The sequence below is a fragment of the Carcharhinus amblyrhynchos genome, chromosome 1, assembly GCF_965287045.1.
Source record: "Carcharhinus amblyrhynchos chromosome 1, sCarAmb.v2.hapA, whole genome shotgun sequence".
Lineage (NCBI taxonomy): Eukaryota > Metazoa > Chordata > Chondrichthyes > Carcharhiniformes > Carcharhinidae > Carcharhinus > Carcharhinus amblyrhynchos.
In genome coordinates, this window is record NC_137324.1 from 160335094 (window position 1) to 160479272 (window position 144179).

General features: G+C 43.0%; 1 long non-coding RNA gene across 1 annotated transcript; it reads right to left on the reverse strand.

Moving 5' to 3' along the window:
* Positions 1–15665: 15665 nt before the first annotated feature.
* LOC145350635 (uncharacterized) lies at positions 15666–81664 on the reverse strand. Its single transcript, XR_013888238.1, has 3 exons — positions 81578–81664; positions 16681–16801; positions 15666–15749 (listed from the first exon to the last, which is right to left on the reverse strand). It is a non-coding gene; the product is annotated as an uncharacterized LOC145350635 (long non-coding RNA).
* Between the last annotated feature and the right edge of the window lie 62515 nt (positions 81665–144179).

Consider the following 144179-nt stretch of genomic DNA (forward strand, 5'->3'; position numbering starts at 1 on the left):
TCATTAACAACATATTCTGGTCCCTCCATGCCAACACAGTGGTTAAGAAAGCCCACCAAGCCCTCTACTTTCTCAGAAGATTAAGGAAATTTGGCATGTCTGCTACGACTTTCACCAATCTTTACAGATGCATCATAGAAAGCATTCTTTCTAGTTGTATCACAGCTTGCGATGGCTCCTACTCTGTCCAAGACTGCAAAAAACTACAAAGGGTTGTGAATGAAGCCCAGTCCAACACTCAAACTAGCCTCTTGCCCGTTGACACTATCTACACTTCCTGCTGCCTCAGAAAAACAGCCTGCATAATCAAGGACCTCATGCACCCCAGACATTCTCTCTTCCGCTTTCTTCCATCAGGAAAAGATACAAAAATCTGAGGACATGTACCAACTGACTCAAGAACAACTTCCCTGTTGCCATTAGACTTTTGAATGGATCTACCTTGCATCAGGTATTTCTTTCTCTACACCCTAACTATGACAGTAACACGCCATTCTGCATTCTCTCCTTCTCTATGTATGGTATGCTTTGTCTGTATAGTGTGCAAGAATCAATACTTTTCACCACATGTTAATACGTGTGACAATAATAAATCAAATCAAAGATAATTTCAGATGTATTGGTAACTGTTTGATGATTATCCAAGAAATAGTTGGAATGAATTGAAAACACCATTGCCACCACCAATTTTTTGGCCTATTGCTATTAAGCAGGATAAATGGGACAGTGGCAGGATGTGTTTGACAGTAAATGAAATGCCTGCTAGCCTTAAAAGGAAATCGGTAACACCTCTGTTACTTCATGATTAGGCTGTGTGTTTGTGGGTATTTCTGGATAGGAACTGGGCCCTTAGGCTCTATGATGGGTCCGTTCTTTGTGTTCTTGGACAGAATTTTCCGATCTTGTTCACCCCCTCCCCACCACCCCACCCCCCCACCCCCCCACCCACCCGCCCCAAGCCAATCCCTCCCCATGTTACCAGCGAGCATGGGGAATTTGGAACGCAGCCAAAACTCCATTCGCTGCAGCAGCATCAGATGAGGTTAAAGGTTTCTGGCGCTTATCTATTTCTTCATATTCTCTTTACCTTCACTTAAATGCCATTGCTTATTTTTGCACCATGCAGAAACTGTGGCATCTATGCATGAGTACTATCATTTACTGTATGATGACTGCTATATCAGTGTCAAGTTTGAGAGAAAACTGATGGCAGCAGGGAAGAAGTTGCTTTTGTGTCAGTTGGTACGTGTCCTCAGACTTCTGTATCTTTTCCTGATGGAAGAAGGTGGAAGAAAATATGTCTGGGGTGCATGGGGTCCTTGATTACGCAGGCTGCTTTTTCCGAGGCTGTAGGAAGTGTAGATAGTGTCAATGGGTGAGAGGCTGGTTTGTGTGATGGACTGGGCTTCGTCCACAACCCTTTGTAGTTTTTTGCGGCCAAATCATTTTATTCAGTTTTGGTTCACATAATGCCATATTGAAATAAGTATTAATAATACAAGCATTCATTATACAGTGAAATGCCAAAAGAATGAGGAAGGCGATGGCCTAATGGTATTCTTGCTAGACCATTAATCCAGAAACTTCAACTAATGTTCTGGGTTCGAATCCCACCATGACAGCTGGTGGAATTTGAATTCAATAAATAAAAATCTAGAATTAAGAATCTACTGATGACCACAAAGCCATTGTTGATTGTTGGAAAAACCCATTTGGTTCACTTGTCCTTTAGGGAAGGAAATTTGCCATTGTTACCTAATGTGGCCTACATATGACTCCAGAGCCAAAGTAACTGCCCTAGGGCAACTAGGGGTGGGCAATAAATGCTGGCCAGCTAGTGATGTCCATGTCCCATGAATGAATAAAAAAAAAATCTGTTTTGGCTATTTTATGTTCTTATATTCATCCTTTTTTCTTTATTGTACACTCTCTATTTAATTGTATTTTTACTATTTGGTATCTCTTTCAATCTTTTACTATGTATTCTTCTTAATTTTAAGTAATTTAGTTTCACTCCTCCCCCTATCTCTCCTCTCACGCAATTCCTTTTCAGGGTGGGAGCAATTGTCTCTAAGATATGTTTTTCTTTTGTCTAAAAGTCAACATGAGAAGAATTTACCAACCAATGAATTCTTGGTTTGTAAAATCGGCTGACTTTCCATCACAGATGCAATTAAGCCAGTCAACACAAAAAGGGCAAAAATGAGGTCAAAAGCACTGATTGCTTGCTTGTGATGAGGATGCTTGTCCTCAATCTCTGATGGTTTACAAGTTTACATTTTTACTTTGTAAGCTACAGTCATAGTTTGATGGTTTGTTCATTCAAGTTTAACAAGACCAATGATTTGCAAATGTCTTGGCAATGGGTGCCAACAAAAGTTAATTTTTGAAAACAAAATATCAAAAATGATTGCTACATTCATTTTACTCGGATAACATCAGGCATCTGATACACCAGAATGTTGCAAAACGGAAAATGGCTTGGGAGGTTATCAGTTGAATTTGACATATCCTTTGTGTGCAAGTTAAATGAGCAAATCTTATAACAGGCAAAGGTTTGGAAATACATTTTGGGTGGGATTTTCTGGCCATGATCACCCCAAGACAGGAAAATCCCACCTGAGGTCCATGGGCCTTTGTTTGGCCCGTGCCCTGTTTGCTACAATTCCCATGGCAGGCGGGATGGGAAAATTTGGATGTTAGAAATGGACAGATTTTAACTTCCACTATTTTGTGGAAACCTGCGCAGTTAAAGTGACAGCTGGTTAGATCCCCCAGCAACCCTGCTTCCATCTCAGTGAGTCCCCGCATTAATGTACTCTTTTGAAAGATATATTTTAGCCTTTTCTTATTATGGACGATCATTGCCTGCCATTTTCAGTCCAAACCCTGGTCTTGTCTGGGTGTAGTTTGTGTGGGCTGTTTCATTATTAAACAATTGTAAATGGATCTAAACATACTGTGGCACAGTGGTTAGCACCGCTGCCTCACAGTGCCAGGGCCTCGGATCACGGTCTGTGTAAAGTTTGCATGTTCTCCCTGTGTTTGCATGGGTTTCCTCCAGGTGCTCCGGTTTCCTTCCACAGTCCAAGATGTGCGTGTTAGATTGATTGGCCATGGTAAATTGCCTTTTGTTGTCAGGGGGACTAGCTACGGTAATGCATGGGGTTATGGGGATAGGGCCTGGGTGCAACTATGGTCAGCACAGACTCGATGGGCCAAATTGCCTCCTTCTGCACTGGAGGGAGTCTATGTATGTCAGAAGAGAAGTAGGCCATTCAACCCATCGAGCCTGATTCGCCATCCATACAGATCATAGCCAATCATCTATCTCAGTGCCGTTTTTACCTACTATTCCACTATCTTTTACTGTTACCAGTATCCAGAAATCTATTGACTTCTGTCTTGAACATTGTCAGTGATTTAACTTCCACAGGTTTTTGGGGTAGAGAATTTCAAAGATTCACCACACTCTGGGTAAAAAGGTTTCTCCCCATCTCTGTCTTAAATGCCCGTTATTCTGTGTTCCATCGTTCTAGACTCATCACCCTGGGGAAACATCCTATCTACACCTGCCGTGTCACACCCTGTAAGAATTTTGCAATGATCAACTTTCATTCTTAAAAACTCTGGACCCTGTTTCCTCAATTTCTCCTGAGAAGATGATCTTGCCATCCCAGGGATTAGTCTGGTGAATCTCCATTACTCTATGGTTTTAACCATCCTGAGAATGACCTGTTTATTCCTACTCTTGATTCTCTGTCTGTTAACCAATTCCCAATGCAAACTAGTATATTACTCTGAATCCATGTGCTTTGTTTATTAACATCCCATATGGGACCTTACAAAAAACCTGAAAATCCAAATACAGCACAGCGACTGGTTTTCCATTATCTATGCCATAGGTAACATCCTGAAAAAAGAAACTCCAACAGGTTTGTTCAACATGATTTACCTTTCACAGATCCATATCATATATTTTTCTGTGTGTCCAGTTATCACATCCTTCATAGTCTAACATTTTCTCTCCTACTGATGTCAAACTAACAGTTCATAGTTCTCTGTTTTCTCCTTCCCTCTCTTCTTCAATAGGAGGATCTCATTTGTTACTTTCCTATCGGCAGGGATCTTTCTAGAATCTACATCACTTTGAAAGATCACCACCAATGGATTCACCATCTCTATCACCAGCTTTTTCCAATTCTGGGATGTAGCTCATTTGGTCCAGGCTATTTATTAACCTTCCACCCAATTTACTCTTCAAACACTAGAATCATAGAGTCATAGAGGTTTACAGCATAGAAACAGGCTCTTCAGCCCAACTTGTCCATGCCACCCCTTTTTTAACCCCTTTATTAATATGAATTTCTTTCAGTTCCTCATTTTTCCAAATCCCTTTGGCTCCCGAGTATTTTGGGAGATTGTCTGCACCATCCTTTGTGAAGACATGCATAATAATTTTCCTTTTCCTGTTAGAAATTATCCTGTCTCCCTTATAATGATTCCACTTTCTGTCCTTGTTAATCTTTTCCTTTACACATACCTGTAGAAGCCTTTATATCTCTCAATAGCTTCTATCCATGTTCTCTTTTCCCTTTATTTATTAGTTTCTGTCCTCCTTTGTTGGATTCAGAATTGCTTTCAATCTTTGGGCTCACTATTTTTTCCTGGCATCCTTATAAACCAGTCTTTCAACCTAAAACAATATTTGACTTATTAGCCACAGTTGAGTTACTTCCTCTGTTGGCTTTCTGTGTCTTAGAGGAAGGCACATTTGTTACAGACCAGGCTTGTCCCATGGGCTAGATGTGACCCACCAAGCCCTCTATGCATCCCCTGGGCCAGTTTTCAAAATTCTAGTCAAATAGGTGTGCTTGAATGAAAGATTCTGCATGAAGTTCCTCCTCCGATCAAAGAGAACATTTCTCTCTCATGTGTGCTGCTGATAGGCAGAAAGTGTTGGAGGGAAATGTGATTGGAGGAGCAGTGAACACCAGCAGGAGTGAGATTGGGGCATGGGAAAATAAGGACCAAGGTCTTGGGAGATAAGGGCTGGGGAGCAGGATCTGTGGAGTTAAGGGCTGGTGATTGAGGAACTGTCAAATGGAAGTCCGGGAAGCCAAAGGCCCAGACATTCGGGGTGGGGCTCATAACCATCTCAGAGACACCAAATTTGGGTTTTGCCAGGGTCATCAACTCCTGACCTCACTAAAGCCTTGTTTCAAACATGGACAAAAGAGCTGAATTCCGGAGTTGAGGTGAGAGTGAAAACTCATTCCATTGAGTGTGGTATCAGGGAGCTCTAAAAACTGGAATCAATGGGTATCAGGGGGGCAAACTCTCCGCTGGTTGGAGTCATTCCTTGTACACAGGAAGATGGTTGTTGTTGAGGAGGGTCAGTCATCTCAGCTCCAGGACATCTCTGCAGGAGTCCCTCCGGATAGTGTCCTAGGCCCAACAATCTTCAGCTGCTTCATCAATGACTCTCCCTCCATCATAACATCAGAAATGAGGATGTTGGTCGTTGATTGTTCAGCCCCACTCGCGACTCCTCAGACACTGAAGCAGTACATGGTCAAATGCAACAAGACCCAGACCATATCCAGTCTTGGGCTGACAAGTGACAAGTAACATTTTCGCCACTCAAATGCCAGGTAATGACCATCACCAATAAGAGTCACTCTAACCACCATCCCTTGACATTCAGTTCTGTTGCCATCGCTGAATTCCCCACTGTCAACATCCTTGAGGTTACCATTGACCAGAAACTCAACTGGACTCACCACATAAACACAGTGGCTACAAGAGCAGGTCAGAGGCTAGGAATACTGCAGCAAGAACTCACCTCCTGACTCCCCAAAGCCTATCCAGCAACTACAAGGCACAAGTGTGGAGTGTGATGGAACACTCCCCACTTGCCTGAATGGGTGCAGCTCCAATAACACTCAAGAAGCTTGACACGATCCAGGACAAGATAGCCTGCTTGCTTGGCACCACATCCGCAAACATTCACTCCCTCTACTACTGATGCTCACTAGCAGCAATGTGTACTGTCTACAAGATGCACTGCAGCAATTCACCAAAGATCCTTAGACAGCACATTCCAAACCCATGACCACTTCCATCTAGAAGGGCAAGGGCAGCAAATACATGGGATCTGGCCACCAAAAATAACAACATGTTAATTCCTCTATCTGGACTATAACAGGAAGTCTTTCATGTAGTTGTTCAAGAACTCTTCCATGCAGAGTAGGAGGAACGATCATTCGGATTCCCCACAATAGAATGCAACTTGGATGGTCATCTCAAGCTTTCTTGACACAAATGGTTTCAAACCAGGATATGGGTGATACATTCCAGCTATCGTTCCTTTCAATACCATATCCTTCCACCTTCCTCATCATGGGATCATTTCTGGTATGTCTCATGACATATAACTTGAGAAGCTGTCACTGGCAAATGGTCTACTGGTGAAAAATAAAGAAATGGGAAATTGATAGTATTTGCTCAATAGGTACAGATAAATGTCATAATGCGTCAGCATTAGCATGGCACTCTGATTGACAATACTTTTATATATATATATGAGTATGCAGATAAGATCAGTGACTGCCTTTGCCACAACTATCAGCTAATAAAGGTACACCTTTATACAGCCCAAAAATAGTAAAACATTGATGATCAGTCAGTAATGTGAAATGATGACCCGATAAGTAATGATGAAACGTTCGTATGCAGAAAAGTGTACTCAGTGTGTCTTTTTCTAGCTGAGCATAATTAGGTTCAGCACTAGTCAAAAACTAATGGTCATTCTTCTTGCGAAGGCATACTATGTAAAATTAATGTTCTTACTCCATGAGGCGAAGCGTCACAAGCAAGCAGTAATGGTGCCTTTGATTAAAATAAACTAATACTTCAGACTTCTGCAAAGCATCTTTGACATCCTTGTACATTTTCTCACATTCTGTTATCCAGTCTCATGACTGTTTTACATACATAATAAATTATGCAATGGCTTCAACAATGTAGCCAAGTTAGGAGCAAAATTGCCATAATAATTTACCAGTCTTAGAGAAGATCTCAATTGCATCAAATTCATTGGACATGGTACTTCAGAAAAAGCATCCACTTTTTAGGTTATTTATGTGGGCCTTTACTATCAATAATTTGACCCAAATACTGGACTGATATCTGGAAAAAGTCGCACTTCCAATTTTGCTTCTAAATTATTCAAGTTTACTTGTTCACTGGCTTCTTTAATTAGAATATTATCCAGGTAACATTGTACACCAGAGAGTCCACTTAAAATCTGATCCTTCACTCTTTGGAACTGGGCTGGTATAGATGTTATTCCAAAAGCTAATCTTTTATGACGAAAAAAGACCTTTATGAGTAATGATGGTAAGCAATGTTTGTGAGTCAACAGCTGCATTCACCTCAATTTTTTTAATGTAATATTCTTAAAAACACATCAGCTGGTTTTAAAGGAAGACATTTCAGATTTTATTGATATATAATCTCAGGAATCAAAGATACAGCAGCACCAGAATCAATTTTCATCCTAACATATTGCCACTTAATTTTGGAATCACTTAGAATCTTTGTGATTTACCCTGTATGGATAAGATATTCAATCAGAGGTCTTCCTTACATTTTTGTAAAGTTTATTTATTAGTCACAAGTTGGCTTACATTAATAATGTAATGAAGTTACTGTGAAAATCCCCTTGTCACACTCTGGCGCCTGTTCAGTACACTGAGGGACAATTTAACATGGCTAATCCACCTAACCTGCACATTTTTGAACTGTGGGAGGAAACCAGAGCACCCAGAGGAAATCCACACGGACACAGGAGTATATGCAAACTCCACAGACACAATGACCCAAGCCAAGAATCAAACCTGGGTCCCTGGTGCTGTGAGGCAGAAGTGCTAACCATTGTGCCACCATGCATTTCTGCATGGTTCATAGTTATAATTAATAGTCATGGTTCATTTGTTCATAGTCATAATTGTTTCCTTTCATGTTGTAAATTCTTTTTGTAAAATGCAACTTGTTCTTCTTCTTTAAGATATCCAGATTCTTCATTTGAATATTCTTCTCAGGGTAAACTGGTTTAGAATAATAAGCTTTTGCAATGTGATCCATTTTGCCACACTTTGAGCATTGACTATTCTTGCTCCATCATTCACTCACCGAATGGCCCATTTTGACACATCTGTGACATGTTTGTTGCTTTTTGACTTCTTATAGGTGATTCCAAACTTGTGCATCTTAATTCCTGCACCAAATTGTGAAGCTTCTTTCGTAGCCAGTTCCTTCGACACTGTGATTTCTATTTCTGGCTTTCAAGTCAACTCATATTTAATAAGCAATCATCTTCATATGGCCTAATTTTGGAGACCACAATCTAACTAACCCTGAGGAGAATCTTCTAAGTGCTTGTCAAAACTTACAATGTTGTGCCAGCCTTTTTAAGGTTGCCACAAACTGAGCAATGCTTTCACCTTCCACTTGATTCCTTCAGTGGAGCTTAAACTGTTCCATGATAATCAGTGGCTTTGGAGAGTAATGATCTTCAATGACCTTTGTCAAGTCATTGTAAGTTTTGGTTCCTGGCTTTGTTGGCTGAACCAAGTTCTGGAGCAAATGAAATGTTTTATATCCAATAGTACTGAGAAAAACTAACATGAGTAGCTCATTTGCAATTTTATTCACTTGTACAAAGTACTAAAAACAGTCTACAAAGGAACTCCAAGATTTATTTTCTCCATTGAAAGCACTCAAGGATTTTAATTGACTCGCCATTCCTCTTGCAGGCACTAGCGACTCGAGACTCTCAATAATTTTCTTCCAATACTCCCTTCTTTTTAATCTGGAGACTATTGGCTCGATGGATTTTTTTTCAAATGGCCCCAGCTCTACAGCAAAATATACACTCATTTCAAGTATGCCAGATACAGCCTTGAATCTCATCCTTTTTGATTTGAAACCATCCCCTTTCCCCACCACGCACACTTTTAAAAGCACACAGTGAGCTTGTTCTTATTTGAGTCTTCATGATACTGGCACATTAACCCTGTTGTTGCTTTTTTCTAGGCCTCGAATTGAAGTGTGGGGGCTCACAATGATATTTTCCTACCTTAGGATCTTTTGTCAATGTTCTCGATGAAACAAAGTCCCATTCACTGCCAATTGATTCTCTCTAATGCCTTAACGTTGTAAGGGATTGTCAGTTTTACACAGAAAGAAAAGCTATGGTGTGCATGCCTTGATTCAAACTAAAAGGCAACAAACACATTTTATTGAAGAGCTGCTGTCCGCACTGCATCAAGTACAAAACCCAAAATAAAACTGAAGCCTAAGCATGCACCCTAATGACATCGCCATCAAAGCATGTGATCAGCTCTTAAAGTGGTGCAGCAATCCTTTGAAATAGATAACAGTTCTCATTAGAACAGAAGGTTAAGGGGAGACTTAATGGAGGTTTTCCGAGTAAAGTGGGGTGTTGTACAGCAATAGGGTTGAACTGTTTCCATTGTACTCCATTGCCGCTCACTTCTCTATTAAATTATTAATTCATGAGTGCCTGCTATTCCATTACATGATTGGCTCATTGTTGTGTTTTTTTTTGTACTCCAGCTGATCATTAATTCATTAATTCATTGGTATCCATTGCTGTATCATTTTACTGACTGATTGATGTGCCTGCTGTTTTATTACTTCACTGATGTTCTACTTTCTGAATTAATGTATTAATTAGTTGGTGCCTGCTATCCTTTGCATTTATTGATTCAGTAGTGACAGTTCTCTATTAATTCATTTAACCTCTGAATGGCCTGCAGAGTTCTCTGTAATGTTCCTTTGTAATCCCCCATTAGGAGTGGGTCCGCTTGCCGTTTTTGCTACTGGTGAATCCTCGATTAATTCATCTCTCCACTCAACGTGCCTCATGGAATCTCTAATATGTTTGATGTGTTGTCAGTGGCTGCTGTTGGAGTTGTCTGTGGTAGCATTTAGCATCAACTTTATTCAAAACGTAATAAAGAATTCCTTGATGAGCCACAGGAGTCGGGGGTTATCGGCGGGTAGGGCGAAATGTGGAGTTGGCGCCATGAATCGATCCATCATAATCTCATTAAATGGTACAGCAGACTTGAGGGGCTGAATGGCCTCCTCCTGCTCCTGCCTTGGATGTTCCAATAACTACATCTAGATTTAGATTTCATCCTTATCATGAGGCTGCAAGGGAGGACCAGATCACAATAATCGTGTGATCTCTCATCACTTCCCCGAGGTGATGAGAACAGTCTGATTTACATACTAACATTGACATTTTACACTACAAAATCCTTCTCTTATATTCTATAAATGTTCACTTAAATCAGAGCAGGACTTAAGGTTTATATGTCATTTCCTATTCTAGTCCAATGGAAAACCTAGGAGGCAACTGAACTTTATCAAGCAGGAACTTCCGGCATTTTTTCTTTTAAACAAATTACCCTTCACGTGGGATTGTTTATTGGTACGATTTGATGTATTGTCACGTGTACTGGGATACAGTGAAAGATATTGTTTCTTATATGCTATTCAGGCAAAACATACTGAAGTACTTCAGGGAAAAGGGGAATGATCGGGTGCAGAATATAATGTTGCAGCTACAAATAGGGTGAAGAGAAAGATCAGCTTAATGTATGATAGGATCATTCAAAATTCTGATGATAGCAGGGAAGAAGCTGTTCTTGAGTCCGTTGGTACGTGTTTTCAGACTTTTGTATCTTTTCCCAATGGAAGAAGGTGTGTGGGGTCCATTCATTCCTTTGAATAGATGGAGACAGCACTGGCAGGATGAATTTCTTTTATTGAACAGAACTTCAAATTAAATCATTACAAAAGTGAACAGAAAGTGGCAAGAAATTAGAGAGAGAGAGAGAGAGAGAGAGAAACTGGCTTCTTCTGCAGTCCTGTCCTGATTGAAACAGAACTCCAAAACAGACTGAATGAAGTTGAAAACATAGAACTGTGACCACAATATATGTGATTTGTTATCTTGTTATCAGAATCATTTGGCACATGTTGTCTCCAACTTGGAGAAACTGGCCTCGCAGATGTTGTTGATAGAAAACTTTATTAGGCTTATAAAAGCCTGTTTTGTTGGCATTGTACTTTTCAAAAATGCAGTCAATTTCTAATTACCCCAGCATGACTCCTGAGTTTTAAAATGTCGTCAAGTTAAAGCTGAGTGAGTTAATTTTTAAGTTTAGCATTTAAATGTAATTGCATCGGCAGCAATGTATTAACATGAAGTCTTTGCATAATTGAAGCAAATCTACACAGGCTCAGAAAGGTGGAAGAGAGAATATCTGGGATGTGTGGGGTCCTTGATGATGCTGTAAGTAGTCTCACAACACCAAGTTAATGTCCAACAGGTTTATTTGGTAGCACGAGCTTTTGGAGCACTGCTCTTTCATCAGGTGAGTGTGTGTTGATGCTGACTGCTTTCCCGAGGCAGTGGGAAGTGTAGACGGAGTGGATTTGGAAAGTGCTGCCTGAGGATCTTTGGTGAATTGCTGCAATGCATCTTGTAGATAGTACACTCTGTTGCTAATGTGCGTTGGTGGTGGAGGGAGTGGATGTTTGTGGATGCTTTTTCCTGGTTGGCATCAAGCTTCTTGAGTGCTGTTGGAGCTGCATCTATCCAGGCAAGTGGGCCCTCTACCAAAATACTCCTGACTTGTGCCTTGTAGATAGTGGACAGGTTTATGGGGAGTCAGGAGGTGAGTTACTCACCACAGTATTCCTAGATTCTAAGCTGCTCTTGGAGACACTGTGTTTATTTGGCAAGTCCAGTTGTGTTTCTAGTCAATGGTAACCCTAAGGATGTTGACAATGGGCAGTTTATTGATGGTAACACCTTTGAACGTTGGGGGGTGCGGTGGGTTGGGGGGGGGGGGAGATGCTGGTAGGTGGTAGTGTTTGGTCGGGGCAGGGTGGCGGTTAGATTGTCTCTTATCAGTAGTGGTCATTGCCCGGCATTTGTGGGGCACAAATGTTACTTGCCACTTGTTAGCCCAAACTGGATATTGTCAAGATCTCATTGCATTTAAACATGGATTGCTTCAGTACCTGAGGAGTCGCAAACAGTGCTGAACATTGTGTAATCATCGGCAACATCTCCACTTCTGACCTTATGATGGAGGGAAGGTCATTAATGAAGCAGCTGAAGGTTGTTGGGCCTGGGACATTATCCCGAGGGACACCTGCAGAGATGTCCTGAAGTTGAGATGACTGACCCTCCACAACCACAACCATCTTCCTATGTGTCAGGTATGACTCAGAGTGGAGAGAACCTGATATCCATTGATTCCAGTTTTGCTAGGGCCCCTTGATGCCACACCCAGTCGAATGCAGCCTTGATGTCAAGGGCTGTCACTCCCACCTCACCTCTAGAATTCTTTTGTCTTGTTTGAACCAAGGCTGAGATGAGGTCTGGAGCTGAGTGAACCTGGCGAAACCCAAACTGGGCGTCACTGAGCAGGTTATTGCTGAGCAGGTGCTGCTTGATAGCACTGTTGATGACCCCTTCCAACATTTTAATAATGATCGAGAGTAGAATGATGGGGCAGTAAATGGCTGGGTTGGATTTGTCCTGTTTTTCATGTATAAGACATTCCTGGGCAATTTTCCACATTGTTGGGTAGATGCCAATATTGTAACTATACTGGAAGAGCTTGGCTAGGGGAACGGGAAGTTTTGAAGCACAAGCCTTCAATTGCAGAAATATTATCAGGGCTCATTGCAGTATCCAGTGCCTCCAACCATTTCTTGATGGCTGCAGACGGGCATCTGAGATGTTGGGGACCATTGGAAGAGGCTGAGATGAATAATCCACTTGGCACTTCTGGCTGAAGATTGCTGCGGATGCTTCAATCTTACCTTCAGCACTTCTTTCCTTCAGTGGCAAAGTTGTTGCCTGGATGTTTTTCTGGAACCTAAATGAAAGAAGATCTCTCACATAGCTGTTCACAGGGCAGCACCATAGACTGTTAGTACAGTGCTTCTCCAGAGTTCTGCCTGTCCATCCGCATTGTTTTCCTTTCTGCAATCAACGGATGGATTTTAGGAAAGTCAGCCAGAAGCTGGCCTCGCAGCCATTAGATGTTGTAGATGAGATTAATTGTTTCATAGTTGGTCTTCCTCATACCTGGTGTAATAAAAGCCTGTGAGGGCGTGTAAAATCCAGCCCCAAAGTGCACCTCTCTGATAAGAGGTGCTGGTTGCCTTCAATCTGACCCCAAGCAAACGATCATGCTGTGAATGAACAGCATAGATAGCAATAATCGCATGCCTGTCACACAATGTTGAGGTGCTGATTGCAAGTGATTCCTGGAATCAAACAGACAAACCACTCCTCCCTGACTAGTCATGTTCAGGGGCAATCTCGTCTCTAAAGCCACAGAATTGAGTTTTCCAAGTCAGGATTTCAGCTTTAAAAGGGTCTAGATGGGAAGACAAACATCCTTTGACAAAATAAACAAGATCTCAGTCAAAGCTTTCTAATGATAGTCAAGGTACTTGGCTGCTTATGGTTAGGAAGATTGTGCTCGGAGGCACCACCCTTGGAGCTGTGACATTGATGAAAGAACTAGCTGTGAGTGGACATGCTGGATGCTGCTCGTATTCAGACCTGGGAAGATCAATTTTCATGGAATATATACAGTGCAGAAGGAAGTCTTTCGGCCCATCGAGGCCTCAGTGACAACAATCCCATCCAGGCCCTATCTCCATAACCTCGCATATTTACCCTGCTAGTGCCCCTGACACTAAGGGTCAATTTAGCATGGCCAATCAACAAAACCCGCACATCTTTGGACTGTGGGAGGAAGCCAGAGCACCCAAAGGAAACCTATGTCAACACGGGGAAGATAGGCAAACTCCACACAGACAGTAAATTAATAGATTTTTCAATAAATACTGAGTTGCAGTTGCTAATGTCTTGTAATGTGGCTATCCTATAGGATAGTCCTTAGACCCAATCGAGTTCCTCCAATGCAATTGGTCATATATCTTCTTTAAACTGAGCAGTTTATTTATTGTCAGATGTTCACCATCTATATTGTTACCATGGGAAAAAAGTGATTGATTAATCATCATTTAGAAAGTATTTTATCAAAGAGTATGAATTTTACATCTGTTGTGAAAAGTTCAATACATCACAGGAAATTGTTTTACTTGAAAAGTGGGAAGCCTCGTATTCAGGCCTTTTAACATTATTTTGGGATTGGAAGTTCATTATATTGCATTCCACAGTTAACTGCAAATTACTACAAAATTATATTGGATTATAAATGTAGGATATCAGGCAGTAATGTTGAGGCAACATAATTGCCTTAAAGAGTCACTAAACTTTACTGGATTAAAACGTTTAACAAGCTCTGAAATTCCTGATGGTGTCTTGCAAACCGTGGTGATTTGAAATCATTCAGGAGGTAGGTCTTTTTTTCTCTTGTTCTTGCTTTGAATATCTTGGAAACCTGGGTAGCCTTTCATTCTAAAAGCAAAAAAGGAATGGTAAAAGTCAACTTATTGCACTTGACAAATCCCCGGCTGGAATGGGTGTAAACAAAGAAAGCTGTTTGGGATTGAAATGCAATCGTGTACAAAAGGTCCTACCTGGCATAGTGATGAGAACTCTGCCATGATGCACATGCTGTGGGTCTGCTGCAATGTTCCAGTGAAGCTCAACGCAAACTAAAGGAACAGCATCTCAACTTCTGGCTCCGGCCTCAACATCAAATTCAACGACTTCAGATAATTAGCTTTCCCCCACCTCAACCCTTTTGTTTTCATTTTATTTATTTTTTAACTGTTCTCTACCTTTTATTTCTTTACTGTATTTCTTTATTTATCTTCCCTCCCCACACTTGCACCCTATTTTTTTTACCTCCTTTCCTTACTATTTCTCCCCCTTTGCTTCGCCTTTCTCCCTTTTTCTCTATTTTACCTCTCTTCTACCCATCTCTCCCCTCCTCCCACATCTTCATCTGTTATCGCTGACTCTCTGATTTCAGCTTCTCTGCCGTTTGGCCTTGCATACCTTTGGACTGCCATTAGCAGCCTTTCCCCTTCTTTTTGTGGCTTTGACTCATCTTTCATTCCCTGACCCTGCAGTATAAAAATCTCCAGCTTTCTATGCCTTTTAGCTTCGACAAAGGGTCATCTGGACTCAAAACGTCAGCTCTTTTCTCTTCTTACAGATGCTCTCAGAACTGCTGAGATTTTCCAGAATTTTCTCTTATGGTCTGTGGAAAGACATGTCCCTTCAGTTCGAATAAATCGATTGTGCTACAGGTAAGGTATTCTTTGAGCTTGTAACAAAAACCATTGTTAATATGCTAATTTGAATGAGAGCATCTTGTTATTCTTCCAATTAGTGGTGGCATGGTCAATCTGATGTCAGCATTAGAGACTGATGAATAACATACTTTATTCAATGGTATCAAAATCATCGGTGCACATATTGGTTCATAGAAGCTGAAAAGTTTGGGTGAATGAATAGATACCTTAAAATTCCTCAAGTTCATGTAACCAAATGCAAAATACACTTCGATTATTATTTTATTTCATGCGAAGACTAGGATTTATGGAACATAATTCTGATTAAGCGGATGAAAAGATATGACAAAACTAACTTAGTAACGCTGCAAAAATATCCGACAGAATTCTGTTCCTCGTTACAAAGAAATGTTCTTTCCATAAAAATGAGACAAAATGATAGAAAAAATGTATTTATTAATGTTTTATAGGAGAATTTCATGGTAACTTCATTTCAGTGTTAATGCAAGTCTTACTTGTGACTAATAAACAAAAATAAATAATAAAATAAAATAAATGTACTTCAGGATTAATGTATACTTTGCTCAGTATTGATTTCAACCTGATTTAATTTATTATTGCCACATGTACTAACATACAGTGAAAAGTAGCATTTCATGTGCACTATATAGACAAAACATACCATTCATAGAGAAGGAAACAAAACAGTGCACTGTTACAGTCATAGCTATGGTGTAGAGAAAGATCAACTTAATACAAGGTAAGTCCATTCAAAAGACAGCCCCAGGGAAGAAGCTGTTCTTGAGTTGGTTGGTACGTGACCTCAGACTTTTGTATCTTTTTCCCGAAGGAAGGAGGAGGCAGAGAGAATGTTCAGGGTGCATGGGGTACTTAATTATGCTGGCTGCTTTGCCGAAGCAGTGGGAAGTGTAGACAGAGTCAATGGATGGGAGGCTGGTTTACGTGATGAATTGGGCTACATTCATGACCTTTTGTAGTTCCTTGCAATCTTGGGCAAAGCAGAAGCCATACCAAGCTGTGATACAACCAGAAAGAACACTTTCTATGGCGCATCTGTAAAATTTGGTGAGAATCATAGCTGACATGCCAAATTTCCTTAGTCTTCTGAGAAAGTAGAGGCGAAGGTGGGCTTTCTTAACTGTAGTGTCAGCATGGGGGAACTGGGACAGGTTGTTGTTGATCTGGACACCTTAAAACTTGAAGTTCCCGATTCTTTCTACTTTGTCCCCGTTGTTATAAAAAGGGGCATGTTCTACTTTATGCTTCCTGAAGTCGATGATATTTGTATTGTTGACATTGAGGGAGAGATTATTGTTGTCCTACCTGTTCACCAGATTCTCTCTCATTCCTGTACTCTATTTCATCATTGATGGAGATCCAACCCACCCATTACGGTGGTGTCATCAGCAAATTTGAAAATCGAATCGGAGGGGATATGAAGCAACTGGTGATTAAGATACAACATTATTAATGTAAATAATTTCAAAGTTTACAATAATGCAATACATTCACTAAAGTCTAATTATGACAAATAAATAAAAATTCCTTTCACGATTGCCAGGCATCTAAGCATTTTACAGCTAATTCAGTATGTTTGAAATGTAGGTATTGCTGTAATGTAGGCAATACAGCAACTAATTTGCACAAAACAAACTCTCACAAATGGCAATGTGGTAATGCCCAGTTAATTTGTTTTTGTGCTGTTGCGTGAGGGAGAAATATTGGCCAGGACACTGGGGATAACTCCCTGTTCTTCTTCAAAATGGTGCCATGGGATCTTTCACATCCGCCTCAACAAGCAGCTGGGGCCTCAGTAGAAATGTTACATTCAAAAGATGGCACCTCTGACTCTACAGTACTCCATCAGTACTGCTTCTGAGTGTCAGCCTTGATTTTTGTGCGGGAATCCTGGAGTACAACTGGAACCACATCCTTATGGGAGTGCTATTAACTGAGCCATGCCGGTTAAAATGATTTGTTTTGTTTGGCTTTACAGGTTTCACTTGGAATTTGATGATATAAGCTCAAGCGTTTCATTGTGAATGGTGACACAAAACTGTACCCCTTCCAAATCAGCTTCATGTGAAGCAGGATATATCTGCTTCAATTTCCAGTTCAGAACCTGAATCATTCCATCCATAGACTTGCTAATGGACCCAATCCTCTTTTGTTGTTACCAATCTGAATCTTACACAAATTTCACTTCCAAAAATTACCTGGAAGGAAAAATGGCCCAAGTGGATTTAATGTGAATAAAGATGAAAATAATTAAAGAAATTAAAATATAATTAGTGCAAATTCACCTGTCCAATCAGTCTTTTGATTTTGAACCTGAGGGAAAATGCTACAGACTATCTTTGATCATTGAGCAGTGATAGATGCAATTCTATTCCTCAGATCTATCAATCAATTGGTCAGTGCACAAATGATTGGTATTAAGCTACACATTAGAAAGCATTTACAGGGTTTGATTCCATGCCTGGACTCATTTATCTGGTCACAGCCAGGAGTACTTATATGCAGGTAGAGAAGGTGGTTAAGAAGGCTTATGAGATACTTACCATTATTAGTTGAGGCATAGACTATAAGAACGGGGAAGTTATGATGGAGCTATATAAAATGCTTGTTAGGCCACAGCTGGAGTATTGTGTGCAGTTCTAATCACCACACAAAATGAAGAAGGTGATTGCATTAGAAAGGGTGCAGAGTAAATTCACCAGGATATATTCTGGGCTCGAATATTTCAACTATGAAGAGAAGCTGGTTAGGCTGGAGTTGTTTTCCTTGGAGCAGAGAAAGCTGAGGGGGTCCTCATCGAGGTGTATCAAATTATGAGGGTCATAGATAGAAAGGAACTTTTCTCCTTATTAGAGTGTTCAATAATCAGGGGGCTTAGATTTAAGGTAAGGTGCAGGAGGTTGAGAGGGAACCTGAGGAAATGTTTTTTTTCACTCAGAGACTGGAATCCACTGTCTGAGAGGGTGGTAGAGGTGGGAAGCCTCAAAATATTCAAGAAGCATTTGGATAAACATTTGTTTTTTTCACTCAGAGGATGGTGAATGCGTGGAATTCACTCCCACCAAATGTAGTTGAGGCTAAAACATTGTGTGATTTCAAGAAAAAATTAAATATAGCTCTTGGGGCGAAGGGGTTCAGGGGATATGAGTGGAAGGGCGGGGTTTAGGATATTGAATTCAATGATCAGCCATGATCAAGATGAATGGCGGAGCAGGCTCGAAGGACCGATAGGCATACTCCTGCTTCTGGTTTCTATGTTTCCATGTAACATCATAGCATACAAGGCTATGGACCATGTACTAGAAAATGGGATTAGAAAAGGTGTCTGATGTCCAGTACAGACACAATTTGCCAAAGGGCCTCTTTTTGTGCTGTTAAACTCTAAAACTGTATGACCTCTATAATGGGTCTCAATATTTTGGGACAAGAAGAGACAAATCAACAGAGGGTCTCAATTCTGATCGCTATCCCTGTGATCCTGTGATGGGAGAGTTGACAGTCACTATTGTCAGCTGTATTGGTTCACATGTGAAGAGTGGTTACTTGGACAGTAGATGAAAACTGATATCCATCAAAACTTGTGCAATTATACCCCAGCACAAAATAAGTGAAGACAGGAGGGGGAAGGTTAAGAATATATCTTGCTGTTTCTATTAGCAATGTCATCAATGCTGCTAATAGTGATTTTGTGCTGTATGTAGTAATAATCTGGTTCTGCAAAACAATCTGTTGTTTCTTGCTGGATGATGGAAAGTCTACTTTTTACATATAAATTCCTCTCTATAGCAGAAGAAGTGGTGGCGTAGTGGTATTATCAGTGGGCTAGTAATCCAGAAACCCAGGGTAATGCTTTGGGGAGCTGGGTTCGAATCCCATACAAGGCAGATAGTGAAATTTGAATCTAATAAAGGAAAATTGGGAAACAAAAGTCTAATGTTGACTGTGAAACAATTGTCATTAAATCAAGTTTTGTTCACTGATGCCCATTAGGGAAGGAAATCTGCTGTTCTTACTTGACCTGACTTATATGTGACTTCCAGATCCACGCCAATGTGGGTGACTCTCAAATATGACTATTGGATAATCAGTGATGCTGACATCCGATGAACAAAATACTCAATATTCCCTCCAATTGATTTAGATTTTTGATCCTGGTCTTTTACGTGTACGCACTTCGCCCCCTACCACCATTACATCACTGTTTTGACCAAGTCTAAGGATGGAATAATCACAAAAATCCAACACCAGGTCAATTGGCAAACAATTGAAAGTTACAATGACATGTTTTCAGAGTTAATGTATAGTCAAAAAGGAAACAATCAATGTTCAGGAAAAGAATCTCCTTTACGTTTGTGGAATTATTGATTTTGTTTTAAGACAGTACAGTTGATGTTAGAAATTAATGGTTGATTTAGACCGCATTTCACTTAGTTATCAGGGAAGAAACATAGAATCATAGAATCATACAGTGCAGAAGAGGCCCTTTGGCCCATCGGGTCTGTACCAACACGCGAGAAATGCCTGAAATCCCATCTGCCAGCACTTGGCGCATAGCCTTGAATGTTATGATGTGCCAAGTGTTCATTGAGGTACTTTTTAATGGTTATGAGACAACCTGCCTCAACCACCCTCCGAGGCAGTGCATTCCAGGCTGTCACCACCCCCGGGTGAAAAAACGTTTCCTCACATCCCCCTTAAACTTCCTGCCCTTCTCCTATGTCCCCTCTAGACTGACATGGTCAAAAAGTACTGGTCTTAGGGTGCAACACCCTGCCCCAGATGTACATGTGTCAATATTATGGATGCCACAATAATTGGTAAAGACAGCTTTGCAGGCATCCTGGGTGGTCACCGAAAAGATGCATTAGGACTCAAATTTATGTATTGAAGATGATATTAGACCCTTTGCAGAGTTTGGTGAACTGAGCAGGCACCAGTCTTGTTCTACTCAGGGATTTCAATGACCACTGCACCATTAGAGACAGTTGCGAACAGAAGGTACATTGTTTTTAATCACAGTCTGTGTTCAGTGAAGGCAGGTGGAGTTTTCACAGCCAGTGTGCCTGCTGTAAACCTCCAGGGGTTTATCTTCAGGCTGCTCCCAGTAGGCAAGAGACTGAATGATCTTCAGGGTAAAGTGTGAAAGCTGATGATGAAGGTGCAAAAGGTGCCTTTGCAAAAGTTTTGAACAAGGCTTGAGGACTAAACTTGACCCAACCTCAGGCCTGCCAATTTAGGCCCTTGAAGTTGGTTGGAAAATATCATATCTAGTTGCCACCCCTCTAGTTCTTGCTCTCTGCAAACTGCAATCCTCGTCAAAGATGTCAGCCTCAAAACAGAATGATTTTGGGAGCAATTAGTGCTTCTCATATATTTATATTTGTCTGGCCCACAATCCTCCCTGTGGACTAGTGCTACTTTTTGTGCCGGCATTTATAAAAGTAAGTGACTGGATTCTTAGCATTCAATCATTTTATAAATAACAGAACTCCTCGCAAAGACTAAGGGCAAATGAAGGAGAATGGGAGCTGCTGAATATGGAGAAGAACATCAGAACGAGTGGAATAGTTTCTGATACAGGAATATGACTGTTTATTTATTGATTATTTACAAACTGCAAGCGTTAAATTGCAGATAAGCCCAAAATCGGAAACAGGCATCTGAGTGATCCCACCTGGATCATTCAGGTGGGATCATCCAGCAGGGATGGGGAATGAATCCCATTGTAGAGGACGATGGGGACTCGTACTATACCTGGTGGCCCCACGTTATTAGTTGCGCATCCAGGGATTTTGTGCCATCTTCTGTGCTGGAGCGGGCTCAATCACGCTTCATCTCCTGTCATATCCGGACGTCATATTTTGCATACTTTCACCGTCACTTCACAAACTGAGAGGTGTGGAAAGGGTTCTCCAGGTTTAGCTCTGAAGTTCAGTGATACCTTCTTGCGTGTCCTCCTGGGCCATGTAGAGGTGCAAAAGCAGACACTGTATCCATCTGATAGGAGAGAACACAAAGCTGCATGGGCTCAGGTAGCCCATGCCGATGTGCTCAGAGAATGCACAAGACCTCAGCCACACGTGTCATAGAAAGATGAACAAGCTTATTCGTTCCGCCAGGGTAAATTTTATCAGGTGGTTGCATAAACTGCAAAGACTTTGGCATGTCAGTGTGCAAGAGCCAATGGCCAATGCTATGTACTGCCTCACAGCCCCACTGCAGTGCTATGAGGAGAGGCTGAATAAACTAGGCTTGTACTCATTAGAGTTTAGAAGAATGAGGGGAGATCTCATTGAGACATATAAGATGATGAATGGGATGGATAGGATAGAGGTGGAGAGACTCTTCCCACTCAGAAAGGACAGTAGGACTAGGGGGCACAGCCTCAAGATAAAGGGGGGGCGGTTTAGAACGGAGTTGAGGAGGAACTTCTTCACTCAAAGAGTGGTGAATCTCTGGAATTCTCTGCCCGTTGAGGTGGTGGAGGCTGCCTTGCTAAATATTTTTAAGACACAGGTTGATGGTAAGGTTTTTGATAAGCGAGGGGATTAAGGGTTATGGGGAGAGGGCGGGAATGTGGAACTGAGCCACGACAGATCAGCCATGATCTTATTGAATGGCGGGGCAGGCTCGAAGGGCTAGATGGCCTACTCCTGCTCCTATTTCTTATGTTCTTATGTTCTTATGTTCTGTGCCTCCTCCATCCTTCAACAGATATGAAACACTGCATCAAGGGTGGCTGGGGAGAGGAAGGGGTTTGGATGCAGAGAGAATTAGCAGCCTCTGTAAATTATATGCCTGCCTGAGCCTTCCTCTTGCACGTCGATCAGCTCAGCACTCTGGAGGGAGCTGGTTCACAGTTCTACTGCACAATTCACACTAGTGATGAAGCCACAGAAGTGGGCTATCTAATGAGGGGCCATGATTCCAATGCTCGATTGCATTTCAACTTGCAAACCCATTTCAAGCAAGTTCTCGTCTTGGCACAAGAAGCCCCACTGTTTGTGGCTGTTGAGGATGACTGCGGTTCTGAGCTTCGCTCCTTCCAAGGCTGCTGATGCTCGAGATGAAAGCTGGATTATTGCTTTTATCCCCACTACTTCACCAAGTACCCTTGATGCTATCCGTCACCATTGCTGGGTTGGTGGAGTCTGCAGCTAGGACCAGGCTGATGGAGTTCATTCTCCAAGAGATCCACAGACTTCTCAACTGAAACTTCCACCACCATGTTGTAGCCACTGGGGAAATCCGAGGACAGACAAAGATACATAGAAGAGCCACTCAAAGAATATGCAGGGGTGATTAATTTAATTGTGAATGTGTTATGGCACAGTTTGATTTAATAAAGTAGACAAGAACGTCTGCTTTAAGTTGGCTTTAAATTCGCAGAATGGCCAGGAGGGCAATGTGTTTGTCAGCAGCAGAGGGAATGTAAGGAATGTGAGACTATTGGAAAAGGGTGAATTGAGGTTGAGGTCACTGGAATCATTCATATAAATTCATGTGAAGCCCTGGCAGAAATGGACAGCCTAATCTTTTTATTCATTTGTGGGACATAGGCAATGCTGGCTGACCAGCATTTATTGCCCATCTCTAGTTGCCCTTGAAACTGAGTGGCTTACTCAGACATACCAGGTTTTAGTCCAACCTATTTATTTGATAATATACTCACAAGCTTTCGAGGGGACTGCCTCTTCGTCAGGTGAATGGAGAGTTCTGGCCTCAGACAGAGCATATAAAGCACAGACAGTTTAGAGATTACTGATGCTCTGTCTGAGGCCAGAACTCTCCATTCACCTGACGAAGAGGCAGTCCCCTCGAAAGCTTGTGAGTATATTATCAAACAAATAGGTTGGACTAAAACCTGGTGTTGTCAGACTTTTTACTGTGTTTACGCCAGTCCAACGCCGGCATACCCACATCATTACTCAGACATGTCAGAGGGCAATTGAGAGTCAACCACATTGTTGTGGCTCTGAAGTCACACACAGCCCAGACCCAGGTAAGGCCGACAGATTTCCTTCCCTAAAGGACATTGATGAATCAGATAAGTTTTTCTGAAAATCGACAATGGTTTAATGGTCATCGGTAGATTCTTAATTCCAGATATCTTTTATTGAGTTCAAATTCCACCATCTGCCATGGTGGGCTTTGAACTCAGGTCCCCAGAACATTAATTGTGTTTCTGGATTAATAGCCGAGCTAATACCATCGCCTTCCTATCTGTCCTCTCTCTTTCTCCTCTGATGTCTCCACTATAACCTTCTCCATCTCCTCTTCATGAATTCCTGCACCTTTCTTGCCTCACAGTCAGTGGCAGACTGATCCCTCAGGATGGCAATATTGTGCAGTATGGAACATACCATGATTGAGCTTGAGGCCCAGACTGCCTGGTGTGATGCATAGAATCCAAGAATCATAAAATCGCTACAGTGCAGGAGGAGGCCATTCGGCCCATCAAGTCTGCACCGACCACAATCCCACCCAGGCCCTTTTCCTGAAAACCCACATATTTACGGTGCTAATCTCCTCACACTAGGGTCAATTTACCATGGCCAATCGACCTAACATCTTTGGACTGCGGGAGGAAGCTGAAGCATCCAGAGGAAACCCATACAGACATGGGGAGAACGTGCAAACTCCACACAGACAGTGACCCAAGGCCAGAATTGAACCCAGGTCCTTGATGCTGTGAGACAGCAGTGCTAACCACTGTTCCACCGTATCGCCCCATTGCAGGCAGTTACGTGTTACTTGAGGATTAGTGCAAATGGCCGGCTCTATCCTTGTGTCTGCATGACTTCCATTGAGCCTCTGCACTGCAAATGAGCAGGCTGGGAGTCATGAGTTACATTCTGATAGATAGCCTTTGTCGTCTAGTCACTACTCATCGATTTGCTGCGACGGTTGAAGTACAAATGTCACAGTGAACTGCAACTGACTAAAGGGCATATTGACTCTGCCAGGGTACTAGACGTTGACTTGCATGATGTGTTGAATGTGGTTATACCCCAGCAGCATGTTGTGGAAATGAAATGCCTTTTGGTTCACGTAAATGGTGGCACTTGCATGAAGCATATGCAAATCAATTACACCCTGCCCCACAAGGACACCTGAAATCATTGGAGGTCCAAGCTTTGTCTGCTTGTCTCTGACATGAGGTACTAAAATAAAACTGTTTATCTGTGGATGGAGAACGTCAGTGATCCATCTTGTTTAGCAGTGCAATTTAACCTGCAACATTGCACTTTCATCTTTCATCTGCAGCAGCAGTTGGGAAGGAACCAGATGCAAAGGAGTCCAGAGCCATCATTATCTTGATAACCACAGGCAATGTTATCTTTGCCTACACTGAGGTTGGAGTTATGGTCCCAGAAGTTGGCCAATTTCAGTGAGAACCTTCTCAGTGAATCACAGATATCTCAAAAACTGATTGTTTCTAAGGCTCAGATAAGAGAATTAATCCATGATCATGCCTGCTGAACATCACTTCCTACTAAGAGTCCTTCTGCCCTTCTTCCTTTCTCTTCTGGCAATTAGTCCTGCTCTGCGAGACCATTGCTCATTCTTCCAGGCTTGTTCAAAGTCCGATTAGGCTGTATGTGTGGCTCAGTGGCACAATGATTAGCACTGCTGCCTCACAGCGCCAGGGACCTGGGTTCAACTCCAGCCATGGATTCCATATGGAGTTTGCATGTTCTTCCCGTGTCTGCATGGGTTCCCTCCAGGTGCTCCAGTTTCCTCCCACAGTCCAGAGATGTGCAGGTTAGGTGGATAGGCCATGCTAAATTTCCCCATAGTGCCTCAAGATGTATAAGTTAAGTGGATTAAGGTGGTAAATGTGTGGGGTTACGGGGAGAATGAGGAGGGAGAAGGAGCCTGTGTAAAATACTGGCCTCCTTCTGCTCTGCAGGTATTCTATGCGTGGAAGCAACTGATTCGTGCACAAGCCTTTAAATTACCAAAAAAAAAGTACTTCAGCCCTAGCCAGTCCATACCCCATAGACTATTGAAAATTTAAACACATACAGAAAATCACCCAAATCATGCAGAATTGTAATGACAGTCAGAAGAAATAATTCACCAACTAATCCTCAAAAGAATGGGTGCTACAGAGTCCAATTTCACTCCCTGGGTATTATAGCAAACTGTTATTTAAATAATAAACGTACTTGCTGATTAATGCTTCAATGCTACATGCATGATAGTTTCTATCTCATATTTCCAAGAAAGGAACATGTGGGATTTCTGCCTGTAGAGATTGCTAGATTTACCAATCTATTTATTTTTCGATGTTGAAAGATGAAACAGATTCTGGTCTTATAGCTGATCTTGATCTTCATTCCTGTTCAAACTCTGAGATCCATTTTATTCTGACATTAGCCCAATTCACATATCATGTTAAGGACACCTAAATAAGTTAATGAATAGGTAACAATGAAGTCCTAATGATTCACCCTGACATTGCAGAATTCACAATGATATATTCTGATGACAGGCAAATTGATGAATGTTCATTAATGTAGTAAGGTACAAAAATATAATCTGGACTGATTTTACATCTGTTTCCCATTGGAAATAAATGTTTCATTAACCTCTAATTGAGGTAGCACCTATGAAGAGTTCTCAATTGTATTCATGAGTTAATGCCATGACAGATGTTAAGATCAGGTGAGAAGGGGTGAGCAGGATCCCTCAGTTCAATGTCCTCAGTTGGTCACAACAAGTTTTACGTTTGATTTTCATGAGGCTATGCCCTTTTCCAAATCAGAATGCATATTTACCTACTTAAGTTGTGAATAATAAGGAGCCAATCAAACAAGGTTTTCTTGAGACACAGGAAAAGCAAATTTATTAACCATTAAACCCGAGTAAAGTATAAAAAATGTAATATCAAAAAAAAGGCCTCATACCGAGAGTAGGACGCGCACATGTGTGCGCGCGCACGCACACACACACACACACACACACACACACACACACACACACACACACACACACACACACACACACACACACACACACACACACACCAGAATGAAAGAGGGTTAGCGTTCAATAAAAAAAGGAAAATGCCACTACAGATCCTTAGATTACCCTTGAGACATAGATTTTTTTTTAATGTTGTAACATCATGGGTGTTCAAGAAGGCAGCTCACCATCACCTTCTCAAGGGCAACTAGGGATGGGCAATAAATGCTGGCCAGTGACAGTTGTAACCCACAAATGAATTTTACAAAGTTAAGTTTGCTTGTTTCTTGGATGTTGTCAGATGTTGAAGATATTGCAATGATTATGAGACAGGCTGTGTCACTTGCAATTTCCCTTTTTGGCTGGCTGTTGTGCCTTAAAATACTTCACCCATTGTGTATTTTGAAGAAGTTTTGTGTGGGTCTGTCTGTGGCAGCCATTGTTTCAATATCCAACACTTTGCAGTTTTAATGTCTCTTCCTCAGTTACAATTTTCAGTGGATATTTGGGTTACAGGCAACATCTCCCTCTTCACACCCATGTGAGTGATTCATTGATCTCCCTCCTCCATCTTGGAATGTGGCTATGCATTCTGTAATCATTTTGTTCTGTCTCAGTTCAGACTGCAAAATTTCCAGTCAGTTGAAAGTTGATTGTTCATGATTTCAAAAGGAAAGGGGCATAGCCTTATAAGATGGATCATCCTAGAAATTTGCATGCACCCATATTTAGATTGAGAACATGGGTGATTAGATCATAACAGGGATAAGTGATTTTTATTGGAATGGATGAGGAATGGTACATGTGGGAAAGGTGGCAATGGGTTGGGTGCAAGATAAAGGTAATGGTACATGGCAGGATGGGTGGGACAGTGGGGGATGTGATAGCATTAGCCAAAGTCAGTGGGCTTAGAATGAAGTGGCATCTCGGGGTTGGGTGAAGGATGGAGGAGCCAAGGTGGGTGTACTATACAGTGACAATACCATGGTGCCACTGCCTCTCACAAAATAGCTCTGCAATAATAGAGATAATAATCCATGTCTTCCAAAATGATTTACTGTTTTTTACTATTTCTGTAATACATGGGAAATATAACCCCACTAATAATGTGGATTTGGAGCAAATGTATGAAAGAAATGCAATCTCCCTATCTCTGGTCTTGTTCCTTTACCAATTATTTTAAAATTTGTGTCTTCTGATTATTGACTATCCTGCCAGTGGAAACAGTGGGCAGGATTCTCCCCAAAAATTCTAAGTGCTGAATTCATGTAAGAACTCGAGTAACTCCAACCTGTATATATAGCGAGTATTGAATGAATCTCTGACACTCTGTGCACTGCAGAGAGCCCTGACGAGATTCACACTGAAAATAAGGAAGCGGGGCCTATTCCCACTGGAGAGGCTGGCTGTATTGCTCTGAGTGAACCACTATGCATGAGCCAATCTGTCGTAACGGAGATCTGCGCATGTACAATAACCTGCATTGCCGGTCTCACAATCGCTGGCCTCGTCAATTGCTGGCCAGCCCTTCACCTCCCACCCCAAGCCCTGATCTCCCCTCCCCTCTCCACCCTCTCACCACAATCCCAATCTCCCCTCCGCCTCAGTACACCGCACCCCCACCCCACCACCCCCCCCCCCCCGCCAGTAGTAATCCCAACCACCCCACCCCAATGGCCAGTCCCTGATCAGCCCATTCCCTCCCTCTGATACTGGTTGCAGTTGCAGAGAAGCAGCAGGATCCCCCACCCTCGCCAATCTGCCCCCATTGAATTCAAATTCTACTGTCCGCAATGGTGGGATTCGAACTTGGGTCCCCAGAACATTAACTGAGTTTCTCGATTAGTAGACCAGTAATAATAACACTTGGCCATCGCCTGCCCATGTAACAGTTAAATTATTTCACAAATGTGAAAATCATATTTGGAACTTCATAACATCTGAATATTTGACCATGAAAATGTAAAATAAATTTGTTGCAAGATTCTGACTAACCTTGTACAACTTGCTGGTGAGATTTCATTTAGAATGTTAGGATAGTTTTCACCTTAGTCTTCAACAGAAAATTGGCAGTTGTAAATTGGCCACATGTTATGTATCCTGCCTCACTATAATGGAAAAGGATATTGGGTGGGATGTATAATGAGTCGCCAAAATGTCGTAGTTCTATACTTAAAATTACTGCCATTGTATGTAATCTCGGCAACCTCCTGCAAAATAAATTGATTGTAATGTGTAGATGTCAGACTGGAGCAATAAGGATGATTCTGCTCTCAAGTTTTGAAGAAGAGATAAAGGCTTTGAAAGGATCATAGCGCGATCTTTAAAATGGCTTGGATGATGCACACATTAACAGGTCATTCAAGGTAAACCACAAATTCAGAACAGGGAAATGAGTGTGATGTTAACAAGGTTGCAGAGGTTTCGAAGGAAAGGTTTTTGTTTTCTTCCCAGATTAATGAATGTAAGAGACCCTTCAGCTATTTTGCCAAGCAGGCACACTTAATTGGAGTGCAGATTGGAGAATCATCAATGTTCCTCATATAGAAGAGTTTTCACAAAAAAAAAGAAGCCGGGTCAGTATTTCACTGAGAACAGGTTTGGAAATCATATACATGGATTGTGCAACAGGTACAAACTGTTACTGACTATTACTTCTGGGTCAGAGTTCCCATGAAAGCAACTGAGCATAAAATAAAAAGTGGACTCCCTATTGAATTATTGAGGGAGTGTTGCATGTTTCCTTCAGATGAGGTATTAAACCAAGACCCCTTCTGTTCTTTCAGCTTGTTGTAAAAGATCTCATGGCACTCATTTGAAGAGAAGCAGGGGATTTATGCTCGATGTCCTAGACAATGTTGATCCTCCAATCAACATCGCAAAAACACATTATTAACTCATTCTCATTTTATCATCAAAATTTTTTAAGGGGAGGCAATGGCCTATTGGTATTATTGCTATAATCCAGAAACTCAGCTAATGTTCTGGGCACCCAGATTCAAATCCTGCCATGGCAGCTGGTGGAATTTGAATTCAATACAAAATATCTGGAATTAATAATCTACTTACGACCATGAAACCATTGTTGATTGTTGGAAAAATCCCATCCGGTTCACTAATGTCCTTTAGGGAAGAAATCTGCCGTCCTTGCGCAGACTGGCCTACATGTGACTCCAAGGCCATAGTAATGTGGTGACTCTCAACTGCACTTGGGCAACTAGGGATGGGCAATAAATGTTGGCCCAGCCAACAACACCCAAGTCCCACGAATGAATTTAAAAAAATCACATTGCTATTTGTGGGAGTTTGTTCTGTGTAAATTGATTGTAGCATTTCCTAGGTTACAACAGTGACTATACTTCACAAGTACATCTTCAGGTGTAAAGCACATTGGGATGTCCTCTGGTCATGAAAGGCGTTATATAAATGCAAATTTTTTTTTCCTTTTGGGCAGTGTACAATTTCCTTTCTGCTGCTGACTGTAATCAGCAACATGTATTTGGCTAAAATTGAATAATTCAATAGTAAGATTTCAGAATATAGGCATAAGAGTTAGAACATCAGTTCTACAAACTATTCCACCAGTCAATTAGACCTTGTCTGATGTGCATCTTAACCCCATCGACCTACTTTGGTACTTCAACTCTTAATCTCCTTGCCGAATAGAAATCTATCTATCTGAGTTTTGAAACTTTAAATTGGCAATAGTGATCTACAACTTTTCAGAGAATGGAGTTCAAGATTTTCCCAAAAGAAGTGTTTCCTGACATATCCCTGAATGACCTTATTCTAATTTTAAGGTTATGCCCATTTGTTCTGGATTCCCCAACAGAGGAAATAGTTTTTCTTGATCTACCCTATCTTTTCCTTTTGGTACCAGAAACATCAGCTACATCACCCCTTAATCTCCTAATTCGAGGAAACGTAAGCTTTGTTTTTGACATGTATGTTCATAAGGTAACCCTTTGCACCCTTTTTTAATCATCTGGAATTTTTCTGGTTTAATTTTATGAAGGAATTTGACAGAACACCATCTTCCTAGAGTTCTTATGTATGATTAATCGCTCCCTAAGAAACATGAGTATGTCAGGTAGATTCCATAGTAAGACATGGGGATAAATTTACAAGTTTTGCCTGCTGCAGGAATTGTCGTAGGTGGAATAGACAATTTGATAGACTATTTGAAGATTTGTAAGCCTTGGGGGGAGTTTCTGGTTTGCGGGAGGTCATGACTGTAAAATCCCATCCACGATCTTTGAAGGAATTAAGTTAATGCATCATAGAATCATTACTGTGCAGAAGGAGGCCATTTGGCCCATCAAGTCTGCACCAACCACAATCCCACCCAGGCTCGATTCCTGTAGCCCCACATATTCACTCTGCTAATCCCCCTAACACTAGGTTCAATTTGGCACAGCCAATCAACCTAACCCACACATCTTTGGACAGTAGGAGGAAACCAGAACACCCCGAGGAAACCCTAGAGGGGAAGTGCAAATTCCATGCAGATAGTAGCCCGAGGCTGGAATTGAACCTGGGTCCCTGGCATTATGAGGCAGCAGTGCTCACCACTGTGCCACTGCACCATTTTGCTCCAAGTCTCCTGGTCTTATGATAGTGGTTTGTTTGCTAATTTGTTTGAGTATGGTTGTCAAGTATAAAGAAAGTCAGGAATTAGAATCATTCATTGGTTACTAATCCAACTTTTATTGAATCTCGACAATTGATGACTAAGAACTAATAAATACAGGATTCATAAGTGGTTATTTAGAATTGTTTCCGATCAGCCAAGTCTTATTTGAGAGCCTGATCTAAGATGTCTGCTTTTCTTTTCATTGAATGACAAATTGATGCAATTACCTATGAATCAGTTCTTCTTGCATGAGGTGGCGAACCTGCAGTGACTCTATTGTGAAGAGATTGATTAAGTTACATTCATTTTAGCTCATAATCATATATTATCTAGCCCCAGAAGCAACTAATATCTGGTACTTGCATGAAGCCAGAGAATCAAATGAGTGTCACTTGTCCCAAACAAACCTGGGAACTGCTTACAATGATTTGTCAACGTTAAATTGTCATATGTCAAGAAATTCAAATAACTAATTTTCAGAAGTAGTCAACTGGGGTCTCGGCCTTGCAAAGAAAAAATCAGCTCTGAAGTTGCATCCATTATGAAGTAACTGTCAAGCTGGGAAAACTAGTTGACAGCAAAATTGCTTTTAAAATCTAATGACAATAACATCAACAATATCAATTTGCCCAGCGCTGTAGGAAGGGGAACTCATTTTAACCTGGATGGTATTAAAAGAAGCTGCCATTGGATTCAGTAAAATATGGCCTTGAACAGTCAGAAGCTTTGATTTCAATAGTTGCCAATGTTAGTCTATTAGAATCATTGTAGAATGCAATAGGCCATTCGGCCCATCAAGTCTGCATCAACTCAGCATCTCACCCAGGCTCACCCCCACCCTATCCCTGTAACCCCAACATTCATCACGCTAATCTCCCTGACCTACACATCTTGGGGCACTTTAGGGCAACTTACCATAGCCAGTCCACCTAACCTGCATATCTTTGTACTACAGAGAGCAAACCGGAGCACCCGGGAGAAACACATGTGCAGACTCCACACAGACAATTACCCAAGGCTGAAATCAAGCCCATGTCCTTGGTGCTGTGAGGCAGCAGAGCTACCATGCTACCCTAAATGGAAGGCTGGTTTAACTCAGCTGGATGAGCAGCTGATATATGATGCAGAATGATACCAACAGGGCAGGTTCAATTCTTGTCCCAGCTGAGGTTATTCATAAAGGTCCTGCCTTCTGAGTGTTGACCCTCATCGAAAGTGTGGTGATCTTCAGGTTAAATGATCACCAGTCAGCTCTCCCCTTTGAGCCTACAGTCATCTGAGACGATGGTGATTTTATCTTCAGTGGAAGGGCAGGGGAATAATATCAGTGAAAAGCTATTTTTGTTGTCTCAAACATCCTTCCATTGTGAAAATGATGCATGTAATATTGCTACAAAGGGATAGCCTGTTAATGAGATATGCTAATTATATTGTAATTTGAAATATACAAATTGTTAATTAAAAAATAACAGACTCCCTACCTCTCAGAAACTGTAAATTCTACCTTAATGAAATGTAGACAGTGCAATTATTATGCAATTAGTGAGAACATATTAATGGATGATCTACTACATCTGATTTACATATGAAAATTAGATCAATTGGAAAATTTACGTTCCCTTGAACCAAAAAAATGTCAATCCTACTTAAGCTACAATGAGAGAGTGTAGATAAGCCAACAACAAAACCAATTTGGAGCGCAGGATACTGTACTATATTACTGGAAAGTAATACTGCCAGTTGGACTCACGCCATATGGTCAACATTGATTGTTCTTTGTAGCCCTTTGCCAGTAAATTTGGATGCCATGCAGGGTACTACCATATTAGAGACCAAAGAATTGTATTAATTGCAATTAAATGGCATTTTATACTGAAAAAGACTAATATTAACTGCATGAACAATTTACTTGATGGTTTGTTCCATGCCTGTTTCTATATGTGGTTCATTGCAATAGTCAAAATCACATAATCACAACTATGGCAAGGTCTGCAAGACATAACAGACACCAAGATGAAGGCATGCAAAATTGCCAGCTCCAACACACCCCTCCCTGATGAGCTCAATGCATTCTATGCCCGTTTTGAGCAAGAGGTCAGCGAGAGCATACCCTCCACCCTGGAAGCCCTGGATGAACCTGTATCTGGGGTCGCCATCGCAGATGTTAGAGCAGCTTTCTCGAAGGTCAACCCACGGAAAGCGGCTGGTCCAGATGGGGACGTGCACTCAGATCCTGCACAGATCAGCTGGCGGGCGTATTCACAGACATCTTCAATCCCTCATTACAATAATCTGATGTTTCTACCTGCTCCAAGAAGACGACCACCATCCCGTTCCTAAGAAAAACCAAGCAGCGTGCCTTAATGACTATTGGCCGATGGCTCTGACATCCATCATCATGAAATGCTTTGAAAGTTTAGTCATGGCACGAATCAATTCCAACCTCCCGGACAAATTGGATCCACTACAGTTTGCCCACTGCTGCAACAGGTCCACAGCAGACGCCATTTCCCTAGTCCTGCACGCAACCCTGGGACACCTAGATAATAAGGACAACTATGTCAGCTTCCTATTTATTGACTACAGCTCAGCCTTTAACACTATTATTCCCACAAAACGCATCTCCAAACTCCGTTGCCTGGGCCTCAGCACCTCCCTTTGCAATTGGATCCTGAACTTCCTAACAACGCTGCCTCAACGATCATCCTCAACACCAGTGCCCCACAAGGTTGTGTTCTCAGCTCCCTACTATAATCCTTATACACCTATGACTGTGTGGCTAAATTCCCCTTTAGTTCGATTTTCAAGTTTGCTGATGACACCACTGTAATGGGTTGGATTTCAAACAATGACGAGACAGAGCACAGGAATGAGATAGAGAATCTGGTGAACTAGTGCGGCAACAATCATCTCTCCTTCAATGTCAACAAAACAAAGGAGATTGTCATCGACTTTAGGAAGCATAAAGGAGAATATGCTCCTGTCTACATCAACGGGGACAAAGTAGAAAGGGTCAAGAACTTCAAGTTTTTAGGTGTTCAGATCACCAACAACCTGTCCTTGGTCCCCCCATGCCGACACTATAGTTACAAAAGTCCACCAACACCTCTACTTTCTCAGAAGACTAAGGAAATATGACATGTCAGCCATGACTGTCACCAAATTTTACAGATGCATCACAGAAAGCATTCTTTCTGCTTGTATCACAGCTTGGTATGGTTCTTGCTCTGCCCAAGACAGCAAGGAACTACAAAAGGTTGTGGATGTAGCCAAATCCATCACACAAACCAGCCTTCCATCCATTGACTCTGTTTACGCTTCCCACTGTCTCAGCAAAGCAGCCAGAATAATTACAGACCCCATGCACCCCAGACATTCTCTCTTCCATCTTCTTCCTTCAGGAAAAAGATACAAAAGTCTAAGGTCACGTACCAACCGACTTAAGAACAGCTTCTTCCCTGCTGCTGTCAGACTTTTGAATGGATCTACCTTGCATTAAGTTGGCCTTTTTCTACACCTAGCTATGACTGCAACACCACATTCTCCACTCTCTCATTTCCTTCTCTACGAACGGTATATTTTGTCTGTTTAGCGCACAAGAAACAATACTTTTCACCGTATGTTAATATATGTGACAATAATCAAGCAAAGCAAATCAAATCAAATCAAATTATCAGGCTAATAATGCTTCACGTTTGTTCTAGCACGAGGGACTGAATATTTTGGCCAGCTTGTTTGAAAGCAGATTGGTTTGTAAAATGCAGCATGTCACTTGCCCACTGTCTTTCGCCTTCCCTATATCTGCCTCCTGTTTTATAGTGGATGTATCGGACAGTTAACCTGCCCTGGGGCCAGTTGAGGCCCTTAAATGGCCAACTAATGATCACTTCAGTGCCACTTCCTACACCCTTTACTATTTTACCCATGCCACAGGAATTATGACCCATGTCAGGTGGTAGCCTGGCAGCTTTCACTGGGTGAATTGGTGTTGGGCAAGGGGAGAGGGGGAGAATTCTTCTTTGTGTGTTTCCGTGCTCCCATTGGAGGCATCCATACATCCCCTTTACCCATCCCCACCTGGCCTCTCAAACTTAGCCTCTCAACCGCCTTGCAGATATCTGCCAGCCAGGACCTTCCAATTTCCTGGATCTACATCCAGGGCGTGTGGGGCCCATTTCTCTATCAATTCAAACACCAAGGTTACAATGTACATGGTGAGCGTCACAACCCTGGACAAATGGTATTAACAATGGGAAGAGGGGAAACACAATTCAAACAGGTAAGATTATTTTTCTGAGCACTCCTCTTAGCAAACTTTATGCATCACCACCACCACCACCTCCCCCCCCCCCATAACCCCCTCGCCACTGAGGAACAGTAAGATAAAGTAAATATATGTTGCCACTGTCATCTACAGGATATTAACAATCATAAAGCTGAAAAGTAATCTCTGTCATGTAAAAAATTCTTTTTATACAGTGTCCTGTGCCTCAACGTGTCCCCAAAACACTTCACAGGCAATTAATTACCTTTCAAGTATAGTTATGTAGACAACCACAGCAGCCAATTTGCACACAGCAAGGTCTCAGCTAAATGAGCAATTATAATACCTTGGTGATGTTGCACTGCACATTGAGGTAGATATCACATATGGTGAATTATGCCAGGTTGTAACTGCAAAACAGCTGCTCACTGGAGAAACAAGTAATAATATTCATTAAGATTCTTCCAGAAGCCTATTGATTAAATGAAACATGACTATCCGTGGATTCTGTTTCTGAAACACTTGCCATCATTTGCATTAGTTACCTTCAAATCAGGCCTTGAATTTCCATAGACATGCAATATAACCATGACTGTACTTGGGCAAGACTTCTGCCCTCATGTTCCAGGCTGCTGCCCTTGTTGGAATACCTTCATTCCGCTTATTTGTTTGAAGTGAGTCGACACTCAGACCAATATTGGCACAGATGATAAACTGTGACCCAGTGGGGGAGAAGTGGGAACAGCAGGCATAGCCTGTTGTGAGGGCCAAGTGATGATAGGCCTGGCTGAACAAGTTTAAGATTTGACTCTCGTGTAAGAATATTACTTCTCTTATGGCAGCCAATTGCTTTTTGACATAAGGAAACCTGCTTTTCCAAGTTGAATGGATGCCACTTCTGTCACCCGGCAATTACTGTCCACTGCTCCATACTATGTATAGAATTGGGGCTGGTAGAATTGGAGTTGATTGGCATTACATCCATTACGCCAACTCCAATTCATTCCTTGATATCATCAGCAAAGGGGATGGATGGCAGAATGTTTTGTTTCCAATCCAAGTAATACCAGCAAAGCAATAGTGAAACGTAAATGGTCTCTTCCCTAATTTCCAATCATATCAGGATATGTCAATGGCCCCAGCACTTGCAAGATATTGGAATTACAGGATTGTGGCATGCACCTTCTTATTTTGAAAGAGTTTGGATTGCAACAAAATCATAGTCAAAGGCATAGACCTGAAACACACATATGCACGCACAGACGCACACAAACACACACATACCCACCATTCTATATATTCTGGTAAGCTGTCCTTTACTACACATGTTGCTACTTTTTAAGAGATCACAACATTTGAGGATAGATTGATTTGATCTGCATACATTTGAAGCACATTGGTACACGGAAGTATAGAGATTTCAAATACAGTTTTCTCCATAGCTATGTAGTGGTAACTACACAGAGCCTGTATCTTCACAGTATAATATTCAAAATAGAAATTGGAGGACAAAAATAAACAGATGTCAAGATCAGCCGAAAAAGGGTGATTGTTAAAAGGTAAAATTAAACCGAGAATCCCAAATAAACTCCTCAACCTGGAGACATGCCTGTGCGATCCAGTTGTCATGGGGACAAAAACTCAAACAGAACCCCATTGAAGTGTGATGACCCTTCACCCGGAAGCAGTAACAGTCAGGAAAAATTTCAATTACTTTACAATGTTTTGGGAACCTGTAATTGATTTTAAAGACTTTTTATGAGTTTGTATTGCTTATAAAGGGATAAATCTAGATTATGGATAATAAGAAATATTGGGATGTGGTATGGTTACTTTTTAGCTTAAAGCTGTCCCCACATGAAGCAAGTTAAAATACAGAGACAATGAGGGCGGGATTTTACAGCCTCGCTCGGGTGAGACCGGAAATTCCAGCCCAAGGTCATTGGAGATTTCCGTTGTCGGACCCTCGCCTGCTCCGATTCCATGGCAGGCAAGGTGGTAGAGTTCCAGCGAATAAGGCAGTCAGATCCAGAGAGGAAACAGAAGAGCTAGCATTTGCCTGTCGAGAATTGGCTAAGTCTTTGAAGGAAAGGGTTGGTAATTCTGCTTGGAAAGGTGTGTGGCTGAAACTGAAACAATACAGGTACTGTGGACTTCCTAGTGAGGCTCTGAGATAATCTTTATGTTGAGTGCTGTAGCTTAATTCGCACTGGTCATGATTTGCCAATTATGTTCGTGTTTAAATTATACTGATTCTGATTCATTTTCAAGCAAGCGTGACCAGAAGTAAAAACTTGTTTGCAATTTCTTCATTTGGGGGTCATTTGGTTACTTTGGTTTACTGATTCCCATGGAAACAGTAACAACAATAGTTAATTTTCAATATCAAACAGGTTGATTGGCTGTAATTAACAATTATCATATTTGAGAAAGAGCACTTAGACTTGAAATGACAAGACTGAACTTTCTGTGGTGAGTTTAATTTGTATCTACCTGCCAATTTCATGTCATTCAATGCATTTTAAACAGACACTGACCGAGGTGTATTTTTTACAAATTTAACAGGGCAATCTTGCCAGAAATATTTAGATTTTTGAGTTTATCTACATATCTTCCTTTCATCTGTAGTTGCTGCCTTAAATTTGTATAAATAAAGTTGGTACTGTTTTTTGACTATGAAGAATATTCACGGCTGAAATTATTTTTCATTCTTTGTTGACAGCTCAGTTTTAAGATCTGGCTATCCCCTAGCAATTTGGATTGGTGTTACTCTTGGTTAAGTAACCAAAACTACCTTTGAACACTCCATAAGTGTTGACCCAATGCAGAGACAAATCATGCTGGCTGGTACAGAAGTGGACAACCAACATAATATCATATTTTTTAATTGATCTCAAGTGGGAATGGGAAATTCACCCACTTTTGGTTCCATCCCTTTCCTTCAAAGACTTAGAGTGCACATCACATGGTGAAAGTCTGTCCACCGGCTCAGTAAAAAATGGTGGCAGTAAATTTCCCCATCTCATCTCAAGTAACATTGGACAGGACTATATGGCAAAACTGGCAGTATTTCAACCTACAATGACAAAAACATTTGATTGCAACTGACTTCATTAACAATTTTGAAAAGATGAGAATAGCTATCCTTTTTAACACTGCTGGGAAGGGACTAGTCGCAATCAGTCAAAAGATTGAAGCTATAAGATGGCACAATACTCATGCTGAGAGGCAAGATTAGCCTGAAAGCCCAATGCAGTGGTAAGAAGGAAGATCGTGAGTCCAAGATGAGAGAAGGGATAGGACAACCATTCTTCTCAGCTGGAGAAAATCTAAAGTTGGGGCTGATAACCCCAGGTGTGCCAACGGAGAAAGTACTGAAAAAAGACTTAATGGAAAGAGAAGAAAAAGACCCATAGAAAAGGAGACTAAAGAGTGGGGAAGATGGAAGACCCCAGATAAAGGGAGACAATATTCAAATAAGCCACAAGATGGTTGCTGACCATTCAAAAACAAGTTGAAGGTAAATGACTCAGTTCTACAGGAAAATGTTCACATCAGAGTGAAACTGGAAGATTTGGAGGGCAAGATTCCAGCTGAGTACATATCAATGCAATCAATGCACAATATAATGAAGACTTCAATGTTCCCAACTGTGCAAAATTTGGGCAAACAAATTTCAGGAACAACATAAAGGTACCAGGGCGCGGGTGGGGGGGTGGGGGGGGGGGGGTGTTGGTGGGGTGGGTGGGGGGGGGTGATGGAGAGAATAACCCTCAATTCCAAAGTAGGCAACACAAAGTGGGAGTTGAAAAATATCTCAACCAGAAATGCAGACACATTGCAGACATATAGGCTCAGGTGGCATAGCTACTCCTTCATTGCATTTGGCCAGTAAGGAAGAAGGGTTTTCACCCATTGTACTGAGTACAGAACTTCCATCAACCCACAACGTCCTTGTGTCCCTAACAACTGCAACAAAACGACAACAGTCTCCAAGACAACAAGGGATTGATACCCTCCTGATGAGGAACATCACCCTGACATCCAGCAAATGTCACAGATGGTCACATCTTTGAGAAACATGCACAATTTAAAGACTGGGTAATGCATGTGCAGAATGACCAGTCAAACAAGTTGATACTGCATGAGAACAGTACATATATAATGGGTAACATGGATAACTCACAGTCACATTGGACCTTACATGCAAATGTACCTTTTGTTTGTTAGGAAAACGGGGGATTTCTATATCTTTTTTTCAATATTAAAAGGGAAATGGGAAATGAATGTATTGTGAAATGGAGCCAATCTGATTGACACATCTGGCTTTCTGTAGTCATGCGACAATACTATGAGCCATTTCTGGAGGCAGATATCTTGAGATCAGTTCAATAAAGATTCTCATTGAGATAAAACACCACTGAAGACTGTTGGCCTTATACATAAAACAAACTCCAGCATTTTCCCTATAACAGATGATAAGCTTCAAATCTATACTTTTCTTCTTTCTCTTGAATAGAGAAGTAACATTCACTATTTTTTAATTTGGTCAGACCTTTCCAGGATCTAGGGAATTTTGGAAAATCAAAACCAATCCCAGCAGCCACTTATGTTAAGGATGGAGTCCACGAAGACATTGGGACTTGGTAGCTTTTAGTTCAAATAATTTTCTCTGATGATGGTAATAATTTTAATTCCTCCCTCTCTTTCATCTCTTGATTCGTGATGACATCTGAGATGTTAATTTTATCCGCTACTGTGAGGACAAATGTAAAATATTTGTTAATTTAATCACCATCCCCTTAGTTTCACTATTAAAGGTCAACGGACCTGTCCATGGTCCGCCCCTCGCCCACTCCGATTCCCATGGCGAGCTGACGGTAAAATTCCTGTCTTTAGCTTTCCTGTGAATTTCCAGCTGTGGAAATTCAGCTCTGAACTTTTTAAGCTAATCCAAAATTTACAAATCACATGCAAGTCAGTACACGCTTTCGAACTGCTTAAGAGTGAAGAAACCTCCTTCTGTATCATGTATAAGTTTTCTGGGTTTTTTTCTCTTACGATATTAGAGGGTTACATTCAGTGACCTAGGGTGGAATTTTTCCAATCCGCCCACTCGTAGCGGGCGGGAGACAGAGCATTCAAAGGTCAGTTAGGGTCATAGAGTCATAGAAGTTTACACCATAGAAACAGGCCATTCGGCTCAAGTTGTCCATGCCACCCAGTTTTTACCATTAAGCTAGTCCCAAATGCCCACATTTGGCCCATATCCCTCTATACTCATCTTAGCCATGTAACTGTCTAAACACTTTTTAAGAGACAAAATTATACCTGCCTCTACTACTGCCTCTGGCAGCTCATTCCAGGCACTCACCACCCTCTGAGTGAAAAAAATTGCCCCTCTGGATCTCTCCCCTTTCACCTTAGCCTACGCCCTCTCAGGTAGACTCCCCTATCTTTGGGAAAGATGTTGGCTATTTACCATATCTATGCCCCTCATTATTTTGTAGACCTCTATAAGAGCACCCTTAAGCCTCCTACATCCAACCTATTCTGCTCTCCTTATAACTCAAACCATCACCTAATAAATCTTTTCTTCACTCTTTCTAGTTTAATAATATCCTTTCTATAAAAGGGTGATTAGAACGCTATACAGTATTCCAACTGTGGCCTTACTAACGTGTTGTACAACTTCAACAAGATGTCCCAACTCCTGTATTCAGTGTAATCATGAAACCTCTTTGTTTTCAAGTTTTATACACTCTGCTGCTTTAGCTAATTTTTAGATTGGAATCCCCCCACCACCTCGAATCAAAGATTGACCTTGCTTCCCAACCTCAGTTTCTCTGCTCAGTTGGATTCTCATTGCAGACTGGGGGACACTGACACGGGGTGAACTTTCCAGCCTTAGGCAGGGATCTCTCTATGGATGGTGGGAAGCCGAACGCTGCCATCTGAAAATCTCAGGCTGTAAGCTACTTTATGTCACGGTGAGGTTACAAAATTAGTTTCGAGGCGGAGAAAATGAACCATTTGTTGTAGCACAAGGCTAAATGATTGCAATGCGACTGTTAGGAAGCAACTTTCTAAACATTGGAGATTTGATTGTTTTCATAGTCTGCTTACATGTGCTAAAAAAAATTAACTCTGCAAGAATTGATTAATGTCAAATTCTGCAATTCAGTTTCACTCAGCAAAATGATTTCGGCTGGGTGGCATGAATGCCTCCTTTGCGCTCTTTTCAATGCATTTCCAAATGGTCAGTATGTTCCTTTTTGTGTCAGGGTGTGATGAATGCACACTCCTCGAATCACATGTAATTTTTCTTTAAAATTGACTTATTAGTGTCGCAAGTAGACTTACATTAACATGCAAATAAGGTTACTGTGAAAATTGCCACATTTCTGGTAGCCACACTCCGGCGCCTGTTCGGGTACACTGAGAGAGAATTTAGCATGGCCAATGCACCTAACCAGCACGTCTTTCACACTGTGAGAAGAAACTAGAGCACCTGCAGGAAATCCACACAGACACGGGGACAACGTGCAAACTCCACAGGGGAATCGAACCCGGTTCCCTGGCACTGTGAGGCAACAGTGCCACCCCTAGTTAGCTTGGCTGTGAATTACATTGTCTTGGAGCCAACTGTGATGTTGAATTGATTTCAACCATCTCAGTCTCACAATATGACGCCAGCTCAGCTACATTGAGTGAGGAGAATCCCCCCAAAAAACCGGTTAAAATTCCATCACATAACTTGTCTGAATAAAACTGAATCAAATGCCATGGAACAATTTTCAGATGTACGAATAAAAATACTAATAAAGAAATACGTTGTGGACATCCGTCTGTAGGAGTTGTGGTGCATGCTCAAAATCCGGAGAGGGGGATTTGCATTGGCGAATTTCTGAGTCCCTGACCTGTGGGCTGGTGTAAAACAAGGCGTGAGACCACAGAAAGCTCATTTTAATACATTAGCATGTCATTAACGAGCACTCTCTCCAGGACTTCTCCCCTCATCGGATATTCAACAGGTGTGACTTGACACCATGCCAGCATCGTTTACAGCAGGTTCACCTAGATGTTGTTGGGGGGGGGTTGCCCCCTGGGGTCATAAATGTAAGTATCGCCCCCGAGGGAGAGAGACATGGCCAGGCAGTGGCCTGGCAATGCCCCCAGCACTGCCCTTTGGCATTTCCAGACAGTTCCAATGTTTACCAATCTGTGCCAAGGGACAGATCCCAGTGAGAGCCTCATGGGGAGGGTGATTCATTTTTCTGTGGTGGTAGCCGGGAGCAATTCAAGGAGCGGGAGGTGCTGGTGTTGGCTGTTGTTGGGGGGGTGAGGGAGGGGGAGTGGTGGAGGTGGGCGCTGATTCAGACTGTGGGAGGTGGGTGAGGAGCGAAGGTGGGAAGGTGCCAATGATCATGGCGGGAGAGAAGAGGCTGGTGATTAGGGATGGGGGGGGTGAAGGGGTCAATGGTTGGGAGATGGGGAGATGAGGCCAATAATCAGTGAGGGAAGGGTGGAGTAGAGAAGTGCCAGCTCCTGTCAGGGGTGGGGAATAGGGCCTGCTCAGACCTCCATGGTGGGCTGCAGGGGAGGTTTACTTAGGTTCTGATCTTTAAAGTGTGCCCCGATCTCTGAGCAGCAGGATTTTGCCAGCGTGTTGAGGCTCTGCTCCCTCCCCCAACACGGCCCTCCACCTCCCACCCCTCACCTCCCAGTATGATGGTGTGAGACACATCCCATTTAATTTTTTTTGGCTGGGTGCCGTTAGATCTGGAGAGAAAACCAATTGGTTTCTTTAGAGAGAAACACGCTGTTTTTCTCAGCGGAAACAACACTGCCATTTTTTGGTAAGGTTTTGGCCAATGCGCTTTGTTCAGTATTTACAGAAGAAAAATAACTATCCTTTTAATATCAGATGAGAATGGTTTGGATGTAAAGTTCCCATGAAGAGATACTTGAAACTTTGCAACTGACGAACAACCAAAGAAACAAATTGGCTATCTAACCTTGCAGTTGCAGTTGAGTGTCAGGATTGAAATCCAGGACCACGAACTATGCTTGCCATCCATTTCAGTGTAATCTTTTATAAGTCAGGAGACCTGACGTAAATTGTCCTCAGCACTATGCACTGTCAGAAGAAATGGGGTGATGAAGTGAAGAATGGAAGGGTTGAATGAGCCATGTTGGCTAGAGATGGGTTCAGAATAATGCACCTGGTGACAATGACCGAATGGCGCAAATATAACCCAAGGTATTCTGTTACACAAATCAGTACCTTGTTAGTCACACTCGTTAGTCATTCTTAAGCAGTGATATCACATATATCATCCCCTCGTCAGCACCTCACCTTGCTGTCCCACTCACTATTCACAATAAATGTTTATTCCTTGCATTATTGATGATTGATCCATGATGTGGAGATGCTGGTGTTGGACTGGGGTAAGCACAATAAGAAAACTCAGGTTTATTTGGCAGCACTGGCTTTCAGAGTCTCAAGCTCCAAAATCAGGTGAGTGACGACTTGTGTTCGCAAGCAGATCATATCCAGACACAAACTTGTCTGAAGTTGGCTGGAGACAATGCACACTTCTTTAACCTGTGCTTAGCACTCTCTACATTCACATTGTCAGTACCTTTAAGGCTTGATTACCTGTGAAGACTCGCATTCCAACCTTCATCTTGTAAATTGAGTTTGTGTCTGTATATGACCTGTTGGTGAACACAAGTCCTCACCTACTTGATGAAGGAGCTTGAGACTCTGAAAGCTAGTCTGCCAAATAAACCTGTTGGACTTTAACCTGATGTTTTGAAACTTCTTACGATGATTGTTCCACCAGCCTGGCTTACTAATAGAATCAGAAGGGGTCGACCTCATTTGGGAATGGGATTCTTTCACCTAAGAAAAACGAATCTCTCGTTTATCTAGCATTTTCTTGTCAATATTTTACAATCAATGGATTGTTTTGTTTGGCAATGTTGATTGAAGGATAAGTCTTGGTTAAAACACAGAGGAGGATATCCTGTTCTTTTTTGAATAGTGCCGTAGATTCCTTTATGTCCAGCTAAGAAATGGCTTCCATTTAACATTTTGTCTGAAAGATAATGGCTAGCATTCTCCCAAAAACATTCTAAGTGTCAAATTCATTTGAAAACTGAAGTAAATCATGTTTTTTTTCAAAATGAATCTGCCACACTCTGTGCACTGCAGAGTGCCTCAGCATGAATCACACTGAAATTCAGTGGATGGGGCCTATTCCTGCTGGAGAGGCCGGCAGCACAGTACTGAGGGGGCCACTGCGCGTGTGCCAAACTGTCCTTGCTGAGTTAATGAACGAGCAATGGCCCCGCACTGCTGGCCTTCCGATTGTTGCCCATTGATTGAGCTGGCCAGCCCCGTGACCCCTGCAATGCTAGCATTCCACCCTCCCATGGTCTGATCACTGGCTCCCTGAACATTCCCAGCTTCCCCCACCCTGAAAATTACACCGCCGCATTGTCGGTGCCCCTGCCTCCCCCTCCTCGGCAGCCCCAACCCACAAGGCAGGTTGATGCCCCCCCTCCCCCTCCCCCCACACACACACAATGGCCAGCCCTGATCAGTGGCCTTCCTCCCTTACCCATCGATCCTCTCCACAGACCCCCCACCTCCACAGATCACCCTGCTCCTAAGCCCCACACCCCACAGAGCCTGCTGCTTGGCACTGCTCCATGCCTGATGGGCAGTGCCAAGGTGCCCCTGAGCATTGGCATTTTGCCCCATGGGCAGTGCTGGGGACACAGGCTGGCACTGCTGAGGTGCCAATGCCCAGGGGGGCACCACCTCCCTGACCATCTGAGGTGGTCTCAATTGCCCTGCCTTCACTCCAGCGGGGTCGGGCCACTAGCTCCCTGAAAGTGGGAGCCACACTAAACCCCACTGGAGTGAAATGCTCCTGGTTGGGGAAAACGGTGACTGGCCTCAGAAACTTCAGTCTTGGACTCCCTAGATCTATTCAAATTAGATTAAAATGAGGATATACATAACTTTTGGAGCTCCGCACCTATTTTCGGCACAGAGCTGACAGTGTCAGAAATCTGGCACCGGGAGAGGCAAAATTCAACACAGTGGGTTGGGAAAATCACCTCCAACATTTCCAAGAGTGCAGCACTCCCTCAGTACTTTATTAATGTGTTAACCTAGATAATATGCTAACATTGGAGCAACATGGGTAAGATGCTCTTTCAGAGAGGCAGTGCAGGCTTGATGGACTGAATGGCCTCATTCTACACTGTAGAGATTCCATGGAATCTGTGGTCCTACGTCTCTAGTGCGCTCTCAGCTCTTAACAAAAGCATACCAAATACTATTGGTACAATTCTACTGCCCATTCAAACCATACTCCCACTACTGCAAAGATGGAGATTTTCGTGACCAGCCAAATTTCCATTCACTGCAGTGGAATGGGAAAATCCAGCTGGAATGACCAACAGAAAATTCCGGCCTATGACAATGATTGCTACTGAATGAGATGTGTTCTTTACCGGAGAATGATGGGATTCCAGCAGATCTCTTCATACATGTTACCTGTTATTCAACACTGTTCCAACTATTAAGGACACAAAACTGGCTTGGGCATAGAAAGCAGAGAGTAGCAGTGGAGGGGTACTTTTCTAACTGGAGGTCAATGACAAGTGGTGTTCCACAAGATCAGTGCTGGGGCCTTTCTTGTTTGTAATATATATAAATGATTTGGAGGAAAACGTAGGTAGCCTGATTTGTAAATTTACAGATGATATAAAAATTGGGGGAGTGGTGGATAGCGAGGAGATTCTCAGAGGATACAACATGATATAAATCAACTGGACACCTGGGTCAAAAGATGGCAGATGGAATTGAGCTCGGATAAATGTGAGGTGATGTGATTTAGAAGGCTTACTGCAGAAGGAAACTATACAGTAAATGGTAGAGCCCTTAGAAATATTAGCATACAGAAAGATCTCGGTGTGCAGATTCACAGTTCCCTGAAGGTGGCAACTCAGGTGGACGGGATGGTCAAGAAGTCATATGGCATGCTGGCCTTCACCGGTTAGGGCATTGAGCATAGAAACTGGAAAATCATGTTGCAGCTGTCTGAGACTTTGGTTAGGTCATGTTTGGAGTATTGTATACAATTCTGGTCGCCACATTACTAGAAGGATATTGGTGCAATGGAAAGGGTGCAGAAGATGTTGCCTGACTTGGAGGATATGGATTATGAAAAAAGGTTGAACAGACTTGGATTGTTTTCACTGAGGCATCGCAGGATGAAGGGGTGGGGAGGGGGGTCGGTGCCTGATAGAGGTTTACAAGATTATGACAGGCTTGGATAGAGTGGATAGTTAGTGTCTTTTTTCCCAGGATAAAGAGTCAATTACATGGGGGCATAGGTTGAGAGTGAGAGGGGAAAAGTTTAAAAGAGATGCAAGGGGTGAGTTTTTCATATAGAGGGTGGTGAATGCCTGGAATGCATTGCCGGAGGAGGTGGTGAAAGCAGGTTCTATAATAACGTTCTGGATAGAGACATGAACGGGGAGGGAATAGAGGGATATGGACCATGTAGAGGCAAGAAAATATTAAAGAGGCATCTGTGTCAGCACAGACTTAGTGGGCTGAAGGGCCTGTTCCTGTTCTGTACTGTTCTTTGTTTTATTATATTATATGTTGGAACACTTTCTGTGATGATATTTACAATATATTTATATATTCAGAAATATGTTGAACTGTACACAATATCACAGCAGCCTCTGGAATGGAATGGAGCCCAAATAAAATGAAATGATTAAATTTATAGGCATTTAGAAAATAGACCTTATTACCCTTGGGTTCAAACAGCTCTTAAATCTTTCCCAATCAAGTCTGATGGACATGCAGTGTTCAGCTTGTCATTTCCTGCAAATGTACCTTGTCTTGACACAAATTCATGACAAAAGAATTGGTGCAATTTCTTGCGTACCTTGAATTAAACTTGTACATTTTTCAAAGTGTCAGTTGATAGATTTAAACCTTGTGGGGATCATTTTCTTTTGAGGTCCCCCACCCTTCTTGACGGACCACACTCACATTTCTCACATTCCAATACTGATGAGACTTCAACAGTACCTGATTGACGGTAAAGCATTTTCAGATGTTCACGAAAGGAATTATTTAACTGCAACTAATTATTAAATAATTATGCAAAACAATCATAGCAAATCTTGAAAAAAAATGTGAACATTTGTACCGTTACCTTGGATTCCCCCATTGCCTTCCACCAAAATTATGCCAGATGCTTAGAAGAATCCTTGCAAATGTTCACCATTTGTGTCAGGCCAATTTGAGAAACTGTCGATGTCAGTAACATAGCCTTGGTTTTCAAATTCTCACTCTTGTTTTCAAATCCCTCTGTGGCCTCACCCCTCTCTATTTATGTAGCCTTCTTCCGCCCCAGAAATCTTTGTGTTCCTGCAGATGTGATCCCTTGACCTTTCCTGATTTCTTTCTTGCCCTGCCACTGTTGCCAGCAGCTGTTAAGGTCAAACGTTCTGCCATTCCTTCCTGTTGACTCAGATTGAAATCACAGAATAATAGCACACAGAAGGAAAGCATTTCTCCCCTTGAGCTTATTCTGGCTCCTTCGAACGGCAATCTGTAATGACCTTAATGAGGCCCATGAGATAGGCTCCCTGATTGAGGTAATGATTGCCTGCCCAAGAGGGTCTCACCTGTGTATATAACATGGAGTGCCAAGGCTACTGACACTCCAGATTCAGACTATGTACCTAAAACACTGTTGGAAGTGGAGATAAGTTTGTAAATAAAGGGAATCTGGTGAGGGGAAGAGTTATGTCACAATCCAGTTAGTCCCTCTCACTAACTCTTCCCCATATCCCTGCAATTCATTTCACCTATATCTGTTTTGCTGCTCAAGTAGGTCTATATTCACTGGGTGGTAGGTTGTTCCAGTTAACAGCTATGATCGAGCCTCACTTCTCCAGCTGATTAAAGGACATAGAAAAATTAAGATCCCTTTATATATATATGTCTAAACCTCTCTGCTTCTCTACCTCTCCCTCCTTTAAGACTGAGATACATAGGGGATCATTTAAGATCCCCTATGTATCTCAGTGTCAAATTGTTTTTGCAAATCCTGTGAAACGACTTGGGATGCCTTATTACATTAGAGGCACTATGCAAATGCAAAGTTACTCTACATAATGATTTGACATGTGAAAGTGGCAAAATGGGTGATCGGGAGCCGAAACTGAACATTTAGAGATCTCCAGCGAAGCTGAATGAAAGGGAATATTTGGTGAATTGATTTTTAAATATTCAAGTGAAGAAATCAACTGAGACACATGTATCAGCAAGCACTTCCTATTCCTCGAGCTACCAAATTGTTTAACAGGAATTGTCAGCTTAAAATGACTCACTTTACAGGAATCAATTCCAGCAGTTGAAACCAGGAGGTGGTTTGGGATTTCCTCTTTCTCTTTATGTTGCTGGAAATATTCATTTATCTGATTTTTGTTTAGGTGGGATATTGAAGATAACGGGTAATCATTTAAAAATAATGTTTTGCGTGTAGACTTTGTCCTTGACTTAGGATTCCTCTACGGAGCTGGAAGAGTGCTGCACGGTGGCACAATGGTTAGCACTACTGCCTCACTAACGCCAAAGATCTGGGTTCAATTCCATCCTCGGGTGACTGCCTGTGTGGAGTTTGCATGTTCTCTCCATGTCTGTGTAGAGTTTCCTCCAGGTACTCCAATTTTCTCCCACAGTCCAAAGATGTGTGAGTTAAGTTGATTGGACATGCTAAATTGCCCCTTAGTGTCCCAAGATGTTCAGGGGATTAGCAGGGTAAATAAATGAGGTTTGGGGCTGGGTAGGATTGTTGTTGATGTAGGCTGAATGGGCTGAATGGCCTCTTTCTGCGCTATAGAGAATCTAAATTGGTGGGAGTTGCACTTGCCTCAACCTGCAAACATCTCAGGGGTAGGTGGGAGTGGCAGTGGGTGAAATATTCAGTCTGGCCCCATCCCATTCTGATTTTCATATCCCTTATACCTGCTGCAGACAGACACTAACCTCATACATTTAGATAGAATTGGGGTCCCATTATGTCAATAGGAACTAGGCAACAGGCAAACCAGGAAGACCTTGGTTGGTGGACCAATAGGAGCCCAGTTAGGTAAGTTTAAAATGTTAGTTACAGGAGTTACAGCTGGCCTGCTTTAAAACCCTACCATGCTTTCTGAAATGGTTATCCAGAAGTCCCCTGTCAACCCCAGCCCACCTCTTCATCCACCTTCAGCCCAATATGCAGCCTGGAGGCCTAATGTGTGGTCTTTTTACACTCCCTGTTTTATCAGGAAGTCATCCAGTAAAGGATTAGTGAGGCTTGGTTATTACTATCATAGAATCATAGAATCCCTATAATGCAGAATGAGGCCATTTGACCCATTGAGATTGCACTTACAACAATCCTATCCAGGCCTGTAACCCCACATGTTTAGCCTGGTAGTCTCCACTAAAGGACAGTTCAGCATGGCCAATCCACCTAACCTGCGCATCTTTATTTAAAGTTTGTTGATTAGTGTCACAAGTAGGCTTACATTAACACTGCAATGAAGTTGCTATGAAAATCCCCCGGTTGCCACACTCCAGCAACTTTTCGGGTACACTAAGGAAGAATTTAGCACAGCCAATGCACCTAACCAGCACGTCTTTGGACTGTGGGAGCACCCGAAGGAAACACACGCAAACATGGGGAGAACGTGCAGACTCTGTACAGACAGTGACCCGAGGCCGGAATTGAATCCAAGTCCCTGGCACTGGGAGGCCGCAGTGTTAACCACTGTGCCACCGTGCCGCCAATTGGATGTCCTGCCTGACTTAAATAAAGGCAAAATACTGCGGATGCTGGAATCTGAAACAAAAACAGGGAGAAGCTCTGAGCACTGACATAGGGTCATCTAGACTCAAAACGTTGGCTCTATTCTCTCTCCACAGAGGCTGTCAGCACTTGTTGGCTGTTGATGAGGCTGATTTCCTGCCCAGCATTTAAAATTCCTATCGTCTTACTTTGTCATTTTTTTTCTGCATTTCAGGGCTGTTTTATTTTCAGTTCAGTCATCTCCTCCAGACTTTGTTTCATTGCCATTCTCCAATAAGGTTAATTCCTTGGTTCCTGCATGACTGATTGATCATCTCACCTTGCTGTTGAAACATGATTTTAAGTTTTCATCTAGAAGATCTACTCGTTTGGATCTTTCAATATTCAAGGCGACCTTTTAATATAAACAGTTTATTTTCTTGCATATTGAATGCTCAATCTTCTTCACCTGATCATGAATTCAATAAACATTCTCCATCCATTTGATATATATTAGCACTTTCTCAGGCACCCATCTCTTCCCTTGAGAAGCAAAGACTGAGTCTCGCAAATCCAGTTTGACTTGAATTTCAAATAAAACTGTTATTTAGCCTTCTGCAAATCGAATACCGTTGTCATCCTGCTGAACGCTCGAGCTTTTCTTTTTCTGAGCTTGAATCACGAGAAATTAGTAATATATTCTTTACACAGATCAATGCTGCAGGGTCTCAAACAAGGGATTGATTTTACTCATGTGGGAGTTCCAGCTCATTTATCAAAAACAACCTGCCCACATTTCTGGAAATGCTGTCTAACACTTCGATTAATCTGGTCTGTAAAAAGACCCACATGGTCCCTTGATTGTTTAAAATCCTTACAGTGCAGAAGGAGGCCATTCTGTCCATCAAGTCTGCACTGACCACAATCCCACCCAAACCCTATTCCCGTGATCTTTCATATTTACCCTGCCATTCCCCCTTACTCTAGGATTAATTTAGCAATCAACCTAACCCACACATCTTTGGGCTGTGGGAATTTGCACTTTGCTTTGCACTACTTGCAATAGAAATCTCACTACCCACCCTGATCACCTTCCAGCACCCATCTGACGCTCCCCCCACCCTCCACCCCACTCCTCTGATAATGAAAGTGTTGTTCAACATGAAACTTTAACTTGAATTAGCAGAAGAAGTTTACCAGGATGTTGCCTGGATTAGAGGTTATGAGCTATGAGGAGAGGGTGGAGCGTTGTTATCTCTGGAGTGGCAGAGGCTGAAGAGAGACCTGATAGAAGTCAACAAAATTATGAGAGGAATTGATAGGGTTGACAGTCAGAGGGCGGGATTTTCTGGAGATTCCCGTCCGACTTTAAAGGACCTTTACATGGTCTACCACCAGCAGCCCCCTGGCCTGCCCCCCCTGCCCACCCCCACATCCCACCCGCTAGAATTCCAGTGACGGGTGGGATTGGAAAATCCTGGCCAGTATCTTTTTTGAAGGCCAACATTTTTACCAGGCCATTCGGAGCAGGTAAGGGGCAGAAAATGGAAGTGTCCACTGACCTCAGGCAGGGTTTTAAGGCTTTGGGTCGAGTGAGGCCATAAAATCCCACTCGAAATCTCTAATACTAAGGGGCATGGACTTAAGGTGAGACAGTGAAAGTTCAAAGGAGATGTGAGGGCCATGTCTTTTTTTACACACAGTGGTGTGTCTGGAACGTGCTGCCAGGGTTTGTGATACGGGCAGATACAATAGGGGCTTTTAAGGACCCTTTTGATAAGCACATGAATATGCAAGCAATACAGGGAGATCGACCAAGAATGGGCAGAAAGGATTAATTTAGTTTGACAACATGTTTGGCCTAGCATCGTGGGCCAAAGGGCCTGTTCCTGTGCTGTACTGTTCTATGGTCTGTGAAGTAATATTTCCAACGAAGAAAATCAAAGTCAAATCAAATAAAAATCGAAGGAAGGTTTATTTCCTGGTATTTTATCATAAAGATTTGATCATACGAGTTGCTGGTTGTTATGTATGCACAATGGCATTTTCAGAATTGTCATTAGACTGCCGTGGAGGTTGCCACACGGATTTACTTGGAGCCGAGGCTGTCAGGGCTTTGGGTAGTAGTGCAGGTGGAGAGAGTGAAGCTGAAACCATGATTGGGTAAAAACAATAAGCCAAGGTCAAGATTTCCCCATTGAATGGGCAGGCTGTGAGCTGCACGCAGGTTTAAGAAAAGAGTTTTAAAATGCAAGAGCTTTAAACCATTCTGATTCACAGTGTGCTGCTGGCCGCAGGCACTATGAGATGAGCCACCAATGAGGCAACCGGCCAGCTTATGTTAAAAGGATTTTCCTTGTTACTAGCAAGCTCCTGGCAACTATTTAGACAGACAATGTGGGTGTGATGGAAGAAGAGTTTAAGAAGCAATTTTAAAGAGTCTCTATTTTGATGAGAAGGATGTTAAGCAATTCTTCTTCCCTGCATATTTTATGTAAATTATTGTGTGACCGTGTTAGTCATATTTACTTCAGCTCAACATGTTGTAGGAGTCTCACCCAGTTACTGTTAAATACCATCGTACCAGAGGTCCCCTCAAGAGCTGCTCCGCAGCCAGGGGTCAGGGAACACAGATCTTGGGCGGAATTCTCCCAAAAAAATTCTAAGTGTCGAAATTGCGTGAAGCCTGGAGTAATTTAACATTGTTTTTTTTTCAGTGGATGTTCAGACAAGAATCTCCCACACTCTGTGCACTGCAGAGACCACCATCGTGAATAGCATTAAATCTCAGGGGAAGGGGGTTTAAACCACCCCCCTGCACCCCCCCCCCCCCCATGGGAGAGGCTGAAATCAGCATGCTGAGCGGGTCACTGCACATGTGCCGATCTGTCAACCGCCCCCTGGCCTGCCTCAATATCCAGTCAGCAGTTGCCAATGATGGTGATTATATGGTTATATTCACTGATGTTGTGCCGTTCTTCTGCAGATGAGCCAACCCCAAGGAATCCCCTGCCAGGTACCCAAGAGGACATTGCTCTTGTATCTGAGTCACGCTGTCTCCCAGAAACAGTTCAGATACTCATATGTCAGTAGGCATTAGGTTGTCTTCTCCATGAGTAGTGCACAGTGGTGTGAGCACATTACACTCGCGTGAGGAGATGGCAGAGGCAGAGAGGTCTCAGTGCACCAACCGGGGGGAGCACTGCTGGACACCAGGGCTATGCTGGGTCCTCGGAGGACGACGAGTCTCAGGGGATGTCTATCAGGCGGCAGAATCTTAATGTCCATTGGAATGCATGAGGAGATTTGGCGGAGAACCATGAGTGTCTGCAGGCCATGGCTTCCATCATGTAGGAGTACATGTGGGACATAAGCACTACATTGACCCTGAACACTGAGCACACAGCCTTCTCTATTGCGAAAGTCCTCCTCCATTGGGAGAATGATGGCTCTTGTGGAGAGCCTGCTTCAGGCAGACCTTGAGGAGTTCCAGTAATGGCCAGAGGATGCTCACCAACATCATCATGGCCACCATGACAGCAAAGTCAGCATGCTGTCTCCAATGCTGCTGCCAGCAAGGTGGTGAGTTGGGGTGGGGGCATCAAGAAACAGCACCTGAGGGCATATGTTTCAAGCACTCTAAGCACAGCAGGGGCTCATCAAGGGCAACATTATTTGTGTTCATTATTTTGAATTTTCTGTGAGGTTTGGCATATTTGTATGCTGTTCCTACGTCAAGTAACATAAATGTCTTTCTCAATTGAATGGGCCGAGTTGGCTTCACCCTCTGTACATTGACCAGATGTTGCACAGATGTGTACACTGAAGGTTTAGTGTGGTGCAGGGTTTCTGGATTGGGTTCTTCAGGAAAGTTTCGTTATGGACACATGACTCCTGGTCTATCCTTCCTCTGTCTCAATTCTTGGGGATCATCAGCCATCTCTTCAAGCCCTTTTCACCCAGTAACCATCTATCCAATCATATAAGGAGCTTTGGTACCTGTGATTGCCGTAAGATGTAAGAGTTGTGTGAGCTCCCCGGGTGACAGGCATACTTGTGGAATCTGCGTCCTGTGGTCATGGGCAACCTGCACCTTCATTAGTGGTACCCCTTCCGGCCATTGAAAGCTCCCGGCTCACCTGTTGGCACCCTGATGGCCACCGTTATGGAGCTTATAGCACCCTGGATGCCAGGGAATCCTGCCATTGCCACAAATCCTTGTGCTCTCTCTGCCTGGCTGCCTTTGTCTATCCTGTAATTGATAAAGTGTAGCTGTGTCTGAAATTACATTAGTGACTAGCTTCACACAACAGTGTCTGGCTGATTGTGAGATGTTGCACAAATCACCCACTAAACCCTGAAAAGAGCCAGAGACGTAGAAGTTAAGGGCGACCGTGATCTTCAACATGGGGTGACTGCCGATGCAGTTGAGGCAACTCCAGAATCTATCATTTTGCGACAGGATGCCTCTGTGTCCCTGAAGAGCCTCCTGTATCACTACATCTCAGACATTTACAGGTGCGCTGCCTGAAGACTCCAGCTGGCATCCTGCCCCACCTTCCTACAGGCTCTGCACCAACTAAGCCCATGCCTCTCTCCCTACAGATCGCTACCTAGGTTGTTACATAGAACACTACAGCACAAACAGGCCCTTCAGCCCACAAGTTGCACCCATCATATCCCTACCTATCAGGCCTATCTATAACCCTCAACCCCATTAAGTCCCATGAACTCACCCAGAAGCCTCTTAAAAGACCCCAACGAGTTTGCCTCCACCACCACGGATGGTAGCCGATTCCACTCACTCACCACCCTCTGAGTGAAAAACGTACCCCTGACACCTCCTCTGTACCTACTCCCCAGCACCTTAAACCTGTGTCCTCTCATAGTGACCATTTCAGCCCTGAGAAGTAGCGTCCGAGAATCCACCCTAACTATACCTCTCAACATCTTATAAACCTCTATCAGGTCGCCTCTCATCCCTCGTCTCTCCAGGGAGAAAAGACCTAGCTCCCTCAACCTATCACCTAGCTCCCTCAACCTATGCCTGCACTCATAGGGCCTGGTCTCCCTTCCACCAGCAGAAGAGATTATTCACGTTAGATCAGATACAGAGGGCCAGTGCCTTACAGGGGATGGGACAATTTCCTCCAATACTCAGGAAAATCTTCCAAGGAAGTCCTGAAATTCTGAAAGTGATGCCTCAAATGCTAAACAATAACTGGGAAACTTGAGGGAAGCTCACACAGCTACAAACTCTATCACAGAGAAACCGCTGCTTCTCTGGGTACCTTTTATCCCAACCTGGGTTGAGGAGGTGCAAAAAATAAAATGTGCACACACCAATTTTGCATTCGCAACAAGCTAAAAATAGCACGGGCGGAGTAAATTAGTTTAACAGCCTTAAATGGCCCTTTAATTGGTGGGCGGATGCTTGCGTGACTTGAATGCATGCCCACCAACCTCTCATATGCAAGATGACATCAGGAAGCACTCTTCTCGTAAGATTTTAAGCATTGCCAGGTTGGGGTTGGACACATGCTCAGCCTAGGCATGCAAAATTCAGGCCCTGACATATATAGCCTGATTTCCACTCTTCCATAGGTAACAGAGCAGGGGATAAAGTGTCGGTAGGGTGGTACTCACCTTGTTAAAGGTTCACTTACACCCTCCACCATTTTAACAGGCATGTAAAGGGGTTGCATGGAGGCACTGATGCAGGGAGGTGAGGTTACCTTTAAAATGTGAAAGTTGAGTCTAACGATGTAATTTAGACTCTGATGCAATTTTAATGCATAGTTCAGCTTTTATGCCCTTTACCTGCCTTGCCAGAGAAACCTATCGCAAAGGAGCAGGTCCAGATGAGGGCTGTGAATCTTAAGTGAATTTACTTTACCAGTGTTTCCTCATGGATCAAGAGGAGCCAAGGCCCACAAGGAACATTTGGGCCTCCCTTTCCCCAAATAGCCCCCTCCAGCGTGCATCTTCCCTCCTCCTTTGACACAGTTATTTGTCTGTGCCCAGAATTGAGTCAACATGGCATACATTAAGGTCGGAAAGATGTTGTTATTTCACTTTGGCCGGTTGTGGGACTCCAGCCATAATTTTGGCCCACCTGGCAACTAAGCAGTTGCAGCAGAGGCTCCCGCCCTCTCAATGTTCGAAAGTCTACTTCCAAGAGAAAGGTGTCAGCTAATGGGATGGCCAGTGCTCAGTAGCCACTGCTGGACCATATCCAGCTGAGAGGAAGCCATGGGAGCAGACCCTATTATGATGAGGCAAATAGAGTCTGGGGTGGTTGGGGGCCAGTCAGTCAGGCCCTGGAGGGGGGACGGGGAGGATATCTGTGAGAGAAGGGAATTTTGCCAAGCGGATGGACATTGCTGGTGGGCAGTCCTTCCATGGATCACTGAGTTCCTGATTTGGAGGTCTCCCTTACCCCACCTGGCCTGCAGGGAGACTGCCAGCATTCATCAGGCAGTTCCCAGTGTGGTGAAAGACTCATCCTCCACTGGTAAAATGCCAGTGGCAGTGGGAAGAGGCTGTCAGTTGTCCATTTAAATAGTTCAATTGGTGGGAAGGCTGTTATCCGCCTTGTTCACCGCAGGCAAAACATCATGACAGCTAAGGCGACAGGCACTCCTCCCGCTCTGTCCTTCGGAACCACTTTATTCCTCCCCCCTTTCCTTTTATTGCCTATTACATCCCAGGCAGGTGATTGAGGGCTAGTATAAGCCCACGCTGAGTTTCCGGGGGTCATCTGAGTCACCCTTCTCTTGCTCCAATTCCAGATCCCGCCCAACAGACTGCACCATCATTTCCTACAGGCGGAGGCAGGATCTGGGCCAAGACTCCATTAATGAGTAACTAGTAAAGCTCGGCAGGTAAAATACTTCATACATTACAACAACGGGTTGGAGAGGGCCACAGCTTTCACAATGAATTTATGCTTAAGTCAAAATCGGGGCTTATAGATTTTGTCAGGCATTTAATTCTCCCACAAAGGCAATGCTCCTTTGACTATCAAACACATTTATCATTTGTCAAATGTTGTAATTGCAAACCTTACAGAATATATATATAGGACAATTCCTTGGATACTTCCTCTGACATTACTTTACTTGAAGTCATAAGTCTTTCCGCAGATCCATGAAGTGTATTTCCCTTGTTTTATCACCCCTGTAGCTGAGTGGCTTGGCGCTCTTTGAAAATTGCTACATTTGAATTTCATTCACTGCGGAGGCACGAGCAACGAGAGCGTCTCTCCTTAATTACTTCTGGCAATTCAATTCACAAAATGCGGAAGCTGTGGAAACGAAAAGAAGTCGGAGCCACTAATGACTGGTAATTACAGCACCGAAGGTGCATTTTTGCCCACTTAATTGGCAGCGACAAAATTGGATTCCTTCAAGCCATACCACCTGTCAAATGTAATTTCATTTGCTATAATTTAAAGGAAATTTCACTCATGAGCAAACAGTCGAAAAAGTTTTTGAATTAAAATTCCCAAACTCAGGCCTGTCGTTCCGACAGCCACCATTTTAGACAAATATGTTTCTGCTCCAACACAGCATTGCAATGGTTGGGAGACTGTGGCCTAGTTGCTGATAGAAAAGAAGCCCAAGTCTTAAAGCAGTTCTTAAATTTTCAATGGCTTAAGAGTCTCAGACAAGGCACTAAGCCTCAAAGTTGGCAAGTACTTTTCAAAAACTCAGTCAGGTGCAAGTCTGAAAAACAACGTATGCGAGGGAATTTCATTGTTACACAAATATTGACAATTGGTTTTTCAGGAGGAACCACTTGGAATAGAACGGAGCTGAAGATAGGTTGAAAGAGCCTTAAAATACATGTTCTGAGTTCAAATCCCACTGTGGTAGTTAGTGAAATTTGTGTTTAATTTAGAAAAGAAAATCTGTAATTAATGGATTAATGATGACCATTGTCATAAAGACTCATTTGGTTCACTAATGTCTGTTAGTTTTTATTAGTGTCACAAGTAGGCTTACATCATCACTGCAATGAGGTTACTGTGAAAATCCCCTAGTCACCACACTCTGGTGCCTGTGCAGGTATACTGAGGGCCAATTTAGCATGGTCAATACACTTAACCTGCACTTCAACTCCATTTACTGGTCTTAGTTTTGTATCCTCTTCATTAGGTGGAAGGCAAATACATTCCTGGGTTCTTCAAAGAAGCTGCAGTAAAGTTAGTTCTATTTTCGTTTTCTATCTTATAACATATGTGGGAATAAATACTGAGATGCAGATTTTAAAAAATCTTAGGTGTGAATGAATCACTGCATTTGAACTGATGAAGAGTTCTTGGAATGATACATTCATTATTTACACTGTCAATCTCTCTTTAATTTAGTCTGAGTAATCTAATACCATTGATCTGAAGTGTTGCATAACATCAAAAATAAAATCAATACATTGCATCAGTTTATTTTTTTTTTGGAGGGCTTTCCAGAGATTCAGTTTGTACATTCTCCCTGTGTCTGCCTGGGTTTCCTTCGGGTGCTCTGGTTTCCTCCCACTGTCCAAAGATTAGGTGGATTGATCTTGCTCATAAATTTCCCCTTAGTGTCAACGAGATTAGTAAATACGTGAGGTTACGGGGTTAGGGCCTGGGTGGGATTGTTGTCAGTGCAGGCTCGATGGGCAGAATGCTTCCATTTTTACTGTAAGGATTCTATGCTCTGACACATTTTTCAGTTTTGAATTGAATAAAGCATAACTTAAATGCTCACGGATAGATTTGTATGGCAGAATTTCGCATCTGGGATCGGGAATCAGGAATATCAGAATCATTTCCAGAATCCAATCCCGCACTAGGAAGGAAAGGAAAGTTTTAGCAGGCTCGAAGGGCTAGATGGCCTACTCCTGCTCCTATTTCTTATGTTCTTATGTTCTTATGTTCTTATTGGCAGGAGAGTGGTTTTGACAGCTGATTAACAACAATGAAAGTGGGAGCTGCCCAATGTAAAGCCACTGTGGCAGCCATTTTGATTTCCCACATGGAAGATCAAAGTCTGTAGGAGGAGAGGCAGAGGGCCTAGCACCCATGGCTGTTCCATGTTTCAGATTCAACCCTGGATATTCTGTTGGAGACATTGAGAGAGAGAGAGAGAGAGAGGGAAGTAGTCTTGTTCCTAGAGGGTGGTAAGAGAGGAAGAGCCAGCCAAACCCCCAAGCAAGACTGGCCAGGGGTGCCAGAAACTATCAGTAGCTGAGGTGTCACCCAGAGATCTGCTGCAGTGCCGCAAAATGTGAATGACTCCTTTTTGTGTCTCCCATAGGGTCAGCCATAAAAGGGTTGGCTGCTGCAGCTTCAGGGAACTTCTCAACAATCTGAACTATTACGTTACCCAGGCACACCCTCCACTAATGTAGATTCAATCACATGCATCCTCATATGCCACTGCACAAAAAGCACAGCACAGGTGAATAGAAGATGGTGTTGGAGGCGGAAGCTGCTGTGGACAGTCCCTCTTGGAGGATCGACACAGCCGTGCTCAGCTGGGCTGAGATGCAGGGCCTGGGGAGTTACAGGCTCTATTTTGGCCAGCAGAGTGAGATGCGCACCCAACTATCACAGTTCCCTGAGGTAGTGCGAGGTCATGGACTGAGAATGGAGGAGTCCGTTCAGCTCACACGCATCACTGTGGCTCAGGATTTTGAACACATCTGCTCCTCAAATGATAGAATGGCCAATCTCCGTGCGGAAGTACGTGGAGTGGATGAAGCAACAATGTATTGACATGCACAGAATGCACCCAGCACTCTGTCGTATTCACTATTCGGTGGCACTGATGGCATAAACAGGTATGAAGTGAAGGCCCAGTCGATGATCCTCAGATTGCTATTTAAGTGCTGAGACAATCACCAAAGTGGATGAGATTACCATCCCTCATGGGATTGCATCACTATCACCGGCCTCCATTGATGCAGCAACACCCTCGTGATGGGCACTGTCCCTGAGTTAATGCTGGTGATGCAAGCTCCACAAGTGCACTCATTGGCATCTTCATGATGAGGATGACCACCAAGGGCATCTCAGTTGCAAGCAGATACACATGAGCAGGCTGCCACCACCTGATCTGGGCAATATCACCGGTGGTTAAAATGGAGACAGCATAACGGCACAATGCCTAACAGCATGAATTTTCACATCCGCTCATCTCATCTGTACGAGAGCGAAAACACTGTGTCTGATCGTTATTGAGTGAGTTCATGTCCAGAAAGTGATAGTCAGAGTGCCACACAAGGTGGCATCAGACTAACAACTCCCCCTTTTCTAATCCCCCACAAGAAATGGCCGCTTGAGCTATCTTATGGGTGTTGAGGGCCCTGATTTCAATTGCACAGTACGTCGGCAAGAATCAACAGCTTTATGAAAGGAAGACAGAGTCAGAGAGGAAAGAAATAGTTTATTCAGGAAGCGAGGAGAGAGGGTTCAAGACCAAGCCAAGCTGTGCTTTGTGGATGCAAGAATTTAAAGGTAATTATTAATTAATTTAAAATTAAAAATTAATTTAAAGGTGAAGACGGGCAATGCGGTGGCACAATGGTTAGCACTGCTGCCTCATAGCGCCAGGGACCCGGGTTCAATTCCAGCCTTGGGTCACTGCCTGTGTGGAGTTTGCGTGTTCTCCCTGTAGGTTTCCTCCGGATGCTTTGGTTTCCTCCCACAGTCCAAAGGTGTGCAAGTTAGGTGAACTGGCCATGCTAAAATTGCCCCTTAGTGTCCCAAGATATGTAGGTGAGGGATAATTAGCCATGGTAAATGCATGGGGTTATGGGGATAGGGTGGAGGGGTTGTGGGGGGGCGGTGTGGGGGGAGATGTAGGAAGGGGGTGGGCCTGGGTACGATACTGGGTAAGAGAGTTGGTGCAGACTCAGTTGGCTGAATGGCCTCCTTCTGCAATGTATGGGTTCAATGATGAATATCCAAACAAATTTTATTCATGAAGATGTAAGAATGTTTGTTATCATACATACTTAAATGGAAAGCCAGACCAGCCAGCTGATAGAAAGGGAAAGTTCACATAAAACTTAATTCCAAGTTGTTCAATCAAAGAGGTTAATTGCAAATGCAAACCATAAAGTTAAAATTGGATATTTTAATTAAAAAATTTACTATTGCTCTTGGTAACCTGTTAGTATGCTGGCACAAATTATAACGATGGAGCAGGAGTTTATTATACGGGTATCTAATTAGCTTGTATTATTTTGTGGGCATATTTAATGCATATGTTCATTTCAAAAGAAACTGTAATGAAAATAAAGTAGGCACACACACACACGTCCATGCACACGAACATACACATGCACATGCGGAGCGCGCGCACACACATACACACACACACATATACACACACGCACACGTGCACACACACACACACATACACACACAAATCCAGCTGGAACAATCAAACCCACTACTTCATGACATGCATCAAGAAAAGAAAGAAAAGGAAAGGGGAGATGTGTACTTATGTTTCTCCTTTTATGGCCACAGCACATCCCAATGCATTTTACATTCAATGAAGTAATCTCAGAGTGTAGTCACTGTTGTAATGTAGGATATGAAGTAGCCAACAAAAACTTAAGGAATACTGAAAGGCCGAGATAGAGTGGAAGTGAAGAGGATGTTTCCACCAGTGGGAGAGACCAGAACACAATCTCAGAGTGAAGGGACACTCCTTTAATACAGAGATGAGGAAGAATTTCTTCAGCCAGAATTTGTGGAACTCACCACTACATAGGGCTGTGGAGGCCAGGTCATTCAGTGTCTTCAAGACAGAGATACATAAGGGGATCAAGTATTCCAGGAGAAGACAAGAGAATGGGGATGAGAATCATATAAGCCATGCTTGAATGGCAAAGCAGACTCGATGGGCTGAATGGCCTCATACTGCTCCTATATCTTAGGATCTTATGGTCTGGTAATAGACATTCATAATTCATGGGGTCTGGAGATTTCCTGATCCTGATCAAAGGGGTAGAACTTTTTGTGGATCTCCGCTGGAAAATTTCAGCCAATGTCTGAACTCCACTGTCACTGCATTGATTTGGTTTATTTATTGTTGAAATCAAAGGCAATGTATGTATGTGAAAGACTATTTCATTGGTGTTTTCATTACATGTTATGTAGTCACTTTTCACAGAAGCTCAGGTATAAAAACACAAGTAAAATGGTCATCTTTATTTTATTTATCAAACTGCACATGAATAAGTAGCGCAGTATTCATTCTGATTTTCTTTACATGCCCATGTCTGCAAGAAAATAAAGGAGGAACAATGAGGGAGAGAAGTTGGGAGCAAAAAAATCCTCTTTCCAATTTCTACTTTGCAGGAGCACTTACATTTCCAAAGGATTCAGTTGACGGAAAACACTTTGGGAAGGGTGTAATCATGAAAGATTCCACAGAAAAACCAAGTTCTTCTTCTGCTGATTCCATTGCTGTCACATTTTCCATATTCTCTGATATATTCCTGTCCCAATTTCCTGAAGAGATTGAACCACACTGAGAAATGGTTCCATATACCGAGTTGGTATTTTGCACAGGATAGGTCATACATAGAAACATTGAGACCAGAAGCAAGAGTAGGCCATTTGGCTCTTTGAGCCTGCTCAACCTTCCATTTTGATCACAGCTGATCATCAAATTCAATATCCTGATTCCCCATCATGGAATAGAACATAAGAACATAAGAACATAAGAAATAGGAGCAGGAGTAGGCCAACTAGCCCTTCGAGCCTGCCCCGCCATTCAATAAGATCATGGCTGATCTGTCGTGGCTCAGTTCCACATTCCTGCCCTCTCCCCATAACCCTTAATCCCCTCTCTTATCAAAAGCCCATCAACCCGCATCTTAAAAATATTTAGTGAGGTAGCCTCCACCACTTCAACGGGCAGAGAATTCCAGAGATTCACCACCCTTTGAGTGAAGAAGTTCCTCCCCAACTCCGTTCTAAACCGCCCCCCCTTTATCTTGAGGCTGTGCCCCCTAGTCCTGCTATCCTTTCTGAGCAGGAAGAGTCTCTCCACCTCTATCCTTTCCATCCCATTCATCATCTTATACGTCTCAATGAGATCTCCCCTCATTCTTCTAAACTCTAACGAGTACAAGCCTAATTTATTCAGCCTCTCCTCATAGCTCAACCCCCTCAACTCCGGCATCAGCCTAGTAAACCTCCTCTGCACTCCCTCCAAGGCCAAAATATCCTTGTGTAAGTACGGCGCCCAAAACTGCACGCAGAAGGAGGCCCTTCAGTCCATCAAGCCCATGCCAGCTTCCTGTTGAAGAATCCAGTCAGCCCCATTCCTCCCCACAACTCTGCAAGCTTAATTCTCTCAAGTATTCACCCAATTTTCTTTTGAAATCTATGATCATCTCCAGTTCCACCACTTCTGTCAGCAGTGAGTTTCAGGTCATTGTCACCTGAAACAATGGTGGAGGCGGTGGTGTAGTGGTATTGTTACTGAATTAGTAATCCAGACACCCAGGGTAATGTTCAGGAGACCCGGGTTTGAATCCCACCACAGCAAATAATGAACTTTGAACTTAATAAAAAATATGGAATTAACCAGACGACCACGAAACCATTGTCAATTGTCACAAAAATACATGTGGTTCAGTAATGTCCTTTAGGGAAGGAAATTTGCTACCCTTACCCAGGTGTATCTCCAAATCCACAGCAATGTAGTTGACTCTTAAATGCTCTTAGGAATGGGCAATAAAAGTTGCCCAAGAAAGTGATGCCCACATCCCATGAATGAATTAAAAAAAACTCGTTGCATAAAGAGTTCTTCCTCAAATCTTCTTGGCACCTCTTGCTCAAAATCTTATTTGTGTCCCTTATCCCACATACCATCAACGAATAGACCTATTGACGGAATGTGCCAGTGGGTTATTTGTCAGCAAATTAAGGCTACATGTTCAATCCCGATCACTAGACAATAATCAGGAGGATGGTGAAGGATTGGAAAGCCTGGTTGCTTCTGTCTCTTTCCTAGCCGTGAGTGCTGAGGCCAATTATAGTGCCCTATTGTTGAATAAAACCAGGGATTTTAACCCAGAACCTTCCTGATCCATTTGGCTCAGCGCCGTACTCGCAAAATGTTGATGTACTGGGATCTTGGGGGTGTGGGGCGATCATTCACACAGCATTGTGTGAAGAGTAGATTGGTGAAGTGACTCTGTTGAAAAACAAAGCCTTCATTCTGCACCATGCGACAAGAGGGACTGTCCTTAAAAGCGCACCTAACTAAACAACCGATGCACAAGTACCACGGGAAAGTATTCAGTTCACCCCATATTATAACAGAATCTATCCACAGCTCCTACAGCCTTGAGGAACTTCCTAAATAAGCAACTGAAGAGTTGACAGTCACTAGCAAGTTATATTAAAATGAAAAGAAAGGAGATCAGTTTGAGACTATTTCTGTGCACAGTTAGGGAGCCAACAATATGTTTCAGGATAAAATTTGGCAATATCTTGGCTTGGTTGTAGTGTCACACATCTTGGGAGTGACGACATAAGTGACATCACCACCATTTCACACACGGTGAAGAGATTTTTGTTATCTCATAAATGTCTTCTTAGTTCATTGCCCCTTCTTTGATTGTCATTACTCTGACAATTTATATGAACCTTGACTTTCTTTGTATGTAAATACTTTAGATCGCACTGAGCGCACAAAGGCAATTTTTCTCTTGAGTCTTTTGCTTCTCTGTCTTCGTGCCTTGACAAATCCCACCCAGCTTTTACTTTTTGTAGCAGGAAAGCCAATTTTTTTTAATGAGGTTTGCACAGGCCAGAGGATTGTATGTCAGGAAGGAATACTAACACAGCTGTATTCCCTTCCGTAGTTTCGATCTTGGCACATCCAAAGCAGCTAGGACAAGGCTGTCATTTTTAAGTGCAGTGACATTTTACAAATGGTAGAGTACATTTTCTTTGGTCAAGGTCTGTGTTATAGAATGAAATGTCACTATGTCAAAAAAATCACAATATGCCATGAGGTTATCAAGGCTTTAGCCACGCGTAACATAGGAAGGTTAGAACGTAGATGCAGGACAACATTTAAGCCAAAATTTTCTAGCCGTTCCCCAATGGGTTCCCTGGCAGAACAGTGGGGAGACTCGTTGACAGTGGCGTGACTGGAAAGTCCTGTCGCCAGCCAATGGTGGACCGCCTCCACAGCCACAAAACACTATAGAGAGGGATAGGAATAGGTTCAAATTAAAAATGACTAACTATTGATTGTGCCAATAAAGATGATGGGCGTGATCTTACCCACTGTTCATGCCATACTTCCATTGCAATGAGGGCAGAGAATTTACTGATTAGTCTAATCTCCATTCACTTCAGTGGGATGGGAAAATCCTGCCGGCATGAACGACGGTAAGATTCCAGCCTTTGGCTTTCAGTCATCGTGGGTGACAGACCTTTCTTGTGATTCAGCGAAAAGGTCAGTTCATTTTCATCGGAACAACTCACCAACAAGCTAACTCGATTGTAGAAAAGCACAACAAGGCATTTCATACTGGGAAAATAGACATTGGCCAGAATTCTCCAGCCATTGACGCCAGCGGGATTCTCTGTTTGCAGTGGGTTTCCCGTTGACACAGAGTGGCTTCAATGGGAATTCCCATTGACCACGGCAGGACTTGAGGATCCCGGCAATAGCGAACAGTGCACGATGAAGAGAAGCACTGAAAGGAGGCCAGAGAATCTTGCCCACTCATTCAAAGAAGGGGATTGCAAGAGGAATGAGCAACAACTTGGTAAAAGTATATGGTTCAAGGAGGCTTTTTAATAAGGAAAGTACAGAGGTGGAGACATTTAAGGGGGAGGAAGTGCAGAGCGTGGTGTCTATGTGGAAGGCACAGTTGTCACAGAATCATACACTCCCAACAGTGCAGAAAGAGGCCAAACAAGTCTACACCAACTTTCCAGCAGATCATATTACTCAGGCCCTATCCCATAACTCCACCTCTTTGCCCGCTAATCTAGGCCCTATCCCCTAACCTACACATCTTGGGACAATAAGTTGCAAATCAGATAAAAGCAAAATACTGCAGATTCTGAAGCAAAAACAGAAAAACGCTAGAAAATCTCAGTAGGTCTGACAGCATCTGTGGAGAGAGAAGAGAACCAACGTTTGGAGTATGGGTGACCCTTTGTCAGAGCGAAGAGCAAAGAGAATCAGAGAAGATTTATACTATGAGGGTGGGGAGATGTTGTAATGGGACAAAGGGAATGAAAATGAGGATGAAGAAGGCTGAGAGAGGTGCTAAGAGTGTTCATTAAGAGATCAGAATGGAATTCAGTGACTGCAATTCAGCATGGTCAGTCAACCTAACCTGGCCATCTTTGAACTTTGACATCTTCGTGAATGGCAGAGGGAGCAGGGTACCCTAAAGTTCAGAGTCAGAGGAATGGAGAGTTCAGGAAGAAGTTTAGCATTTCGATGGTTATATCAGATAAGGACAGGAAATGTTATCTACAATTTAAATACTACGGTATAAGTTAAGTTTGATGTGTGGCAGGACTGGAAGACATTGTAACTTCACCTGGAAAGGGTGCTTCGCAAACAGGACTCATTGAGGGATAGGATATAAACAGCAGCGTTTTAGATGAGATAACGTTATGAAAAATGGAGGATGGAGGATTGGAAACCAGCCGAAAGAGCATTGGTTTGATTGAGTCTAGGGGTGGGATTTTACAGGTTCATTCGGGCGAGACTGGAAATTCCCGCCCAAGATCAATGGAGATTTCTGTTGTTGGACCCTTGCCCACTCCAGTTCTGGGTGGGCGAGGTGGTAGAGTTCCGGCCTAGATGTGAGAAAGGCGGCAATGCAGAATTCTGAGGATTGTCTGATTGTCTGAGGCAGGTGCAGAAGTGGATGGCTTTATGGAATTAGGAGTAGGCACTCATTTTCACAGAGAAAATTTCTGTGTGAATGTTCCATTCAGAGTCTGGAAGGACACTTGAGTTCTAAGCAGTCTGGCTAAGCCTGAGGCAGAGCTCATGAAGTGAAAGAGAAAGATATTTAATGAATAGCTTTGGTCTTCCCAATGTTCATTTGGGAGGCATTGTTTTACACCCCAGACTTCATTTTTGACAAACTAACTGAAAGGGAACAACAGTAGAAGGATTGAGAGAAGTCATGGAGAAATAAAAATGTGTAAATGGGAAGTTGACCCCCTATCTGAATGATGTTATCAATGGACAGAGAAAGAAGGGGATGTGTTTGGATGGATCAACTTGGAGAACTCTACAGTGGAATGTTTGGAGATAATAAGATAGAAAAGAATAAAACTAATAGTTTTAGAATTTGTAGTTTGTTTATTTATTAGTCACAAGTAAGGCTTATATTAACACTGCAATGAAGTTGCTGTGAAATCCCCCTACACTCCGGCACCTGTTTGGGTCAATGCAATGAACCAGCACATCTTTCAGACTGTGGGAGGAAACCACAGCACCCAGAGGAAACCCACATAGATATGGGGAGAACGTGCAAACTCCACACTGACAGTGACCCAAGCTAGGAATCAAATCCAGGTCCCTGGCACTGTGAGGCAGCAGTGTTAACCATTGTATTTCTTCCATTGTTCACCTGAAGTACGGCAGGCCCCCAGGAGAATTGAAATCAAAAACGACTAAACGTAGGTGTAACTATGAAATCTAAACTGTTTTAATCTTAAAGTAATTGTGATGATTGTCCCTTTAAGGGTCACATGATCAGGAAACGAGTCAGGGAGCATGTTAGGGGTTCACCCAGATAAGCAGGAGTTTCTGTTCCAGAGCCTCCTCAGGAGTTGGCAGCAGCCATGAGGCTGTAAACCTCTGAATAGTCTTTACCTGTAAATAAAAGTGTTGTTATTCTTCCCTGAACTGGTGAACAAGAATTTTTACAAAAATATATCACATTGCTAAAGTGGGCATGGACTTCTTTTAGGAAACTCTTCCTGTATTGGGAAAAATCTACTAAGGTTTTGTTGAATATTGGGGCCATGTTCTGAGAAATTGATTATAAATGGTGTGAAGACAGACAACAATATTACATTGTCATTGTCTCTGAGGCAGAAAGTCATGAGTTCATATCCCATTCCTGGAATTTGCATCCATAATCCACATTGACACTTCAGTGCTGCACTGAGCAAATGGGAGTCTTGGCCAAAGGGTGAAAACAGATGCTAAATGGCGCACTGCTGATATAAGATTTGACTGTTCGAATGTCTGGATTTAGCATACAATTTTGTTTTAATTGCTAATTACCATAGCTTAAACTTGCCCGGAAGTGCTAAATCAGAAACTTGTGGGTTTTGCATTCAACAGCTTATTAGCTAATATTTTGCAAAGCAAAGTGTAGTCTCCTTGCTCTCACTTCTGCTACAGGATATGACACATCACAGCACATTGCAAAATTCCTCAAGCTCTGAGGGAGATAGTCGACTGATTCATTGAGCTACTAGAGTTCCAAGTGGAGTAGGGATATCCCGCATTCACAGGAGGGAAGGGTGCCTAATTTCCTGGACCTTTTGTACTTTACTTCTGCGCCTGGCCTCATGTCCTCCTTCTAGTCCTTGTTCAAAAGAAGCAGGCATCCTAGCTCAAGTGTCCATGTTGTTTCTCCTGCTTACTCCAATAATATGAAAGAACACAATGCTCTACACTTCCTGAGTGTAGGAAGTCTCCTATTGATCCACTGTGGTGATTGTCCCTTTAGGGATCAGTCTGCAGACTAAGGGGTGAGCATAGTGGAGAAATCACCCTGGTAAGTGTGGCCTTCTGTACTTAGAGTCCCATCAGGAGCTGTTTGCGGTCACATGGCCAAAAGTTTCTGTATAATGTTAACCTCGAAATAAACAAGTGTGTTTTCTATAAACTGGTAAATGAACATCTTTACGATTGTTGACGAAGATAAAAAGAATAGGATTCTCAGGCTGAGTACCCAGTTTACATTGAAGTTGAGAAAAGAAAATAGTACTTACCAAGATTTGATTTGATTTATTATTATTGTCAAATGTATTAACAGTGAAAAGTATTGTTTCCTGCGCTATACAGACAAAGCACACTGTTCATAGAGAAGGAAGTGAGAGAGTGCAGAATGTAGTGTTACAGTCATAGCTAGGGTGCGGAGAAAGATCAACTTAATGCGAGGTAAGCCCATTCAAAAATCTAACAACCGCAGGGAAGAAGCTGCTGTTGAGTCAGTTGGTATGTGACCTCAGACTTCTGTGTTTTTTTTTCCCGACAGTGGAAGGTGGAAGAGAGAATGTCCGGACTGCACGGGGACCTTAATCATCCTGGCTGCTTTGCTGAGGCAGTGGGAAGTTAGACAGTGTCAATGGATGGGAGGCTGGTTTGTGTGATGGATTGTAGTTCTTTGCAGTCTTGGGCTGAGTAGGAGCCATACCAAGCTGTGACACAACCAGAAAGAATGCTTTCAATGGGACATCTGTAAAGGTTAGTGAGAGTCGTAGTTGGCATGCCAGATTTCCTTATTCTTCTTAGAAAGTAGAGGCATTGGTGGGCTTTCTTAACTTTAGTGTCACCATGGGGGGACCAGGAGAGGTTTGTTGGCGATCTAGATACCTAAAAGCTTGAAGCTCTCGACCCTTTCCACTTTATCCCCATTGATGTAGACACTGGCATGTACTTCTCTTTGGATAGTTTGATCCATTTGACTCCACCATGGAGGACTGGGTGCAATATATAAAGGCCTTGGGTATTACTTACAAGTGAACAAAATAGGGACAGAGGCAAAGCGTAAGATAATTCTGTTGAGATTGTGCAGAACCCAAACCAATAATTTGATTCTCAGTCTTAAAGCCCCAAGCATACATGACTCCAAATCATTCAGTGAGCTTGTGGAATTGATGAAATCACATTTCCAGCCCCAACCATCAGTCATACTCTAGAGATTCAAGTTTTATTCGAGGGGAGAGCTCCAGGTTTGTTACTTTTATCTCCAAATTGAAACAGATGTTAGAGTATTGTAATTTTGGAGCCATCTTGAATGATATAATGCAGGACAGATTAGTCTGCAGAGTGACTAACAAGGCGATCCAATGAATATTACTTGCAAGGGTCGGTATAAATTTTAAATGAGCAATGGAGATATTGTAAGCAATGGAAAGTGCTGAAAAAGGTGCAGGAGATGTGCAAAGCGTACAAAATGGTATCACTCACAGTTAGGGTGGGAACCTACAATCAGCAGTGGCACCAAAACTGATGAAGTAGCCGCGAAGCAGGAAATAAGTTCAGCCACAACAAAGACAATTAAATTTGGAAGAGGCAAACATTCAGCAAAGTTTGAAGTGAACGTTACCAATCTGGAGACAACACACTCTTGAATCCTGCAGGTGTAAGGAGGCTGAGAGTTTTTTGGCCATGAGTGAGGCCACTTAAAGCAGAGATGCAGACCCAAGTCAAGTCTGCTGGGTAGCCAATTAAATAATGCATCGCCAGTATGCAATATGGAAATATGTAGCACCAACGACTTAAATATTCACTTACTTTTTCATATAAAAACGGTCAAGATAGCCCTATTACTGTAAAGCTCTAGGTAAATGGGAAGTCTCTTAAGATGAAAGCTGATACAGGGGCATACAGGTGCTGAGTGAGCATATATTATCGGTACTTGAGAGAAGGAATTCAACCATTGCATTTACAGGGTACTGCAGTTAAATTAACAACTTATACTGGGAAAGCAATAAAAATGGTGGGCACTGCAATGGTACTTGTAAGGTATGGGCAACAGTCTGCTCAGTTCCTGGTGATCATGGTGATGAAACAAAGGACCAAATATTCTGGGTGGCAATTGGCTTAAGTTAAATTGGACTGAGGTTTTCCAAGTCCGGGAAGAAGGACTGCTTGAACTGATGAGGAAAGATAAGAATATCTTCAAGGATGAATTTGGTAGAATAGAAGCCCTACTTGCAAAGAATTATGTGGGCCCATTGGCATCCTGTCTACTCTTTAGGGCAAGACCAGTACCTTATGCTTTACAAGAGGAAGTAGATACTAAATTAAAGTGATTGGAAAAACTGGGCTTTATCATAGGACCATAGAACTAAAAAAGCATCATTTTTAAATATAGAAGGCTCATTAAATTTTGAAGGAATTAAACTCAAGACTTGAAAAATTAAATTTTCAGTAAGTATGAATTATAATACTGTTAAAAATTCATTTGAAACTTGAATGCACCATCCCTAACCCACTGCCTCTTTAGTGAGTGAGTACCACAACTTCATGCTGTTATACATTTAAATGGTTGCTTAATTGCTTTTAAAGTCAGTCACATGACTTGATGGTGATGTTGTTGAAGTGTTTCACAGCTTCTGTCTTAGTTTCATTTCCTGTTTTGTGCCAAGAAAATCTCTTTCAATAAACTTGTGCGTTACTTTGAATCTATATGTATAAACCACATTTTTTTTGTCACTTTTTGTTTAAAACCCACAACCCCTAACATAGTATTACTCTTGCCTTTGCATTAATTTCAATGGTAGGTCTATCAGTGAACCCATAAAGAGCAGGGCAACTCAGGTCATAGCCTTTAGATTTCCAGAGTTCGCTGTAAGTGTGCAGATTCTAGAAGTCGCTATCTGATTCACTCCAATGTTGGCCACACCATTATTCTCAACAGAGTGGCAAAGCCAAAAAATTTAGCATCTCCCTATATACCCTTGTTTTGGGGAGCCGGTTAGCTTAGTTGGCTAGATGGCTGCAGAGTGACGCCAATAGCGCAGGTTCAATTCTTGTACTGGCTGAGGTTATTCATAAAGGCCCCATCTTCTCAATCTTGCCTCACCCCTGAGGCGTGGTGATCCTCAGATTAAAATAACCACCAGTCAGCTCTCCCCTGCAAAGTGGAGAGCAGCCTATAGTCATCTGGGACTATGGTGACTTTACCTTTCCTTTTATTTTACATATTTAGTTAAATGCTCTTACGTACTCGCTCATCGATATACACAACTAACATTCAATACGTGCCAATATTTGTACTGATGGTTTGTACAGGTCTTTGTTCTTTCAACAATCCCACTTCATCACGATAATCTGGTCTGGTTTTTTTTGCCTCCCTCTTGAGGAGTTGCCATTAACTTTTCCAGGCAATTACCACATAAACTGCTCTCCTTGTGACTTCCAAATAAAGTGTCCACCATGAGCTGCTTCCCTCATGGTAATTAATCTCGCTTTTCTCTTTCCTTGCACTGATTCAAGGACCTGTTCATTAATCATTCTTCCTACAGATCTAATATCCAGTGCCGCAGCTCAAGCGCCCTCAATCATTTTTTTTATTTTACTTCGATTGTTCAAGGTCTGGTTTTCAAATCCATCCACTGTTGCTGACCACATGTAGCACACTTCAGCACATTGGTCCATGTCACTAGCCAGGATGAACAACTTGTCACCAGTAGATGAAGGTAGTCGCGTTGAATCTAAAATTGCTTCCTGGCCTTTCATTAGTCATGGCAGAAACGTAGGTGCCAGCTAGGCTGGAGAAGCACTGTTGCAACGAGAAGACATAGGTTTCCAAGTAAACCATCAGCTAAACAATTGTGTGATTATAGCCTGAGGATGAGTACAGGTGTCACATACAAGAGGTTAAAAACCAGACAGAAAAATTAGACTGGGAGAATTTGTATTAGCAATAAACCAAGACTGAACAATAACAATCTAATCTGTATTTATCTGACACCATGCAACATTTAATTTTTTATAGGTCACTAAGATAATGGAAAAATGGTTGGGTTACTGGAATGAATAGAAAGAATATTGCGGAAAGCGAAAACACTAATTATGAGTAATTTATCTAACATATTAAGGAGAACACAATGCCAGAGACCTGGGTTTGATTCCTAGCTTGGGTCACTGTCTCTGTGGAGTTTGCATGTTCTCCCCGTGTCTGCATGGATTTCCTCCGAGTGCTCTGTTTCCTCCCACACTCCAAAGATGTGCAAGTTGAATGGATTGGCCCAGGTAAATTGCTCCTTAGTGTCAGGGAGAATAGCAGGGTAAATATCTGGGGAAAGGGTGGGATTGTTGTCAGTGCAGGCTCGATGGGCCTATTGGCCTCCTTCGGCACTGTAGGGATTCTATGATTCAATGTTAAAATAAGGAAGGGAAGTCTTCTTTATTCCACATTAAAATATCTTTTTCCTCTTTTCAAATGCCGATTACCTTTGTGAACCATTGTTAATTTTTTTTTGCTTGTTCTTATCTCATTAAAGTGGAGGGATGTTTTCAATAGGGGTGATAAAACAATGTAGCTTTTACCGGGTTGTTTCTTAACGTGGCACTTTAAAAAATTGCATCAGATTGAGGTTCTGTTTGGTGCGCCAGTTCGTAGTAAACCGGAGATGATGGACAATTTCAGAGTTGAGGAGGATTTGGGTACCATAATCATAATGACATTACATTTAGAGAAAGTGTATTGTACGTGACAGTGAAAAATAACCCACCACCTCTTGAATGTAAATCAACGAGCGAAGAATTGGAATAAAGAAAAAGGGAATTAAAACAACTGGGCGATTTTGGGGGCTTCTGCACCCCTCTAAAGACAGGAACAGATGTAGCAGCAAAGCTTTATTGTGAATTAACTTTAGTAAGACAATGCGTGGAGTTGTCCCATCCTGCCAGCCATGGGAATCGTAGTGGGCAGGACACGAGCCATGCAAAGATCCAGGCAGGACTTTCCAGTCTTGGTGTGAGCGTGGCCGGAAAATCCCGCCCAAGACACATTCATTAAGTTCTCAGATAAGCTATATAAACAAACCAGGGTAGAGATTTACACAGTTTAACACAGAATATACTCCTTTCCAAGATCTAGATAGCAGAACGCATAAAATAGTTTCTCTCACAGCTTCGATCTTTGAGCCTCCCTCTATCTCTCTCTCTCTCTTTCGTCTTGTTTTGTTCTCATCTCTCTCTGTGCTGCCAAGAAGGCAAAAAACTCAAGGCATCCTTTATTGTGTTTGTTATCCAATTAACCCCTCCCTCACCTCACATCCTCAGCCCTGTGCGTGCGCAGGCACTTTCCTTGTCCAAACATGAATGCAGTTATGTGGCTGCTGCTAGCCTTATATATACTGTTCAGTAACGCCCTTTGTATCTCAATGCTTTATGCCGTGGCTCCTTATCTGGTAAAAGAAAGACATCAACATTCCGTTCTCACAAACAAGCAGTTTTCCAAAGACAGCTTTCAAGGTCTTGTCCTTTTGCCGTGAATAAGTTATTTTATGAATTGACACAGAGTTCCAGAATCCCTCTACCTGAGCATCTTTTCTATATTGTGGCTTACTTCTATGTTTTGTCGCATTACTTTTCTGAAAAGACAGTGGGGATGATCCTGAGCCTGCGCTCAATGTCTATGGGGGCAGTGATGAGGGCTCAAGACTGGGGGAAACTTGGAAGCCGCAAATCTTGCCAGCGAGATTGCCAGCAACACAATCATGTTCACCCCTACAATGGGCATGAAACTGACTTAAATGCATTATACTACATTTACATATTATTAAAGAACCTCCTTGCCATTTATTGAGCCCTCCTCTTATTCATAAATCACGCTGACATGATTTTACTTATTTACAACAAGTTCAACGAGACATGAACCTGTGGTGGAGATCCCCCCCCCACCACCCCCAAGGGAATAAAGGTGAGTATAGCCCCCGGGGGGAAAGACTCATGGCCAGGCAGTGCTCCGGCGATGCCCCCGTCACTGCCCTGGCACAGGTTGGCACTGCTGGGTTGGCACAATGCCAACATGCCAGTGCCAACATGAACATGCCAACATGGTGGTGTCAACATTGGGGGAGGGGGGGGGTGGTGCAATGCTAGGGCAGATCCCAGTGGAAGCCTCCTAGAGGAGGGGAAGGGGAATTATTTATATGTGGTGGTGGGTAGGACCGTATGTGGAATTTGGGGATGCTGGCATTGTATGTGAGACTAACTGCTTGTGGAGAGGGGCATTTTATAGGGGATTTTCACAGCAACTTCCTTGCAGTGTTATTGCAACCTTATTTGTGACACTAATAAATAAACAAATAAAGATCTGCTTCTGTCCTACATTTGTCTCAGGGGAACGTTTCTCACAAAGTCTTTGAAACAATTGCACGACAGTGTTGAAGGTCTTTTATTAAGAGAAAGACCTGTGTTGATTCTAATTGTGAAACCAGAGAGTTCAAACAAAACCAAGATCACAATTCTAATTGCCTGCTGTTCTAATAGGTACATGAGGGAGTTTAGTCCTGGCCCTATGCATGTCAAAAGGAGGAAGGCTATTCTGATTTGTAAGGAACTGAAAACTGTGAAGTAACTACAAGATTTTCAGACCCTGCACCACTTCAGTGGAGCACAGCTGAAAATATGCAACAAAGAGACTTGTGCAAACCTTGCCCAGGGATGACTTAGCGTAGGTGAGATTAGTAGCACCAACATTGGCACAGAGCTGGACAAATGCCTAATACATTAGGTCAATCACTATCTGGAATAATTGCCTAATAGTGTTGAGTAAAAATAAGGCCTCTGGAAGCACAAAAATAACCCTTGGGCAACACGGTGACACAATGGAGGTGACAGTGTGGCACAGTGATTAGCATTGCTGCCTCACAGCGAAAGGGACTCGGGTTCAATTCTGGTCTCGATTGACTTTCTGTGTTGAGTTTGCCCATTCTCCCCATGTCTGCATGGGTTTCCTCTGGATGCCCCATTTTCTTCCATATAATCCAAAGGTGTGCAAGTTCGATTGATTGGGCATGTTAAATTGTCCCTTTGTGTCAGGGGGATTTGCAGAGTAAATATGTGGGGTTATGGGGATAGAGCCTGGGTAGGATTGTCGTTGGTGCAGGCTCGATGGGTTGAATGGCCTCCTTCTATACTGTAGGATTCTATGATCCATGAGAATAGTTTAGGCTGTGTGTATGAAAAAAATCTCCAAGCTGGATGGGAGAGAAATTTGTGGTGGAATTTTCTCATCCTGCCTGTCACGGGAACCGTAGCAGGCGGGATACGGACCTTGCAAAGGTCCATTGACTTCGGTTAGAATTTTCCAGCCTTTGGGGAACACGGTCTGAATATCCCGCCATTATTCATATGGAGCTACTCATTGAAGAGTGCTGTGTTGGCCATTAGAAATAGCATGACACTCCCAAATTTCTCCTGCATGAGATTTGCTGCAAAGCTGTGATTATAACGCTAAGGGTGTAAAGTAAGTGTTATTAATGTCACAAATAGGCTTACATTAACAATGCAATGTGAAAATCCCCTAGTCTCCACATTCCGGTGCCTATTTGGGTACACTGAGGGAGAATTTAGCATGGTCAATTCACCTAATGGTCACATCTTTTGGAATATAGGAAGAAACCAGAGCAGCTGGAGGAAACCCAAGGAGAATGTGCACACTCCGCACAGACAGTGACCCAAGCTGGGAATCAAACCTGGGTCCCTGGCACTGTGAGGCAGCAGTGCTAACCAGGACAGGAAGCCACAGTGTATCCTCTACAAGAGGAAGAATGCATTGGTTGGTATAGTTACTAGGGCAGATATAATCACTAAGGTATAATCACTAATAGGTTTCCCTCATAACAGATCTATAGCACAGCATTCTCAGTTCTATCACCATGTCGCTCATTTGTTGGAATTGAAGCTTGTCATAATTTGTTCTTTAAATACATGCACATATACAGTTGCATCATTGAAAGAGTGAAATCCAAATGATATTTAGAGGCTATTTGGATAACCTGATGCTGCATTCTAGTAAATTACTGGATAAGTATTTTGGCACTAATCTGGTTTGAAGTTCCCTCCGGCTATGCAACTGCAGGCAACTTCAAAAGAGCTAAGTGCTTTTCACTTCCTTTTCTGTGCAAACATTGTGGCCATGAACAATAGGGTACTTGAGATGCATTCAAGCATGAAGGAAAGGTAAATGAGCACAGCTGACTGAAGGCTGAGTAGAAAAACATTAAGTTGTCAATCAAATGAGAGTTGAAAGGACTGGACTGAAACTGAATGGAAACAAAGGTTTTTGAAGGGTTGAAACATATTTCAAAGTTTTTTTAGGAATAAAATCTGTGTGAATAGAGTGGGGCCAAGTGAACAGCTGTGGAGGAGGTAACCACCGTTACCACCCCTCCCCCACTCCTCCCCCTTGCAAGTGATATATCTTCTCTGTCAGAGGGCTTCAAAAAAGTTTGCTCACACCTGCAGCTTCTGAGAATCAGAGGAAGGGAAATCCCTGATGCAGAATGGACTGCTGCTATGATTTAAAAGCCTACCAGGTGACATAGGAGTTTTCACAGACGGCAGGCACAAATGAAGACGTTAAGTAGAGAGCTGCCTGAAATCACCACGCCGGACATTATCTTCAGATCCACCAGGATTAGAAGGGACAGTCCAGCCATAGGACCCCATCCCAGGGGACAGTGCCAACGTCAACCCCTTGACCCCAGCCCAGGCAGTGGCAGAGAGGCAAACGGCCACTGGATCTACCTCCTTGACCTCCCCCCATCCTTGGACTCGGCATACCAGGTCCATGCTGGTCATTACTAGCACCAAAGCCCACTTGCATTTGATCCCATTGGGGATACAGGTGAATTGTGGGGAGGGAATTGAATCAGACTTCAAGCCTGCTAATTATATTTGGAAGAGTCATTTGCTGCCAGCTCTGGCCAGGAACTTAATCAGGGCCAGCATAGCGAGGTGGGAGTGGTTTGGCACTTGGCCGACGCGATTCTCACCAGGAACTAGCAAGCCCTTGGAATCCCTACCATCACCTTCCAGTTCTGAATATTAAGCTATGTTGGCAAATTCTTGATCTTTTCTGTGGATGTTAATGATCTGAGTGCATTTCTTGAAGAATAAGTTCAGAAAACTATCCCAGAATCCAAATTACCTTTCTTCTTTCAATCAACGTGACCAAAATAGTCATTGCTTTAACCCAACGTTGGAGGACGTGCCTTCAACCAGATTGCACTACTCCAGACTGCCTCACCCTTTCCCTGCTTAACTCTCTCTCTTCCATTCGGATTCACCATAAACGCAACTCTAATTAGGACAGAATTTTGCCATCCTACCCGCCATGGGAATAGTAACAGGCAGGACAGGGCCATGCAAAGGTCCATTTGCCTCGGGTGAGATTTTCTGGTCTTGGAGTGGGCACCAACAGAAAGTTCGGTGATGGAAAGTCCCGCTCCAAATGTTTGATCATCTCTTTTAAAGCCTTTACTTGGCCATTTTTCTCACGGCTATGTAAAATGTCTCGAAACGTTTGTCACTGTGCTAATGCAAGTTGATGTTGTTTGCAGTACCCTGCTGTGCACAGAATGGCGTTTGCATACATAACACTCATCACAACACTTTAAATTAATTCATTGTATGCAAATTGCATTTCAATGGTTCTGATATGGAACTATACTAAATGCAAGTTATTTTTCCCTTTACCTCATATTAAACTTCAAAATTCTATTGTTTAGTTAATCTTCAAGTTAATTGAAACTATTAAAATCAAAGGAACAATGATATAGTCAAGCAGGAATACCATAAGCAAGTGCCCTCTCAAGTCTGGTTTAGAATTGTCTCCAGACAGTTTAATTAAAATTTACCCTAAAAATATAATTGAATAATAACTGACAGTCAGCTTGAGTAGAAGAGTGAATGGAACAGTTTTATCCTTCAATCCAACTCTCCATCTGGATTATAAACTATTGTACTCCAACAAATCCATTATTGTGTCAGTGAGTGCTCAATATTTATTCATAAAATAAATGTCACAGACTGAAAGCTGATGTATACAGCCTGATCTATGTAAATATTCCGAGTGTTTACAGAAATCAGGGATAGACTGTAATTGCAAATTTGACAGCTTTTTACACCCCTCATATATCTCATTTGCAGTGCCAATTTAACGAATAACATCACAAATCCAAAAATAGGCAACGCGCTTAAATTCATGTATTTACCATTTCCTCGTTTTCTTTCCGCACTTGCTGTGGGAAGGAAAATTAGTGATTCTATTTTATTTTGTATTTCTTGACTATTATCGGTTTACGCAGCGGAAGGCAGCAGGGAAACGCAAGTCCCAGAAATAGCTATCGTGCAGTGGGAGTATCTATATGCAAAGTGCCTCCCTGTCCCCAATTCATTTTTGGAAAAAGTATGATTAAAATGTCTTTAGGCCATTAAAACAAATTAGGTTCTTTAAATTAATTCTAAAGCAGAAAAAAACAGAAATGTTCCAATCAATACAGGAAAGCTAAAGAATGAAAACAACGTGTATAGTGAAATATTAAAATTAAATTGTTGGGTCTAACACTAGGTTGTGTTGCACATTGATAAACAGCAGTGAATCCCTCTTTGAGTAGAGTTTTATTTTTCCCGGATGTGGGCTGGGAGATAGGGGCAACTTGATTAATTGGTGGAGAAAGGTGTGGGGTTGAGACCCCATCAACTTCCCAACTCACCTAACTTAAGTCTAAACTGGGAAAGGTTGAGGAAGACCTTCCCACTGGAAATGAATTGAGAACCTTTAGTTGACACTTAAGAGCCTTACCCTGTCACTGCTGATATTGGAGCAGAGGTTGGAGCAGAGAATACAGGATTTACTTGGTTACCCACCAGAGAAGGCCTGTATCCTGTGGTCTTGTGGGATGACACCACCCCATCCTCCCCGTCCCCTGCCTACTTTGATGACCCATGTCCAATGGACGGATCCATCTGAGGTATTAGCTGCCCACTCATGAAGACTACTGTCTGCCTTAAATACTAACAGATCTCCCCCTCCTTGTGGGGCCTCCCTATCTTGGCCTGACAAACCTGTCTGGTTTATCTTATTCCTGAAGCTCCACTACTGAACTTGTGGTTGGGCTGTGTTGTCGTACTGGTGTTTCCAGTGGGGTGGCGGGTAATGGAGAGCTGCTGGCCTCTGATAGGCCAATGGTTGTCAGGGATGGAAATCCACCAGAGGATGATCGGGCAAGTCTTGGGGCAGCTATGGTTGCCACGGCTTCTCTAACCAGCTGACACCTCCAACCACTTTGCATTATCTTCTTCCCCTCTCTGCTCTCCTTCCTTTCCCCTCACAGCCCTTATTTTGAACAAGTCCAGTATCCTACCCTTTCCTATCATAGAAGAGCACAGTGCAGAAAGAGGCCATTTGGCCCATCAAGTCTGCACTGACTCTCCAAAAGAGTATATTATCCAGGTTCTCTTCCCCCGCCATCCCCACAACCATACACATTGGCCATGACTAATCTATCTAACTGACACACCTTGGAACACTAAAGAACTGTTTAGCATGGCCAATCCATCTAACCTGAACTTCAATGCACTGAGGGCAGAAACCAGAGCATCCAGAGGAAAACTACGCAAATACGAGGAGAAAGTACAAACTCTGCACAGTCACTCAAGACAGGAATTGAACCCGGGTCCCCGGCTCTGTGAGGCAGCATGGTGGCACCACGGTGCCACCATGCTGTCCTTTGTTTCGCTGTTGCTTATCTCATCCTGAGCCCACTTCCCTCCTGTTCTACTCTCCCCCTCAGGGCAGGTGGCAAGTGGACAGATGCCCCTTCTCACCCTCAAACTGTTTTCTTCCTCCCTCACATACATTCTTTCTATTTATTTATTTCAAAGTGGATCCATTTACTTTAAAGTTCAAAATGAGATCAAATTAGAATGAAGAAAGCCTGTCAGCCTTTATATCTTTTTGTATCAATTTCTCTGTCTGATAGATATCCACAATCAAAATCTATTATAGAATCCCTACAGTTAAGAAGAAGGCTATTTGGCCCACTGAGTCTGCACTGAACACAGTCTCACCCAGGCCCTATTCCCGTAACTCCACAAATTTACCCTGTTAACTCCCCATGACACTCAGGTTAATTTAGCATGGCCAATCAACCTAACCTGCACATCTTTGAACGGTGAGAGAAAACCAGAGCATCCGGAGGAAACCCACGCAGACACGGGAGGAATGTGCGAACTCCATCTATCCAACTCTAGTTTTCTATGGTCCTATTGGTCCAAGTGCAGGTCTGTGGGACTAGACAAAAATGGTTTGGCACAGACAAGAAGGGCCAAAAGGCCTGTTTCTGAGCTGTAATTTTCTTTGGTTCTGTAGTTCCACACAGACAGTGACCTGAGGCCAGAATTGAACCTGGGTCCATAGCACTGTGAGGCAGCTGTGCTAACCACTATGTCACTGTGCCGCCTATGTCACAGCTAAAAGCATTATCTTTATTAACTATCAATAAAATATAGGAAAGATAATTAGCTATTGCAAATTCTTTCTTGAACATCTCATTTCTTTTTTTAAATGCAAAGCTCAGGTTACAAACGTATATAATTAGCGAACTATTTTTTTTCACACTGTCTCAAATATCCACGGAGGTACAGCTTCATGACTTGAAAAAAATATAACCTTTACCTTAAAAAAAGGATTTTGGAATGTGATCTCCTGTTTTTCTTACAACGATTCTGAAATATAACTGACCAGAAACTGCTAGAATGGTACAGTTGCATCCTGGAAAATTTGAGATACAGCAAATGTTCAGAATACCACATTTCCAGTCCAGTGTTACAGCTCTGGGCAAAAGAAAATACACACACACATACACATAAAAATCCAGGAGAGGCTGGGGCCTCAACTGGAAGTCGAGATGTGATTTGAATTTGGATGTTGTAGTCTGATCATGTGCAGTGTATCTAATTTCCAGGGTTAATCAGTACCCTTCAGTTAGCTGTGAAAATAGCACAAAACCCTTTAGTTGTAGAACTTGTCCTTATTTGTTGTTTGTGTCTGTTTCTTCCATTGTGTGCGAGATAAAGGCGTGTTAGAAACGACAGTATATAGCTGTAACGTTTTTTTGTTTTTTTTACGAGCTTCAGAAAATGTATTAAACAGAGCGAGAGGGTGAGAGAGCCAATCTGCATGTTAATAGCACAATTTAAATAAAAACACTCAAATTCATTTTTGAAAGCCGCTACCTATCTCACCTATGTTTTGTTGACAGTGGAAATAGTCAATGGTAATTGCTTACAGCTGCAAGACGGATATTTTATTGTTTGCACATAGACAGACACAAACGCAAGGGGTGGATTTTCATCTTCACTGTCTGGGTGGTATTTCAATCTGTCCCTTACAGAAGCTGCTTCATTTTCATTCCATTGAAGTAAAAATGAAATTGCCTGTAGCTGTGTTCATAGAATCCCTACAGTGCAGAAGCAGGCCATTTGGCCGATTGAATCTGCCCATTGAATTAACTCATTGACAAAGCATCTTTCCCAAGCCTAATCCACAACTGATCCCTGCACATTTCCCCATGAATCCCCCCAAACCTACATATCTTGGTACACTAAAGGGCAATTTAGCATGGCCAGTTGATCTAATGTGCACATCTTTGGAGTGTGGGAGGAAACCAGAGCACCCGTATGAAATCTATGCAGACACAGGGAGAATGTACAAACTCCATACAGGTAGTCACCCAAGATCAGAATTGAAATTGGGTCCCTGGTGCTGCGAGGCAGCAGTGCTAACTGTGCCACCCATGGAGAAAGGTGGACTTGAGCTACCTTCTTGACTAGAATTGAGTGGTTTGCTGGGCCATTTCCAGTAAATGACAATGCTATGGGTCTAGTGTCCCAGATAGGTTAGACCAAGTAACGATTGCAGATTTCCATCCCAAAAGGCAATCCAGCGGCTCCATGGATTGGGGGTGGAGTGGGTGGGGGTGGCAGGATTTATTTATGGAGCTTAGTAGGATGGAGAATGTGGCATGACTTGTTTTTTTTTTAATTCATCTGTGGAACATGGGCATCACTGCTCAGCATTTATTGTCCATATCTAGATGCCCTTAAACTGGACAGCTTGCTGGGCTATTTCAGAGGGCAGTTGAGAGTCAATCACATTGCTGTGCATCTGGAGTCACATGTAGGCCAGACTGAGTAAGGACAGCAGATTTCCTTCCCTAAAGGACATTAAGGAATGGGTTTTCCTGACAATCAACAGCGATCATTAGTAGATTCTTAATTCCGGATATTTTTTATTGAATTCAAATTCCACCAGCTGCTGTGGAATTGGGACTAGCTTCCCCTATGATTAAGTGGGATGGGAAATTTCAATTTCCCGACTGTAGGTTGAGGTGCAGAGATAAAGTCAGCAGTGTGCCTGCGGCCTGCTGAGAATGATGCCGTCCTGTGGCAGGTTCTAACTTGTAATACTTTTACATGCCATGAATATTCATTAGCATAAATTTTTGCTTAATGATACTTTATCTTCAAGATACAGTCAGTGGAGTGTGAAAATCCCCAGGCACCAAGCTAATAATTGTTTAAAGGTAATATGCACTGGTTGGCTTTGTGCGGTTGTGTGTAAAGTCACGGTTTTCTTTCTTTAACTCTACAGCGCAAAGGAGCAGGAGAATGGACTCTCGCATGGAGGCTTGGGGCTGGCAAAGGTGAGTCAGTGGTGAGGTAGTTTTTGGATTGACGCTGAGGGCATGAACCAATGAAGTAGTATGGGCCTGGTGTCCTCAGTGTGATGAGAAGGTGATGGTGCTGGAGGTAGTTAGTCAAGGTAAGAGGGCAGTTTCAGTGCTGTCCAAATTTGTCTCTATCTCAGGGTGTTGGTTGGAAGAGTCTTTACAGGATTTTGAGTTAACTTACAACATTATCAGTACCCCCACTGAGGCTGATCTTAGACAACGCCCTTTACAATACTTAGAAGGGAAGGCTCTGTCAACCATGTTGCACTGAGTGGCGGTTACAGCACTGAACGTGAACATTCAATGAAGAGTGAACACACGAGCAATATTAGTTGTTTCTTGCATGATAAAGGAAGTTTCCATAACTCTCCTGTTACCATCAATGTGCACCCATCATAAGGCATGCCAGTAGATTGAACTCTCCAAGTTAGTCATAGAGTCTTAGAGGTTTACAGCATGGGAACATGACTCTCAGCACAACTTGTCCACATCGGCCAGTTCTTACCATTAAACTAGTCCCAATTGCTCACATTTGTCCCATGTCCCTCTATACCAATTTTACCCATGTAACTATTCAAATGCTTTTTAAAAGACAAAATTGTACCTGCCTCAACTCCTGTCTCTGGCAGCTCATTCCAGACACTCACCACCTTCTGAGTGAAAAAATTGCTCCTCTGGACCCTTTTGTATTTCTCCCCTATCACCTTAAACCTATGCCTTCTAGGTTTAGACCCTCACCTTTGGGAAAAGATGTTGATTATCTATCCCATCTATGCCTCTCATTATTTTATAGACCTCTACAAGATCATCCCTGAGCCTTCTTCGCTCCAGGGAAAAATGTCCCAGTCTATCCAACATCTCCTTATAAGTCAAACTATCAAGTCCCGCTTGCATCCGAGTAAATTTTTTCTGCATTCTTTCTAGTTTAATAATATCCTTTCTATAATAGAATGACCAGAACTGTACACAGTATTCCAAGTGTGACCTTACCAATGTTTGTACAATTTCAACAAGACATCCCAACTCCTGTATTCAATGTTCTGACCAATGAAACCAAGCATGCCGAATGCTTTCTTCGCCACTCTGTCCACCTTTGGCTCCACTTTCAAGGAGCTCTGAACCTGCACTCCACGATCTATTTGTTCTATAACTCTCCCCAAAGCCCTATCATTGACTGAGTAAGTTCTGCCCTCGACAAATGAAGACGATGCATACACGGGCCTGAATTTTCAGGATGATGGAGACTGAGTTCTGTCCGACTCCAGCAGTTCTAATGCCATTTTACAGTTTAATCACTAGTGGCTTGAGGTGAAACGTCTCCCCTTCCCTTAAGAGGCAGTCCAACCTTGGACAGCCACAGAAGCCCTCCAGTCCAACAAGGCACAGCATTGCAGTGGCCAGAAAAAACACTAAAGGGAGCTTCCTGAGACTTAATCCTGGAAAGAGGAGGGCAAAGTAAATGGCAGGAGTCCAGGGGAGGGCAGGGAATTTCTGCAGCGCAGGGTGGGGGGGTGGTTTCACAAAAAAGGGCAATCACTGGGAGATGGGAGGGAGGTTTGGAGATCACTGGATCTTAAGGGACTGGAGGGAAAGGTGCCTCCAGTCAGACGGGGGTTTCTGATGAAGGCGATCCCTCCTCCAGTATGAGATGTAATTATCTTTATTGAAGTGTCTTCACTCCTGAGCTGTCATCTGCCCCCCTCCCCCACCCCACCCCACCCCACCCCACCCCAGCCTAAAGATTGAGACTAGGTGGGAAATGGCCCTTAAAGGGCCAATTGCTTGAGCAGGAGGGTTGAGTGTTGGGGTGGAGGACAGGGATGGGATGCGTGGAGTGGGAGGGTGGGAGGTGGGTGGAATGGGAGCAGTTGGTGACCATAAAATTCTGGCCATGGATGAAAAGAAACCAACGCAGTGTGAAATATTTACCAGTGACATTTGATTTTGAAACACACCCAAGCTGTCTTTGTGCCCTGAGCACTTACGTAAATGGCAATAGAGCTAGACAAGAAGATTGTGGTCTGGATGCATAGCACTCCTTTTTGAACAGGATCCACTTTAATCAGCTGCCCAGAATTGCTTCATTGGCAGCCCATGGTGGCTTCTACCGATGAAAAGATTCCCCCATTGTTAAATTGCATGAGATTTCCATACACACCACTGGCACTTAGAACTTTAATGGGAGTCACAATTTTTAATTGTAACCAGGAAACAGGAAATAGAAGAAAAGCCAAAGAGACACACATTCTGTTTACACTATTGGGAATGACACACCATTAGCAAAATCCCAGCCATAGTTACCAATACTAATACCAATTATTTTTAAATTTCAGATTTATTTAATTAATTGATCTTAAATTCCCTTGCAGTGGGATTTGAACTCATATTAAATAACTAACCCATATATCTAACCCAGACCACTAGATGATTAGTCCAGTGACAGAACCACTGTGTTATTGTACCAACTTCATTATCATGCCACCTATAGATTTTGCTGTGGTGTGGGGTGTGGGTTGAAATGCAGGCTGTGCTTTGGCCCTCAGAGACAAAGTAAAGTTAAATGTATGTATTCATCACAAGTAAGGCTTGTTATTTATTCATCACAAGTAAGGCATTGACACTGCAATTAAGTTACTATGAAATTCCCCCCAGTCAATAACTCCGGCACCTGTTCAGGTCAATGCATCTAACCAGCATATCTTTCACAATGTGGAAAGAAACCGGAGCATCAGGAAGAAACCCACACAGACACAGGGAGAATGTGCAACCTCTACACAGGCAGTGACCCAAGCCAGGAATTGAACCCGGATCCCTGGTGTTGAGAAGCAGCAGTACTAACCACTGTGCTACCATGCCACCCCATACCTGGCATATCTTTGGGTAAGGTAACATTGGCCGAGATACAGGCTGGAATTCTATGGTCTCATACACCCTGCCACTGCTGCCAGTGAGAATGGAGAATTTGGCATTCAGCTAAAAGTTCACTGCAGCTGGAGTGAAGAATCCCATCCGTGGAAAAGGTTGGAGAATTCCTGCCACAATCAATTCAGTTTCTACTCCTCTTATTTTTTTCCTGACCATGGCTGGTGTTTCCTCATAGACAAAGGTCAGAAGGATTTGTTCTATTCATTTTTCCATTCCACTATGCAACAAACATGCCAACGTACAAATTAAGAGCAGGAATAGACCACTCAGCCACTTAACCTTGCTCTGCCATTCAATAAAATTAGAGCACATTTGTGTGTAACTTCAACCCCACAATCTGGCTTGTTGATAATCTCTCACTCCCTTGTTAAACAAGAACCTATCTAGTTCTGCTTTAAAAATGTTCATGATGTGGAGATGCTGGTGTTGGACTGGGGTGGGAACAGTAAGAGGTCTCGCAACACCAGATTTATTTGACTCATGTATTTCAGAGCCTGCTTCTTCATCAGGTCAGTTTGATTCTACGCTCCAAAAGCTCGTCATTCCAAATAAACTTGTTGGACTTTAACCTAGTGCTGTTAAAAATATTCCAGGGATCTGCTTCCATTGCCTTTTGAAGAAGAGAGTTCTAGAGACTCACGACCCTCTGAGGCAAAAGAATTCTCTTCATCTCTGTCTTTAATGAGCGACCCCTTATTACAAACAGTGATCCCTAGCTCTACATTCTCCGACAAGAAAAAACGTGTCTACAGCCCTCAGGATCTTAAAGATTTCAATCAAGTCGCCTCTTACTCTTCTAAACTGCCAAAGGAAAGATGTCTGAATTCTTCTTAAACTGCCTGAAGAATTGAACATTTCCAGATTTGCTTTTAATTTTTATTCATAGATCTGCTGCTGGAGGAAAAAGAATCCTAAGGGATTAACCCTGGGCAAACCATCAATTGATGTTTTCCCCTGACATTACCATCTTGCAATTGTATTTACTTTTGCTAACATTAATTTTGATCCTTAGATTTTAACGCATGTTGGTTTTCCATGCAGATTTATTTTCATTCATTTCGTGGTAGGTCAACTGTTCACCTTTCATTTCCTTTTGACTTCATTTAATTCAATGACGTTAGTTATTCTAAGATAGTTTTCACACAACTCTTAGCCCTCATTACTTGAGATCCCTTTTATCTTTAAACAAAAAGTTACCTCCATCTTTTGACACACTTATTAATCACCGCAGTGTAGCTATTGCAATGATTGCTTTTCTTATTGTGAGATATCCCTCTTCCCCAACTCTCAAAAGAATCCTTACGTCTGGCTTCCTTACCATTTCATCCTCCTCCATACCTTTTCTAGCCCAGAGGTTTGTTCATCCTTGGGATTAATTTTATTCTCAGTGCACTGATTGAGTATTAAATGATTAATCATTTCTTCTATTTTTTTAAGTACACTCACAGGAACTCACAGCTTCCCTCCGCATTCACTCTTGGGGTCTGTCTCATGCACACCGGAGGAGCAGATCAGCGTACACCTGGACTGATGCCGTTGAATCGCTTGGTAAACTGCTAATGAGGTCAACTCTGGAGAAGGTGGTTAATTCTTCTGTGTGCCGTGCATGCCTCCAAAGCTTTTAGTTCCGATTAATTCAGGAAATCCAAAGTAAAATGCCTGTTCTCGTTGATTTGTGTCTTTAATATCAAACATTCTCATTTTTAATTCCAATGCAAGGAAGAACATAAGAACATATGAAATAGGAGCAGGAGTAGGCCATCTAGCCCCTCGAGCCTGCCCCGCCATTCAATGAGATCATGGCTGATCTGCAGTGGCTCAGTTCCAGTTTCCGCTTTTCTCCCCATAACCCTTAATCCCCTTGCCTACCAAACACCTATCTACCCGTGTCTTAAATATATTTAGCGAGGTAGCCTCCATCACTTCAACAGTCAGAGAATTCCAGCAATTCACCACCCTTTGAGTGAAGAAGTTCCTCCTCAACTCTGTTCTAAACTGCTACCCGCCCCCCCTTATCTTGATGCTGTGCCCTCTAGTCCTGCTATCCTTTCTGAGTGGGAAGAACGTCTCAGCCTCTACCCTATCCATCCCCTTCATCATCTTATACATCTCAATAAGATCCCCCCTCATCCTTCTAAACTCCAACGAGTACAAGCCCAGTCTATTCAGCCTCTCTTCATAGTTCAAACCCCTCAACTCCGGTATCAGCCTAGTAGCCTCTGTTAAAATTGACAGAAAGGGTTACACTCATCTCGGTGGCACAGTGGTTAGCACTGCTGCCTCACAGTGTCAGGGTCCCAAGTTCAATTCCGGCCTTGGGTCACTGTCTATGTAGAGTTTGCACATTCTCCCCGTTTGCATGTGGGTTTTCTCTGGATGCTCCAGTTTGCTCCCAAACGCCAAAGATGTGTGGGTTAAGTTGATTGGCCATGCTAAATTAACCTTAATGTCAGAGGGAATAGCAGGCTATATCTTGAAGTTGCTGGAATAAGATCTGCATGGAATTGTGGTCAGTATAGACTCAATGGACTGAATGGCCTCCTTCTGTACTGTAGAGATTCTATGATTCTACCTTGCCGTTCTTCTCATTTAGTTCATCACCAGCTAAGAAAACAGAGCACATTATACTGAATGTTCCCAATGGAAATGTACAAACAAGCAATGCAACCTGGAAGTGAGAAATAACTTGCTCTTATGGAGAACCTTCCAGTCCTTGGAGTGTCCCACACAATTTCAGAACAAATGGATTAATATTTTTGAAATGTTGTGTAATTAAACATCACAGTCAATTTGAGCACCATTATCTCTCCCAAACAGCATTGACATACATAACAAGGAAACACCGAGGGTGGCGCAGTAGCACAGTGGTTAGCACAATAGAGGCCTGAGTCCAATGAAGAGGGTAGCAGTCTACTTTGTCCCCCATTAATCCGCTCTGCAGTGCTTTATCATTCTGCACTGCTTTGAGGCTGCTGGGCAGGTTGATAGTGGCACAGTGGTTAGTACTGCTGCCTCATAGCACCAAGGACCCGTGTTCAATCTGGACTCGGGTAGCTGTCTGTTTGGAGTTCGTATGCTCACCCTGTGACTGCATGGATTTCCTCCCACAGTCCAAAGATGTGTGGGTTAGGTTGATTGGCCATGCTAAATTGTCCCTTAGTGTCAGGGGGACTATCAGGGTAAATATGTGGGGCTAAGGGGTAAGGCTGGGTAAGTAGGGAATGGTGATGAGTGTGTGCTCCCTAAAACCCCACATTATTCCACCCAACATTTTGGTTCCATGATGAAGAGTCACATGGACCACAAACAAATTAACAGCTCCTCTCTCCATAGATCCTGCTGAGCTTTGCCAGCATTTCCTTTTGATTTTATTTCAGATTTCTTCCAGCGATGGTATTGTGCTCCTCCAGTGAGAACTACTTGACTTTAAATGGTGCCATGGGATTTATTTTTGATATCTAGAAAGACAGGGGATTCAGCCTCATGTCACCTCACTGATGAAAGAGCACTCCCTCAGGACTGCACTGAAACATCAGCCTCAATGATGTGCTCAGATTTCAGGAGTGGAACTTGAACCCACTGTCTGCTGCTTAAGAGGTAAAGGCTGAAAATTCTGGTAGCACAGAAAACTGATAGCTTTCCCTCCTTCTTTTAGATTGTGTACTTTCCATTTTTGTTGATTTATTCTCCATTATAGTTAACTAGTGCCTGCCATATTGGAGATAACCTGTACATCTGGTAAATATTCATATTTGTAAACTTGTTATTGTTTTGTGCTTTAACTAATGGAAACATGATTCAGGAGAAGTAGCCGATTGTGCTCAGGTCAAACAAAAATCCATTAACACGTGACAGATATGTAGCCACGCCTCCCAATTAAATTGGTTATATTACTTCCAAAGTCAAATCCCGTCACGCCATGGCACCAACAATTTTAATATCATTCTGTGTTATATCACTGTTAATATCACTCTGCTCCTCAATACACAAACTCATAAAACAAAACTCACATTGTAACAGATTGCTGTTAATCGTAAATATCTTGGATCATAGCAAAGTAACTGATGATGTTTATATCAGTAGCAACACATCTACCAGACACTCACACTGGGATGTTTGCAATAGGAAATGCATTCCTATCAAGAATCTCCGCTGTTTTGAGCTCTGTACAATTCTATGTCTCACACGCCAGTTTTTCCTCCCCAGCGATGTTGTCCAGTTCTCCAAGAATCTATCCCTGTCTGGCACAGTGGTTATCACTGCTGCCTCACAGCGCCAGGGACCTGGGTTCGAACCTGGGCTTGGGTCACTGTCTGTGCGGAATCTACACGTTTTCCCCGTGTCTGCGTGGATTTCCTCCGGGTGCTCCAGTTTCCTGGTGAATCTCTTTTGCACCCTTTCCAATGTATCAACGTCCTTCCAATAGTGTGGCGACCAGAACTGTACATAATATTCAAAATGCTTATTCAGCTGGAACATGGTTTCCCAGTTCCTATATTCAACTCCCCAAACGATGAAGGCCAGCATGCCATATGCCTTCTTGACCATCTTGTCTACCTGAGTTGCCAACTTCAAGGAACTGTGGGTCTGCATGCCTTGATCCCTCCGTGTACTAATATTTCAAGAGGCTCTACCATTTATGTTATACTTTCCTTCTGCATTAGACCTTCCAACTTGTACCACCTCACATTTATCTGGGTTAAATTCCATTTGCCTTCTTTAGGCCCAGGTCTCCAGCTGATTTATATCCTGCTGCATCGTCTGACAATCCTCCTTACTATCTGCTACTCCCCCAATTTTTGTATCATCTGTAAATTTATTAATCAGACCACCTACATTTTCCTTCAAATCATTTATATATATTACAAACAATAAAGGGCCCAGCACTGATCCTTGTGGAACACTGCCGATTACACATCTCCAGTTAGAAAAGTATCTTTCCACTGCTACTGTCTGCTTCCTATGTCCAAGTCAGTTTTGTATCCATCTTACTTTTCCACCTTGGATCCCATATGATTTCACCTTCTGCATCAGCCTGCCATGAGGAACCTTATCGAAGGCTTTACTAAAGTCCATGTATACAACATGCACTGCCCTGCCCTGGTCAATTTTTCTTGTCACTTCCTCAAAGAACTCAATCAGGTTTGTGAGACACAATCTCCACTTCACAAAACACTGATAAACTTGAACACTATTCTTTCTTCGGCCTCATTGGTACGCTATTCCTTGCTGACATCAGGCATAGGCATGAGAACAAGTTCCACATGGATGTTGATGGGTTTCTTTACACATTTTCTCTTGCTCCTGGACTGTTTCAAATAATCACAGCTTCCTCCAGCTCAACATCACAAAGACTAAAACCATCATCTTCAGTATCTGTCACAATCTCCACTCCTTTGCCAGTGTCCATTGTAACACCTGTCCCTTTGCTGTTGAAATCCTCCTACGTGTCTTTGTCAACTCCTTTGTGACTTCTATAGTATTCTTCCAGCTGACTTCCAATCTTCCTCATTTGGTAAGCTTTAACTTGTAAAACTTAGTTGCATACATCCTGCACCACATTCTGTTCACTCAATGCTTTTGTTTTCAATGATCTTTATATTGTTTCCTTATCCCCAATACATTAAACTTAAACATGCTCATCCTTGTCTTTGAATACCTCCATGCCTTGGCACAGTGTATTTCGGCAATCCTTTATCCACCCCCCATTTCAACAAAATACTCTATTTCATGAGTTATGCCATTTGTAATTCACTTCTTCACTTCTTGATCTCTGTGTGCTCTTTCAAAAACGTCTAATTAGGTTGATTGGCCATGCTAAATTGACCCTAGTGTCAGGGGATTAGCAGGGTAAATATGTGGGTTATGGGAATGGGGCCTAGATGGGATTGTGGTCGGTGTAGCCTCGATGGGCAGAATGGTCTCCTGCTGATCTTTATATTGGCTCTTTATCCACAAGCATTAAACTTAAAATGCTCACCCTTGTCTTTGAATATGATTCTATGATTAATTGACCAAATCTTTAGCAACATTACTAACTCCCTTCTTAGCTCACCATCTGTTCCTCCCCCTCCACATCTTCTTGTTTTGTTGAACACCAGCTCCATTATCTTCTTTGTTAAATCACTAATCTTTGAGGTAATGATTCCATCCTCCCTAGCAAGCATTAATATAAGCTCGGTAAGTTAACATAGGTCACATCAATTCACTTCCAGTAGAAATGTTAATAGTGTGGGCAACGTTGCCATCATTAAGGCTAACACGCAAAACTACTGTACTTTAATCTAACCCCTAATTCTAATGTTCGGAGGAAATTAAGTCATACAAAGCTTTAATAATTTAAAATAGCATCAGTTGCAATTGGAAATCTGGTGTAATCACTACTGGAGCCCAAATGCTCATTCACTTCATTTCCTCTGGCATCCCTGATGCTCGGCGAAATAAAGCTAATAGAAGCAAAATTAGCTCATCATTTAGTGTTACAAAATAGGTACACATTACCTCTGTGCAGGTGTTCGCTCTTTGCTTTGCAGCTTTTCACACTTCCATTTGCAGTTATCCCAATCTGAGCAATCTCCTGCTGAAATATTAAGGCCTTGCTGGAGAGTGCTTGTAATGTTTCCAGCTATCTCTTTAACTTAACTAAATAACTGCCCATTTATTCACAATGAGGTAGCAATTACTCATTTTTTTTGTTATCCTTGTCTTGAATTTCAACCACATTTTGCCTGCTGTCATGCTATCTGTAATTTCCACCCTTTATTCCATCCTGTCAGTCATTGCTCACAAAAAGGTGCTACAGGGAAACATAGAAAATAGAAACAGCCGTAGGCCATTCAGCCCTTTGTGTCTGCTCCACCATTCATTCTAATCATGGCTGATCACCAGATTCAATATCCTGATCCCACCTTATCATGTGTAATAAGTAGGAATTCTGTGATTTAGGAGAGAAGAAAATCCAAGCCAGTTTTGTATCCACCTTGCCAGCTCACTTCTGATCCCATGCAACTTCACCTTGTGCACCAGTCAACCATGAGGGACCTTGTCGTTGGCCTTATTGAAGTCCATGTAGACAACATCCACTGCCCTACCCTTACCAATCATCTTTGTCACTTCCTCAAAAAACTTGGTCAAGTTCATGAGACATAACCTCTCCTTCACAAAACCATGTTGCCTCAAAAAGGAGGAGGTATTGGGGTTCTTGAGAAACATCAAGGTAGACAAGTCTCCAGGGCTTGATGGGTTATACTCCAGAATACTGAGAGAGGCAAGAGAGGAAATTGCTCAGGTCTTGAGAGAAATCTTTATATCCTCACTGGCTACAGGGGAGGTACTAGAGGTTTGGAGAATGGCCAATGTTGTTCCTTTGTTTAAGAAGCATAGCAAGAATGATCCAGGTTATTACAGGCCGGTAAGCCTTACATCAGTGGTAGGGAAATTATTGGAGAGGATTCTTTGAGACAGGATTTATCCCTACTTGGAAATAAATGGATGTATTAGTGAGAGGCAACATGGTTTTGTGAGGGGGAGGTAATGTGTCACGACCTTGATTGAGTTTTTCGAGGAAGTGACAAAGATGATTGATGAGGGTAGGGCAGTGGGATGTTGTCTACATGGACTTCAGTAAGGCCTTTTTCAAGGTCCCTCATGGCAGACTGGTGCAGAAGGTGAAGTCACATGGGATCGGAGGTGAGCTAGCAAGATACATGCAAAGCTGGCTCAGTCAAAGAAGACAGAGGGCAGCAGTGGAACGGTGTGTTTCTGAATGGAGGGCTGTGACAAATGGTATTCCTCGGGGATCGGGGACCTTTGCTGTTTGTAACGTATATAAATTATTTGGAGGAAAACATAACTGGATTGATTAATAAGTTTACAGACAACACAAAGGTCGGTGGATTTGCTGATAGCGATGAGGACCATCAGAGGATACAGTAGGATATAGATCAGTTGGAGATTTGGGCGGAGAGATGGCAGATAGAGTTTAATCTGGACAAAGGTGAGGTAATTCATTTTGGAAGGTTTAATATAGATAGGAAATATACAGTAAATGGCAGACCCTTAAGAATGTTGATAGGCAAAGAGATCTGGGTGTACAGGTATACAGATCACTGGAAGTGGCAATGCAGGTGGAGAAGGTAGTCAAGAAGCCATATGGCATGTTTGCTTTCGTAGGCCGGGGTATTGAATTTAAAAATTGACAAGTCATGTTGACGCTTTATAGAACCTTAGTGAGGACGCACATGGAATAGTGTTCAATTCTGGTCGCCACACTACTAAAAGGATGCGGAAGCTTTGGAGAGGGTACAGAAAAGATTTACCAGGATGTTGCCTGGCATGGAGGGCATTAGCTATGAAGAGAGGTTGGGGAAACTTGGTTTGTTTTCACTGGAGCGACGGAGGTTAAGGGGGGATCTGATAGAAGTCTACAAGATTATGAGAGGCATGGACAGAGCGGAAAGTTAGAAGCTTTTTCCCAGGGTGGAAGAGTCAATTACTAGGGGGCATAGGTTTAAGGTCGAGGAACAAGGTTTAAAAGAGATGTACGAGGCAGATTTTTTACACAGAGAGTGGAATTTGTTGCCAGCAGAGGCAGTGGAAGAGAATATAGTAGTGACTTTTAAGGGGCATCTTGACAAGAATGAGATGGGAATAGAGGGATATGGTCCCCGGGAGTGTAGGGGGTTTTTGTTAAGTCAGGCAGCATTGTCAGTGCAGGCTTGGAGGGCCGAAGGGATTGTTTCTGTGCTGTAATTTTCTTTGTTCTTTTGTTCTTCAAAATGTCAAATAAGCTTAATTTTCCTGCTTGCTTTTCATTACCTCTTGAATTGATATAATTTTGAATTGTTTGTAAAATCCTCCAAAGCCAGAGGATTAAAATGCAGGAGCAGGGATGCCTTCCTGCAATTATACAGAGCCTTGGTGAGACCAGACCTAGAGTATTGTGTACAGTTTTTGTCTCTTTATCTGAGGATAAACTGTACTTTAATATATGTATTAATACATGTATTATTATATATTAATACATGTGACGATAATAAAATCAAATCAAATCAAAAGCAAGGATGTTCTTCCTCTGGACGGAGTGCAAAGAAGGTATACCACACTGATTCCTGGGACCACACAACTGACATATGAGGAGAGACTAAGTTGGTGAGGATTGTATTCGCTGGAATTCTGAAGAATGAGGGGGGATCTCATAGAAACCTATGAAATTCTCACAGAACTAGTCAGGATAGATGCAAGAAGGATGTTCCCAATGGTGGGAGTATCCAGAGACAGGGGTCACAGTCTGAGGATACAGGGTAGGCCATTTAGGACAGAGATTAAGAGAAATGTCTTCACTCAGAGAGTAGTCAGCCTATGGAATTCACTGGAATGAATGGTGGGGCAGGCTCAAATGGTCATCTCCTGTTTTCTATGTTTTTAGCTCAAGATTCTATTAGTCACCCTCATCCTAGGGCCCAAAGATGTTCGGGTTAGGTTGATTGGCCATGGTAAATTGCCCTTTAGTGCCAGGGGAGCTAGCAGGGTAAATACATCGGGCTGTGGGCTAAGTGGGATTGTGGTTGGTGCTGACTCGATGGGTCAAATAGCCTCCTTCTGCACTGTAGGGATTCTATGATTCTGTTCTATGACTCCATTACAATAGAGTACTCTTGCATTTCAGAGAGAGCTGACTGGTGTTGATTTAATTGAGGATCACCACACTTCAGGTGAGGGGCAAAATTGAGAAGACGGGGCTTTCATAACCTCAGCCAGTACAGGAATTGAACCCTCCCTGTTAATGCCACTCTACATCACAAACCGCCCCCATCCAGCCAACTGTGCTAACTGACCAGAGCACCAGTTTAAAAAGATTGTCTGTACTAATACTTGCTCCCCTGCGGGGCCCTGTTAACAGTTTACAGTTGTCCTGCTCTGTCAAGGACATAAATTATATGGAAATAAATTTCAGTAAGTTTCCAGTTCTCGCTTTCTCCAGCTGTTCTCCCCTTCTATTTCCACACGTGCCTGTTTACTTACAGGGTGTTTTTTTTGTCAAATCACTCAAAGAAGACCACCCACTTCTCTAGCCCCCCCATACCCCATCCACCAATATCCCCCAAACAATTTTGTCCTCATTGAACATTGGTTCAATCCTTCCCTATCTTGACTCTGATGATTCTTTAACTTTATTAGCCCCAATAAAATGGCCTTTTTTTCATTTGTTTCTGCAAGGTCCTTCTCATGGTCCTAAGAAGGAGGTATTAGTACAAATTGTCATTTTTCACTAACATCAATTAATGTATTTGCGGAGTTGAAGGGATACTCAGAACTCACACTCTCTAATGTACACTCATTCTCACTTCAGACTGTGCACCGGGAACCACAATTCCTGTTCGGGCTTCTACAAAACATGCTTTTGTCCATCAGCCATGCTTTTGTGATTTCTGTAATTTTAATACTTTCAACAGCTTTAGAATCAAATAGTCTAATCATTATTCCATGTCATAGGTGATGGCTTCATTGCTGACGGTGGGGGAGGGAATGGTTAAATCTTCACTTGTGCAAAGTGATTTGTCAACTGGGACAGAAAGTCTCACTTTTTAACCTGAGTTTCAAGTTCATTCAGGAACTGTACACCCTCAGGACATTATCTCAGTAATGGCCCTGGCTTTCAGAATTGCTTTTAGAGAGCCATTTTAACAATTTTGCCTCTATAGTATTTCTAGGTTATGGGTTTCTTGCACTGCTGTAGTAACTGCAAGTGAGGGGGCAGGGGGTGGAATGGTTGTTCAGAAGGATCACACAGTGGCATGAGGATTAGCACTGCTGCCTCACAGCACCAGGGACCTGGGTTCAATTCTCGGCTTAGGTCACTGTGTGGAATTTACACGGTTTGCGTGTGTTTTCTCCCACAGTCCAAAGGTGTGAGGGTTAGGTGGATTGACGATGCTAAATTGCCCCTTAGTGTCAGAGGGACTGGCTAAGGTAAATGCATGGGGATATGAGGATAGAGCCTGGGTGAGATTGTGGTCAGTGCAGATTCGATGGGCCACATGGTCTCCTTCTGTGCTGTAGGATTCTATGACATTAGCAGAAGAGCAATGTAGCTCATCCTTGCATCCCTCTCAGTCTTAGTTGAAACTTGTTTCATTGCTACCTTCATCGTTTGCGGTATTAACCTTCATTTTGTATTTGCAAATCCTTTTTTGCCTGTTCTACATGCAAAGTATCCATGCTCTGTTTCCACCATAAATGCAACTTTTAGAAGTGCACCATAGAAAGCAGTCTTTCTGGTTGTATCACAGTTCGGTATGGCTCTTGCTCTGCCTAAGGCAATAAGAAACTACAAAAGGTTGTGAATGTAGCCCAATTCATCACCCAAACCAAACTCCCATCCATTGATTCAGTTCCCACTGCCTCAGAAAAGCAGCCAGCATAATTAAGAACCCCTTCCCCCCAGATATTGTCTCTTCCACTTTCTTCCACCAGGAAAAAGGTACAAAAGTCTGAGCTCACATACCAGCTGACTCAAGAACAGCTTCTTCCCTGCTGCCATCAGACTTTTGAATGGACTTACCTTGCATTAAGTTAATCTTTCTCTACATCCTAACTATGATTGTAGCACTACATTCTGCACTCTCTCCTTTCCTTCTCTACGAATGACATGTTTTGTCTGTGTAGTGCACAAGAAACAATACTTTTCATTGTATACTAATACATGTGACAATAATAAATCAAATCAATAATGTCTTGCGCTGTTCATTTCAGTGAAATGGAAAATAACTTTCACTTTAATGATTGTCTTGGGAGTATCAGCAGTTGGTAACACTCTCAGCTCTGAGTGAGAAAGTTCAAAATACAGGATTTTTAGGATGCTTGGGTTTCCCTTCCTGCCACCTCACCAGTTGGCAGGGAAAACATCCCCGCTCATACTGCCTGTCCCATGGTGCTTTCATGATCCAGCAAGCATTCGTTGGCTGGAGGTGGGATTCTGCCCCTTACCCAGGAGTAAGTCCCGCCTTAGGAAGCTGGTGGCCAATCAGAAAGCTGGCAGCTCTTTCGTCCCTAGAGCACCAGAAGCTGCGGTGGACAGGACAGGGACTGCAAGCTGTCCCCAGAGAACAAGATTCCAGCAACAGGTACATTTTAGGGGGTGTTAGGGCGGGAGGGCAGGGGAGGCATGGGGAGAGGGATTGGGGTATCGGTGGAAAGCCCCTTAGTGCACCCGAACAGGCGCCAGAGTGTGATTGGGGAATTTTCACAGTAACTTCACTGTAGTGTTAATATCAGCATCTTTGGGACACTAATAAAGAAACTTTAAACCTTACAGGTTCTTCCCTGGATCGTTTGAAAATTCCACTGCCTGCAAGTTATTTTGCAGTATTTCCCTGTTCCCTTATCACTCTGTTCTCACAATATATCTTCATTAGCTTCCAGTTCCCTCGTACATGGATTGTAATATTCCTGTCCTCTCTGCTCTCCTTTATAAGACTATTCAATACATATCTCATTATTGGTGTCTTCAGTCACTTCCACCTCTTCTCCCACGATTATCCAACATTATTCTTGCCGCTTTTTAAAAATCTTTTACCACATGAAAGATACTTTACATATCCAGATAGGAAGTATTGATGTTATTTTAATCAAGTGTTTAAAATAAATGGTTCAATACCCCTGCTCAAGTGGTAGACAGAGTAATGTCATACAAACACATTAAGCTTCAATACAGTAACATTCCAAATCAGTAATTTTCATTCCCTAAGCTGTTAATGCTGTCGATAAAGTATATAATAATGGTAAACTGGACAATTCAAAAAAATGTATAAGATCAAAGTGTGGCTAGAAGCAATTTGTGTGCACATGGACAGTGTAGAATGGTCTTAACCTGCCATATATCAATAACATACATCAATAGCAACTCACATGAACAAATATTTCCTCTGTTTGCAAAGCCTGAAGACGTGACAGATAAAATGATTGAGCAATGGATTCGTCAAGGTCAACCAAAATGAATATTTTTAGCGCAAGTTTCCTTTGTTGAATGCAAGAGTTTTTTTTCTCTCAATAAGTGATGGATTGAATAAATGAAATACAGTGTACATAGTTCCTATTGATTCTAGATGGTATTCAGTAAGATATCTCACAAGAGGTTTATTAGAAAAATGCAGGATTTTATGCAAGAGAAAATGGAGCACCATGGGAAGAGTGCTGGAAAAATTGATGATTGTGTGTGTTCTGTTGATTAAAGGAGGATTGTAGGTAGTGCATCTCAGGGGTCAGCACCAAGTCTGCTTTGTTCCTGATGTAGGAGGTGATTGCTGAACAGGGTGTAATCCTTAAGTTGTCCAGTAATTTGTGGTGGCACAGTGGTGAGCACTGCTGTCTCACAGCACCAGGGACCCGAGTTTGAAGCCCAACTTGGGTCACTGTGTGGAGTCTGCACATTATTTGCGTGGGTTTCCTTTGGGTGCTCTGGTTTTCTCCCCTGAAAGATGTGCTGGTTAGGTGCATTGGCCAGCTAAACTCTTTCTCAGTGTACCCAAACAGACACTGGAATGTGGTGATTTTCACAGTAACTTTACTGCAGTGTTAATGTAAGCCTACTTGTGACACTAGTAAATAAACTTCGCAAAATTTGATACAAAACAAAATACTTTAGAATTGAGGAGAAGTGCATTGGACTCTATGCCAGCATTTATTGCCCATCCATAATTGCCCTTGAGAAGGTGGTGGTGAGCAGCAGTGCCATGTTTGCTTTATTACAAGAGCAATTACACTTCAGAAAGTATTTATTTGGCTTTCGAATTTTTTTTTAACATCCTGAAATTATGAAAGCTGCTATATAAATGCAAGTATTTCTTTTTATATATGAAAAAGTGCCTTTTAATCCTGGCCCCGGCCAACACCAGCTCCACAACAATTTTCCTGGGGCCAACTAATGGTATGAATCTCGTGAGGGCTCCCACTGTAATAAATAATTTACTGTCTGAGAAATACTTGCTGGGGTCACAGCAGGGTGATGGAGGTGGCTAGGTGAGGAAAAATTCAGCCTAGATCATTTTTATTGTCAAATTACACTTGGTTTATCTCACCAAGCTTTGAATTATGTTTCATGTCTCATCACTCTTTCTATTTGAAGTTTTTACGAGTGCGCCGGACACTATCTCAAAGTCATTCCACGAGATATCAAACCTGCTTATGCAGGTTTGAGAAATATAAAAAAAAAGTAATCAGCTATTCTGGATGGCTCTAGTCCAGTTCCATGTCCTATGAAGGGAAATTTCCACTCGCCTCTCAGAGAGGATGAAAGAAAAGTCATCGGAGCTTTTCTTAAACAGGTAGAGTCTCAACATCTGCAATGAGTCAAATAATCACTGCAAAGCAGCAATGTTTCCCCAAAGGCCTAATGACATTGAGTCAAAATGGCAAAATGTCAGATATATTGCTGTTTAAAAAAAACCTTTGAGTCAAGTTAATTGTGTGGCAGTCAACAGGGACATACGTATATATAAGGTCTTCTCATCAATGATGACAAAAATGTCCTTTGCCCTTTATTGTTAAGTGCTTTTTTTTTGTTTCTTTACTTCATTCTCAGTTTTCGCAATCGATCCTGGTCAAACAAAAATAGAAAATGCTTATTATTGTTCAAGAGTTTAAGTTATCCCGGACATATTGATTTGACCCTTTTAAATATTTTCTCCTTTTTAAAATTGACTTTGTCTCTCTTTCTCTTTCCATCTGGCTGGGTCTTCTCAAGGACGTGCATTATTATACAATCATTTACAATATGACCCAATGTGCCACAGAGCTAGATTGTAGTCACGGTCGTCATGTGAGAAAACAGTTAATTTCTGCACAGCAAGATCCCACAAACAACCAACAAGAAACATGAATGGGTAATCTCTTTTAGAGGTGCTATTTGATGTTTCCTTCCCTGATGTGCCACAGCTTGGTATGTCTCCTGCTCTGACTAAGACCACACTAAATGGCCTTATCATCTCAAGATTATGAAGGGGGTCAGGGGTTTCCATCAGAAGTCACTTTCAGACTGGTGCCAACCTCCCATCTTGGGTTAGAGACTTCCGGCCCTTCCTCCCTCCAGCCTACAGCAAGACCATCCCCCATATGACCCCTCCCAGGGCACCCCTACATACTCCCCCGGTCCCTTGGTACTTAGCAGTGTTGCTGTTCTCAAGACTCGGTCTTTAATTTTACCTATTACTCTTTGTCAAAAGCATTCTGAAAGTCCAACTAAACCATATCTACTGGCTCCCCCTTATCAAGTCTGTTGGTTACACCCTGAAAGAATTTGAATAGATCTATCAAGCATGATTTCCCCTTTGGAAATCCATGCTGTCTCTGTCCAATTTTACTGCAGTTTACCAAATGCTAAGCTATAAAAAAAGTTAATTATGGACTCTAGTGTTGTCTCTCAGTTTGCTTTTGAATGCATATGGCAGGATAAAATGCCTTTCCATAAACATGTAACACTTTGCTTCAAGCAACTGATGGGTGACAAGTTGCGATCTATGAGTATCTGTGAATATATCAAATAAAAGATAAAACCACAGGCCTTGATTTATCCTGTGTATTCTTTGTGATAGTTCTGTTTTGAACCATTGCACAGATGCAATCTCAATCTGGCCACAGCAGCAGGAGTCATCTCTACTTTTCGATTTGTAATATCAATCTGTTGGCTTCAGATGGAGACAACTTGCTGACTTTTGCAATATTTTCCTGGCAGAATTGTTCTCCTAGTAGATGCACACACACAAAATCAGATCCCTAATTCAAGGCTTCATCCTGTCACCATCACTCTCATGCTGACTTGTTATGTTTATGTACTGGGTCCTCAAAGCCTATTTGTAAGTTTAAGTTTATGCGTTCATTTATTCATGTCACAAGTAGGCTTACATTAACACTGTAATGAAGTTACTGTGAAAATCTAATTGCCACATTCCAATGCCTGCTCGGGTATGCTGAGGGAGAATTTAGCATGGCCATTGCATCTAACCAGCATGCCTTTCAGACTGTGGGAGGAAACCAGTGTACACGTACAAAACCCATGCATGCAGACACAGGAAGAACGTGCAGACTCCACACAAACAGTGACTCAAGCTCGGAATTGAACCCGTGTCCCTGGCGCTGTGAGGCAGCAGTGCTAACCATTGTGCCACTATGCCGCCAGCAAGTGTTCATTTAATACAGGCCTCCATGTCACTGTGTACCCAAACTTGATGAGAATATTCCATGGTAAATACTGAATTTTATTTATGGATTGCTTCTAATATTAGATTAGGCATTTAGTGTCCTTTCTAATCTGAATGCTTCTGAAGGAATTAAGCAAAACTCCAGAATATTTATCTATTCAACCTTCATAGTCAGCATTCCAGCACTGAAAGGAAACATTATTCCATTGTTTTATGAAAAATTTATTTTTTCAAAACTTACTTTCCTCATTTAACACTGACACCAATAGGGAAAACTGGATATGAGGCCAAACAATAGCAAGGGCTCAATTAACAACAATAAATTAGTTTGGCATGCTTCTGCCATCAAAGTACCTATCAATTCAAACTGCATACTGTTGGGCTGAGGAACTCATCCAAGCCCATTTCCCTCGGTAGTATTTACAGACTAATAGGAAAATTGTGCAGTAAAATGGCAGACATCATCTGCCTTTTCAAAGCAATAATCATTCTTCCATTGTTCTTCTGTTCTACCATGTTGGTGGCAAGGCAAAGTTCCTCAGTCTTTATTCTATATTTATACCCTACTTCATACAAATATTTGAAATTCTGTTTCATACTACCCTCCTCGTTGAAGGCATGTCAAACTCAAAACTTTAAACATATACTGTATTCAACATAGAATTTTCTGGGACTTTTTTTTGTTCAACCCGTGGGACATGGGCAACACTAACTGGCCAGCATTTATTGCCAATCCCTAGTTGCCCGAGGGCAGTTGAGAGTCAACCACATTGTCGTGGCTCTGAAATCACATGCCGGCCAGACCAGGTAGGGATGGGAGATTTCCTTCCCTAAAGGACATGAGTGAACCAGATGAGCTTTTACAACAAACGGCAATGGTTTCATGGTCATGATTAGACTTTTAATTCCAGATTTTACTGCATTAAAATGTCACCATCTGCCATGGTGGGATTTCTCAGGACATTGGCTGAGTTTCTGGATTAATAGTCTATTAAGCAATCACACCTTTTGACCCTCACCTCCCCCTTAACAGACATTAAAAAGCTGCCCAGAAGAGAACACAACATGCAGACCAATATTCTTCTTTCCCCACCTTACTGTTTCTTCCTTCTGTGTGCTAAAATGGGTGCTAAGGGGATGCTGATGTTTGCAGTTTCTGCAGCAAACTCTGGAAAGTTTCTAACTGAATGATCATGTGTGGGATAACCACTCCCTCCACCTCACCCACGCCACTCCCTCCCCTCCTCCCCAACCCTAGCCCCTGAATACATATTCCAAGATTAATCCATCTGTATAATCCACACCTTCTATTGTTTGTGACATACCCAAAACTCAAAAGATGTTGACTCAGATACTCACTTTTACCAAACTTAAAAACTAACCGAGACTTTTAATCTGTCTCATCCCTGTTCACAATAATAATCATAAGGGTAAACTCGTATAAATGTCAATTAGGAGAAGCAGAACAAATTGTTCCGTGACAGAACGTGGGCACCATTGGCTAAGCCAGTATTTTATTACCAATTCTTAATTGCCCTTGAGAAAATGGGGGAACCACCTTCTTGTATTACTGCAGTCCATGCAGTGTTGGTACACCAACAGGATGGGGTTTTCCAGTCCGCGCGCACCTCAAGGCTGAAAGATCCTGCCTGAGGTCAACAGACCTTTGCGTTGTCCTGTCCCACCCATTACAATTCTCATGGTGGGCAGGATGGGAAAAATCCACCCACAATGATGTTAGGAAGAGGAGTTCCAGGATTTTGATTCAACGAATCGCGTTAGGAAACTGGAGCAGGAGCTGGATGACCTCCGGATCATTCGGGAGAATGAGGAGTTTATAGATAGTAGCTTCAGGGAGGTAGTTACACCAAAGGCACAGAGCACAAGTTACCGTCAGGCGAGGGAAGGGGAAAGGGCAAGCAGAGTAGGGTTCCCCTGTGGCCACTCCCCTCCACAACAGATATACCAATTTGGATCCTGTTGTAGGGGGTGCCTTACCTGGGACAAGCTGCGGCAGCCAGGTCTCTGGCGCTGAGTCTGGTTCTGCACCGCAGAAGGGAGGGTGGATGAATAGGAGAGGATAATGATAGGGGACTTAATAGTCAGAAGTATAGACAGGAGGTTCTGTGGTTGTGACAAAGACTCTTGGATGGTTTGTTTCCTCCCGGGTGCCAGAGTCAGGGATGTCTGTGATCGCATGCACAGCATTCTGAAGTGGGAGGGTGATCAGTCAGGTGTCATGGTACACATCGGTACCAATGACGTAGAAAAGAAGAGTGAGGAGGTCCTGAAGAGTGAGTATAGAGAGCTTGGTAGGAAGTTAAAAAGCAGGACCCTGAGGGTAGTAATCTCAGGATTGCTACCTGTGCCACGTGCCAGTGAGGGTAAGAGTAGGATGCTCGGGCAGATGAACACATGGCTGAGGAACTGGGGACAAACCCCGAAAGCCTGTGAGTTTTCTATCAAATAAATCGGTTGGACTTAAACCTGGTGTTGGCAGACTTTTTACTGTGTTTACTCCAGTCCAACGCTGGCATAGCCACATCAGAACCGGTGTAGGAGCAGGGTTTCAGATTTCTAGATCATTGGGACCTCTTCTGGGGCAGGTGGAACTTGTACAAGAGAGATGGGTTTGCTAGTGTTATTGGGAAAGGTTTAAACTAGATTTGCAGGGGGATGGGAATCAGAGCGCCAGGCCATGTAGTGGAATGGGGGTGAAAGTAAATTATGTTAATAGTTCATGCAAAATCACAAATAGAAGAGTTGTGTGTGTGGTAATAATCTTCTGAGGTGTGTCTATTTCAATGCCAGGAGTATTGTGGGGAAGGCAGATGAGTTGAGGGTGTGGATTGACAGATGGAATTATGACGTTATAGCCATTAGTGAAACTTGGCTACAGGAGGGGCAGGACTGGCAGCTCAATGTTCCAGGGTTCCAATGTTTCAGACATGATAGAGGCAGAAGGATAAAGGATGGAGGGGTGGCGTTGTTAGTCAGGAAAAATGTTGTAGCAGTGCTCAGGCAGGACAGAATAGAGGGCTTATCTATCAAGGCCATATGGGTGGAGCTGAGAAACAGGAAAGGTATAACCACATTAATTGGGTTGTACTATAGACCATCTGATAGTTAGCGAGAATGGGAGAGCAAATCTACAGAGGGATAGCAGGCAACTGCAGGAAACATAAAGTTGTGATAATAGATTTTAATTTTCCACATATAGATTGGGACTCCCATACAGTTAAAGGTCTAGATGGGTTGGAGTTTGTAAAATGTGTTCACGAAGATTTTCAAAATCAATATATAGAGGTACCAACTAGAGAGGATGCAATATTAGATCTCCTATTAGGAAATGAGTTAGGACAAGTGACGGAAGTGTGTGCAGGGGAACACTTTGGTTCCAGCGATCATAACACCATTAGTTTCAACTTGATCATGGATAAAGACAGATCTGGTCCTCGGGCTGAGGTTCTAAACTGGAAAAAGGCCAAATTTGAAGAAATGAGAAAGGATCTAAAAAGCGTGGATTGGGACAGGCTGTTCTCTGGCAAGGATGTGATCGCTAAGTAGGAGGCCTTCAAAGGAGAAATTTTGAGAGTGCAGAGTTTGTATGTTCCTGTCAGGATTAAAGGCAAAGTGAATAAGAATAAGGAGCCTTGATTCTCAAGGGATATTGCAACTCTGATAAAGGAGAAGAGAGAGATGTATGACATGTATAGGCAACAGGGAACAAATAAGGTGCTTGAGGAGTATAAAAAGTGCAAAAAACTACTTAAGAAAGAAATCAGGAGGGCTGAAAGAAGATATGAGGTTGCTTTGGCAGCCAAGAGCTTCTACAGGTATAGTAAGAGCAAGAGCATAGTAAGGGATAAAATTGGTCGTCTTGAAGATCAGACTATGTACGGAACCCAAAGAAATGGGGGAGATATTAAATGGGTTTTTTGCATCCGTATTTACTAAGGAATCTGGCATGGAGTCTATGGAAATAAAGCAAACAAGTAGGGAAGTCATGGAACCTATTCAGATTAAAGGCGAGGAGGTGCTTGCTATCTTGAGGTAAATCAGAGTAGATAAATCCCCAGGACCGGACAGGCTATTCCCTCAGACCTTGAAGGAGACTAGTGTTGAAATTGCAGTGGCCCTGGCAGACATATTTAAAATGTTAGTATCCATGGGTGAGGTGCTGGACGATTGGAGGATAGCTCATGTTGTTCCGTTGTTTAAAAAAGGCTCAAAAAGTAATCTGGGAAATTATAAGCTGGTAAGTTTGACATCAGTAATAGGTAAATTATTGGAAGGAGTCCTAAGAGATAGGATCTACAAGTACTTGAATAGACAGGGACTTATAAGGGAGAGTCAACATGGCTTTGTGCATGGTAGGTCATGTTTAACCAATCTATAAGAGTTTTTCCAGGAGGTTACCAGCAAAGTGGATGAAGGGAAGGCAGTGGATGTTGTCTATATGGACTTCAGTAAGGCCTTTGACAATGTCTCGCATGGGAGGTTAGTTAGGAAGGTTCAGTCGCTAGGTATACATGGAGAGGTAGTAAACTGGATTAGACATTGGCTCAATGGAAGAAGCCAGAGAGTGGTAGTGGAGGATTGCTTCTCTGAATGGAGGCCTGTGACTAGTGGTGTGCCACAGGGATCAGTGCTGGGTCCATTGTTGTTTGTCATCTATATCAATGACCTGGATAATAATGTGGAAAAATTGGATCAGCAGATTTGCTGATGATACAAAGATTGGAGTTGTAGTTGACAGTGAAGCTTGCAGAGGGATTTGGACCAGCTTGAAAAATGGGCTGAAAAAATGGCAGATGGAGCTTAATGCAGACAAGTGTGAGGTATTGCTCTTTGGAAGGACAAACCAAGGTAGAACATACAAGGTAAATGGTAGGACACTGAAGAGTGCAATAGAACAGAGGGATCTGGGAATACAGATACATAATTCCCTAAAAGTGGTGTCACAGATAGATAGGGTTGTAAAGAGTGCTTTTGGTACATTGGCCTTTATAAATCAAAGTATTGAGTATGAGAGTTGGAATGCTATGGTGAGGTTGTATAAGACATTGATGAGGCCGAATTTAGAGTATTGTGTGCAGTTTTGGTCACCTAATTACAGGAAAGATATTAATAAAGTTGAAAGAGAGCAGAGAAGGTTTACAAGGATGTTGCTGGGGCTTGAGAAACTGAATTACAAAGAAAGATTGAATTGGTTAGGACTTTATTTCCAGGGGTGTAGAAGAATGAGGGGGAATTTGATAGAGGTGTATAAAAATATGATGGGTATAGATAGAGTGAATGCAAGCAGGCTTTTTCCACTGAGGCTAGGGGAGAAAAAAACTAGAGGACATGGGTTGAGGTGAAGGGGTAAAAGTTTAAAGGGAATATTAGGGGGGGCTTCTTCACACAGAGAGTGGTGGGAGTGTGGAATGAGCTGCCAGATGAAGTGGTAAATGCAGGTTCACTTTTAAAATTTAAGAAAAACTTGGACAAGTACATGGATGAGAGGGGTGTGGAGGGATATGGTCCAGGCGCAGGTCAGTAGAACTAGGCAGAAAAGTGGTTCAGCACAGCCAAGACCAGAGCAAGATATCCTTCCTGTAATTAGGTGACCAAAACTGCATACAATACTATAAATTTGGCCTCACCAATGTCTTATACAACCTCACCATAACATTCCAACTTTCATACTCAATACTTTTATTTATAAAGGCCAATGTACCAAAAGCACTCTTTACAACCCTATCTACCTATAACGCCACTTTTACGGAATTATGTATCTGTATTGCCAGATCCCTCTGTTTTACTGCACTCTTCAGTGTCCTACTATTTACCTTGTATGTTCTACCTTGGTTTGCCCTTTCAAAGTGCAATTGTTTCTGTGCTGTAATGTTCGATGGTTCTAACGATAGTGAGGGAATGGTGATATAGTTACACTTCAGGATGGTGTGTGACTTGGAGGAGAACTTCCAGATTGTGGTGTTCCCATGTATTTTTTTTGCCCTATGCTCCCAGGTGGAACTGTTTGCGAGTTTGGAAGATGCTGTCAAAGGAGCTTTGGTGAGCTGCTGCAGTGCATCTCAAAGTTGGCACAAAATGCTTTCTAAATGTCACATTGTTTTCAACATATCATGCGCCAAGAATTAACACATCCTCCCATTATAATATCAGTGATCTTGTTCAAGATCAGAGCAAGTTATTTGCAATATGACCTTGAAATTCTAATTTAACCTCTGGTCTGTAGTCACTTAGTGGACCGATGTTTCTTTTCATTCTGATGCAGTCAGCTGTTTGATTTTTGAGGTTTGAAATATTCTAAGTAAAAAGATATTCATCATACATGCAACAACAAGCTTTCCTTATACAGCAATAGTGTTATAGTGATTGTAACATGCTGCGTTGCCCAGAGCAAGCCAAGCGCTAGAAGTGATGAGATAGCATATTGAGTCAAGTTATGTTGATTGTTGCATTACTTTAACATAATGCCACTTGTTTAAAGTTTATTTACTTTTGTCACAAGTTGGATTAAATTCACACTGCAATGAAGTTACAATGAAAATCCCTGAGTCGCCACACTTGGTGCTTGTTTAGGTAAGCTAAGGGAGAATTTAGCATGGCCAATGCCCCTAACCTGCCTGCTTTTCCAACTTGGGAGGAAACTGGAGCAACCAGAGGAAACCCACTTAGACCCGGGAAAAGCATGCAAATTCCACACAGACAGTGACCCAAGTCGTAAATCAAACCCATGTCCCTGGCACTGTGAGGCAGCAGCACTAGCCACTGTGCCACCATGGCATTCATTTGAGTATTAAGCATGTTAGAACTTTTGTGTTAAACCTTGTTTCTTACATTGAGCATGGTCTCTGAACATGGTCCAAGTTTCAAAGTCCTGTGCAGTATATCTATCTCTGAGCTATAGAACCCTTTAGTGCAGGGGAAGGCCATTCGGCCCATCAAGCCTGCATCAAAAACAATCCCCACCCTGGCCCAATCCCCGTAGCCCTAAATATTTTACATACTAAACTCCCTGACACTAAAGGGGCAATTTAGCATGGACCAGCACATTTTTGGAGTGTGGGAGGCAACCAGATTACTCTGGAGGAAACCCATGCAGACATGGGGAGAATTTGAAATTCCAGACATACAGGGATCCAAGGCCAGAATTGAATCTGGGTCACTGGCACTGTGAGGCAGCAGTGCTAGCCACTGTGCCATTGTGCTTTCTGTATGAAGGGTTGCTGCCTATAATACTTCATTTTGGGTTTTATATTTTGTTGCTCCATAACATCCCAAAGAGAAATTAATTCTTCCTAGCAAAGAAAGCTGATGTTGAAGCTAGAACTCTGAGCGTTCTGTGGCTCAGCCCCCATGCAATTACCGTTCCCTGCCGTTTGCCATCTCTGTTCTTTGAGTGCAGCTATCACTGAAACAATGAATGTGCTGAACTTCTCCTCAAACTGAAGCTTAATGACAGTTTGTTGAGCAGTGAAACTTTCTACAGAGCCAGAAAAAAAGATGTGAAGCATTAATGCCTGAGAAATACAGAAAAATAAACAGAAGAATTAGACAAAAAGCTACAGTTTGGAGCACTCTCTTCAAAAATCGAGCACTGGTTGAATTTTGATGGGAACGTAGATGGGGACTTCACTTTTAACAATAGCCTTTTAAGTATGGATATGAATTCTGAAGTAGTTGATCAGAACAATGTTTTCACTCCCATATGTCCTCAGTTTGATTAATGGAAAGAGTTTAGTTCAATGTTTACTATTTCAGTGGTGGTTCATGGATTTAACTCCAAACCAATTGGAGCAGGGTCATCATAAGGTCATGCCCTTCAGCCCAAATTTTCAGGATGGCAAGTGTTTGGTGAGCGTCACCCAGAGAGTTGGCAGGGAGCACATCCTTGCCTACAAGAGACTCCGAAAGCTTGTGCTGCCAAATAAACCTATTGGACTTTAACGTGGTTTTGTGAGACTTCTTACTGTGCCCCGACAGGCCCAGCTGCTAGCTCACACTCATGTGGATGTCTGTCTGCAAGTGGACTCAAATCCCGCCTTGGACAGCCGTCTGCCTAACCCCAGCCCATTCAGGCATTGCGCTGCTGTGGCCGGAAGAAATATTGCAGAGCCATGCCTGGGGCTACATTCAGGACTGCAGTTCTGACAAATACTGAGTGTTCCAGGGAGGGAGGATAGTGGATGTCCTGAGAAGCAGGGGGGATGTCACCAGGGGAGTGATCTTCCTCTCTGAAGGGAGTAGGGGGGGGAGGGTGGGCCAGAGCTCTCTGGTCTCTGAGAGGAAGACATCCCCAGTAAGAAGGAATTTCCAATGGAGGCCCCCTCTACCTTCCCACACAAGGTCAAGGGTGAGACTTTATCGGTGTCCCACCCTCAGCTATCAGGTACCCGCCAGCCTAGAAACTGACCCTGTTTGGGAAAAAGCCTATAAGTGGCCAATAAGCGGACACTTAAGTCTCTAAATACTGTCCGGGCCAGGGGCAAGTGGAAAGCCCACTCATGCCCCTATTTAGGTAACTCCATGTTGTTTTATGTTCCTCCCTCACTGGGAGGTGATGAATGTAACAAGTAGAGGGATAAGATTCTAACCATTATGTACAATATTGTGATCATTTGTGATCCTTTCCTGCTTCCTCACTTGACTGGAAATTCTAAAACAAAAGCAAAATATTGCAGATGTCGGAAATCAGAAATAAAAACAGTAAGTGCTGGAAGACCTTAGCAGCTTTGGCGTCATAGAGCCATAGAAAATTACAGTTCAGAAACAAGCCTTTTGGCCATCTTGTCTGTGCCAAACCATTTTTTGCCTAGTCCCACTGACCTGCACTTGAGCCATACCCCTCCACACCCCTCTCATCCATGAACCCGTCCAAGTTTTTCTTAAATGTTAAAAGTGACCCCGCTTTTACCACTTTATCCGGCAGCTCATCCCACACTCCCACCACTCTCTGCGTGAAGAAGCCCCCCCACCCCCCCTAATATTCTGTGAGAGACCATCCGCGGAGAAAGAAACAGAGTTGACATTTAAAGTTCTTATGACTCTTTAGAACTAAAGAGAGGGGAAATATGAGGGATTTTAACCATATAAGAGGGATGGAGCAAAATAGAAGGTCAGGGATAGATAGAAAGTCAGGCAAAATTTGACAAAGTGGGCATGGTCACAAGACAAAGGGAGTGTTAAAGGTGAATGAATAAGCTGATAGTGGCATAAAGAGATGGTAGCAGAATGTGTGAAACAGCAGAACAAAGGATCAGCGCTGTGTGAAATCAAAACTATGATGGCCCCTGCTCTCATGTTCGAATGTTTGTTCTTGACCTACTGCAATGTTCCACTGAAGCCCGACACAAACTGCAGAAACAGCACTTAATCTTTCAGTTGGGCATTTTATAGCCTGCTGGATTTAATACTGAGTTCAACAACTTCTGGCCATTTACTCTTTCCTCCATCTTGGCCATCTCCATCTGCTTCCTTCAGGAAAAAGGTACAAAAGTCTACGATCACGAACTAACTGACTCAAGAAAATCTTCTTATCTGCTTCCATCAAACTTTTGAATGAACCTGCCGTATATTAAGTTTCTCTGCAACCTAGCTATGACTATAATATTGCATTCTGCGTCCTCTCCTTTTCTACTCCCCCATGTACTCTACGAATGGTATGTTTTGTCTTTATAGCACACATAAAAACAATACTTTTCACTGTATCTCAATACATGTGACAATAATAAATCAAATCAAATCAAAGCCCTCTTTTTAATCCTCTATTCAAGCCAGTCACCATCCCCCCACCACCGCACCCCCCACCCCGCCCATAGAGCCATCTGTCACTGGTTCTTAAGCTTTGCTTTCACTGAGTGCTGAACCTTGTTCTGCTTTTAACACATTCTGCCATCTTACCTTTACGCCACTATCAGCACCTTCTTTAGTCTTTAACACCCCCTTTGTCTTGTGCCCATTGCAACATTGTCAAACCTCTCCTGAACCCACAGCTATCCCTAATCTTCTATTTTGCTCCATTTCCTCCACCCCTTCCTAAACAGTATAAAATCCATCACGTTTCCTCCCTCTTTAACTGTAAAGAGAAGTCACACAGACTCACAATAATAAAGAACAAAGAGAACAAGCATAGGAGCAGATTCTTCAGCCCACCAAGTCTGCACAGACATATGACACCTTTCTAAACTAAAGACCTTTTGCCTCTACATGGTCCGTACCCTCTATTCCTTGCCTATTCACGTATCTGTCAGGGTACCTCTTAAATGTTGCTATAGAACCTGCTTCTATGGTCCCCTCCCGCAGTGCATTCTTGGCACTCAACACCTTCTGTGTCAAAAGCTTGCCTCTCATACCTCCTTTAAACTTTCCCCCTTTTCATAGAATCCCCACAGTGCAGAAGGAGACCATTCAGCCCATCAAGTCTGCACCAACAACAATCCCACCCAGGCCCTATCTCCATAACCCCACATATTTGCCTTGCTAATCTATCTAATCTACACATTCCAGAACATTAAGGATCAATTTAGCATGGCCCACCAACATAACCCACACATCTTTGGACTGTGGGAGGAAACCGGAGCACACGCAGGAAACCCGCGCAAACAATGTGCAAACTCCACACAGACAGAGAGCCAAGCTGGGAATCAAACCCAGGTCCCTGGGGCTGTGAGGCAGCAGTACTAACCACTGTGCCACTGTGCTATCCTAACCTTAAACCTATGTCTCCCAGCAATTGACATTTTTACCCTGGAAAAGAGACTTTGACTATCCGACAATTAATGTTAATTATGTTTCTCTCTTCACAGATGCTGCCAGACATGCTGTGTTTTTTTTTCAGTATTTTCTATTTTTATTACGACTGGAAATTTTGTTTCCTTCTTCGATATTTTGTATATTTTCACTGTATTTTTTTACCCAAGGGAAATCTTTGTGCCGGTCAGTTATTTAGTACCCTAAGCTTCTGAGCTCTCACATTCCTGATGTTACCATTCCATTGCTGCTAGTGCAAGTCTTCACTCTGAAGTAATTTCAGCCATTGTAGTCGACACACGGAGGAACATACATTCCTGATGTAAAAGCTATTTCCCAATGTCACCAGGCATTCTGTCCAATATTGCTGGTCAGATAAAGAGGCTTCAGTGCAAAATGCAAGCAGAAATACTATCAAGCTTGTGAATGCTAGAATAATTAGGGAATGAAATATGAGGCACAATTCCATTATCAGAATGGACATTGAAGCAGGAATAGCAAATACAGCCATTTCAGCTGTCAGATTTAGGAGCAGAAACAAGCCATTCAGCCTATTGAGTCTACTCTGCCTTTCAATGAGATCATGACTGACCTGATGTGATAATCCTCGACTCCACTTTCCCACCTTATCCCTGTATACCTTGATTCCCCTGCTAATTCTGTCAGTCAAGTTGCAATTAATTTATACCATAGAAGATCATTATAGAATCTCGAGTGCAGAAGGAGGCCATTCGGCCCATTGAACCTGCACTGACAACAATCCTACCCTTTCCCAATAATTCAATGCGTTTACCCTAAGAAATCCCTCGACACAAAGGGGCAATTTAGCACTGCCAATCCACCTATACTTTCAATCTATCTACTTGCCTGTGTTCTGTAACCTTGACACGAACAAAGTCTATCAGTTTTAGGCTGAAGGTGATGGGAACAATGCCAAATGCATTTTCAGCAACTCTTCACCCCTCCGATTCTGAACAAAGCATGAATAATGTTTTGCTGCCCTCTGATTCTCATATCGTGCGTGATCTTGGTTGAAATGCATTCTCGCTGGTAGCTCAGGCTACAGAATCATAGAATCATAGAATCCCGACAGTACTAAAGGAGGCCATTCGGCCCATTGAGTCTGTACCGACTACAATCCCACCAGGCCCTATTGCTGTAACCCTCATTTACCTTGTCAATATCCCTGATACTAGGGTCAATTTATCAATCAACCGAACCCTCACATCTTTAGACGGAAGGAGTCAGGATTTTATGCACTTCACAACAATCTTAATGGCTAGAAACACCATTTAAAGACAGGCAGCTAAGCATGAAAGGCAAAATAAAAGAATGATTTACAAAGGAACTGGATGACAAGAAGCATCCTGGAGCATTAAATTGGCACAGTGTTCCTCCCTTGGATGAAAAGAACAGTGAAAAATGTATAAAAAGTGGAAGAAGAGGACCAAAACATCAAGTGATGATACAGGGAAGGGGCAGAAGAAATCACAGCATTGCAGGCAATGGAACCAAGGGCGAGGCCATATCATGACTCAGCACAATGGTGTATAATGTTAGCTCAATCCCAAATGTCTACCATTGGCACCGATCAATCAGCTACCTCAGTCCTTTCTCCGAGAAAACGCTAGAGGACGTGTAGTTAAAAACAAAATACTGTGGATGGAATCTGGAATCTGAATCAAAAACAGAAAATTCTGGAAAATCTCAACAGACCTGACAGCATCTGTGGAGAGTGAATATAGCCAATGTTTCATGTCTGGACGAGCCTTCATCAGGGCAGACGTGTTATATAGGTTGTAGTATAAGAAGTGTTGTACATTTTTAAGTTCATTTATTAATGTCACAAGCCAACTTAAATTAACACGACAATGAAGTTACTGTGAAAATCTCCCAGTTGCCACACTCCGGCGCTTGTTCGGGTACACTGAGGAAGAATTTAGCGTGGCCAATGCACCTAACCAGCACGTCTTTCGGACTGTGGGAGGAAACCAAAGCACCTGAAGGAAACCCATGCAGACACAGGGAGTACGTGCGGTCCCCACACAGACAATGACCCAAGCTGGGAATTGAACCCGGGTCCCCGGAGCTGTGGGGCAATAATGCTAGCCATTACACCTCTCTAGTGTAAGTTGTAGCGTAAGAAATGTAGTATAGTTGTAATATAACAAGTGTAGTATAAGTTGTAGTATACACTGTAATCACAGTGAAATAATGCATCACATGCATAACAGTCATAGGCAAATAGGCAAGCTATATTTTAATGTTTGGAGAGTTTATTCTGATGATGTAGCATAAAGTAAGGTCAGATTAAAGGATGGCTGATTGTTACGAGTTGATTATAGCATATTGGATGATAGCATAATGCACTTGTGGACAGAATGTTTCATATCAGCAGTTGAATAAGTGTTTCTTCCATGAGGAACAGGCACGCTGCTCATCCATGCTACAAAACTGCTTTAGCCTCTGAATTCCTATCAGAGTCCTGCAGAGCCTCTTCTGCGGATGGGCTTCTTCTATCGTAATGAGCTCTCTTTAAGTGGCAAAGCTGTAGAGCACACAGCAGGTTGTGTTGTTCGGTGAAATTGGGCAGCTACACCCTTGGTGATGTTGTTATACAGTGAGAAAAGAGCTGTAAATGTTGGCCTGCTGAACAACAATTTGGACACTTGTTTGATGTTTGTCCGAGCACAAGGATCAATTGATATTGCAGATGTTCCCGACACTTGCCTGGAGGCATGGTCGTTTTAGCCAAAGATAACTGTAACTGCCTCTGGCAATTACGTTCCTACTTGGAGGTACTCCGCAAGTGAGTTTGACTGCTTCTTGCAGTCTGTCTGACATGGTTGTGAGAGTATGTGGGTGTTTCACAACACAGGAAGGTAGAAACAAAAGTAGACCATCCTGGAACCAGTTCTGTCAATCAATCGGATCATAGCCAATTTACGCCACAACTCAATTTCATTGCCTTCACTTCTATCCCTTCGTACCATTGAATACAAAAACAGGGATCCACTGCTGGGATTTGATATGTTGTTGTTCGTCCATTGCCATCGATGAGGACCTCGACACCATTAGTCATTTTGAGGCTGGTTGCAGTGTGTCAGATGATGACTGATCAGGCCAATTCGGGTACGGAATGTCCTGGCACATATTGGACGAACTTATGTAGGCATTGTAGTTGTTGCGCTGGTGGGTCTGGACTTGCACAGCTCGCGCTTAAGTTGTGCTTCAGCAATACACCTTGCTTCGTAAGCTTGACAGTCTTTGTGGATGAGGCAGCGTCAGGTAAGGTAGTTTTGTGCCAGCATTTCCCAGGTGGTCGTGTCAATGTCAAGTGACTTCAGGGAGGCCTTGAGTGTGTCTTTGAAATGTTTCTTCTGCCCTCCATGCGAGCGTCTTCCAGCAGAGAGTTCCCCAAAAAGGAGCTGCTTGAGTATGCGCTCGTCTGACATTTGGATGACATGACCTGCCCACCGTGTCTGCGCTCTCAACAGCAGTGTGTGGACTGATGGTAGACTTGCTCTAGAGAGAACTTCAGTGTCTGGTACTTTGTCTTGCCATCTGATGCATAATATTCTGCAAAGACAAGTCATGTGGAAATGATTGTGCTGTCTTGCACTCCTTTGATACACAGTCCATGTTTCACAGGCATATAGAAGGGTAGTGAGTACCATGCCACTGTAGACCTTCAGTTTTGTTGCTGGGCTGATTCTTCGACATTCCCATACAGTGGAGTGCAGTCTACCGAAAGCAGAACTTGCCTTTGCTATTCTGCAGTTAACTTCTGTATCAATAGTCACTGCTTAGGAGAGGGTGCTGTCAAGATAAGTGAACTGGTCCACTGCCTGTAGTTTCTGCCCTTTGATTGTGATTATGGCTTCTGTGTACGGTGCATGGGGAGCAGGCTGGTACATGACTTCGGTCTTTTTAATGTTGATGGTGAGTCCAAAGTTGTCACAAGCCGTGGAATATTTGTCCATGCTGATTTGCATCTCTGGCTCTGAGCCAGTATACAGGGCGCAGTTATCGGCAAAGAGGAAGTCTCTCAGAACAGTCTCCTTCACTTTGGTAATAGCTTGAAGTCTCCTCAGGTTGAAGAGCTTTCCATCCAACCTGTACTTGAGGCTGATTCCAGCAACACTGTCCTGGAAGGCATCATTCAGCATGGCAGTAAACATCATGCTGAACAGTGTGGGTGCAAGCGCACAGCCCTGTTTGACACAATTGGTGACTGGGAATGTCTCAGAGAATTCTCTGCCATCCAGTACTCTGGCCATCATGCCATCATGGGACTGGCGTACGATCTGAATGAATGGTATTCAGATTCATTCTGATTCTGAATGAATCTGAGGGGAACAGCTGCTCCCTATCCACCTGTCCATACCCTTCATCATCATATACAACTCAATCAGGGCAATGTGGTTGACTCTCAAATGCCTTGTGAATGGCCTAGCAAGCTACTCAGTTCAAGGACAACTAGGGATGGATAATAAATGCTGGCCCAGTAGCATTGTCCACGTCCCATGAATGAATAAAGAAAAGATGACCCAGGGTCAGCGAGGTGAGGGGTTGAGGTCCTCACCCGCCAAGCGTTGCCCACCAAATAAACCCACCAACAGAGGAGCCCATTAAAATGACTATACAAAACAGTCTGTCGGGCAAAAGCAGTATTAATATTATAGATACCAATCAGGATGGTGGCTTTAGGGATTATAGCGTGCAAGTGGCTGCAAGGTATTTTCAGGCCATTAATTACAGTGCTGGAAAAAATCAGCTTCAGTGTGATTGAGTGAGAGTGAGATTGGCCTTGGAGATGACTTGCACTCAAATCTCTGAAAAGTCCAGAGAACGATAGAAATGGCCTTACTTTCTTTCTTACACATCAAAAATCAAGCTCATTCTGTGAGAGGACATTACATGCTTGTGTAAAAGGCTGGCTATAAGATTGCACTTTCCACAAGTAATGACAGGACATGGTCTCAAAGGTAACAACCTTCTGTCCGCACAGATGTCATTAAGAAGAGCAGGAATGTTACCATTTATCATCACGTGGACCCCGATCCACTGTTAAAATGCCTTTTCTTTGCAGTTGGTAGCGATTTCATAGCAGCCAAAGATGATTGTTGATGCTTTCTTGGCTGCCAGCGTCAGAGGTAAATCCTACATTTTTGACCATGTCCCAAAAATAGGAAAATCTTGTGCCACTCTTTATCACTCCAAAAATAATTTTTTTTAAAATTCTGTCAGATGAATTGACAGCCTGTTTTACACCTCTCCTGGTTCCTATCACCCGATCAAATAAATATCGGAAGAGATGTAAAGTGTGCTGTCAATTCACCATCACTTATTTTACACTGTCACACAAAATCGAGATCTACCCCACAGACTATTATGAACCCAGAATTATCTGTTGAACAGACTACCAAGAGTGGTTTCTGGATTTAAGAGTCTCAGTCCAAGTGTGATTTCAATTCATTCCACAATTTCGCTTTTTCTTGAGGATACAAATGTTAAAGGGATGAGTATAGGGATAGGGATGTTTTACTGCAATTGTATAGAGTGTTGGTGAGGCCACACTGGAGTATTGTGTGCAGTTTTGGTGTCCTTCTCGGAAGAAGGATGTCCTTGCTATAGAGGGGGTAAAGCGAGGGTTTACCAGGCTGATTCCTGTGATGGCAGGTCTGCCATATGAAGGGAGACTAGATTGGTTAGGATTGTATTCACTGGAGTTTAGAAGAGTGAGGGGGATTTCATAGAAGCATATAAAATTCTAACCGGGTTAGCCAGGGTAGATTCAGAAAGAATGTTCCCTAGTCCAGAACTAGAGGATAAGGGGTAAACCTTTTAGAACTGTGGTGAGGAGAAATTTCTTCACCCAGAGGGTGGTGGATGTATGGAATTCACTACCACAGCACAGTAGTTGAGGCCAAAACGTTGTCTGATTTCAAGAAGAAATTAGACATAGCTGTTGGTGCTAAAAGGATCAAGGGATACGGAAGGAAGGGAGGGTCTGGATATCGAATTTGATGATCAGCCATGATCAGGATGAATGGCGGAACAGGCTTGAAGGGCTGAATGGCCTACTCCTGTTCTAGTTTCCATGTTTCTATGAGTCATGTAGAATAATTAATGCCAACTTCACTGGTTTTTATACCACATTCACTTAAATTCCATAGAAATTAAACTTTTTAATGAATGCAAAATAAAAGCACAAAGGAACACATAAGGAGCTTGTTGCAAACCTGCTAAGGAATAGAATAGTGTGAGCTGGTAAGAGGGCATGTTGAAGCTGAGCAGAAACAAGACTTGCATACTGGAGTGTGTTTGGAAGGAGGGAGGACTTCTGAAGTGTAGTCACTGCTTTAATCCCAGAAAATGCAGTGGTGAACGTGCGTACAGCAAACTCCCACAACGGGCAACGAGATAAATGGTGAATTAAACTGTTTCACTGATCTTGGTTGAGGATAAATGTTGGCCAGATTAAAGGGAGTACTTCTTTGCTCCTTTTCAATCAATGCTGTGGGGCATTCTGCATCTAGATAAGCAAGCAATCAGGACCTCAATTTAAGGAGCAATTTTCCCAAAATTACATAGAGTGCTGGGTGAGTGAGATGAGCTGTGTGAAACTCGTTGGCTTCACAGACACCTTCTCTCGCCTGATTCAACAGCATCTCTGGGCAATTTCAAAGTTCTGATGAGGATCACACAGTCAGCCGGAGTGGTGGGGTCTAAAAACACCAGCAACGCCTAGACTCTGAGAAATGGCACTCCAATCTCAAAGTTTGACTTGATTTATTATTGTCACATGTATTAACATACAGTGAAAAGTATTGTTTCTTGTGTACTACGCAGACAAAACATACTATTCATAGCGAAAGAAACAAGAGAGCACAGAATGTAGTGTTACAGTCACAGCTAGGGTGCAGGGAGAGATCAACTTAATGCAAGGTACGTCCATTCAAAAGTCTGACAGCAGCAGGGAAGAAGCTGTTCTTGAATCAGTTGGTACATAACTTCAGACTTTTGTATCCTTTTCCCGAAGAAAGAAGGTGGAAGAGAGAATGTCTGGAGTATGTGGGGTCCTTAATTATGTTGGCTGCTTTGCCAAGAAGTGAGAAGTGTAGGCACAGTCAATGGATGGGAGGCTGGTTTGCGTGATGGATTGGGCTACATTCATGACCTTTTGTAGTTTCTTGTGGTCTTGGGCAGAGCAGGAGCCATACCCAGCTGTGATACAACCAGAAAGAATACTTTGTATGGTGCATCTGTAAAAGTTAGTGAGAGTCGTAGCTGACATGTCAAATTTCTTCAGTCTTCTGAAAAAATAGAGGCGTTGGTGGGCTTTCTTAACTATAGTGTTGGCATGGGGAGACCAGGACAAGTTGTTGGTGATCTGGACATCTAAAAACTTGAAGCTCTCGACCTTTTCTACTAATCAAAGATTCCCCATAACAGAGATCAGGATCCCCATCCACCCCCACTCCTGCCATACGGAAACTAGAACACCCCCATGGACATTGGGAACTTCCCTCAAACCCCACACACAGAACAGCAAGTCCCACTCCCTCCAGAAGATGTACCCTTCCCCCCCAAAATGGAATCATTGCGGTGAACCAACCCACTCCCATCCCAGACCCTGGCATCGGGGCCATCCTGTCACTGGCACCACCCCAACACCCCCTTCACAGTCTCTGTCCTCCCCACTCTAATCCATGCATAACCTCACCCATAAAAAGCATCGACCTCCCCTGCACACCCCACATAATGGGACTCCCTGAGGGGGCTCCCCACAAGATGCAGATCCCAAGAACGAATCAGAAAACAGTTCAAAGTTTGGAGGCGACAATGGTGCAGTCGTATCTTGACTGGACTAAGAAACCCAGAGAGCAAGAGCTGAGAAAGCCGGTTCAAATCCAACCATGGTAGATGGTGACATTTGAATTCAATAAACATCTGGAATTAAAAGGTGACTGATGACCACGAAACCATTGTTGATTGTTGTAAAAACCCATCTGGTTCACTAATGTCCTTTAGGGAAGGAAATCTGCCATCCTTACCGGGTCTGGCCTACATGTATACCTATATTCGATCCACAGCAATGTGGTTGACTCTCAATGTTCTCCGAAATGGAGCATAGTTTGGGGCAGGCAACAAATGCTGGCCCAGCCAGCAACACAATAAGAAGTCTCACAACACCAGGTTAAAGTCTAACAGGCTATTTGGTAGCAAAAGCTTTGGTAGCAAAGACCTAGATAGAGTGGACGTGGTGTAGATGTTTCCATTTGTAGGAGACACTAGAATCCAAGGTCCCAGTCTCTGAATAAAGGAACTATCCTTTAAAATTGAGATGAGGAGGAATTTCTTCAGCCCAGATGGTGGTAAATTTCTGGAATTCATTGCCGCAGAGGGCTGTGGAGACCAGATTACGGAGTATATTTAAGACAGAGATAGGTAGTTTCTTAATAAAAGCAAATTACTGCAGATGCTGGAATCTGAAACCAAAAGAGAAAATGATGGAAAATTTCAGCAGTGATGTGGAGATGCTGGCATTGGACAGTTAGAAGTCTCACAACACCAGGTTAAAGTCCAAATCTCAGCAGGTCAGGCATCAACCGTAAGGAGAGAAAAAAGCTAACATTTGGAGTCCAGATGACCCTTTGTCAAAACCGGTTCTTGATTGGTAAGAGGAGGTCAAAGTAAAAGGCAGGAGAATGGGGTTGAGAAACTTATCACTATGATTGAATGGTGGAGAAGCCCCGCTGGGCTGAATGGCCTAATTCTGTTCCAATATCTTATGGTCTTATGGACTTGTGGAATCCTGAAACTGTGGAAGTAACTGTAACTGTAAAGACAGCAAGGGAACACTGTGCAAGAAGTATTGCTTGCCTGTCATCTTGATGGTTATAGCAAATGTGCTCAGAGGTGTGTGTGCAAAGGTGCCAGTGATAAATGTAGCTGCTGTTGTGAAGATGGTGACTGGAAACAATTTTATAATTAAGTAAGCCAACAGCTTAATTTTTTAGTCCTTTGCACAGTTACTCACAAGAGGGGAGGGATTATTGCAATGAAAGTTTTAGCCCATTTTAATTTTTGTTTTCTCAGACATACTAAATTGTATCTGATTAATAAATTCCACTCCTAAGACTCAAAACAAAGTCCTGTACTGCTCCTTGAGCAACTATTGAACAATGTAATGGGTATAAATGATGAGAAATTCATCACCCCAGATTTATAAACAATTATTGGTGAAAGTGATAGAAGAGCAATTAAGCGATCGTTCTGATTTAACAAAAAACATTCTGCAAATGTTAATATTACCTGTTCTACAGAGCAAAGTGAGGATATTTTTACAGCAAAATACACTCTTCAAATTTACAAATAAAGCAGGTTTTTGTTATCTTCCATTGATGAAATCAATGGCTTGAAAATAAGAGGGGTTCTATAACAGCCAGTGACTTTGAGGATCTAAGCTGTGAAAAGCTGAATAAGCAGATAGGTAAGGCATATGTGTTACTGTAAAAGTCACAAGACTTCTATAATACTCCTTCAAAGCTCTGTCACCCGCTTTGACAAAGGATCATCTGGACTTGAAGCGTCAGCTCTTTTCTCTCCTTACAGATGCTGCCAGAACTGTTGAGATTTTCCAGCATTTTCTCGTTTGGTTTCAGATTCCAGCATCCGCAGTAATTTGCTTTCATCCAGTCATTGTTTAAGTTGCTCACATATAAAGCAGATAAATGCCAACATTTATGTAGAAAGAAATGGCATTGTTTAGAAAGATTTATTTAGGGAAACACGCAGCAGTTGAAAATGATTCACCAAAATGAAGAATTATCGGATGAAGAGTGTGATAAGATTGTGTCATATCATCCAATCAACACATACTTTGATTTCATTCTTGCAGACATGCTGGGAGACATCCAAGTTGAAGTGAAAATCAATAGACGATTGATAAACAATCTTCACACACCGATGATATAATATGGATTGCAGATACAAGAGAGATTATAAGAGATGCTTGAAAAGGTCAGACGAGTTTGGAATGTGGATTAGAAATTATTGCTGAGGCAAAGCCGCTGATAACTGGGAAAAGGGACTATCTCCAAAACCATCATTCAGAGTGGGCAGTATGGAACTGGGTCAAATAAATAAAACTGTTTATTGAGGTAATCTGATGCCAGATAGACAAAGTAATAAAGTAACAAAATGACTGACAGGAATTGTAAAAATAGGTTTTTTTTGGTAACAAGAAAGAGTTGCTGTGCAGCGATAAAGTAAAGCCGAGGCTGAGAAGCAGAATTTTCCAGCTCTATCTGTGACAATTTTGTAGATGTGAATATTGGATCTGAAATATGTAAGACACAGACTGGAGTACTGTGTGCAGTTTTGGGCGCCGTACTTACGCAAGGATATTTTGGCCTTGGAGGGAGTGCAGAGGAGGTTTACTAGGCTGATGCCGGAGTTGAGGGGGTTGAGCTATGAGGAGAGGCTAAATAAACTAGGCTTGTACTCGTTAGAGTTTAGAAGAATGAGGGGAGATCTCATTGAGACATATAAGATGATGAATGGGATGGATAGGATAGAGGTGGAGAGACTCTTCCCGCTCAGAAAGGACAGTAGGACTAGGGGGCACAGCCTCAAGATAAACGGGGGGCGGTTTAGAACGGAGTTGAGGAGGAACTTCTTCACTCAAAGGGTGGTGAATCTCTGGAATTCTCTGCCCGTTGAAGTGGTGGAGGCTACCTCGCTAAATGTTTTTAAGACACGGGTTGATGGGTTTTTGATGAGAGGGGATTAAGGGTTATGGGGAGAGGGCGGGAATGTGGAGCTGAGCCACAACAGATCAGCCATGATCTTATTGAATGGCGGGGCAGGCTCGAGGGGCCAGATGGCCTACTCCTGCTCCTATTTCTTATGTTCTTACGTTCTTTTAAACATGGTGCTAGACTGCTGAATGCACAAGAATGAGAGGACTCAAGATTTGATGTGATTTATTATTGTCGCATGGCACGGTGGCATTGTTGTCTCACAGCGCAAGGGACACAGGTTCAATTCCAGCCTCAGGTGACTGTGTGGAGTTTGTATGTTCTCCCCATGTCTATGGGGGTTTCCTCCATGTGCTCCAGTTTCCTCCCCACAGTCCAAAGATGTGGCGTTAGGTGAATTGGTCATGTTAAATTTAAATTTTAAGTTTAAGTTTATCTATTTATTAGTGTCACGAGTAGGTTTACATTAACAGCGCAATGACATTACTGTGAAAATCCCCTAGTCACCATACTCCAGCACCTGTTCAGGTACACTGAGGGAGAATTTAACATGGCCAATGCACCTAACCAGCACATCTTTTGGACTGTGGGAGGAAACCTTGGCACCTGTAGGAAACCCATGCAGACACAGGGAGAACATCCAGACTCTGCGCAGACAGTGATCCAAGCCAGGGATCGAACCCATGTCCTTGGAGCAGTGAGGCAGCAGTGCTAGCCATTGTGCTGTCATGCTGCTTCTGAGGGTCAGGGGGATTAGCAAGATAATCACGTGTGGCTACAACAGGGTGGGATCGTTGTCAATGCAAACTTGATGGGCCAAATGGCCTCCTTCTGCATTGTGGGATTCAATAATTCTATGTACTGGCATAAAGTAAAAAGTATTATTTCTTGCACACCGTACAGACAAAACATACCATTCATAGAGTACATAGAACACTACAGCACAAACGGGCCCTTTGACCCACAAGTTGCGCCGATCACATCTATACCTACCAAGCCGTAGAACTATCTGTAACTCCCAATCCCATTAGATCCCATATACTCATCCAGAAGTCTTTTAAAAGACCCCAGCGAGTTTGCCTCTACCACCACCGACGGCAGCCGATTCCACTCACTCACCACCCTCTGAGTGAAAAATTTACCCCTAACATCTCCTCTGTACTTGCTTCCCAGCACCTTAAACCTGTGTCCTCTCGTAGTGACCATTTCAGCCCTGGGAAATATCCTCCGAGAATCCACCCTATCTATTCCTCTCAACATTTTATAAACCTCTATCAGGTCGCCTCTCAACCTTTGTCTCTCCAGGGAGAAGAGACTTAGCTCCCTCAACCTATCTTCATAAGGCATGCCTCCCAATCCAGGCAACATCCTTGTAAATCTCCTCTGCACCCTCTCAATAGCTTCCACATCCTTCCTGTAGTGAGGAGACCAGAACTGAGCACAGTACTCCAAGTGGGGTCTGACAAGGGTCTTATAAAGTTAGAACATAAGAACATAAGAAATAGGAGCAGGAGTAGGCCATCTAGCCCCTCGAGCCTGCCCAGCCATTCAATAAGGTCATGGCTGATCTGTCGTGGCTCAGTTCCACATTCCCGCCCTCTCCCCATAACCCTTAATCCCCTTGCCAATCAAAAACCCATCAACCCGCGTCTTAAAAATATTGAGCGAGGCAGCCTCCACCACTTCAACGGGCAGAGAATTCCAGAGATTCACCACCCTTTGAGTGAAGAAGTTCCTCCTCAACTCCATTCTAAACCGCCCCCCTTTTATCTTGAGGCTGTGCCCTCTAGTCCTACTGTCCTTTCTGAGCGGGAAGAGCCTCGCCACATCTATCCCATCCATCCCATTCAACATCTTATACGTCTCAATGAGATCTCCCCTCATTCTTCTAAACTCTAACGAGTACAAGCCTAGTTTATTCAGCCTCTGCTCATAGTTCAACCCCCTCAACTCCAGAATCAGCCTAGTAAACCTCCTCTGCACTCCCTCCAAGGCCAAAATATCCTTGCGTAAGTACGGCGACCAAAACTGCACACAGTACTCCAGCTGCGGCCTCACCAGTGCCCTATACAGCTGCAGCAAGACCTCCCTACTTTTATATTCAATCCCCCTCACTATGAAGGCCAACATCCCATTACCCTTCCTTACCACCTGCTGCACCTGCAGGCTGGGTTTTTGCGACTCATGCACAAGGACCCCGAGGTCCCTCTGCACCGTCGCCTGCTGCAGTTGTTTGCCACATAAGTAATAGTCCTTCCTACCATTATTCCTACCAAAGTGGACAACCTCACATTTGCCAACATTAAATTCCATTTGCCAGTTCCTGGCCCATTCGCCCAGCCTATCTAGATCCTTCTGCAGACTCTCCACACCCTCCGCACAATTTGCCGTTCCACCAATCTTGGTGTCATCAGCAAATTTCGACACCATACACTCGGTTCCCTCCTCCAGATCATCTATATAAATGGTGAATAGCTGGGGCCCCACACCGACCACTGGGGCACTCCACTAGTCACCAACCGCCAATCCGAATAGCACCCATTGGCCCCCACTCTCTGCCCCCTATTTGACAGCCAATCCTCTATCCACGCTAACACCCTACCCCCAACTCCATGCCCCCGACCTTTTGTAATAACCTCTTGTGAAGCACCTTGTCAAACGCCTTCTGAAAATCAAGAAACAAGTTGCAGCATAACCTCCTGACGCCTAAACTCAATCCCTCGATTAATGAAAGCCAGTACACCATACGCCTTCTTGACCACATCCTCCACCTGCGAGGCCGATTTAAGAGTCCTATGGACCTGGACCCTAAGATCCTTCTGTTCTTCAACACAGCTAAGAGTCCTACCCTTGATATTGTACTCCTGCATCCCATTGGTCCTGCCAAAATGTACCACTACACATTTATCCGCGTTGAAGACCATCTGCCACTTCTCCGCCCAGTCTTGCATTCTGTCCATGTCAAGCTGCAACTTCTGACATCCCTCCAGACTATCCACAACACCACCAACCTTTGTATCATCGGCGAACTTACTAACCCATCCCTCCACTTCCTCATCCAGGTCATTTTTGAAAATGACAAAGAGCAAGGGTCCTAGAACAGATCCCTGGGGGACTCCATTGGTGACCAACCTCCATGCAGAAAAAGACCCATCCACAACCACTCTCTGCCTTCTGCAGGCAAGCCAATTCTGGATCCACAAGGCCAAAGTCCCTTGGATACCATGCCCTCTCACCTCCTCAAGAAGTCTTGTGTGGGGGACCTTATCAAACGCAAGAGTACGCAACAGAGAAGGAAAGGAAAGGCTGCAGAAAAAGCATGGGAAAAGCAAGAAGCAAAATGGAGAAAAGTGATATGTCTTGGGCACGTTATTGGAGAGTCACAAAAAAAGAGGTGTTACGGTTTGGAGAAGTTAATGATAAGAGATCAATTGGCAATCAAGGCAGAAAGGTGAGCAGAATACAATGGATGCCAAGCAACTGTGTATATTGTGCATTGAGAGCACATTTGTTGCCTATTTCAAATAATAAGTATACACTGAGACATCCATTCACAACAACCAGTACAAAATCTCACAAGTAATGGCCATGTACTATCCAAATCAATAAAGATGCTATGTACTGATTAATATACATCTTGTCTTCACAGTAAAATGAGAACCCAGTGGATCACAGGTTTCAGCCAAACAACAATCAACACAAGCTCAAATTATTCCTGAACCCACTCAAAGCAAACCTGAAACAGCTACGCATATTCACTGGGGGTGCATAATTATGTTGAGGAGATAGAGAGGATAAAATGAAATGATACTAAGGATACTAATAAATGATACTAATAAAATGATACTAATAAAGGAGACCCAACAAGCTGGACACCACCCATCTCCCCCCACCCACTGAGACATAAGGAGAAACAGTTGCAATGGATCTACAGGCAAACAAAAGCTATTACACAGTAAGAAGTCTCACAACACTCGGTTAAAGTCCAACAGTTTTATTTGGTCATTCTCATCTCCACATAAAAACTATTACAATGGCAGATCCTATGATGTTTGTGGTCTGCTTATATGTAATTAAGAGATCACAAGGTAAGTAAAAATAAATCAAACAGGGACGGTTTATTCAACGTCATAATAGTGGTGCCGTCTGTCCTAACAAGCATAGCAAGTTCCACCCAGAGAGGAGCTTGTGCCTTGGGTCACCCAACCCGCTCTCTTAAAGGAGCATACACCCAGCTACATACATAACAGGACCAGACTAGAAATCTATTACCTTCTTGTGACCTGGATCACACATGCATCCAGGTGCACATTCTCATTACCCAGAAATGAGACCATGAATCACTCATAGTCTGAACTGCAATTTCCTACTGATCATATCGTAACTGAATTAGGAATGTTACCTCCATATACTTTAGCAGAGTAAAGGTGGGGCATGCCTCCTTGGCACAGGAGGCAGCCTCACAACCTGAAGATCCTGAGTTCAAAGGGGATCTTGTGGCACAGTGGTAATATTCCTACCTCTGGACCAGAAAACCTGGGCCCAGGTCCCATTGCAAAACTTGATATTCTCTCCTGCAGTGGCGTGTGTACAAAGTGCATATTAGTAGTAGTTCTGAGTCTTCACATTGCCAAGTGGTATGCAATATCATCGCTGGAATCACTGAGCACACACGATGTCTGCAGCCACAGAGGATCCTGGCACTGATGTGAATCCACAAGGATTGGTCATAGTCATTCCATACCTGCTGCTGCTGACCAGTCATATATGCAACTAATTGTCAATGTTACAACCACAACCAAAGGACTACTCTACAACAGCCTATATCCACAAGCTACATGAATGAAATTAAGCAAAAAATGAATGTTGCATTAAAATACAAATGAATGAAGTGGTATGGTGGCACAGTGGTTAGCTTCACAGCGCCAGTGACCCAGGTTCAATTCCAACCGCAGGTGATGACCTTTCTTTCATTCATTTGTGGGACATGTACGTCACTGGCTGGCCAGCATTTATTGCCCATCCCTAGTTGAGAGTCTACCACATTGCTGCGGCTCTGGAGTCCCATGTAGGCCAGACCAGGTAAGGGCGACAAATTTCTTTTCCCAAAGGACATTATTGAACCAGATGGATTTTTTCAACAATCGACAATGGTTTCACAGTCATCAGTAGATTCTTAATTCCAGATTTGTTTCACAGAATTCAAATTCCACCATCTATCATGATGGGATTCAAACCTGGGTCAGCAGAACATTAGTTGCATTTCTGGATTTCTGCCTAGCGATAAAACCACTATCCCATTGCTTCATCTGTGTAGACTTTGCACATTCTGCCTATGTTCGCATATGTTCGTCCCACGCTCCAAAGATGTGCAGGTTACATAGACTGGCCATGCTAAATTTCCACTTCGTGTTGGGGAGGTGGAGGGGGGGAGGGATCGTGGGGTGGTAGAGGGGTGGTGGAAGTTGGGGGGGGGGGGGGTGGTTAGTGGGGTTAATACATGGGGTTACAGAGATAGGGCCTGGGCGGGATTGTTGATGGTACAGGCTCAATGAGCCAAATGGCCTCCTTCTGTACTGTAGAGATTCTATGGTACACATGGATAACATTGGATAAACTAATGAAGTGAGTTCACTTTTGCTGATACAGTATCATATCACTCAGTCACTTTGAGGAAACAAATCATCAATCGTTCAAATGTCAGAAAAACAGACTCTCGGAAATGCCCCCAGTGGAGGATTTCAGAGGTACGGCACTTGAGGGTGTGTTGAGGATGACATCCACTTGCAGTTGTGTGGTAGACTGTTCTTTCAAGTCTGCATGAGCCAGGCAAAACTGTTCAGTCGCAACCACAGCTGTGAGTCTAAGTGTCTGATATACTGCCGTTAACCCTGCTGTGGTAAACCTAGTGGACATATTAAAACCTGCCATGAGTCATGCATCTGCTAGTCTGCCTTCTCCACCTCCTCCTTCTCTATTAATCTTGTTTATATGAGAATCTAAGCAAAGAGCTGCATTCTAGTTAAATAAAATGATTTGCATGGTGTGACATCCCATGACAAATCCTCCAAATTTCTGTACATGCCCTGTATCACAGTGTGCTGCCTAAGTAGAACCATTTTAAATAAATGGTTCCTTGGCAGTAAAAACGCCAGTGTCTAAGCAGTAATAAATCACTGCAGCAACAATTCTTTTGCACCATCCCGTAGTGCAGGACATCCCAAGGCTACGAATGGAGAGGATAATGTGATACAATTAGGAAATGGATGATGCTGCATTTGGGTTTTAAAACCTGTGGGTTGCAGGAAGCTGGAAAATTTAGGAGTTCGGCTGCATTTAAGATCCAGGAAGGAATGGATTATTAACAAAATGCAGTGCTCAGTGATGCTCAACGTGAAACTATTTAACTTGCAATATTGAGATTCATGGTCTGTTTAATTGTACTCTCTGTAATTGCTGCCATGACAAACTGCGAATCTGCTCTGTATTATTCCCTAGACAAACAGACTGGCCAAGTAACCCATAATGATCTTTTCTGGTTTCATGCATTGTTATGTTCTGAGAACACCATCAACCATTAAATTCACGCTCTTGGAGAGTGGTTCTCTGTACTGTCCCCTTCTGCCACCGCTGTGGTGACACTTTTACACCTTTGGCATGCTCACCAATTTCAAGGATTTGGAGTTAATTATTCTCTATCATAGAATCCCTACAACAAAAGGAGGCCATTCAGCCCATCAAGCCTGCACTAGCCACAATCCCACCTAGGCTGTATTCCCATAACCCCGCACATTTACCCTGCTAATCTCCCTGACGTCAGGGTCAATTTTGGCATGGTCAATTAACCTAACCCGCACGTCTTTGGACTATGGGAGGAAACCAGAGCACCCGAAGGAAGCCCATGCAGACACAGGGAAAAAGTGCAAACTCCATACTGACAGTGACCTGAGGATAGAATTGAACCTGGGCCCCTGGAACTGTGAGGCAGCAGTGCTAACCGCTGTGCCACTGTGCCACCCTTTTTGTTATTTGGCTATACATTGCACAATGCTGCATGAGTTCACCTTTAGCTGAAATTTAACAGGCAAAAGATCATAATTTCTCTCATTTTCACTTACCTGGGCATTTAATTTACTTCATGTCATCACACTGGGGATCCCAAACCATGTTCTCTTCGGTTTTGAATGCATATGAATACTTTTCCCAAGGGGAAATTTTCCCAAAGGGAAAAGTACTCTAATGCATCTCACCACTTAAAAACTACAAGTCAAGGTAGTGACCAAACTATCATTTTAGAACAGAGCTCTGCGATGAATCACCACAGATGAAACAGATTAACCTTAATATACAGCATCTAATACAGACACAAAGTTGTTAAAACATTTCACACTTAACTGTCAGAATGCTCCTGACTCCTCAAGGGGCTTTCCTATGTGGTCACAAACTGTCCAATGTGGCAAGTTTCTTTTAGGGATTCCAAAACCTGCATCCACACATGAAAATAGTGGAGAGGACTATTTCAGAGAGGGCTTAGGGCGACTCCAAGCACAAGAGAGATATATGTGTGTGTCACAATCTAAGGCTTTGCTGATCCATGAAAAGAACATACAAAAATAGCTTGGAGTTAAGAAGGCACCACAAATTTGAAATTAATGCAAAGAATTCCACATTTTTTGTCCTTTGCAACCCCATTCCCACCGCCATCGCCAGGTGAAAATCTGGCTCCTCGTGTTCAACTAAAGTAAAATAAAGTTTATTTATTTATTAGTCACAAGTAAGGCTTACATTAACACTGCAATAAATTTACAGTGAAATTCCCCTGGCGCCACACTCCGGTGCCTGTTTGAGTCGGTGAACCTAACCAGCACATTGTTCAAAACGTGGGAGGAAAGCCACGCAGTAATGTAATAGTGTTAACCATTGTGCTGCCATGCTGCCCTAGCACAGCTGCAAAATAAGAGCTAAGAACATAAGAAATAGGAGCAGGAGTAGGCCATCTAGCCCTTCGAGCCTGCTCCGCCATTCAATAAGATTATGGCTGATCTGACGTGGCTCAGTTCCACTTTCCTGCCTTCTCCCCATAACCCTTAATCCCCTTGCCTATCAAAAACCTATCTACCGGCGTCTTAAATATATTGAGCGAGGCAGCGTCCACCACTTCAACGGGCAGAGAATTCCAGAAATTCACCACCCTTTGAGTGAAGAAGTTCCCCCTCAACTCCGTTCTAAACTGCCCCCCCTTATCTTGAGGCTGTGCCCTCTAGTCCTACTATCCTTTCTGAGCGGGAAGAGCCTCTCCACCTCTATCCGATCCATCCCATTCATCATCTTATACGTCTCAATGAGATCTCCCCTCATTCTTGTAAACTCTAACGAGTACAAGCCTAGTTTATTCAGCCTCTCCTCATAGCTCAACCCCCTCAACTCCGGTATCAGCCTAGTGAACCTCCTCTGCACTCCCTCCAAGGCCAAAATATCCTTGCGTAAGTGCGGCGACCAAAACTGCACACAGTACTCCAGCTGCGGCCTCACCAGTGCCCTATACAGCTGCAGCAAGACCTCCCTACTTTTATATTCAATCCCCGTCGCTATGAGGCCAGCATCCCATTCGCCTTCCTGACCACCTGCTGCACCTGCAGGCTGGGTTTTTGCGACTCATGCACAAGGACCCCGAGGTCCCTCTGCACCGTAGCATGCTGCAGTTTTTCGCCATGTAAGTAGTAGTCCTTCCTACCATTATTCCTACCAAAGTGGACAACTTCACACTTGCCAACATTAAATTCCATTTGCCAGTTCCTTGCCCATTCGCCCAGCCTATCTAGATCCCTCTGCAGACTTTCCACACCCTCCGTACAATTTGCCGTTCCACCAATCTTGGTGTCATCAGCAAATTTCGACACCATACACTTGGTTCCCTCCTCCAGATCATCTATATAAATGGTAAATAGCTGAGGCCCCAGCACCGATCCCTGGCGCACTCCACTAGTCACCAACCGCCAATCCGAATAGCACCCATTGACCCCCACTCTCTGCCTCCTATTTGACAGCCAATCCCCTATCCAAGCTAACATCTTACCCCCAACTCCATGCTCCCTAACCTTCTGTAACAACCTCTTGTGCGGCACCTTATCAAAAGCCTTCTGAAAATCAAGAAACACCACATCCACCGGTTCTCCTCTATCCACCGCACTAGACACATCCTCATAGAATTCCAATAAATTCGTCAGACACTACTTCCCCTTAACGAAATCGTGCTGCGTCTGCTCTATCAAACAATTCTCCTCAAGATGCCTCACTATTTTCTCCTTGATTACGGATTCAAGCATTTTACCTACAACAGACGTTAAACTAGCCAGCCTATAATTCCCTGCCTTTTGCCTGCTACCCTTCTTAAACAACGGCGTAACATTAGCCGTTTTCCAATGTTCCAGCACTTCCCCGGAATCCAGCGAGGTTTGGAAAATAATCATCAAGGCTGGGATATTTTGCTGCAAGACCCTAACCATTTTGCTCAAACAAAGAGCCAATGTGGTCACCACAGACCACTTACAGGAGATGCAATGTCTGTTTAAAGTGTGGATGTTCTTGCACCCACCATTTCCCATGTAAAGCATCTTTATAACCTCCACAGTTGCAGTTTTCTCTCTGGCTCTTCTTCCTCACTAGCCAAGGGTTCCCTTTCTCACCATCATTATAGTATGCCCTAGAGCAGCACCTCTATTGTGTTACTGGGTTTATAACTTCCTGGGTGGCACGATGGCACAGTGGTTGGCATTGCTGCCTCATAGTGCCAGGGACCCAGGTTCAATTCCGGCCTTGGGTGGAGTTTGTACATTCTCCCCGTGCTGTGTTGTGGGGATTGTGTGCATGGTAATGGACTTGGATGGGATGCTCTTTTGAGGGTCAGGGTAGACTCGATGGGCCAAATGACCACCTTCTGCACTGGAATGATTCCATGATTCTGTGAATCTGTGTACCCTTTGACATTAAAAAGGGTAAAATATTGCTCTTAAGGATATTAGTGAATAAATATTCATGCAAGTATGTTATATGTATGTATCATTAAACAAGGAAGAGTGCAGAAAAGATTTACTAGGATGCTACCAGGACTTGATGGTTTGAGTTATAAGGAGAGACTGGATAGACCGGGACTTTTTTCCCTGGAATGTAGGGGGCTTTAGGGTGATTTCATAGAGATCTAAAAATAATGAGGGGCATAGATAAGGTCAATAATCAATATTTTTCCATCTTTCCAGTCTAAAACTAGAGGGCTTAGGTTTAAGGTGAGAGGGCAGAGATACAAAAAGGTCCAGAGGGGCAATCTTTTCACACAGAGTATCTGGAATGAACTGCCAGAGGTCGTAATAGAGGCAAACATAATTTTGTCTTTTAAAAAACATTTAGACAGTTACACGAGTATGATTGATTTAGAGGTGATATGGGCCAAACACAAGCTATTGGGACCACCTTGATGCTAAAAACAAAGTGCATGGACAAGTTAGACCAAAGGGTCTGTTTCCATGCTATAGACCTCTATGTTTCTATGACTCAATGAGAGTAACACAAAGATAAGTAATGTACAAAAAGGGAAAATGGGAAGATGTACTGAACAAGTGGTTCAGAAAGAATGAGAATTTTGTTTGGGAAAGAGGAATGTACACGGAAGGAATATCGCAACAGCCTCTCCCTTCAGCTGAAGGCAACGTCCAGTCCATCACTCAAACCAGCCTCCCACCCATTGACTCTGTCTACACTTCCCACTTTCTCGGAAAAGCAGCTAACATAATCAAAGACCCCCCCTCCTCCGGCACCCTAGACATACTTACTTTCACCTACTTCCATTGGAAAAAAGATACAAAAGTCTGAAGACGCATACCAGCCAACTCAAGAACAGCTTCTTCCTTGCTGCCATCAGCAGGAATGGACCTACCTCCTATTAAATTGATCTTTCTCTACACTATGACTGTAACAATACATTCTGCACTCCCTCCTTTCCTTCCCTGTGAACGTTATGCTTTGTCTGTATAGTACACTATACCTTTTACTACCAATGCATATGACAATAATAAATCAAATCAACTACTTGAATGAAGGTGAAAAGAAATCAGAACAGGAAATGTGATGGCATGACTTGCAGTCAGAATTTATTAGGATCAGCTGACTGTTCAACATTTTGCTTGATCTACTCACAGTTTCCCCAACCTCAGTCTGCATTAACTGTCTTCAGTATCTTCTCTCCCAGTTCCGACCACCCTACAATAAAATGCCCTGAACCTCTGAGTGAGCTGCCATGTATCTGACACAGCTGGCTCAAACCTACACCACAGCCAAATTTGGAAAGTTAAACAAATTGTATTTTTTATTGACTCCCATTATTAGCCTGAATGCAATGTCTTACGAGCGTGTTAATCGTTAATATTTCCCTTAGTTTGTGTAAATGTTTTATCATTCCAATGAAGTCCCCCACCCCCCCGCCCCCCACTACCCCCAGTGGCCAGGCACAGCTGGTGGAAAGCTGCCAGTATTCAAGTGAAAACTCTTAAGCTGCTGGTGGAATAAAAACTCTGGGAAATCAATCTGGAAAGAGCTTGGCCACATACCCTTCCAATTGCTAAGGCAGGGCAGCACAGCTAGATTACTGGAATCATGGCAGACATTGGATGAAGGATAGCAACAGAGCAGACCCATTATCATCCCAAACGAGATGCCAACATGTGCCACAGCCATTGCAATCTTGCCACAAGGAGAGCTGTGTCTCTTTGATGCGCAGACCTGAGGCCAGAACTCTCCATTCACCTGACGAAGGGGCTAACCCCGAAAGCTTGTGAGTCTATTATCAAATAAATCGGTTGGACTAAAACCTGGTGTTGTCAGACTTTTTACTGTATTGCCACCTTGGCAGTGCCAGCTGGGCAGGGCCCAAAGGGCAAAGTAGCAATGCCCAAGGAGGCACTTTGTCACTACCCAGTGGGCATCTGGCAGCGCCAAAGCAGTGGGCCTAATAAGAGGCGGGTCCAATTATGGTTGGGGCCTGGGGGGGCTGCTACGGTGGGTGCGATTGGTATGGGTTCCCACTGCCATGCTGCATACGGATTGCGAGCAAAGGGAAGAAGGCCAGCGATCAGGGCTGGCCATTTGGGTGGCTGGTGGGGTGTGTTGGAGACTGTCGGCTTGCCATGGGGTGGGGGGATGGAGGGGGAGGACAACAGAGGGGGTGGGGTAATTGGGTTGCTAGGAGGGGTACAGGGTGGAGATCATTATCTTGATCTCTACCCCGTACCCCTGGGTACAGGGTGGGGAGGTGGTTAATGTTGGCTGGTCTTGTCTGGGGGAAGGCCATGAGAGAGTCAATAGGACAGCAATGCAGGATCAACTGGCCAGCAATTGGGAGTGCGACAGTGCAGGGTCACTGCGCATGCGCCAATCTTGGCACTGATAGATGGGCGCATGCCACTCAGCGCTATGCTGCCAGCCTCTCCAGTGAGAATAGGCCCCACTCACAGCTTTTTAGCGTGATTTATACTAGTGCACTCCACAGTGCACAGAGTGTGGGAGATTCATTTTGAGACTCCAGCTGTAAAAAAAATAGGATTTACTCCAGTTTTAATGCAAATTTGACACTGAGGATGGAATTTTACTGGCACCCAAGTTTTGCACGATCCCGCCCGAGGCCAACGGAGAATGCCTTAGAATTCTTTTGGGAGAATCACCTCCATTAGCTCTGTTCTCTCTCCACAGAAGCTATCAGACCTACTGGAAGTTTCCAGCATTTTCTGTATCTGTTGGGAAGAAGGTTGTTTTCTCCTGAAGAATGTTGAATTTTATCACACTCCTCAGTAGAGCTTGGAGAGAGAGTGTACCTCCAACTAGTCTGCCCGAGTCACTCATGTTCTATGAGCCATCAAATACTGAGCTTTCTAACTCACCATCTAAACACCTGCAGCCACTTTCTAGTCTTTGGATGAGATACATTCAGTGTTGATACTTTTCCTTGAAGAGTGACCTTCTCTTCCACTATTTTCGGGAATTGAGCGAGTGGAGAAAAAAAAAGGGGGAGGATATGGATCAGCATTTCACTGACCAAAGGGGCTAGAGATTAGCAGCTGATGGGCAGTAAAAAGTTGGTATGTTGCTTAAATTGGTGTCAATGAAATAGAAACATAGTGGACATATTCAATTGCTTCAAATAACCTTCAGTGCGGCTGGCAGTGTTGCCATTGCCAATGATTTGGTTACCTGGATGGCACAAATTCATGAATGGCTCCCGGATCAATTTGAGTGAGGTGATAACTGGTGTGACCCCCTAGTTGTACTCCGGCCCCTTGCTTCCCATGGCACCTTCTCCAGTTCAAAGGGTAAATGGAGATCACTGGGTAAACGGCTGCTAAAATGCATTGTGCATAGGCGCAGGGCTCCTTCACACAGCGTACATGCTGAGAATCAGAAGTATCCAGTTGCGAGCGGGATGGGGAGGTTGTCAATGGAAAGAGAGCGGCTGAACTGTGAAATGAGAAACCAGTCATCGGAGAATGCAATGTTTTGCATTTGCTACATGGTGAAATCAGAACACTGCCGGATCCTGTTGTGAAGGCAGCAAGCGTCAGGTGGATGTGTTTCATTTGCCTGTGATGGTTGGAGCAGCCTGTGCTGCTGGGGGAAATAAATGTATAAATTGCTGGAGGTGAGGAATGTTGGGGGTGAGGGTTGAAGTGGGGGAGAGGGGGTGTGAGAGGGGTCACAGTGGTTTTGAGCGGGGGGGGTGCGAGGAATGTGGGGGCATGTTATTAATGAAATGTGGGGAAAGCACTGCAGCCAAATGTAGAACAGAGTGGCAGAAATCGAAAGAACTGTGCTCATTCTAGCTGCCGTAGTCAGGTTAAATTGTAATGTTTCCTGCAGCAGCTGCCAGGGGAGGATGCAATAGGTGTTCACAAAAATCTGGCACCACTCTTCGGTGAATTTTGTTTGGCACTCCTTGTCACCTGATGAAAATGATGTTGTGAGACAGTAAGAAGTCTTACAACTGGTGCTGTGGCCAGCATCTCCACATCATGACTACCATCGACACCGCAAACTGTCGGCTCCAACTGGAGTGAATCTCCGAGAAGGTCGCGCATATCGACACAGACATCAAGTTTCTACACTTTAACCTGGTGTTGTGAGACTTCTATCTGATGAAAAGACAGTGCTCTCCTCAGTCGCAGAGCGGCACGGTGGCACAGTGGTTAGCACTGCTGCCTCACAGCGCCAGGGACCTGGATTCAATTCTGGCCTCAGGTGACTGTCTTATGGAGTTTGCACTTTGTCTCCGTGTTGGTGTAGGTCTTCTCCGGGCGCTCTGGTTTCCTCCCACAATCCAAAAATGTGCCGGTTAGGTGGATTCGCCATTCTGAATTGTCCCTTAACGTTAGGGGGATTAGCAGGGTAAGTACGTGGAGTTAAAGGGATAGGCCTTGAGTGGGATTGTCATCGCCAGTGTAGGCTCGAAGGGCTGAATGGCCTCATTCTGCATATACAGATTCTATGATACTTGGTGCACTGAGCTGACTCCATTCCCCCTTCTACCTCCCTGCTCAGCCAGATTGGGTATCTGTGGTTGGATGTAACCATCTCTTTCAGAGCTGCAGTTGCTCTTAAATAATGAGTGGACAGCCTGCAGGGAATTGTTCCCCTCCCTCTAACTGGGCAGGGGAAATATAAATGAGGCTGGACTGTTGAGATGGTCCAGGCCTCACACTGGATGGATGAGCCACTCTCCCTGCCAACCACCTGCTGTTAGAAACATTGGCTGATCAGCTCTCCATTGTTGGCTGTTTCATGGGTACAATTATAAATAATTGCAAAAAATCTAAAATAACAAATTAAAATATTGGCTTATGCGATATGAGCAATGTCCTGGGAGACTTGCTACTTCCAAACACAGTGATCAAAAATCAAATGCAACAAAGGGGGAAAAAAAAAACATTCACTTAATAATTATTCATCAACAAGCAACACTGAATAAAGTATTGATGCCAAGTATATGGTGGTGTAGGAATTGCATTTTGTGACATAAAAAACATTAAAGGATCTATTTTAACCAGCCATGGTTATGGGCAGGCTAGGCAATTTAAAGGCCTCAGGGTCCTAAGCTTGTGGCATGGGTATTAAAGCATATTGGCATCTCGTGTATGTTGCTAGCCAGCTACCCATGTGATAGGCAGGAGTGGCAGTTCAGACAAATGGAGCCCACCACTCAATGGAGGGAAAGTCTTTCCAGTGAGCAAGTAAACCACTATACGGCAGTTGAGTGTGACTCCAATACTGTGGAGGGGCAGGGAGCAGTGGTTGAACTCTGGCAGTTAACCCTTGGGGAGTTAAGGAGTGAAGTGCTGTTCATCACCCTCCCACGTATGAAGTTTGGTTCAAGTAAGTAATTTAGTTACTTTCACCTGCCAAATAGTTGTAGAGCCTTTGTAACAATTGCTACACTGGCGATGAGGTAAATCGGGATAACAGTCACCAGTTCCTAGAATCGAGCGGGGAAAGTCTGCCTTCAAACTGTGCAACATTAATAAGTAAAAATAATGCCCCTTTTTGGGAAAATTTATTCTTTTGACTCAAGAGATTGAGCATGGGGCTCAATTTATTGAAAGACTCCACCATTTCTTCATTGCAAATGCAGAAGAGGATGAGCAAAAAGTAATTCTGCTTACAGTATGTGGACCCCAGACTAACACCCCTAAAAACTCTGGATAATAAAGGGGTGATTTTCAGCCCCTGTTCCCCACCAGAGAGAGGCCGATTCAGCCTATTGTACTGGCCAGAGTCCAATAGTGGGTTTTACTTCTAGCAGCATACAATTAAGTGCCAAAGATCAAGTGCCAAAATATCGAACGCAGATGCCCCAATTCTTCTTCCACTGCCTTGAACCATATCACCATCAATGAGTAATGGTGTTAGCCCTCACCTTCCTGTTTAACAATAGCTGCCTGTATCGTCAACACAGATTGGCAATTGGATTCAAAGCGACCCAATCCTGTCCAGAGAGAAGCATATGGTCTTCCTTGGGTGGCACTTGAACATGTTGCTCCAATTCAAGCCTTTCCAGCTCCCCAAAGACAAACTGAGGACAGAGTGTTACTGTGGGAGTCCAGAATAGTGGTTGCAGGCCCAGTAAAAGGAACATGCTGTCGGAATTACACTCAGGTCAGACCAAAATGAAAATACTTGCCAGAAGTTATACTTGATGGCCAGGCATTGATAAAGATATTAAAAATCTAGTCAGGCATTGTGAACAATACCAATTGCAAAAAACACTGCCTCCTTCAACTCATTTGCATCCGTAAGAGTGACCTGGCTGGCCTTGGGCAGGGTTACATGGAGTGTTTAATTCCTCTCTGTGTCTGGGGTGGCACGGCGGCACAGTGGTTAGCACTGCTGCCTCACAGCACCAGGGACCTGGGTTCAATTCCTGGCTTGTGTCACTGTCTGTGTGGAGTTTGCATGTTCTCCCCATGTCTGCATGAGTTTCCTCTGGGTGCTCTGGTTTCCATTCACCTGACGAAGGGGCTAACCCGAAAGCTTGCGAGTATATTATCAAATAAATAGGTTGGACTAAAACCTGGTGCTGTCAGACTTTTTACTGTGTTCCTCCTACAGTCCAAAGGTGTGATGCTTAGAGGGATTGACCATGCTAAATTGCTCTTTTGTGTCATGGACTCTAGCTAGGGTAAATGCACAGGCTGATGGGGATAGGGCCTGGGTGGGATTGTGGTCGGTGCAGACTTGATGGGCTGAGTGACCTCCTTCTGCACTGTAAGAATTTATGACTCTATAACCCTGAACAAAACATGTATGCACACCCACTCTATCACGCAGCCTTGAATGACTTATCAGAAAGAGCTGTCCAGACATTCAAATAACTAATGAAAAATAGCTGGGTAACCATTATGATTGAAGCTTGTTAGATTCCTTCTTATTTACAGAATGACATCACACAGTACTACACAAAACTACAAATGGGTAGATGTCTCCAGACCAGACTTGACCTAGTGTTCCCCAATTTAGTGGGGAAGATGGAAGTGAAGCAAGGTGTACAAAATGGATATCATGATTGTGTTAAGGATGGTATGTCATTCAACGTAAATGACTTGGTATTCATTTGGAACTTTAAGGTTGGTGCAGGCTAAGCCCGCAGGAAAGTCATCACAAAAACAGGCCAAGTATCCGATCTGATTGATCTCCAAGGAAGAAAAGTAAGGAAACATATGGATCACATAAGGAAGAGATAACAAACACTATACAAACAGAGCTGGATAATCCAGAAGCATCTATAGAATTCCTCCAATAGTGCCAAGTTTAGTGGGACAATTTATTTCAAAGGGAGGTCACTATGTTGTTCCCATGGAAACTGGAACAGATGTCTACACCAATGAATCTCCCAAAACTGCAACATCCAACCACGACTTAAGACATTGTTACCAATGCATCCTCTATTTCTACAGCCACTTCCTTAAGTATGCTGGGATGTAGATTATCAGGCCCTGGGGATTTATTAGCCTTCACTCCTATCAATTGCCCCAACATCATTTCTCTATAAGTGCTGATTTCCTTCAGTTCCACCCTTTCACTAAACCCTGTGTTCCCCAACATTTCTTCTATGTTATTTGTCTTGTCCTTTGTGAAGACAGAACTGAAGGATACATTCAGTAGATCAGCTATTTCTTTGTTCCCCATTAAAACTCAGAAACTGTTTCTGACATTTGTCTTCACCAACCTTTTTCTCTTCAAATACATATAGAAATTTTACAGTTAGTTTTTATGCTACCTGCAAGTTTCCACTCACGTTCTATTTTCCCCTTCTTAAGCGATCCTTTTGTCCTCCTTTACTGAATACTAAACTTCTCCAAATCCTCTGATGTTTTCCTTTGGCCTCTTCCTTGGATCTAATACTATCTCTAATTTCCCTTGTAAGCCATCAGATGGCCACATTTACCATTTTACTTCCAGAGAGGAATAAACAATTGTTGCAGTTCAGCCATGCATTCTTTTATTGTTTGTCATTGCCTATCCATCGTCATCTCTTTAACATTCCTCAATCCATCATAGCCAACTCATGCCTCACATCATCATAGTCTCCTTTATTATGATTCAGGACCTCATCTTACAATTAACTATATCACTCTTCATCTTGATGAAAAATTCTATCATATTATGGTTGCTCATCACCAAGTGGTCTTGCACAATTAGATTGCTAATTATTTCTTTCTCATTAGACAATATCCAGTCTAGGATGGCCTGTTCTCTAGTTGGCTCCTCAAGACATTCATCTTGAAAACCATTCCATACGCATTCTAGGAATTCCTCCTCTACAATATTGTGATTAACTTGATTTGTCCAGTATATACCACTACCCCAAAGTGAGGTGGATGCTGGGATAACGGATAAATTTAAGGAGGAGTTAGATGGATTTTTAATTCGTAATGGGCTGAAAGATTATGGGGGAAAGGCAGGAAAATGGGGATGAGGAACATGTCAGCTATGGTCAAGTGGCAGAGTAGACTCAATGGACCAAATGGCCTAATTCTGCTCCTACATCTTATGAACTTATATATGCAGATTACAGTCACCTATAAATAAAGATGCTCTTTTATTGCATGCACCTTTAATTTCCTGTTTAATGCCATTCTCAACATCAATATTACAGTTTGGGGGTCTACATACAACCCCCACTAACATTTTTTTTACCCCTTACTGTTTCTCAGCTCTGTTCATACAGCATTCACATCATTGGAACTAATATCTTTCCTCACTATTGCATTAATTTAATTTTTAACCAACAACACAACTCCACTGTCTTTTCCTTTTTGTGTGTCCTTCCTAAATACTGAATACCTCTGGAAGTTCAGTTCCTAACCCTGCTCGCCCTATAGCCATGTCTCCATAATCCCAACTATATTGTACCCATCTACATCTATTTGAACAATTAATTCATCCACTTTATTTTGAATGCTGAGATTTGTTCAGAGGAGCCATAATCTCTTTATGGTTTTTAGTACCATTCACTAAATATAACGGCAACTTTCATTGTACGTGGTGCATATGTCAATGTCTCCTGGGCATTTCAAACCAAAACTGCACTAGGGTGGAAACTCCATTTTAAGATTTCAATGTGGATAGAATTATTACAGAATTGCAGAATCGTTACAATATAGAAGGAGGTCATTTAGCCCATGTACCTGCAATGACTCTGAGCAAATCACCTCTTCCAAAGCATTACAGGTTAGATGGATTGGCCATGCTAAATTGTCCCTTAGTGTCCAAAGATGTGTAGGTCAGGTGGATTAGCCATGGTAAATATTTAGGGTTATGGGAATAGGGTGAGGGACCGGATACAGGTAAGATGCTCTGTTGGAGAATTGGTGTAGCCTCGATGGGTCACATGGCCTCCTTCTGCACTGTACCGATTCTATGATTCTAGTGCCATTCCCCTGTCTTCTTTCCATAATGTAGATATGCCGGCGTTGGACTGGGGTAAACACAGTAAAAAGTCTGACAACACCAGGTTTTAGTCCAACCGATTTATTTGATAGTAAACTCACTAGCTTTCGAGGGGATTCCCTCATTCACCTGAAGAAGAGGGAATCCCCTCAAAAGCTAGTGAGTTTACTAACAAATAAATCAGTTGGACTAAAACCTGGTGTTGTCAGACTTTTTAACTGTTCTTTCCATAACACTGCAAGTCACATAGAAAGTTATTCACCTTCAACAAAAAAAAGGGAATATCTGGTCAAACACAAGATTCAAACATAGATATTCATCATCAAATACTCAATGCAGCACTTTTGCTCTACCCCTGTTGGCCAACGGAATACTGGGTCAGACTTGAACAATCTACATTATTGTAATCAGAG